We start from the raw sequence: 124,690 nt of genomic DNA, 5'->3' as shown, positions 1-124,690 counted from the left end.
GTTAGGATGTAGGGACTGTTAACTATTAGACAACAGAACCATAATGGAATCGTATGTGCTAACCCCTACGTCACCAACCCGAGACTTGATGACAGTTTTGGCTCTCCGAGAAATGGAATCTTCAACCAGTCAAGCAGCCTGATGTACCCTGCCATCCCTTAAAGCAGAGTGAGAATTTCCAACTTTCTTCAGACTTTTAACAAAGTCTCTAAGTGGCTGACAATGGTGATCTAATACTCCGTCCTTGTTCTCAAAAAGAAGCAATATTAATGCAGGCTTCTTGGAACTCGGCAGCTTCTTCGGGTACAGATCATTCCTCCTCCTACAGTTCTTAGCTGAACACATAGGGGCAGCAGAGTCCAGCCTGCCCCTGACCCCCCATTGTATCATACCTGATATTGAGGGGCACTGCTCAGTGCTATAAGAAAAAAAGGTGGGAAGAACACCTTACCATATTGAAAACCAGAAGGAGATGTAAGTGATGCATTTAGTAGCAGCAATGGTAATGACCATCGGGCACCCTGAGCTGGTGGCTCTGTAATTAAATCCAACCAGGTTCATTACATGAAGGAAACGTTGAAGCTTGAGATTAGTCCTGCCAGTGGGTGGTAGGTTTGTCTTTTCTACATATCTATATAAATATTGACATATCCTGGCTGGCATGGCTCAGTCATTGAGCGTCTACCTAAGAACCAGGAGTTCTCAGTTCGATTCCCAATTAGGGCACATGCCCGGGTTGTGGGCTTGATCCCCAGTGTGAGGCATGCAAGAGGCAGCTAATCAATGATTCTCTCTCATCATTGATGTTTTTATATATATCTCTCCCGTCCTTTCTGAAATTAATAAAAAATATTTTAAAATAAATATAGACATATACATACAGATATAAAATACGTAATTTGAAAATATAAGTATAAATGTACATTATATTAATGTACTAGAGGCCCAGCGCACAATTAAATTGTGCATGTGTAGGGCCCCATAGGCCTAGCCTGCCATCAGGGCCATGTCCGCAGCCCTGAGACACCTCGCACACTCCACGGACGCTGCCGGTGCCCTGCTCCACCCGCCGTGAGAGTCGTTGCTCGTTTGGTCATGACGCCGTAATGATATAGATATGTGGAAGAGTGCTTCTATACATCTCTCTATTCTATGCAATGTGACTTTAATAGGCAAGAATTTGTTAAATGAGAAAAAATATAGACTCAAATTTAAAAATAGAATGATAATTAAAATTATATGAAAATCCAGTATCTATATTGAGAAGGCTTTTTTTCTTACAGACAAAAAAGAAGTTATTTCAGGGAATTCTGGTGAAGATGGCTGAGTTGATGGATACTGTATTCACCTCCTGCCATGATCACATAAAAATTACAATTAAATTATAGAGCAACCAACCTAGAGAACTATCTGCAGACTAGCCGCACAGAAGTCCTATAACTAAGATTATAAAGAAGTCACATCAAGCCCTAACCAGTTTGGCTCAGTGGATAGAGCATCGGCCTGTGGACTCAAGGGTCCCGGGTTCGATTCCGGTCAAGGTCATGTACCTTGGTTGTGGGCACATCTCCAGTGGGGAGTGTGCAGGAGGCAGCTGATCGATGTTTCTCTGTCATCGATGTTTCTAACTCTCTATCCCTCTCCCTTCCTCTCTGTAAAAAATAAAAAATAAAATAAAAGTCACATCAAGAATGTTAAAAGGGGCGGAGATTCAGAATGGGCTGGCCCCACTCCCACACGTGGCATTTGAGAAAACAGAGGGCTGTCTCAGTTGCAAAGGTCCCTTGTAAGAGCAAGGGGGTCTCAGCTCCACTGCCTAGCCTGGAACACCAGTGCCAGGAAGAGAGTCCCCAAAACATCTGGCTGTGAAAACCAGTGGGGATTCCATCTGTCCAGTTGGGATGGAGGGTGCTAGAAACCCCTGGCATCCTATGAAAGGATGCTTGAACAGACTCTAACTTATAGTCATTCACCCTGCATTTGGGCACAGGGCCAGCAACTCAGGGGCCACCAGAGACATATATAGAGAAACTGAGTTGTGTGGCTTCAGGGTAAGGGCTGGAGGGATATCTGCCATTGCCCGTGTTAAGCCCTCCCTCCACACAGCCAGATCTGAATCTACATTAGCCTGGTAAACTTCACTCGCTCCATCTTGATGACTCCCTGAGGCTCTGCCACACTGCAGAAATCCCACTGCAGAAATCCACAGGCCTGAGGCAGTTGGCAGCTGGCCTCAGTGTACCCTGAGACTTATGCTGAGGGACCTCAGTCTCAGTACTAGTGCCAAATCTAAGCATTAAGCTGATGAACAACATTCACCCCACCCTGGTGACTCCCTGGGACCCTGCCTACCCAACTTGCCAAGGATCCTTCAGTGGCTGAGCCTTAAAGGGAATCGACAGGCAATGGCAGGCGTGGAGTGCCTGTGACTTTTGCTCACCTACCCCAGGCTCAGTATTGGTGGTAGTGGCCGTAGTTAGAGCATGACCTCTCTCACATGCATCCAGGCCCAGAACAAGCAGTTACCAACCATGGATCACTTTGTAGCTCCTACCAGGTGGCCCCAAGTCAGTCACAGGAAGCTGCTGACCCAGGCCTGCACCAGTCTCCCAAGGAGCCCAAAACCAACACACCTTGCAGTTGGCTTTAGACCAAAACAGAGCACCACCCAATTAGCTCCATAAGCGACATACCACAAGCGACTGGGGCGAATCCTGATCCATGGGTCAGCACCTGCACAGAAGCTCATATATTGTTGGTTGTAGGCATTTCTCAAAATGAGTCTGCCTGAGGGTCAAACCCATCTGCTGATAATCCAACAACAAGACTCAACTAAAAAAAGGGGGCAGCCCTGGCTGGTTTGGCTAAGTGGGTAGAGTGTTGGCCTATGGACTGAAGGGTCCTGGGTTTGATTCCAATCAAGGGCACATTGAGCCCAGGTTGCAGGCTCAATCCCCAGTGGCGGGGGAGGAGGTGGGGAGGAGAGAATGTGTGTGCAGGAAGCAGGTGATCAATGATTTTCTTCCATCATTGATGTTTCTATTTCTCTCTCCCTCTCTGAAATAAAAAAAAAACCCACACAAGGGATATCCCTGGGGCACCTGGCTCAGGTGACCAGGAGAACATGCCACTGGGTCCCACAGGACACCTACTACATAAGGCCTCCCTGCCAGGACTGGGAGACATAGCAGATTTATCTAATGCATAGAAACAACACACAGAGGTAGTCAAAATGGGGAGACAAGGAAATATCCCAAATAAAAGAAGAAATCTCCCAACAGAACTAAATAAAATGGAGACAAGCAATCTACCAGATACGAAGTTCAAAACACTGGTTACGCCCTAGCTGGTTTGGCTTAGTGGATAGAGCATCGGCCTGTGAACTGAAGGGCCCTGGGTTCAATTCCAGTCAAGGGCACATGCCTGGGTTGTGGGCTCAATCCCCAGTGGGGGACCTGCAGGAGGCAGCAAATCAGTGATTCTCTCTTATCATTGATGTTTCTATCTCTCTCCTTCTCCCTCTTTGAAATCAATAATATATATACTAGAAGCCTGATGCATGAAATTTGTGCAAGGGGCTCAGCCCTTGCAGCCATGGCAGCTTGCCTCGGCCCTTGCAGACCTGGCTTTGTCTGGAAGGTCCTCTGGAAGGTTGTTTGGCTGTCTGGTCTAATTAGCATATTACGCTTTTATTATTATAGATATAAAGATCACTTAAAAACACTGGTTCCAAGGATGCTCAAGGAGCTTAGCACTTCAACAAAGACATAGCAAGCATTAAAAAAGGGATATGGAAACCATAAATAAAACTAATCAGAAATGGAGAATACAAAACTGAAGTGAAGAATATCCTAGAAGGAATCAACAGCAGATGAAGCAGAGGACAGAATCGGTGATTTGGAAGACAAGGTAGCAGAAAATACCCAATCAGAACAGCAAAAAGAAAAGGAGGATTTAAAACAGGCAATATTTTAGGGGTCCTCTGGGACAACATCAATCATAACAACATAGGCATCATAGGGGTGCTGGAAGGAGAAGAGAAGTGAGAGCAAGGGATTGAGAACCTGTTTGGAGAAATAATGACTGAAAGCTTTCCTAAACTGGTGAAGAAAATAGATATGTAAGTCCACAAAGCACAGAGTCCCAAATAAGATGAACCTACAGAGGCCCACATCAAGACACATCGTAATTAAAATGCAAAAGTTAAAGACAAAGAGAAATTCTTAAAAGCAGCAAGAAAAAAATAGTTAATGGTCTTCAAGGGAGTTCCCATAAGACTGTCAGCTGATTTCTCAACAAAAACATTTCAAGTCCAAAAGGATTGGCATGATATTCAAAGTGATGAAAAGCAAGGACCTCCAACCAAGACTTCTCTACACAGCAAGGTTAATATTTAAAAATGAAGGAGAGCCCTGGCTGGTTGATTGGAGTGTCATCCCATACACCAGAGGTAGTGGGTTTGATTACTGGTCATGGCACATACTTGGATTGCAATTCAATCCTCAGTTGGGGCACATGTGGATGCAGCCGATTGGTGTTACTCACATCGATGTTTCTCCTCCCTCTCTCTTTTTTTCTCTTTTTCTAAATTAATTTTTTTTTAAAAGAAAACCCACTTTTTTTTTCATTAAAAAAAATAAAATAAAAATGGAGAGTCCTGGCCAGGTGGCTCAGTTGGTTGGAGCATCATTTTATACACCACAAGGTTGTGGGTTTGATTCCCAGTCAGGGCACATATCTACATTGTAGGTTTGATCCCTGGTTGGGGTGCATATGGGAGGCAATCAATGGAATTTTCTCTCTCATATTGATGTTTCTCTCCCCTCCTTCCTTTCTAAAATCAATAAAAACATATCCTTGGTGGGGATTAAAAAATAAAATAATAAAAAGTAAAAATGAAGGAGAGATAAAGAGCTTTTCAGATGAGAAAATGCTAAAGAATTTCATTACCATCAAACCAACATGACAAGAACTGTTAAAGGGTCTTCCTTAAGAAGAAGGGAGAAAAAGAATATAAATGTGAATAATAAAATGGCAATAAATGTATACCAATCAATAATCACTTTTAATGTTAATAGATTGCTCCAATTAAAAGACACGGGATAATTGAATGGATAAAAAAACAACAACAACCATTAACTATTTTTTTCTTGCTGCTTTTAAGAATTTCTCTTTGTCTTTAACTTTTGCATTTTAATTACGATGTGTCTTGATGTGGGCCTCTGTAGGTTCATCTTATTTGGGACTCTGTGCTTTGTGGACTTACATATCTATTTTCTTCACCAGTTTAGGAAAGCTTTCAGTCATTATTTCTCCAAACAGGTTCTCAATCCCTTGCTCTCACTTCTCTTCTCCTTCCAGCACCCCTATGATGCCTATGTTGTTATGATTGATGTTGTCCCAGAGGACCCCTAAAATATTGCCTGTTTTAAATCCTCCTTTTCTTTTTGCTGTTCTGATTGGGTATTTTCTGCTACCTTGTCTTCCAAATCTCTTGTATGCTGTCTACAAGAGACCCACTTCAAATTGAAAGATACACAGATACAAAGATACAAAGGATTGGAAAAAATAGTTCATGTAAATAGAAACAAAATATGCTGGGGTAGCAATATTTATATCAGACACAATAGAATTTAAAACAAGGCCTATAAAAGAGACAAGAAACATTACACAGTGATAAAGGGGTCAATTCAACAAGAAGATCTAACCCTTAAAACATTTAGGCAACCAACCTAGAAACTTGAACACTCCATTAACATCAGTCATAGTAGGAACTTGAACACTCCATTGACATCAATGGGTAGATTTTGCAGACAAAATCAATAACAGCCTTAAATGACACGTTAGACCAGATGAATTTAATTAAAAATTTTTTTTAGCATTTCACCCCAAAGAAGCAGAGCATACTTTTTTTCAAGTGTACATGGAACATTTTCTAGGATAGGCCACGTAATGGGCCATAACACAAGTCTCAATAAATTTCAGAAGACTGAATCATATTAAGTATCTTCTTTGACCACAATTGTATGAAACTAGAAATCAATTACAATAAAAAACCTGAAAAAGACACAAACACATCAAGGCTAAATAATATGTTACTAAAAAATAAAGGGGTTAACAATGAAATCAAGGAAGAAATCAAAAGATACCTTGTGAGACAAATGAAAATGAAAACACTATCCAAAATTTATGGGACACAGCAAAAATCCTAAGAGGGAAATTCATAGCAATACAGCCCTACCTCAAGGAACAAGAACAATCACAAATAATATATCCTAAAGGAACTATAAGAAGAACAACAAACAAAGCTCAAAGTGAGTAGAAGGAAAGAAATAATAGAGATTACAGGAGAAATAAAGTAGAGTCTAAAAAAATACAAAAGACCAATGAAACCAAGAGCTGGTTCTCTAAAAAGATAAATAAGATTGATAAATCTGTAACCAGACTCATCAAGAAAAAAAAGTGAGGACACAAAATCAAAAGTTAAAGAGGAGGAGTCACAACCCACACCACAGAAATACAGAGGATTATAAGAAAATATTACAAACAATTATATGCCAACAAATTAGACAATCTAGAAGAAATGGATAAATTACTAGAAACATACAATCTTCCAACAGGGACTCAAGAAGAAATAAAAAATCTGAGCCGTCCAATGACTACCAACAAAACCAAATCAGTAATCAAAAAACTTGCAACAAACAAAAGTCCAGGTCCAAAAGGCTTTACATGTGAATTTTACCAAACATTCAAAGAAGAATTAACACCTATCCTCAAACTATTCCAAAAAATTCAAGAGAAGGGAAAGCTCCCATGCTCACTTTATGAGTCCAGCATTACCTAGATTTCCAAAATGCACAAACACATTGCAAAAAGAAAATTATAGGCTAATATCCCCGATGAACGGATCAAAAATCCTTGACAAAATATTAGCAAACCCAATTCAGCAATACATTAAAAAGATTATACACCATGACCAAGTGGGATTTATTTTGGGGATGCAAGATTGATTCAGTATGCACAAACCAATGAACATGATACACCACATAAGCAAAATCAAGGGTAAAAATCTCATGATTAGATGAACAGATGTAGAAAAAGCATTTGACGAAATGCTGCATTCATTTATGATAAAATCTCAGCCAAGTGGGAATAGAGGGAACTTACCTCACCATAATAAAGGACAGGAGTGGCAGGGGGCAGAACACCAGGTACTCTGGTCCCCAGATTCCTGAACCACTGCTGCTGGCAGCACACCAGGAATTCGGCCTTCCCAGAGCTCCCCTGAGGCGCAGGGCACTGCATTTCATGTGGGAGGGGCATCTTGTTCGGTGTCCTTGAGCACACGGAATGTGACCATCCATGGGCTTCATCTCCAAGGAGAGCATGGAGAGCTATTCAGTTAGGTGACCATGACTGGACACCAGCAGAGGAGCTGTTGCCAGTGGCCCCTGGTCTCATCGGGAAGGGACAAGGCCCTGGCCAGGCTGCACGCAAGGTCTCTTCCAGGAGAGGGGCACTTCTCCTTTCATAGCTGGTGAAGCAGCCAGGCCCAGAGAGGTTGATAGATGGTCCTCCTGCAGTTGGGAAGGTAGAGAACATGTGAACAATACATGCACGTTCCCACATGGGTCCTGAGGTACTCCCCAAACTTGAGTGCTCTTCCCTGTGGCTCCATGTCACAGCTGGGGGTAGGGCAAGACCTGGGAAGGTGGAGTGATCTCATGTTGGGGCTACTTATGGGTGTGGATGTGAATTCAGTTTTTCAAGCTCAAGACACCAGAGGATACTAATATGGAAAGTTAAAGGGAGGTGGATTTTAGTTTAATAAGAAAGCAACCCTTTAGTCCTGTGATGCTTGGTAGGAGGGTGCCCTGTGATGTGTGTACACGTGGATGGCTGGGTCTTCTGAGCTGTGCATTGGCAGGTTCCTGTGGGGGGTGGGAGTCCACAGCTCTGGATCTACAGCCAGCATGGTGGTCAGTGGCCAGGGTCCCTCCTGGTTTCACTGCTGTGTTCTCCCTGAGTTTTCTCTGTGTTGAACCCATCTGCATTCCCCACTCTCCATCCCATTTCTCCTGGGAGGGACTCTCTGTGATCACGACACACTGAGTTATGGCCACGTGCTGGCAGGCACTTAAGAGCTCGTGGGCCAGCCCCTCATGTCACATGGGGAGGGGACATGGGTGGTGTGGGTTGCACAGCTAACTAGCTGTAGAGTTAGGCCTGTGTTGGAACCCAGGACCCCACGCCCTGCACCTGAGGCAGAAGGAATGCATCCTGCCTCCTCTGTGTCTAGGTTCAGTACCAATTGTACAAGACTGTGTCTGTGGAGCACCTGAGTTCACTGTGGATTTGGACTTCATTGTTCATGTGTTAAATTTAAAGCAAGTATCTCATTTCTTGGCTGATATTCAAAGGTTTGAGACCAAAACATGAGAGAAGACAAGTTGCTTTATGTTCACCTTTATTCATTTTTTTGTTAAACCACTTAATTGAGGTACAACATGTAAAAAGATGTATATGTTAAATGTATACAACTCATTGGATTGGGGAGAAACCATCACCACCCCATCAAGGCCATAAACATCTCATTTCTTCCCAGAGTTCCTCCCACCCTCACTGTTATTTGAGTCTGTGACAAGAGCACAACACAAGAGCAGGCTTCAAGTATATACAACGCAGTATTGTTAGCGGTGGCATTAAGCCATATGGCAGGTCTCTAGAATTTTTTCATCCTGTTGATTTGTGTTACTTCTGTGCCTACTTTTTTGAGAGTTTTATTATGAAACAATGTTAAATTTCTTCAAATGCTTTTTCTGCATCTATTGAGATAATATGTGATTTTTATCTTTTATTTTGTTAATGTGTTGTAACCCATTTATTGATTTGCACATGCTTGCATCCAGGGGAAAGTCCCAGTTACTTGTGATGTGTGATATTTTTAACATGTTGTAGAATTGATTTCTAGTATTTTGTTGAGGATTTTTACATCGAAATTCATCAGGGATATTGATGCGTAATTGTCTTTTCTTGTCGAGTCCCTTTCTGGCTGTGGTATCAGGGTGATGCTGACCTGCTATGAGTTTGGGGAAGTTCTGTCCTCTTCAGTTTTTGTTGTTGTTGGTAATCCTCACCTGAGCATATTTTTGACATTGATTTTTAGAGAGTGTATAAGGGAGGGAGGAGAGAGAGAGAAAGAGAGAAACCACTTTTTTTCAGCTATGCCCCAGGGATACACAGAGAGTCCCACTATTTGTCTTAGATAGATACTAAAAGCTGATTTAAATGGTGTTGAATTACCCAGAGATTCTACTCTAATTCTATGTAGATGATTTACTTTTGTGCTCCAGAACATATTAACTCCCAACAGAACACAGTTTACAACAGCTAGCCATAAAGGGACATAGGGTCTCAAAGGACAAGCTTTGATTCTGTTTATCTCAGGTAAAATCCCTTGTTTATCTAAAGATGGGCTGCTAATTAACCTGGAAAGAATCAGAGGAATAATATCCTTTCCTCTTCTAAAAATAATGAACAAACAATAGCAACAATAAAATAGCTTAGAGCAGTGGTTGGCAAACTCATTAGTCAACAGAGCCAAATATCAACAGTACTTCTTCAAAATAGATTCGTCCAGGCCGAAAACCAACTTCTGCGCATGGGCCTTGAAGTTTCAATCGCACTGTACGTGCGTGCCCGCACGTAATATTTTGTGGAAGAGCCACACTCAAGGGGCCAAAGAGCCGCATGTGGCTCGCGAGCCGCAGTTTGCCGACTACGGGCTTAGAGGGTTCCTGGATATGAGTAGAAACTGTCACAATTGTATTCCAAAATTTTTTATTAAAGGCCCAGCCTCTATATGTCTTCTTAAATCAAACTGACCTGATCCAATTCAGTGGAACCGAGAAGGAAAACATGCTGTAAAATCCCTAAAGAATTATCTTAAGCTCCTGCTCTGGGACACCTTAATTATAAACTTTCTAACTTTGTATACATGAATATAAAGGAAATACTTTAGAAGCTTTAACTCAAAAACATAGAGATCATCATAGACCTATAGGATATTATGGTCAGTCAGCAATTAGACTCAGTAGTAGCCAAAGGGCTTCCTCCCTGTAAGTCAGCCATGTTGTGTCAACAAACGAAAAGTTGGTGTGGGCTCTCCTTTATCTTCCTCATTCTATTGAATGTCCACTGAATTCTCATCATACTCAACACTTCTGTGAATTGGCTCTTGCCTTCTGCACCTAATATTACTTTAACGCGATGTAACAGTCTTAACCCAGCAACTTTGCTACCTTCTTTGCAGGATGAAGACATCCATAATTGTGTTTTGCTTACTGACCACCTTCTTGTTCTGATGAATGGCTTACAGGAAACTCCTATTGATAGTATCGATGTAATTTGGTTTACAGATGAATTATTGAAACCTGAACATGGACATCACTGAGCTGGATATGCAATAACTTCTGTCGTGGACATAATTGAAAGTTCTTATCTATGTGAAATATGATCTGCCTAGCAAGCTGAATTAATTGTTCTAACTCGGGGTTGTCAATTGGCCAAAGATCAAATAGCCATTTCTTAAACCTCATTAGGACATCCCAAATAAATTCACGAGTAGAAAACTAAGGCCCTGAGAGAAGACACATGGGTAGTCAGGGGAAGAGAACTCAGAATTCACATTTCTCAATACCCCAAATCACCAGCTTCCTTATTGTAAAATGATGGTGACCTGATATTTCTAAAGCTCCTCAAATCAGTCAATCTATCAATCTATCATCTATCTATCCATCTATGATCTATCTCAACCAGGAGCTACATTGTAGTTTTTAGTTTGGGGCATACATTCATGTAAGGAAGCATATTCCTTTGCTGATCCAGGAAGCAAGCACTTTTTAAATACTTAAAAAACCTATCCGTGGTGTACACTCATTCACACACACCTTCTCTCCCCGCCCGCCCCCCCCCCCCCCCATATTGTCAGGCAGGGAGGGAGAGTTATTTCCCAAATACATCATCCTGTAACACTCTGAACACTATCAAGCACCATGCTTGAATTTTCATGGCGTGGTCATGTTACTCCACTCCTTGCAGAGTTTCACCTCCTGAATTGACTGGTGCAGGGACTCGGTGGGAGCGATGAGGGGAGCGCAGACCTGGACAGGATCCCCAGTAGATGCCTTTCATCTCCAAGGAAGCAGAAACAGATGGTCTTCTCGTCTCCTTGCTCCCTCCCCCTTGCAACCCCACAGGGGCTGCGTAAATGCATTAAAGCCACACTTCTGACCTTACTGGTGTGCCAAGTGGTTAGAGTGCCGACCTGCACAATAAAGGGTCATGGGTTTGATTCCCAGTCAAGGGCAGGTACCTGGGTTGCAGGTTTGATCCCTGGTCACTGTAGGGGCATGGGTGGGAGGCATAACACTCTGGGAAGTATTTTGGCAAACTACTTTTTTTTTAATTTTTAAAAATATATTTTATTGATTTTTTACAGAGAGAAAGGGAGAGGGAGTCAGAAACATCGATCAGCTGCCTCCTGCATATCCCCCACTGGGGATGTGCCTGCAACCGAGGTACATGCCCTTGACCAGAATCGAACCCGGGACCCTTGAGTCCGCAGGCTGATGCTCTATCCACTGAGCCAAACCGGTCAGGGCATGCAAACTACTTTAGTTAAAAACTAAACATGCAACTACAATATGATCCAGAAAATGGAAACTCATTTCCACACAAAACTTTGTGTAAATGTTTATAAAAGCTTTACTTGTAATAATGAAAACTGGAAACAACTAAGAAGTCCTTCAGTGGGCAAATGACTAAACAAATTGTGGTATATCCGTTCCATGGAACTTGGCTCATCAATAAAAAAGAATGAACTGTTGATACACACAGCAAAATGATGGACCTCAGAGCATTATACTGAATGAAATAAAAGGCAATCTCAAAAGACCACATACTGTATGATTCCAGTTATTTAACACTCAAATAACACTGTAGAGATGGAGAACCGATGAATGGTCACCTGTGTTTAGGAATAGTGGAAGAGACAGCTGTGGGTGTGTATAAGTACCTGATAATTAATTTTTTAAATTTTAATGTCTGTGGCTGACATTAAGTTTTTTGTTGCTAAGGCATTCACTTCAAATCTGGAATAAACACATTGCCAGCTACACAACTAGATGAAGAGCTTCCCCAGCCATGAAGTTCCCCTTGTAGAAAGTCCTGGTTGACCTAATTGACCACTTGAGTGGCCCTATTTTTCCCTTTTGTCCCGTTAATTCCTGAAAGAGTGAACCTGAGAAAACCTAGGCACCACACCCTCAACCCCAATGAAGGCAGAACCCCAGGTCTGTTCTCTCTCTCTCCCTTCCTCTTTCCCTCCCTCTCCATGACCTCACCGTTTGGCCCTGGGTGTGCCTTGCAGCCACCAGGGCTAGTCAGTAATAAGCCTTGTCTTTTCAGTTTCCTGATGGTTGTTGCTGAGCTGTGGTGTCTTATAATCACAGTAATAACCACAGGGCCAGTTCAGCCACAACACTGGCTCTAAGAGGAGAAATGTCTGGGGTTCACACCAGTAGTACAGGCTCCAGGGAGTGCCCCAGGCATTTCCAGGTCACAGCATCATTATCCATAGGCTGAGACCAACACAGAGCAGTGTGACTGTAAAGGAGGTCTTTGTGGTGATTGAATACTTCTGCCTTTTGATTGTAGTAGTGGTTACATGAATTTAAACATGTGATGAAGAGTATACACCGACACTACCCATATTAATTCCCTGGTTTTGACATTGTACTGTAGTTGTGTAAGATGTTAAATGTTTGTAACTTCCTATTAAAATGTCAAAAACATACAATTATATTGTATGCAAACTATACTGCAATAAAGTTTATTTTTAAAAGTGATTTGTGCCAAAACCAGTTTGGCTCAGTGGATAGAGCGTCGGCTTGCAGACTGAAAGGTCCTGGGTTCGATTCTGGTCAAGGGCATGTACCTTGGTTGCGGGCACATCCCCAGTAGGAGGTGTGCGGGAGGCAGCTGGTCGATGTTTCTCTCTCATCGATGTTTCTAACTCTCTATCCCTCTCCCTTCCTCTCTGTAAAAAATCAATAAAAATATTAAAAAAAAAAAAAGTGATTTGTTAAATGTTTGGCAAAGTGCTATATAACAGTCTGAGTTCATGCTTTTGAGCCAGAAAAAAAATGCATCCGACCCTTTTATTTTCTTGTTTAATGTCAGAAAAATGTCTTAACCTCTCTGATTATCTGTTTTATCATATGTAAAATAGATATAATACTATCCATATTACAAGGTTGTTGTGAGGGGAAATAATTTATATAGAATACCTGGTTCCAGTAAGCAAAAAAAAGTAAAGTAGATGGAGCAACAGCTAATCTAATAATAGACAAACATGGTAATTGACCATACCTTCACTACGCTTCCCATCGGCTAATCAGGGCAATATGCAAATTAACTGCCAACAAAGATGGCGGTTAACCTCCAACAAAGATGGTGGTTAATTTGCATACGTAGGCACAATGCTGGGAGCCGAAAGGGGAAGGACGGAAGAAGCCGCCTGCCGCTGATGGTGATCGGAATATATGTGAAGCGAAGGTATGGTCAGTTACCATGTTTGTCTATTATTAGATTAGCTGTTTCTCCATCTATTTACTTTTTCCTTTCTCTTACCCCATTATGAGATTTCTCATATAAAAGAATTCACAAATTATTTAACATATTCTTGTCAGACTTCTCTATACTATTGGTTAGAAATATAGCTATAGCAGACATTTCTCCTCTCAGATTCTCCCAGCCCTTACCCATTAAATTCACCTACCCCAGGAATTAATTGTGGTTTGCAAGGGGTAATGCTAAGAGTTACCACCAGGTGGCAGGCCATCCTCAATTGAAGGATTAATTTGGTCACAGAAGTAATGAATGGTAAGCAGCTATATTTACTAGTAGTTTATGAAGTCTTTCTGTTTCCTGCTGTGAGGAATTTCTGCCTTTCCATACAGAAAATGGCACCTCCCACCTTGGGCTTAAGCCTCCAGGTGAAGAGCTGCCTCCCGCTTCCCAACACGAGGCCGGATCGGTCCCCGGGCGGCAACGCAGCCCGGCTTCTGGCTGGTCTTCTGGGGCCAGGCTGCGTCGCCACCCGGGGACCAGATCGGGTCCCCGGGCGGCGATGCAGGCCGGCTTCTGGGTCTTCTCCGATCACCGATCACTGGCTGGTGATTGGTGATCGGAGAAGCCGGGCAGGGCAGGGAAGAGGCGGCTGCTGGCGTCCACCTCTTCCCTACCCTGCCCGGCTTCTCCAATCACTGGCCGGGGGGCGGGCAAAGGCGGCCTGGTTCTCCCATCTCCGCCTTTGCCCTGCCACCCGGTTCTTGGCTGCTGCCTGGGTTTCCGATCACCGTCAGCGGCAGGCGGCTTCTTCCGTCCTTCCCCTTTTGCCTCCCAGCATTGTGCCTACGTATGAAAATTAACCACCATCTTTGTTGGCAGTTAATTTGCATATTGCCCTGATTAGCCAATGGGAAGCGTAGTGAAGGTATGGTCAATTACCATGTTTGTCTATTATTAGATTAGGTGTTTCTCCATCTACTTTACCAGACTATGGACACTAAGGGCAGATATTTCATCTGGGTCACTTCTGTTCCCTAGTGTAATATACAGCACTAGACAAGGTAGATTCAATGAAATTTTCTTATTTACTTATATATTTTTAAATTGATTTGAGAGAGAAAAAGGAAGAAACATTGATGTGAGAGAGAAACATTGATTGGTTGCCTCCTGTATGAGCCCTGACCAGGGATTGAACCTGCAACCTGGGCATGTGCCCTGATGGGGAATCAAACCCTCAACCCTTTGGTGCACAGGACGATGCTCTAACCAACTGAGCCACACCAACCACGGCTCAGTGAATTTTTCAATTAAACATTACTGCTTCCAGAATTTATCAAAGCCCCTTGGACTAAGTAGCTTAAAAAAAAAAAAGGCTAGTTGTATATGAAGTATGTTAGGTAGAGTGGTTAAGTCTTTCAGATAAATTTGCAACTACTAATATTTGTTACTAGGGTCATAGCCAACAGGAATGTTAAGTTCATTTCCCTCTTAGCATATGACATCAGCCTGGGCAAAACTGTGCAGTTTCTCCTTCTGATGTTCAGTGCTCAGGAGTCACAGATTAGGGGTCAGCTAGGTCAATGGCTGAAGGCAAAAGGCTTAGTGGTATCTGGGGCAAATACAAGAGCATAGGCACCATCTCAAGGCTGTGTGCCCAGAGCTTGGAGGGCCCCTAGCATGGTTGGGCTTTGCCTGAACACCAAACGGGACTTGGCCTCAGACTCCGTCATAATGGGCTCCCATGGGTTGCTTCCTAAGAGCCATAATGACTGTGTTTACAAACTGCTCAGTGAGCGTGTGGGTTTTAGATTTACTTGTCCTCCTGGTGTCACTCCAATGTTCCCTCAGCGCAGTTTCCCAAGACAGAAAATTGACATACAAATCAATAGCTTTTTTCCTCTCCATGACCGAGTCATGCTCACTGAAGGTCAAGGGATATCTTAGGCCTTAGGGGACTGTAGTTACTCTTGGAAGAGTAATTAATTTGTGTGCCCTGGAGTGGAAATCTTCCTTAAATACATGAATGTAATTTAACTTGATTTTGAAGAAAGCCTGCTGAAATAAAAACACATACTGAATTTTTCTTTATATAAAGAAACTATGGAACTTATTTAGGTGAACATTTATCATGTATAAACAGCTTTTAATTTGCAATGATGGTTATTAGGCCTTGCCATTGAGACATAGAATTTATCTTTTATTCTTAAGCACAAAGTTTTAATGACTCGGTTCCACCCTGTTTAAAATAATGAAAGCCTACTCTGGCCAGGTGGCTCAACTGGTTGGAGTGTCATCCTGAGACACCAAGGTTGCAGGTTCGATCTCTGGTCGGGGCACATATAAGAAGCAACCAATGCATGAAGTGGAACGATGTTTCTCTTTCTTCCTTCCCCTCTCTGAAATCAATAAATTAAAAAAAAATAATGAAAGCCCTTTAGGTTACGAGAAGGCTCTTGAAAATGTCCACTCTTGACTCCTATACCCTAGCTGCCATTCAGATCGTTAGCATGAAATTTCCCTCTTCAGTGTCACCATCCACTCCCTCTTCCCTCCTGCCTTTCCTTAATATATCCTGCCCACCCTGCCTACTATCCAGGAATTTAAGCAACTTCATAAGCAGACTTTGAACACATCTTTTATAGCTATTTTTGGATTTGTGTCTTGTTCTCCTTAACATCACATTCAAAACTCTACTCTCTGCATTGACACTGCTAATCTTTGATCCTGCCCACAACCTTGACTTCAGTCTCTCCCAAGCTCCGCCACGGTCAAGTCTCAGCTCATACCCACTCCTAAATGCCTGTCTAGGCTCTAGCCCTGGGCTCCAGTATCATACAGTGTTGTCTGTGTCTAATACAGTCTCCTTAACCAACCTAGTACTCCTTCCAGGTTATTCTGTATAGCGGATTGTTATACCTTTTCTAGTAGCCCTGCGCATGAATCCGTGTGCCAGTAGCTCTCTGCCCGCGCCCTCCTGTAGCTCCCCCTGCCCCCCCCTCATAGCTTGCTGCCCTGCCCCCTCCTGTAGCTCTCCGCTGCCTACTTGTAGCCAGTAGCTCTCCGCCCTCCTGTAGCTTTCTCCACCCACTTGTAGCTTGCTGCCCCACCCTCCTGCTGATCCGTGATCCGGTCCTTACACCGTCAGTCGCTACGCTTCACAGCATAATGACCATTTGCATATTACATCTTTATAATATCCTCTGCTTATCTAACTGGTCTTAGATTTTTCTTGCGAATGACTACTTTCTGAAATAGTTTAACTTGATGAGTACTATGTAAAGGCAGTAATGTCACATAAAGAAAAGCTCATTGCTTATTGAAACGAAGGAGAAATTAAATGCCTAAAATGAATTGCTAAAATATTACTTTATTGTTTAAAAAATCCTGAAGGTCATTTGAAATTCCATGCAGACACACATTTTAACCAGGTAAGAAAAATCACAATATGCTTTACTTTAGTGTAAAAATCAATTTATTATACAACAATCATACAGAATGCTTTTTATCTATCTACAAAGAAAAATGGCTTCTCCTGCCTCCCTGGACACCCCAATCATGATACTATGTTCTTACAATATAAGTACCTTTAAAAGAAAACAACAAAGTGATAGTCTTATTCCAAATAAGGAACCCCCCCTGAAACATCATGAGATGACATGGAAATATTAGAAAGAACCAGACGGTCTCTTACAAAGTGCTGCTCTGCCCGTCACAGTGTATGCCATTCTGCCTTAAAATAAAAATAAGCAATACCTTTCCCATGGGAGTGGGGAGGACTTTGTCCCCCAATATGACAAGTAATACAACATATAATTTTGAAGGGAAGAAATGTCGATGTGTAATTCCATTAAATAAATGTTTTATTCTGTTAGTTTAAAAACTGGGTGAATTAACAGATATGCCTATAAGTGTTTTCATTCCTATAAGAGGAAATTTATTTAGGAAAATCAGTTTTCCTTTTTTTTTTTTTTTAAAAACAGATGACACAGATTTTTAAAAATAGTTTTGTTTTTAGGAAAATCACATTAAAAGTAAACGTGTTTTTTTTTTTTTTTAAGTTGTAACACTTAATGACTCAATTTTTGTGGCGAAGATTTCAAAGCTTGGTGTAATTTAACTGGCCCTTGAATGGCTTAAGGCTACAGGTGTTTATCAAGCTTTTCTAGGGCTAAAGACCAATGGGAAATAAGCATCCTGAAACCTCCAACTAAACTGAGCTTGAAAGTGTCAACTACCCAAGCTCTCCCTTTGATCCGAGAGGATCCCGCACCCTGCCCAGGGAGCGCCTTGGCTGTGTCACTGCTGAACAGTGGCTGCCTCCTTGCTCTGCAGATATGAGAGCACCCAGAACTGCAGCTATGGCAGAATAACAAGCTGAGTAAGTGAATGACCAGTGCTGTCTGCCTTCTCTCATCTTTACCTGGAATGTACTTTGAGAACAGCTGTTAGCCCATATCTGAGACCTAAAACTGAACTTGAGCTCAGTTGCTCAAGGGCTTTCTCCTTGGTCCAACTTGTGCTAGTCAGAGAGGAGCAGTAACAGTCGTGCTTGAAGTTAGCCCTTGTTTTAAAATGAGTTTTTAGGAGACAACAATCTTTAACAAACACAGTTATAATGTGATGGAAGTGGGATTAAGCACCCTGGAGCAAGTCGGTATTAGAAAACTATTTAGAAAAAGAAACCTAAAGTAGGTGGGCATCGGCTTGAGATGTCTGTTCAACAGAAATGGGTCAACAAGTAGAGAAGGGAATGTTACAGTCCAACCCTTTCCCAGGGACCTTAGTCTAAGCTCAGTCCCTGTCCACCAAGGGCTGGGATCCCAAGTGGGTAGTTTACATGAAAGAGAAGATAGAAAAGTCAGCACGATGTCAGTGTACAATGTCAGTACAAAAGTTAGTGCTTTTATTTTTTAAACAGGAAAAATACTTTAAAAACTAGAGCTCAGAAAAAAAAAAAAAAAGGCTAAAAAGGGCAGCAAGGCACTCCCAGACAGACTGGAGTGCGCTGGGGCAATGGTGACAATGCCTTCCTGGCACTTAAGCATTTGATGTCAACGTTATGACCTAAAACGTTGGTGTAGGGGATAACAACACGTTCACAGGGTATAAATCATCATCAAGTCTTCAGAAAATATCCTGTTTCCGTTCTTGGTACAATGGACAGTGAGTAACTGCCCACTCTCGGAGCAGGACGGAACTGTCCAGTAACGACTTCTGTGCTTTTGTGCCGGGTTCTTGGTCCAGATTGCATTGCAGAGCCGGGAAAGGAGGACTGAGTTTGCCAAATCGGCACTTTTTGGCCTGGCTCTTCACCAGCCCATGGCTCAGTGTTGAAATCTTTCTATCATCCTCCGATTTTTAGTTACCATTTTCAAAAATTTAGCCTGCATAAGACTGATAGCAGGTATTAAGGAATAATATTCACAAACGGGTTCAATGTCTCTTCCCCCCAAAGCTCTGTGATTCTGATGTATGTATGTCCCAGTGGCGTATCCTTCTAAGAAAAGGGCAGACTGGACGTGAGTCCTTGCTCAGAAAGCAACAGGCAGCCAGGTTTAGCTCCTGCTTTTGAACACTGAGCACTGTGTCTGTCTGTATCCCAACTGAGGCAACTTAACATGAGAGGTAGACACGAATAGTCAAGGAAACCAAATTAAAACCGAGGAACAACTATTCAAAGCCCCTGAGCTATGAGGATTTGGCAGAGGATTTTTTTCTCAAGTTTCATTACCACATCACTATGTTGAAAGTTAGGAGTGGCTGTGGGAATCTGACAGACACAGCCTAAAAGTTTTGTTAGATTTTCCATTTATAATCCTCTTTTAATATCTTCTGGGGTTGACCCCTAAAGGAACAGAGGGACTAATTCCTTTATGCACTGACAATTATTGCTTCATGTAGATTAGAACACACCCTGTATCTGGGAGAGAACTAACATTTTCTTTTAAACATTTTCATGAGAACAAACTGTTAACTTTTTATTTGAAGACCTGCTGTGACAAACAGTGCCCTGCTCTCTGGCTGTGTGTGAGGCAGCGAAGAGCTCCTGTGAGGGGCAGGCCTGGGGGAGGAGAGAAGGGGCGCCAGTGGGAGGGCTGCAGAGCTCACCTCAATGCTGACAGAAGCACTCAATTAACAGATTAACCTCATAGCAAGGTATTAATACATTCTGGGTACAAATGATTTATAAACGCAAAGGAAGTTAGTGTATGCTAAAGCATATATAATGTTCAATTCAGTCCTTGCCTGAGAGCAAGCGGATCTGTTAGGCCATTATATATGCTGTGTCTGCTGCTGATATTACTGTGCCTTCTTGTTCATCACTCCGTTAGCTGCAGTGAAGTAGGCTTTGGAGAATCCATTCTTCACTTCTTTCCCTGCTGGTAACTCTTCCGTCTCTTTCTTCATTGGCTTTTTTCGGTATGTCTGTAGGATGTGTACATTTTGAAGAGAAAAGGAAAAGAAAAAGGATTCTTTAATAAGACGTCTCTAAAGTGGCATATAGTCTAAAACAGTGTATGATTTTCTTGGGTACTGGACTTTGTAATAAGAATTCTTATCTTTAATATGACAATTTTAAAGCTTCTGGATTTTCAGTAGCAGGGACATAAGGTAGTGACAGGTCAGGAGTGCTGAGCTTCCCTGGGGTGTGGGCAGCCCGGACAGCCTGCCTAGGGACTAGGAGCAGCAAGTGATGGCGCTGCAGCCGTAAGAAAGGGCCCAGGAACAAATGTGGGGACTATAGTGAAGCTGTGAGAAACAGAGGGGTTATATTCTGCATGAAATAACTTTATGCATCTGTCAAAATCCATAGAATGTACAACACAAGGAGGGAAATGTAAACCCTGGACTATCCTATCTAATAAAGAGGGAATATGCTAATTGACCCTCACACTGTCACAAAGGTGGCGGCACCCACAGCCAACAAGGAGGGAATATGCTAATTGACTGTCACACCCTCAAAGATGGTGGCACCCACAGCCAATAAGGAGGGAATATGCTAATTGACTGCCACGCCCTCAAAGCTGGCAGCACCCACAGCCAATAAGGAGGGAATATGCTAATTGACTGCCACGCCCTCAAAGATGGCAGCACCCACAGCCACAAGATGGTGTGCCCAGTCCCCTCAGCCCCTCTGGGGTGGCAGGTGCTCAGGAAGGCTGGGCCCGCCCCCAGGAGAGCCTGGCTGCTCTGCGCGCCTGCCTCCAGAGTCCCCCAGTCCCCTCAGCCCCCCAGCCGCCCAGGGCCACCTGAGGCGCAGGTAACCAGGGCCAGCTGAGGCTTGTGCTGCCGGCAGTGGCAGCAGCAGAGGTGTGATGGGGGCGTCGCCTTCCCCTAATCGAAGGGTTGCCTCCCGCTCCTGAGGGCTCCCGGACTGTGAGAGGGGGCAGGCCGGGCTGAGGGACCCCCCCTCCAGTGCATGAATTTTTATGCACTGGGCCTCTAGTAGTTAATAATGTATCAATATTGGCTCATCAATTGTAACAAATGAAACACGATACTAAATGTTAATAGGGGGAACTGAAGAGGTAGAAGGGGTATGTGGGAATTCTGTACTATCTGCTCAGTTCTATAACCCTAAAACTACTAAAAATAAGTCTATCAATTATTTTTTTAAAAAGATTTTGGTTAAAAATAAAAATAGGGTGAAAACAGGACATTTGTATGAATTCTAATGAAAGGTGGTTTTTTTCACTTTATGAGCATAGTATTTATGTATTATGGTATTAGCATTTAATTTATTCTGCATTAGTTGCTTACATAGAAAGCATATATATATTTAATTGAGGTATAATTGATATACATTATCTTAGTTTATAGGTGTACAACATGATTCAATATTTGTATATATTGTGAAACTATCACCACAATAAGTCTAGTTCACATCTATCACCACACAACTTTTTTCTTGTGATGAGAACATATTTTTCCATTGCTTTTTATAGAGTGGAAGGTAGGGATGGAGGGTGAAGGAGAAAGAGAGAGAGAGAGAGAGAGAGAGAGAGGGATAGATGAGAGAGACACATCAATTGGTTGCCTCCTGCAAGCACCCTGATCGAAACTGCAACTGAGGTATGTGCCCTTGACCAGGAATCGAACCCAAGACCTTTCGGTGCTCAGGCCAACACTCTAACCACTGAGCAACACTGGCCAAGGCTTGTGATGAGAGCTTTTAAGATCTACTATCTTAGCAACTTACAAATATGCAACACAGTATTATTAACTATAGTCACCATGCTATATATCACATCCCCATGACTTAAGGACATAATTAAACAAAAATACAATTCAAGTGAAAAGTACTGTTATTTTAAAGTACTAGTACCTAGGACTTTGCTTAATTTGGGTTTTGGCATATCTTTGCTATTCTGACAAAATATCTAATCTCATCTCATTTTTATCTTTTTTATTTTTTAAAACAATGGTATTAAGGATTAAGACTAAAAAAATATATACTCAACTTGAAAAGACTAAGATTCAATTGAATCAAGTAGAGTTAAAGCTCTGAGTGCCATTGGCGACCCCTGCTGGGTTATGTGCTTCTCTTCAAGTTTCAACATTTAGCCCCTTACTCCCCCGCCTCCCCCCCCCACACCACCCCCTATGGCTTTGTTTGGTTCTATCAATGCCTATTTCTTTAGAAATTCTCAAAGGAAACTTTTATCTCTTATAACAGACAAAGCCTAGCCAGTCTACTTTCAGAAACACAAGAGCTGAAAAACCGTCCAAAGTTCAGTTCCCACAGTTGTACTTTGTATAAAACACTACGGGTTGACTTTCAGCAAATGCAAATTAAAAAATCAGAAAACACTTGTATGTCTGAAGAAGAAGAAAATACAGCTGAATACAATTTCAAAAGTACTGTTTTGAATATAAATGTATGTTCTCATTTTTTTCATGAAGTTTTCTATTTCTCCAGCCCACAAAGGAGAGCAAATTAAACCTAAACCAGTCCGGCCAGTGTGTCTGAGTGGTTGAGCGTGGACCTATAAATCAGGAGGTCACAGGTGGATTCCCCATCAGGACACATGCCCGGATAGTGGGCTCAATCCCAGTAGGGGGCGTGCAGGAGGCAGCCAAACAATGATTCTCATCACTGATGTTTCTATCTCTCTCTCCCTATCCCTTCCTCTCTGAAATAAAAACATATTAAAAAAAATAAAAAACAACAAACCTACAACCACCTGAGGCCTGTGCGGTTACCACTTTATCAGTTCTTGTATCACAGAGTTACTTTGAAATTGCATTTTGAAGCTCTCCTCCCTTTAAATTTTAATTAAAAAGAAAATAACACTTGTCCTGCCTGGGTAGCTCAGTTGGATGGAGCGTCATCTGTGGACCAGGTGACGGTTCTCTGTAAGGTCAATGGTTCTATTCCTGGTCAGGGCACATACCTAGGTTGCGGGTCTGTCCCGGTTGGGATGTTTACGGAAGCAAACAATCAATGTTTCTCTTTCATATCAATGCTTCTCTCTCTCTCTCTCTCTCTCTCTCTCTCTCTCTCTCTCTCCTCTCTCTCCCTCTCTCTCCCTCTTCTTCTCTCTCTAAAAAAAAAAATCAGTGAAAAACAAAAACATATCCTCAGGTGAAGATTTAAAAAAAAGAAAAGAAAATGATACTCAAAAAAGTCAATGTGACCTTTGCACACTCGTTGCCTGAAAATAATGCTTTCCAAGGGAACAGTGAGTCTATACGTCACAGTAGCTGATATGGAAACAGTTTTTTAATATTAAACTCATTTAGCCCATGATTTTCTTCATTCACATAAATTTCCTGGACCCGTCTTACTGTATTCCGTGTTTAACTTTTTGACTTCAGGCTTTGGTAGCACTGTGCAACTGTAGGATACAAATGCATAATATTTGATAAATCTTTATATGTATACATTGAAAAATGTCTACAGAATGCCCACTCAACTGACACTGGATAAGTTATCCTCTGAGGAGGACTTCCTTCGTTGGGAGAGCAGTTAGGGATGCAGGTTTCATTTTTACTTTGTGCATCTCTGTTATTTGAATTTATCAACAAACATGTGCTACTATAATATTTAATCAGTAAAATGAAACAAATATATAATGTAGAAGTGCACCGTCTCTTATGTTTTACCACTGAACATTTACATTTAACTTACCTGGAAATAAAAATTTAAGAACAGGATGACTAGTGTAAGCATGTAAGAAGATTGGAAGATCAGACACCCGAAGGGGAAGCCACAGGGTTTCACGACAGCACTCATGGTGTGGGTGATGGTGAGCACGAACTGCACCTGGAAGGGCAGGAAGGGCACCATGTGAGGGAACCAGCCGAGCCACACACGGACCGCTGTGAAGTTCTGTACATCTAGAGATCAATTACTTTGACTCCTTAAATTGTGTAAGAATAAAACAAAACAAAAAAAATGCTAAAGCAGCCTGCTATCCTATCCAGAAAGGTTATTAGTAAGTAACTATAATTGCTCACTTAATTGCTCATTACTTTTCTCATGGAAAAGTAGCAGCTGAAATGATTTAACAACATTAATTTTAAAAGTATTGTCTACATTTCAAAGCAAGAATAAGCTAATTACATACGCAAAGGATGTTTTAGCATGCAAGGTTTCATTCTTAATAGGCCCTCTTTAGAGAAAAATAGGCATCTCTATCACCTGAGGCAAAGCCGCTGACTTCTAGGAAGGCTGGGATTGCTGTGACCTTTCCCCAACCCATGCGAATATGTGGGAACTTCACATGGAGAAGAGCTGAAAGGAGGGAGGGCGGACATACCAGTTGAGCCTGGGTGAGGTATTTCTTCCACCACAGATACTTGTGCATCGACGGAAACACAGACAGCCCGTAGTAGGAATACATGAGAATGTGGATAAAACTGTTCAGAGTGGGTCCAAAGAAACCTATGAGAGTACCACACAGGAATTACTGCTCTTCTAGAAAGTAGGACTGTTCGTTCTTTGTCAAGTGAGATCCTTCCTGCTCGTCATGAGGACGAATAACAATATGACACTAACAGTTCACACTGACAAACTCCCTGGTTACTGTGCCATCACTCCAGGATTCAGCAAGTCACCTAATAGGACTAAACTACATAGTACTTAGAGTGCCAACCAAACCGGTAATTCCTGTTGTGCAAAGGTTTTACTGTCCCTTTAACTCATTGCTGTCAGCTAATCAGGGAGAAAAAAAAATGTTAGCTTAAAGCCAATGACAGAAGTATCTGCTTTAGCTAAATCTTTGATGAGCCATTCTGATTGTAGAAAGAGAGCCTTCAGCCCTGGCCGGTCAAGGGCATATACCTCGGTTGCAGGCTCCATCCCTAGCCCTGGTCTGGGGCACTTGTGGGAGACAAGCGAGGCAACCAATCGATTGTCTCTCTCACATTGATGAATGTTTGTTTCTCTCTCTCTCTCTTCCCCCTTCTCCCTTCTCTCCACTCTCTTAAAAAAAAAAAAATCAATGGGAAAAATATCCTCGGGTAAGGATAAAAAAAGAAAAGAAAGAGAGCCTTCAGGACATGGTTGAAGAGGCTGCTCAAGAATCAAGGAAAATATGTCGCTCTTCATAATTAAGTTAATAAAATCTACCTGAAAGGAACGTAGGAGCCAGGAGACACTGGGGAAGGTGAGCGAATATGGGGGAGAAAGAAGAGCCAGCAGGATGAGGAAAGGCTGGGACTAAGGAGAGATGGGCCAACTCATGGACTAAAGGACAAAGACTGTAAAATCCGATGTTAGGGCATCTGCTGTGCTAGCTGTGCTGAAGCACTCCCCCAGCCCCTGCCACAATCTTCACAACATCCTCCTACACTGCCACCAGCGTGGTGAATGGTGTTTCAGGACACCAAAGGAAAGGAACAGTTCTATTTTGGTCAACTAAGGATCAAAAAGATGTAGCTGTAAGAGGGAAGATGTCAGAAGGGATTATTTGCTGGAACAGGGAACTCACTAATTATTAAGAGGCTTAACTTAATCAATATGTGTACAGTGCTTACTAGTGTTCACTTTGGGCTGGGTACTGTTCTGTGTGTGAGCTTGGGGTCCAGAGGGCTGGTCTGCGAGCCATCAATCCTATTAAAAGATACTGTGGAGCAACACGACCCCCTATTAGCTACACGACCCCCTTGGATATGCTACTTTGACTTGGTAAATTTTTATTTTTCTCACCTGGAAAATGGGTATAATAGTAATTATCTCTTAAGGCTTGTGGTAGGATTGAGATGTTATAATACTATATAAACTAAAAGGCACTGGTTAATTAATTTAAATTCTCTAGCCTGGTTTCCCAGTCCTGGGTTAGAGATCTGGATAGATAAATGCAAAGCAACGAGTAAGGGACAAGAGGAGTAACACCATGCATCTAGTGCGTCAAGAAACACTGGCTGGAATAACTTGGCAGGGCACTTGAATTATACGAAAACACAAATATAGTTTCAGAGTACCAGGTACTCTGAGCTATATTAGTGGTATTTTTTAGCCACCTGAGTTTTCATTTTCATCCATTAAAATTTTGTTGCTGCTTATAATTTTTATAATATTCTAGATTGAATAGAAATTGTCTCACACGTAGTATTTTATTCATAGGAATTCTATGTCTTTATACAGTGATTATTTGAGACTCGCTTTATATGCTTAGTGATTTGTAATGAAACTGCTGACAATCATAAAAATAACTTGACCACTGTCCTTTGGTGTTGATGATAGTCTATATATTGATTACAGTGTAAGTCAATTATGGTCTTAATCACTGAACTCAAGAAACCAGATTCTGTCAGGCCAGGAGAGGTGGGGCAGCATCTCTCTCTGCCCATGGCACCCCAGCAACTCCCTTCTTCAGACTGTGGGGTGAGTTTGCATCTTCACAGTCACTGATGTAGCCCAAATATCCTTGGTGTTTTTAAAATTTCATCTCCACAAGATCCTAAATCCTAACACAAGATAATTTTGACTTAAGTTTTAGCAATTCTGATTTTTCATAGAATATCCTTTAATTCTTGGGTATAAGACAATATCAGATAGAAAGTACTGCTCTCTCTAGCTCAGGGTTTCTCCAACTGCAGGTCATAACCGACCCATTAGTAAGTCAATGCAGTAAGATTGTCACCAACTTTTTGAAAACGTGAAATAGAATTTGAAATAAAAGGACAGAGCCAGGCTAAATATTGTCTCATGAAATTTTTGTTTCATTCAAAATATATAGATATGAATGAGTGGGTGAAACATATTATTGTAGTTCTTAGTAAACAAAACAAGCCAATACTCTGGTGGGTCAGCAACGTGGCTTTCATTTTCTCAGAATGGAAAAACAAGCCCTAAAAGCTGAAATGACTCAATCTATACCACGGCCAAGTGGTGACTGAAAGGTGCCACATTTCCTAGTATTTCTTCAGCCCCAGGTATTGGAGTAAAACCGCTCCAGCCAGGATATGTGCTTCTGGCCATTGGACATTTGGTGCACGAAAAAGAAAACATTTTTAAAATTTAAGGTAACACTCAGACTTTGCCAGTATCAGAGACCAGAAACGAAGGGCCACTGGCTAACATGTGCATCCCTGTGTGACAAAGCGGGCTATGCCATGGCCCCTCGTCCTCTCCTGACCTGCACGCAATGCTCAACACAGGAGACATGCTAGAGGCCTTGCAAGATCCATTACATAGAACTGAAAAAGTTAACAAAATCACTTACTTTGCCCACAAGGTATCCAGTTCAAAACACACCACCAGATATTAAACATAGAGGCATGATGATATACATGAAGAAAAGTAATCTGACTGGTTTTTTTCCGCAAAACAAAGAAAATCGTGTCCAGGAACTCTATTAATTTGGAGAAGTAGTACCACCACAACACCTTGGCTACCTGTAAAAAAATGTAAATGGGAAAAATAAAAGGTGAGCAATGAAAACGCGCCCGCGCTCCCCTCCCAGCATTCTGTGTCCTGCGCCCCACAGCATGCATTTCTGTCAGACTACCGAGAGAGCGTCTGGTGTCTCTGCCTCCATTGTTCCTTATTCCCAGCATTCCAACCTACTCTAGTATCATCTTTCCAAAATATGTGTCTGATCAAGCTACTCCCCTGCACCTACAGAACCAATGCATACTCCTTTTAAAAAATATATATATTTTATTGATTTTTTTACAGAGAGGAAGGGAGAGGGATAGAGAGTTAGATGAGAGAGAAACATCGATCAGCTGCCTCCTGCACACCTCCTACTGGGGATGTGCCCACAACCAAGGGACATGCCCTTGACCGAACTCGAATCTGGGAACCTTCAGTCTGCAGGCCGTCGCTCTATCCACTGAGCCAAACCGGTTAGGGCTGCATACTCCTCTTAAAACCACCCTTCTCTGGAGCTCTACCTCTTTCCTTTCTCAGGCTGAATCAACTGCTTCTTCATGTATATTCCCCAACTATTTTATGCCTCTTTTAATAACCACATAAAGTGTAGTCAATGTTATGAATCTACCTTTCCCAAAAGACTGCCAATCACTTGAAGACAGAGTCTGTCTTGCCTTTGCTCAGGGCCTCACACTCAACAGATCACTACTGTTGGTTACGCTAGATTTCACTTGTTATCTATTCCTCTAATGTACATGTGTGTCTCCTAACATTATACTACCCGGGAGCAGTCCACAACTACTCCTTCCTTGCCTCTTCCTTAAACTAAAAGGTTCAAAATCAAGATGCTTTTCTTCCTCACTGGCAGTAGGTCGTGAGCACCACTTCCCTTCCCTCTGAGCCCCTCAGCGCTCACATGCCAACATGAGAGGAGACGCTATATAATAGGAACTTTGAAATTAGGATACATGCTATCTATTCTCAGGAAGATAAGGTGTGGTGGCTTCTTATGTTTGAGGTAACAATAAATCTTCAAAATATTAATCCAAAAAAATTAAACCATAAATATAAATAATACATACATGCAACAATGACCTTTGGAGGACTGTAAGGTATCCCAATGTGTACTGGTCTATGATGAGATATCAGAAATAAAATGGGTGTAGAGATATCGATATATCTTCCTTTTTTCTTTTTTGCATTTTTGCTTTGAAGGTGCTTTAAAAATGTACATGTTGCCGAAACCGGTTTGGCTCAGTGGACAGAGCGTCAGCCTGCGGACTGAAAGGTCCCAGGTTCGATTCCGGTCAAGGGCATGTACCTGGGTTGCGGGCACATCCCCAGTAGGAGGTGTGCAGGAGGCAGCTGATCGATGTTTCTCTCTCTCATCGATGTTTCTAACTCTCTATATCTCTCCCTTCCTCTCTGTAAAAAATCAATAAAATATATATTAAAAAATAATAATAATAATAAAAAAATAAAAATGTACATGTTAAAGATTTTAATTAAAAGGATTTCCACCATCTCCCTCATTAATAACCCATGTTTTTTATTATGGAAATTTTCAAACATTCACAAGCGCAGGGAGAACAAGTATAATAAAATTTGTGGCATCTATCACTGAATTTCAATATGATTCCAAATTTGTTGAATCAATTCTATTTCCCACCACTTTGTTTGGGGGGGGGGGGGATGAGTGCAGCATATAAGAAAATTCAAAGTATTATTTTATCTATAAAAACTACTAATAGTGAGTTTTTTAGACATAACCACAGTGACATTATCTAATAAAATTAATATTTCCTTACTATCTTCTAATAGCCTTGTCCATGTTCAAACCTATCTCAAAAATGTCTCTTTATAAATGATTTGTTTAAATCAGGGTCCAAACAAGGTCCAGCTGCATTTGTTTGCTATGGTTCTTAAGTCTCTTCTAACCAATCACTCTCCCTTTCCTTGCTCCCCCCTTTTCTTTCATGTCTTTTATTCTTAAAAAAGTTAGATCAGCTGTTGTAGAGAATTCTAATAATATTATTATGGATTTGGATGACTGTTTTTTCCTGGTGTTATTTAACCTGTTTCTCCATCCCCCACATTTTCTGTAACTAGCGCTTAGAGGTTTGATTGGACACAGGTTAAGTTGGGGGCAAGATTCCTTCATAGGTGGTTCTGTAAACTTCCTATCACATCAAGAGGGACACTATTTCTTTTTTCTCTCTCTCTTTTTTAAAGTTTGTTCTTATTTATTATTCTTAGAAAATCCCATTTTTGACTGGACTCTGCCTTAGAGGTAGAAGCTCTCAGAGAAGGTAGCCCATGCCTCTTGGCAATCTGTTCCTGGAGTTTTTCTTTGGCCTCCTTCACTCTCTTGGCCAGAAGTTTAGCAAATTCTGCAGCCTCTTATTTTTCTTAATACATTGTTTCTTCAGAGCCGACGTTTATGTTGAAGGACACGTGGGGTAACAGGACACTGAATCTCGGGTGCTTTGGTCTGAGGTTTCTAACCTTCTTTCTCACAACATATTGGTGGACATCATATTCCTCAGAGAGACTGAAAGTCTGCAGATTCCGCTAGGTCTTTTGGGCCCTAGGCGATGAGGCACAGTAGTATCAGAACAACCAGGAATAAATCTTTCTCTAGGAATATCTCTCTTGGTCATGTTTTATGATGATCAAGTTGAGAACTCAGATTGGCATCCATAAAGCAACCCAGAACAGATCTGCTCTCTCTCCCCAGTTCTTGGTCTATGACAGGTATGCCCCTTACTCAGCAGCCAGCAGACATGGCCAAAAGACACCTGCTTAATGGGGAAACCTTGTTTTTTCATTTCCACCACTAATTCACACCACATAGCCCTTCCATTCTTCATCCAGAGTGTCAACAGCAACTTCTGTGGCCATATGCTTCTGAGTTTGTGTTCATCGTCCACCTCAATGAGTCTCTGGCAGCCAGATGCTGGAAAAGAGGTGTTCAGCTTCATCCTGAAGCAGCGACCGCCTCTGAAGTCCATGAAAAAGAGGGGCATCATTTCTGGTACTCCTGTACAGTGAGTTCAGGTGTTAACAGCCTCATCCAATCCTTACGAAGTTTCCATTCAACTTTCACCCAACAGTTTTATCATTTCCTCATCACTGCTGTCTAGATCCATGACTTCAGGAGGTCTTCCAAATTGATGATTTCAATTCTCTTGTTCCTCATGCCTTTGCTCTTCTTCTAGGAAGAACTCTTCCTCTTTGGAGATGCACACATGAAAGGCAAGAAAACTTTTGATTCTTTCCCTTTAATTTTTTTTCTATAATGAGTTGGTGTTTTGCAACCTTCAAAAAACAATGAGGGATTTTTAGTATCATTTTAAGCTTGTGGTTTTAAAAATAAATTTAATATGTTTCAATCCACTGCAGTCGGTGTTCCTTTGGATACTCACCCTGCCCACATTCAGCAGAGGGAGTCCTGTCCAGGAGGCGCCTGGATCTTTGGTCGACCAGCAGCCTTGGCTATTCCCTGGCTCTCCGCCATGAGAGCTCCTGGATTCTCCCCATACACATTTCCCATCCAACCCAAAAGCTGTCCGATTCGCGAAGAACCCATCCCTTCTGGTGGAAAAGTATAGTATTTACAGAACACAATCTGGGGATTCTCTGCTCATTGTTCCACACAGGCTAACTAGGCCTTTTCTACAGAAAGTTAAAAACATGTTTGTTTTAGAAAGAATCAAGTTAGTTCTGATAGTTCCAATTTGAATCTATGATTATGGTGTTTCATTTAAATTTTTTACTGATCTCTCCTTTCTTTTATGTTTAAATATTAGTTGTAATGATATTAACATTATTGTATAATTACTTTATCCTACTGTGTACCTATAATAGTCTCAAAAAAGCAATACCAATATTTTTATTAATAGCAATAAAAAATTACTGAATACTGATAAGATATATCTCACTAGTGATGCCCAGTCAAAACACTGGATTTTAATGTTACTTGAAATAATTCTTCTTTTGCTGATTATGTCACCAACTTAATATATGGTATATTCATTTATTTTATTTTATTTCCAAGTTTCTTTTGGGAAGCTGCCCTGCTTTTTTATTTTTTTAGATTTAATTTTGTTTCATAATTATGTAAAACAGTTAATGGTTCCAAAGTCAAATGTAATACAATGCACATTAAGAGAAGTCCAGCTTCTATCTTGTCCCCTCTTCATTGTTCCCTGCCCCAAAGGAAACCACTTTGTTCGCTTTTGGTTTATTCTGCCATTGTTTCCTTTTAAAGACATGAGCAATACACACATGTATTCATATCATTGCTCGCACAAAAGGTACTACGCTGTAAACAAGGGCTACGCAGGCTGCTTCTCTTCATGTAGCCATACCCTGGAGGAGGTTCTGTAACCCTGCAGAGACCCCCTCACTCCATGATGAAAGAGGTCCATTACGCGGGCATAGCACAATGTGTTCAGTCTGTCTCCCACGGCTGGCCATTTGAAAAGCATTTTTGCTACCAAACATTTCTATTAGAACAGGCGTTCCTTTCTCATCTACCCCAGGCCCCATCCTCATAGCTATGAGGAGGGAGCCTTCTGTTCTTTTCAGCAAGAAAAGGTTACAGGTGGCGAGTTGCTCCTCATGACTCACCCGGACATCGGCTTCCCCTGCACTGGCGAGATCCTGACACTGCAGGTTGTAGCCTCCTTCCCAACTGGAGAGAATAAGCTGCCAAAGAAACAAGAAAGGCGAGGGATCAACACAGGAATTTGGATAAAAACAATTTCCCATTCATGTTCCTAGTTGGCATCTACTTAAGGTTTGAGTAAAACTTCCCAGAACTTGACTTTGCTTTAGATCCTGTCCTTAAACACTTATTGTCAAAGGGTTTAATTCTTGCTGTGAACCGATACCAATGGTTACAGTCCTTACAGAAGTTAATGTAATTTACTTCTAACATTTTTTCTTTTTAAATTAAATCTAAAAAAGAAACAGAATTTAGCTATCATTTGAGTAAAAAAATATTTTGTGTAAGGAATTACCTGGTCATATATTTCCACAAATGAAATGCAGAATTAAATGTAAATAAATGTGAGGAAACTACACCATAATTTTAATAATACTCTATATTGGTATAGAGAATTTATCTTAATTGATCATCTCAATAATTTTATGAAATACGTATTTAGTATCATTTTACAGATATGAAAACCAGGGCTCAGAAGAGTTCTTATGCCACTTCTTCATTAATCTATGCTACATGATAATCAAGCATTTGTGTGACTATAATTGATTAATGTCCATATTCCCCTAGCTCAAAATAAAAAAGCTCCATGAAATCTATGCTTTTTTTCATTCATCTTTGTATCTATAGTCCCCTGTTCAATGCCTACCACATAAAAAATCCTCAGTAAATACACAAGTAAATTACATAACTAGAAAGTAGAACAATGGTTGGAATTCAGGCCTTTTAATTCCTTATCTAGTGTTCTTTCCACAAAAAAGGTTTTTTATTCTTTGTGGAAAATTCTACAGAACAGGTTTTCTCCCTTCTTTCCACTATTACCGAAGAATGTTGAAATTCTAAAATATTGCCTTAACCGGTTTGGCTCAGTGGATAGAGCACAGCCTGTGGACTGAAGGGTCCCAGGTTCGATTCCGGTCAAGGGCATGTACCTTGGTTGTGGGCACATCCCCAGTAGGAGGTGTGCAGGACACAGCTGATCGATATTTCTCTCATCGATGTTTCTAACTCTCTATCCCTCTCCCTTCCTCTCTGTGAAAAACCAATAAAATATATATTTTTAATGAAAAAATTCTAAAATATAAGGCATTTGACTTTGATTTACACAAGGTATTATATACAAAAGCTTTCTCTCTGCTGCTTATCAGAAATGTGTAAAGGCAGAGAACTGTTAAACTATATACACAGAGCAGGAGGGACAAGATGTTAATGAACTGAATATTAAAAAGAGATGAGCACGAAAAACATATATATATCTACACTAATAAAAGAGAAACATGGTAATTAGCGTACGACCGCTACCCTTCCCATTGGCTAATCAGCATATCCTTATGCAAATTAACTGTCAGCCAAGATGGCGGCCAGCAGCCAGGCAGCTGGAAGCGAACATGAGGCTTGCTTGCTCCAGTGACTGCAGACTCCAGTGTTCCCCGCCTGCCTTGCTGGCCTCTGAGCTGGCAGTTTGAAACATTCTAACAAATATAGAAGCTAAACAAAACCCCAGAAACCATCTTTCAGCCAGCTGGGATCTCAGAGCTTGAGTTATACATTGTTTCGATTATAGAACGCAAACAAACCAGATACCTTCTTTCAGCAGCGGAAGCCTCAGAGCTAGAGCCAGAGTTAAAGCTAGCCCAGAATAAAAAAGAAAAAAAAGAAAAAAAGGAGCGGTTGGGAGCTTCAATCAACAACCGCCAGCCTGAAAGTAGCCCTCAGACCCTCACCCAGACTGGCCAGGCACCTCAGTGGGGACCCTCACCCGGAAGGGGGTGTGACCAGCTGCAAACAGCCATCATCTCCTCATCCAGGCTGGCCAGGTACCCCAGTGGGGACCCCCACCCTGAAGGGGGTGTGACCAGCTGCAAACAGCCATCATCCCCTCATCCAGGCTGGCCAGGCACCCCAGTGGGGACCCCCACCCTGATCCAGGACACCCTTCAGGGCAAACCAGCCGGCCCCCACCCATGCACCAGGCCTCTATCCTATATAGTAAAAGGGTAATATGCCTTCAAGCACCGGGATCAGCGGAGCCACGAGGCCTCCTGGCACCGGATCAGCGTGACGGGGGGCAGCACCCAAACCCCCTGATCGCCCTGCAGCTCTGTGTGTGACAGGGTGCGGCGCCCCAAACACCCCCCCCCCCCACACACACACACAGGCCCTGCTCTGTGTGTGACAGGGTAGAGCCATAACCTCCCCATTGGCCCTGCCCTGAGTGTGACAGTGGCGGCGCCCCAACCCCCTGATCTGCCCTGCTCTGTGTGTGACAGGGGGCAGTGCCCTAACTCCCCTATCGGCCCTACTCTGTGAGTGACAGGGGGGAGCTCCCCAACCCCCTGATGGGCCCTGCTCTGTGTGTGACAGGGGGGAGCTCCTCAACCCCCTGATCGGCCCTGCTCTGTGCGTGACAGGGGCAGCGCCCAACCCCCTGATCGGCCCTGCTCTGTGCATGACAGGGGGCAGCACCCCAACCCCCTGATTGGCCCTGCTCTGTGCATCACAGGGGGTGGCGCCGCAACCTCCCCATCGACCCTGCCTTGAGTGTGATAGGGGGCGGTGCCCCAACCCCCCAATCAGCCCTACCCTGAGTGTGACTGAGGGTGGCATCACAACCTCCCAATCCGCCCTGCTCTGTGCATGACAGGGGTTGGCGCCCCAACTCCCCAATCAGCCCTGCTCTGAGCCCGACCAGGGGCTGCACCTAGGGATTGGGCCTGCCCTCTGCCACCCAGGAGCAGGCCTAAGCCAGCAGGTCGTTATCTCCCGAGGGGTCCCAAACTGCGAGAGGGCACAGGCCGGGCTGAGGGACCCCCCTTTCCCCCCCGAGTGCACAAATTTTTGTGCACCGGGCCTCTAGTACTACTATATAAAAGCCTAAGCGACTGTCCGATTGTTTGACCCTTCGACTGGTAGCTATGACGCACAATGACCACCAGGGGGCAGACGCTCTGACTGGTAACTATGACACGCACTGACCACCAGGGGGCAGATGCTCAATGCAGGAGCTGCCCTATTGCGGTGATGTACCTGGAACCAGAAAGGAGGGCGGCCGATTCTGGGGTGCATCACCTGAGAACCACCCTCTTGCAATCTGGGACCCCTGGAGGATGCCAGAGAGCCAGTTTCGGCCTGATCCCCACAGGCCAGAATGAGGGACCCCACCAGTGCATGAATCTGTGCATCGACCCTAGTTTATAATATTTTAGAATCTTTGTTTTTACTCTACTATCCTGACTTACCTCTTTCCCTCTAATCAAAGCACTTTTCAGTTAACATCATAATTACAGATTACCAGGATAAATAGATCCAGTGAAAGGAAAAAAGACTGAATTTTCCTGATGGGATCTATTTATTACAAATCACCCTCCACAGTCCCTAGAGCAGCTGTGGGCAAACTATGGCCCGCGGGCTGGATCCGGCCGGTTTGAAATGAATAAAACTAAAAAAAAAAAAAAAGACTGTACCCTTTTATGTAATGATGTTTACTTTGAACTTATATTAGTTCACACAAACACTCCATCCATGCTTTTGTTCCGGCCCTCCGGTCCAGTTTAAGAACCCATTGTGGCCCTCGAGTCAAAAAGTTTGCCCACCCTGCCCTAGAGTTTTATGCACTTGGTGCTCAAGTGGAAACCAGTGACAGGCTACAGGGGATCTAGGGATACTTAAAAGTATAGGTGAATTTTTGTGTATTAGTGCATTTTTCAAACAGGAAAGTTGTTTAACACTGTGCAGAAAGGTTAATTAATGTCCTCTATTAATATCCTCTACAGGCTACAGTTCTGTAGAAAGGAGCTCTAGTCTCTTCACTGTACCCTAACAATATTGCAGTGGAGAGGACACACCATATCCTGTACCCTGCGACATTTCCTGCTTCCATTAGATTTATCCAGGCCACCCCCATCCCTGTATCACCTCTGTAGAACTACCTGACCATTTAAGAGCTAACAGCAGAATTAAGCAGCCTAGCTACAGGAGGCTCTATCTGCCTCACCCTGAACTATTCCTAACCCACTAGCTGGGTTGGTGTGCAGGAGCCACCCAACCTATGTGCTGAAGAAAACCAGGCTGTCAAACAGGCTTAGCCTTCAGGAGGCAAGGGCTACTCCAAAGTACGGCTAGAATCCACGGGCTTCTCCCCATCTCCACCACCTTAATCCAAGCCACTAGCATCTGTTGACTGTTGTACTGCAATCGTATCCGAACTGGACTCTGCTTCTATTCTTGCCCCACAACTCACGCTCATGTCCATTTTCCATGTAGCAACCAGAATCATCTATTTTAAAAGGGAGATCATATCATTCCCCTCATTAAAATCCCCCAGTGGCTTTCCATTATACTTAGAATAAAAGTCAAATTCCTTACAAGGCCCTATTTGATATGCCACATCCCACCTCATCTTGAATCATTCTCTCCTGTGTCCTTGCTACATTGTTTATTTTTATGGTCCTTGAACACCAAGCTTGTCACTGCCTCAAGAACTTGACACTTGCTGTCCCTCCTGCATGAACATACTCTCCCCAGATCTTTAGATGCCTGGCTTACTTTCATCAGGCAGTCTCAGCCCAAATATCACCTCCTCCCAGAGGCATTCCTGCCCACCACCGGCTATCACCCTTCAATGCACAAGGGCAGTGACTGTCAACCTTTCTCATCTCATGGCACACCTACATTACTAAAATTCTGCAACACACCAAAAAATAGATATTTTTTGCTGGTTGACAAAAAATAGGTATAATTTTGAATCATTCACACCAGATGGCTATTGTTTTGGCTGTTACATTTTTTTTATTTGACAATCTTTATTTCAAATCTTTTATTTGAAAAGAGGCCAGTGCCCCTGACTAAATAGTTGGGTACTGCATTTTTTAAAAATATATTTTTATTGATATCAGAGAGGAAGGGAGAGGGAGAGAGAGAAACATCAATGATGAAAATCATTGATTGGCTGCCTCCTGCACATCCCCCACTGGGGACCAAGCCCGCACCTAGAATGTGTCCTGATCGGAATCGAACCCAGGACCCTTTGATCCATAGGCCGACACTCTATCCACTGAGCCAAGCCAGCTAGGGTGGTATTGCATGTTTTAAAAATTCTCTCAGCACACCAGTTGAAAATCCCTGCAATAGGCAAAGGCTCTATTCTAGAATCAAGAATAGAATCTGACACAGGGAAGGAACTCAATACATATTTGTTGAAAGAATTAATAATTTTAGCCATAATTTCCCAGACTAAGCAAACATCTGGTGTGGGCATAACAAATCAGCAAGGTTAATGCAACTTGTCATTCGACTGGTATCTATTAAATGTATCCCAAACTTATCAAAGAAGAGACCTTATGCCCATCCTGAAAGAGGTTACAATCGGAGGAATTGAGGAAGTGGCAACTGATAGTAGAGATACAAAAGTGTGAGAAGAGAAAATGGATAAAATTTGTAGCAGAAAACTAGCTCCGTGCAGAAGTTCTCCCTAAGAAACCATTTACTTGGTTCTTGTTTCTGTTGATGCTGGCTGATGTTCACTTTAAAATGTAAAAAGCCTTTTCACACTTACTGACTCTTGCTGTACTCCTCTGTGAGCACTTGTGTGCAGAACCTGCCGCTCCATCTCTATCCCCCCGGCTAGTACACTTTGTACCACGTGCTCACTGAACAGAACTGATAACCCTAACATCTCACTCATGAGCGCCCTTGGACAAGTACCACATCTCCATTTCAGAGAGAAACTGCCTAAAGTCCAGAAGGCCCGAGGGCTTCCTCTCAATGATAGAGGAAGTGACAGATGACATGGATTCGGATCTCCTGACTCCACCACAGGAGCTCCGGCAGATGTTGGAGCTGCCCTTCTAATACAGCTGCGCCCTGTGACAACAATCCAATTGGAGTATCTTCCCCTTGGTATTACAGGGGTAAATTACTACCTCACAAGCTCATCCGTGAACTAAATTCACCTGGCAGAGAACCTAAAACAAAACTTCCCCCTTCAGGGTCAGGTAAATTGGTAAGCACCTATGTATGTAATTTTAGACCTGTCAGCATGGCTTTCCGCACCCCAAACCCCACCCATCTTCTGCTCTCCGACGGATGCCCCAAGCTCCATTATTAGTTTTATTACAGTCATTTTAGGTAATAGTTGTTTACCATTATTAGAATGGTGAATTTCAGACTAATGTACATACTAAATTCCATAGGTGAGACAACCTGTTTTTTAGCAAGGATTTATTATTATTTTTTAGTTCAAGGATACAAGGAAGGCAGCTATACTTGTGCCATAAACAGCCATTTATAATTTATATGAATGATTCTATCCTAACTTTTCCTTAAAAAGATATTTTATGTTTATCTCTGTCCCTCCTCCTGTCTCTCCCCCTCCCCCTCCCTGTTTGTCAGGACTTAGGTTGTATAGGCAGGGCAATTGTTTTGTTTTGTTTTTTGTAAAATACCTGGGTTTGGCACTTTACAAAGGCATGGGGAGCACATGTTGTAATGAGGGCAGCTAGAGCTGAGCCGAGAAGAAGTCAATTCTGAGAAACAGCTATCCCAGGGTCAGCAGACCTAAGATATGGGAAGTATTCTTTAGAGGACGAAGTACTTGTATTTCAGTCAAACTAACTGCATTTGGTATTTAATTTAAAAAATGCTCTGTTACTCAATAGCTGTCTATTCTCAGGCAAATCATGTAACTTTCCTAAGCCACAGTATCATCTATATATACAAAGAGCCAGGGGCTGTCACATCCGAAACAACCGAACTTGGACGATCGAACAAGCTGCGTGGGGCGACCAGGCCGGCAGGGGGCACAGTTGGTGGCAACCAGGCTGGCAGGGAGGGGGGCAGTGAGGGGCAACCAGGCCAGAAGAGGGGGGCAGTGAGGGGTGACCAAGCTGGTGGTGGTGGGGGGCAGTTGGCAGTGACCAGGCCAGCAGGGGGGGCAGTTGGGGGAAACCAGGCCAGCAGAGGGGGCTGAAAGGGGTGACTAGGCAGGCAGGCAGGTGAGTGATTAGGAGCCAGCGGTCCAGGATCGTGAGAGGGATGTCTAACTGCCAGTTTATTTTTATATTTTTTATTTATTTTCTTTATTCTGGTTTTTATTTTATTATTTTATTTTTTTAATTAAATCTTTATTGTTCAGATTATTACAGTTGTTCCTCTTTTTTCCCCCCATAGCTCCCCTCTACCCGGTTCCCACCCCACCCTCTGCCCTTACCCCCCCTCCACTGTCCTCATCTATAGGTGTATGATTTTTGTCCAGTCCCTTCTCCCTCCCTACCTCTTTCCCCCTCAAGAATAGTCAGTCCACTCCCTTTCTTTTTTTAAAATATATTTTATTTTTTAAATATATTTTATTGATTTTTCACAGAGAGGAAGGGAGAGGGATAGAGAGTTAGAAACATCGATGAGAGAGAAACATCAATCAGCTGTCTCCTGCACACTCCCTACTGGGGATGTGCCCACAACCAAAGTACATGCCCTTGACGGGAATCGAACCTGGGACCACCCAGTCCGCAGGCCGATGCTCTATCCACTGAGCCAAACAGACCAGGGCAGTCCACTCCCTTTCTATGCCCCTGATTCTATTATATTCACCAGTTTATTCCGTTCATCAGATTATTTATTCACTTGATTTTCAGATTCTCTTGTTGATAGATGCGTATTTGTTGTTCATAATTTGTATCTTTACCTTTTTCTTCTTCTTCCTCTTCTTTTTTTTTTATTTTTTATTTTTATTTTTTTTTATTTTTCGCTAAAAGTATTACAAAGGGTATTACATAAGTGTCCTTTTTTCCCCCCCGCCCTTGACAAGCCCCTGCCCTCCCTTACCCCCCAGTGTCTTATGTCCATTAGTTATGGTTATATGGGTGCATACAAGTCCTTCGGTTGATCTCTTACTCCCCTCCCTCCTGTCCCCCAACCCTCCCTGGCCTTCCCACTGCAGTCCGACAATCAGTTTGAGGCAGCTCTGCCACTGTATTTATTATTGTTCAAAAGTTTGTAATGGTCTTAATTATCCATGAAAGAGTGAGATCATGTGGTATTTTTCCTTCATTGACTGGCTTGTTTCACTTAGCATAATGCTCTCCAGTTCCATCCATGCTGTTGCAAATGGTAAGAGTTCCTTCTTTTTAACAGCAGCATAGTATTCCATCGTGTAGATGTACCAAAGTTTTCTAATCCATTCATCTACTGATGGGCACTTAGGCTGTTTCCAGATCTTAGCTATGGTGAATTGTGCTGCTATGAACATCTGGGTACATATATCCTTTCTGATTGGTGTTTCTGGTTTCTTGGGATATATTCCTAGAAGTGGGATCACAGGGTCAAATGGGAGTTCCATTTCCAATTTTTTGAGGAACCTCCATACTGGCTTCCATAGTGGCTGCACCAGTCTGCATTCCCACCAGCAGTGCACAAGTGTTCCTTTTTCTCCACATCCTCTCCAGCACTTGTCGTTTGTTGATTTGTTGATGATGGCCATTCTGACAGGTGTGAGATGGTACCTCATTGTTGTTTTGATTTGCATCTCTCAGATGATTAGTGACTTTGAGCATGTTTTCATATGTCTCTTGGCTTTCTGAATGTCCTCTTTTGAAAGGTGTCTATTTAGATCCTTTGCCCATTTTTTGATTGGATTGTTTATCTTCTTTTTGTTAAGTTGTATGAGTTCCCTATAAATTTTGGAGATTAAGCCCTTATCAGATATGACGTTGGCAAATATGTTTTCCCAAGAGGTGGGTTTTCTTGTTGTTTTGTTGATGGTTTCTTTTGCTGTGCAGAAGCTTTTTATTTTGATGTAGTCCCATTTGTTCAGTTTCTCTTTAGTTTCAACTGCCCTAGGAGCTGTATCAGTGAAGAAATTGTTTTGGCATATGTCTGAGATTTTGTTGCCTTTGTATTCTTCTAGAATTTTTATGGTTTCCTGTCGTACATTTAAGTCCTTTATCCATTTTGAGTTTATTCTTGTGTATGGTGTAAGTTGGTGGTCTAGTTTCATTTTCTTGCATATATCTGTCCAATTTTCCCAACACCATTTATTGAAGAGACTATCTCGGCTCCATTGTATGTTCATGCCTCCTTTGTCAAAAATTAATTGAGCATATTGGTTCGGGCTAATTTCTGGACTCTCTATTCTATTCCACTGATCTATATGTCTGTTCTTGTGCCAGTACCAGGCAGTTTTGAGAACTGTGGCTTTGTAATACAGCTTGATATCTGGCATTGAGATCCCACCTACTTTGTTCTTTCTCAGGATTGTTGCAGTTATTCGGGGTCTTTTTTTATTCCAGATGAATTTTTGGAGAGTTTGTTCTAGATCTTTGAAGAAGGCCATTGGTATTTTAATGGGAAGTGCGTTGAATTTATAGATTGCTTTGGGTAGTATGGACATTTTAATGATGTTGATTCTACCAATCCAAGAACATGGTATGTTCTTCCATCTGTTTATGTCTTCCTCTATCTCTTTTTTCAACGTCCTGTAGTTTTCTGAGTAGAGGTCTTTAACCTCTTTAGTTAAGTTTATTCCTAGGTATCTTAATTTTTTTGGTGCGATGGTAAATGGGATTGTTTTTCTAATCTCTCTTTCTGAAAGTTCACTATTGGTGTATAGAAATGCCTCAGATTTCTTGGGGTTAATTTTGTATCCTGCTACATTGCCAAATTCATGTATTAAGTCTAGTAGCTTTTTGATGGAGTCTCTAGGGTTTTGTATGTATAATATCATGTCATCTGCAAATAAGGACAGTTTTACTTCCTCTTTTCCAATTTGGATGCCTTTTATTTCTTCTTCTTGCCTAATTGCAATGGCTAATACTTCCAGTACTATGTTGAACAGGAGTGGTGAGAGTGGGCATCCATGTCTTGTTCCTGTTCTTAGGGGAAATGGTTTTAGTTTTTGCCCATTGAGTATGATGTTGGCTGTGGGCCTGTCATATATGGCTTTTATTATGTTGAGGTATGATCCTTCTATTAGATGTATTTTGTCAGATATAAGTATTGCTACCCAGCTTTCTTTTCCTTTCCAGTTGCGTGAAAGATATTTTTCCATCCCTTCACTTTCAGTCTGTGTGAGTCCCTTCTAATGAGGTGGGTCTCTTGTAGACAGCAGATGTATGGGTCATGTTTTTTTATCCATTCAGCCACTCGATGTCTTTTGGTTGGAGCATTTAGTCCATTTACATTTAAAGTTATTATTGAAAGGTACTTGTTTGTAGCCATTTCTTTTTTTGTGTGTGTGTGGCTGTTTTCTTTCTGAGCTTGATATTTCTTCTTTTTACACCAGTCCCTTTAGCATTTCTTGCATGGCTGGCTTGGTGGTGATAAACTCCCTTAGCCCTTTTTTGTCTGTGAAGCTTCTTATTTCCCCTTCAATTTTGAATGATAGCCTTGCTGGATAGAGTATTCTTGGATTCAGTCCTTTGCTTTGCATCACTTTGTAGATTTCCGTCCATTCTTTTCTGGCCTGATGTGTTTCTGTTGAGAAATCATTTGATAATCTAATGGGAGATCCCTTGTATGTTACTTTCCGTCTCTCTCTTGCAGCCTGTAAGATTCTCTCTTTATCCTGAACATTTGCCATGGTAATTATGATGTGTCTTGGTGTGGGTCTTTTCGGGTTCACCTTGTTTGGGACTCTCTGGGCTTGTGTGACTTTTTTCTTCCCCACCTCAGGGAAGTTTTCTGATATTATTTCTTCGAATAGGTTTTCTAACCCATGTTCATCTTTCTGTTGTTCTGGCACCCCTATTATTCGTATGTTGTTTCGTTTCATGTTGTCCCAAAGTTCCCTTAGGCTCTCCTCCTGTCTTTTAATTTTTTTCTCCATTTGCAGTACAGTTTGAGTGTGTTTTGCTTCCTTGTCTTCTAATTCACTAATTCGGTCCTCCGCTTCTCCCAGTCTACTGTTGATACTTTCAATGGTGTTTTTTATTGCAGCTATGTCGCTCTTCATTTCTTCTTGGGACTTACTTAAGTTGTTGATTTTTTCATCTGTTTCTTCTAGCTTCTTGCATAAGTAGTTGAGTTTTTCATCTGTTTCTTCTTGCTTCTTGAACATCCGGTGCATGTACTCTAGGAACCTTATTCTGAATTCTTTTTCCGTCATGTTGCATATCTCTGTCTCACTTAGCTGCTTTTCTGGCGAGTCCTCCTTTTCTTTCCTTTGGGGGTTTCTTTGTCTACCCATGTTTGATCTCACTGACATGACTAGTTGTTGAGTCGTTCAGTGGCTGGACCCTGGGTGGCAGTGGCTGCTCCCTGGGTGGCAGTGGCTCCTCGGGCTGTGGTTGCTCCTTGGGCGGTTGTGGTAGCAGCGGCTCCTCTGTTGATAGCAGAGCCTCTGGTGGGTGCTGTTCACAGTTGTGGTGGCTCTTCTGGCTGGTGGAGGGAGGCTTCACACACAGCAACTGTTCCCCAGGCAGAGCGTGTGGTGATCAGGAGGCCGCTGTTGCTTGAATCTGCTTTCCGTGGAGGGGTGCAGGTCTCCTCTGGGCTCTTGCAGTCGCACTGCTTGCGAGTCGTTGCCTCCGGGTTAGTAGCCGCCGGGTTAGTAGCCGCCGGGTTAGTAGCCGATCTCTGGATGCCGGTAACAGCTACCCAAGATGGCGCGGTCTCGCCGCTGCGCTGGCGCCCAGGGGGAGGTTTCAGCCTCAATCTCTAACCATCCACATTTTTTAGGAGTTCTCTGTCTTTCCTGGCTGCAGACTGTCTCTCAGCTGAACCTCCCCAGCTTGATCGGGCTGATTGTTACCCGTTTCAGCTGCTCGCCCCTATCTGCTCCGGGACAAATCACCAACACGTCCGTCTAAGCCTCCGCCATTTTTTCTCCCTCTCTTCTTCCTCTTCTTAAAGGATACCTTTCAGCATTTCCTGTAATACTGGTTTGGTGGTGATGAACTCCTTTAGCTTTTTCTTATCTGTGAAGCTCTTTATCTGGCCTTCACTTCTGAATGATAGCTTTGCTGGGTAAAGTAATGTTGGTTGTAGGTTCTTGGCATTCATCACTTTGAATATTTCTTGCCACTCCCTTCTGGCCTGCAAAGTTACTGTTGATAAATCAGCTGACATTCGTATGGGTACTACCTTGTAGGTAACTGACTGTTTTTCTCTTGCTGCTTTTAAGATTCTCTCTTTGTCTTTTGCTCTTGGCACTTTAATTATGATGTGTCTTGGTGTGGTCCTCTTTGGATTCCTTTTGTTTGGGGTTCTCTGCGCTTCCTGGACTTGCAAGTCTATTTCTTTCACTAGGTAGGGGAAGTTTTCTGTTATTATTTCTTCAAGTAGGTTTTCAATATCTTGCTGTCTCTCTTCTTCTGGCACCCCCATAATTCGGATGTTGATATGCTTGAAGTTGTCCCAGAGGCTCCTTACACTATCTTCATATTTTTGGATTCTTTTTTCTTTTTGTTTTTCCGGTTGGGTGTTTTTTGCTTCTTCGTATTTCAAATCTTTGACTTGATTCTTGCGATCCTCCAGTCTGCTGTTGGAACTCCGTATAATATTCTTTATTTCAGTCAGTGTATGCTTAATTTCTAGTTGGTCCTTTTTCATAACCTCGAGGGTCTCACTAGATTTCTTGAGGGTCTCACTAAATTTATTGGCGGTTTCTAGAAAATTCTTGAAAAACCTAAAAAGTGTGGTTTTGAACTCTATATCCAGTAGTTTGCTTTCCTCCATTTCTGTCATTTCTGACCTGTTTATTTGTCTCCACATTTTTTATGCTTCCCTGTGTTGACAGAGTGGCTTTCTGTGCTAGGTATCCTCTAGGGCCCAGTGGCTCAGCCTCCCCAATTACCTGAGGTGGACACTCTTGGTGCACCCCTTTATGGGCTTTGTGCACAGTCTTGTTGTAGTTAAGTCTTGATTGTTGTAGGTATCACTGGGAGGAATTGACCTCCAGGCCAATTGGCTGTGAGAATCAGCTGTGTCTGCAATGGGAGAACTTCTGTGCTGGAGACACCCTTCTGGGGCAAGACTTGCTTCAGTGGGGCTTTGGTGCTCACTGAGTCTGCCCCCTTAGTGTGTCCCTTTTGGATCTGAGGAGTTGTAATCTGGATGGTCCCACTCTGACCACTAGGTACACTGGCTCTTGGATCTCTAAGGAGGTGCTAATTTATCCTCTTCCTGAGGCTACCCAGCAGAAGCTATGGAGAGATCTGCAGATTCCTCTTCTTTGTTTGGGTTTTGGAGGTGCCCAGATGAGCCCCAGCTGTGAAGCAATGCAAGCTGCTGTGGAGCCTTGGACCTTCTCTTGGAAGTTCTGGGTCTGTCTGGCCCAGCTGCAGTTTGTTAGGTAATTTTCAGATTGCAAAGGGCCAGGCCATTCATATGCAATATCCTCAGTGCACAGCTTGGGTGGGACGGGGTCTCAGGGAATCAACAGGACGGAGCAAACAGCTATGGCTGACCCTCAGTCCTACCCTAAGAGGCCCTGCTTCTCAGTGTCCCGGTAATTGCTGCAAACACCTCTGAGAGAAAGCCGCACTCGAGTTCTGACCAATGCCAGACAGTCCAGTTTCTTCCCGTATGAGTCTGGGTCCCCAGAGACTCACCTGGAACTGGAGTTCAGAGCAGTCAAGAGCTTGTGTCTCCCTCCCGACTGAAAAAGACAACCGCGTCCTCAGTTGCCAGCCCTTTCCACATGCGCCTCCGTACTTCTGCACTTTACTTCCGCACCTCCTCTGAGTCTCAGTGTGCTTTTCTCTTTCCTTCTAGTTGTAGAATTTCCACTCAGCCAGCCTTCCTGTGGTTCTGGATGATGTCTGTTTTATCTTTTAGTTGTATTTTTGAAGTAGTTGTGCGAGGCAGCAATTTATGGTGTTTACCTATGCCGCCATCTTGGTTTCTCTCCCAACTGCCAGTTTAAACTGGCAGTCAGACATCCCCTGCAGGGTCCCGGATTGAGAGAGTGCAGGCTGGGTGAGGGGACACTCCCACTCCGTGCATGAATTTTGTGCACTGGGCCTCTAATAATCCATAAAAGGAGAAAATTATTACATATGATCTTTAAACACCCATTCAGATCTAAATTGTGATTTTAAATTACAATGGAAGACTAAGGACTAAAGAAATAGGCCTAAATTTGGATAAGAAAAGTTCAAGTCAGAAACAAGACTTAGGGGCTTTTGGTAGGAATGCTATCTCAGGTGCAGGAACAGGTACCTGGGACCTGAAAGCAGCCTGAGCACCTGGGAAGCTCTGGGAGGCTGGGTGGGCTTGCCCTTAAATGCCTCCCAGAGACGGGAAAAGTGATGGCACAGAGCCAGGTTAGCTGCTCCCTCACTTACCTCTGCCAGCATGTACATGGAGAGAAGTGTGATGCCGAGGTTGTACAAGGTGAGGATGTTCCTCAGGGAGAGAGCAGGTCTGTTCTTCATGTATTTGTTACCCAGCCATATTGAAAGCAGATACATGACAGTAAGAGAGAATGTAGGGAGGTAAGAGTCCAACATGAACCATCCTCTGACTCGAGAATCTGAAAAGAAACAGACAGTGAGAATCCTGCAGAGTAACACTGCTCAGTTATAAGGTACTAGTGTCCTGGTGCATGGATTTATGCACATTGAAAGGAAATTAATTAGAAGAAGTATTTTAATATCCTATTCACAGAGTTGCTAATGAAAAGAAAATAGGATTCTACCGAGTCTCCTATCTACCTACTCCAGGACTTCTGTGAGGATCAAATGAGGGGCATGGGAAAATGCTTCACAGACATTTGGTTAAACTGTAAAATGTTTGTACCTGGCTATAAAGCAAGATGGGTTCATGGACTGAAGAAATTTCAAGGATGTTAGTCGCTAGGAAGAGGAAGCTGAGCGTTGCTATGTGACATCATTACCTGGTGCCCACAGTGACTGTTTCTGGGCTGGGCTGTGGGCTGCATTTTGTGCCATGGGGTCTTGGCAGTATTGGCTGCGATTTGGTGGGGTGTCGCTCCAAGGTGGTGGTGGGGCCTGTGTCCCATTTGAGGAAAGCCTAGTATTGGTTTGTTGGTGCTAGGTCGGTGGTGCTTATTTTTAAACTAGAGGCCCGGTGCATGAATTTGTGCACAGGTGGGGGCTGGCCAGCCTGCTCCAATCGGGGCCAACAGGCCAGGCCCGCTGGGGGAGGGGCTGTGGGCAGTTGGCCGGCTAGCTCCGCCCCCTGGTTGAACTCCCAGTCGAGGGGGCAATTTGCATATTAGCCTTTTATTATATAGGATGGCCAGTGCACATCATGGCAGCTCCTGCGTTGAGCGTCTGTCCCCTGGTGGTCAGTGTGCATCATGGCCACTGGTCAGATGGATAGACACTTAGCCTTTTATATATATACTAGAAGCCCGGTGCACAAAATTTGTGCACTGGGGGATGGGGTTCCCTCAGCCAAGCCTGCCCCTCAGTCCGGGAGCCCTCAGTGGATGTCCTGGCAGCAGAGGCTCGGTGCAGGCGTCCGTGTGTGTGTGTGTGTGTGTGTGTGTGTGTGTGTGTCTGCTGGGGCCAGCCCCCAGCCCCGCCACATAGGCTCCGAGCAGTTGCCGTGTGTGTGTGTGTGTGTGTGTGTGTGTGTCCACTGGTGGTCTGCTCCCAGCCACAAAGGAGGCCCAGAGTAGGCGCTGGGTGTGTGTGTGTGTGTGTGTGTGTGTCTGCTGGGGGCCTGCCCCCAGCCACACCCTGGAGGCTTGGAGCAGGCACCCCTCTCTGTTGATCTCTCAGGCTCCTGGCCTCCACTGCATGTTGTACTCTCCCTTGAGCTGTGGCCAGGATGGGGCGCCCTTTCCTGCTGTGGGATCGCCAGAGCGACCCAGGGACAGGCGCACAGGGGGGCTGGCTGCAGGCCACCCTATCCTGCTGTGGGATCGCATGAGGCAGGCAGGTGCACACAGGGGCTGGCTGCAGGTCGCCCTTTCCTGCTCTGGGATTGCAGCGGCGACCCACTGGCAGGCGCATAGCGGGGCTGGCTGCAGGTTGCCCTTTCCTGCTCTGGGATCACAGCGGTGACCCACCGGCAGGCGCACACGGGGGCTGGCTGAAGGCTCCCCTTTCCTGCTGTGGGATCGCATCAGTGATCCCATGGGCAGGCAGGCGCACACGGGAGCTGGCTGCAGGTCGCCCTTTCCTGCTCTGGGATCACAGCGGTGACCCACTGGCAGGCGCACACGGGGGCTGGCTGAAGGCTCCCCTTTCCTGCTGTGGGATCACATCGGTGATCCCATGGGCAGGCAGGCGCACACGGGGGCTGGCTGCAGGCCCCCCTTTCCTGCTGTGGGATCCCAGTGGCGACCCACCGGCAGGCGCACAGGGGAGCTGGCTAGAGGCCGCCCTTTCCTGCTCCATGATCTCTGGGGCGATCCCATGGGCAGGCGCACACAGGCTGCCCTTTTCTGCTCTGTGATCACTGTGGTGACCCAGGGGCAGGCACGCATGGGGGCTGGCTAGAGGCCGCCCTTTCCTGCTCCGTGATCACCGCGGTGATTCCACGGGCAGGCGCACACAGGGGCTGGCTGCAGGCTCCCCTTTCCTGCTGTGGGATCTCCAGTTGCTTATCCCTGGCAGGAGGGCCGGTTGGGGGCGTGGCTGCTGGCTGATGGGCAGCAGTTGCCCCGCCAGTGCCGATCTCCCGAGGGAGAGCAGGTTGGGGGCCTGGCCAGTGGCGGATCGCTGGGGTCATGCCCGCCAGCCCTGGGTCGGGTTGCACAGGAGTCGCCCACTATCAGGGTCACAGATAGCAGGCCTGGATGGCAGCGGGGCAGGCAGAATGGCGCTGTCCCATCCTGACTGCAGTATGCAAATTAGCCGCCATCTTTGTTGGCGGTTAACTACCATCTTGGCTGGCAGTTAATTTGCATATCGCCCTGATTAGCCCATGGGAAGGGTAGCGGAGGTACGGCTAATTACTATGTTTCTCTTTTATTAGATAGGACTAGAGGCCTGGTGCATGAAATTTGTGCACTTGGGGGGATGTCCCTCAGCCCAGCCTGTACCCTCTCCAATCTGGGACCCCTTGGGGAATGTCCAACTGCCAGTTTAGGCCCAATCCCACAGGCAGTTGGACATCCCTCTCACAATCCAGGACTGCTGGCCCCTAACCACTCGCCTGCCTGCCTGTCTGATTGCCCCTAACCGCTTCTGTGCCAACCTGATCACCTCATATCCGCTCCCCAGCCAGCTTCATTGACACTGAACTGCTCCCCTGCCAGCCCAATAGCCCCCAACTGCCCTCCCCTGCAGGCCTGGTCGCTCCCAACTGCCCTTCCCTGCCGGCCATCTTGTGACAACGTGGGGGCAGCTATCTTGTGATGATATGGGGGTGGCCATCTTGTGATGTGAGGGTGTGAGGGTCAATTTGCATATTACCGCTTTATTATATAGGATATATTGGCACATACATTTTGGTAGTACATACCAAATACAACAGGGGACACTGTGACGCAGCATTAAGGAACTGAACGACAGGAAAATTAACAAATGTGAGAAGTAACAGTCCTTGAATGTCTACTTTGAAATAATTACTATGTTTATTTAACTCAGTAAATATGAAGTATGTTTTGCCACTTTATGGGTAAAAACACAGCTCAGAAAGCTTTAGTAACCTGCCAAAGGCCATACAATAGTCAGCAGCAGAGTCAGAATTTGAATTCACGCCTGATGCCCAGCCTGCCATACCTTGCTGCTGCCTCCTAGGGAGAAGTCTGGAGGAGACGGAAGAGAAAGTTTATTGACACTGTGTCCTATTTCCTAAAACCCACGCTGGCCAGAACTTGCCCTGGATCACTGTGCAGCAACCAAGAGTGGGTTTAAGTTCATCTGATCCAAAGAGATCAATGAGATTTCAGAATGACAAGCATGAGAGCTGAGCTAATGAAGGCAAAGCCTTGGAGCTGATGATTCAGAACTGAGAACAGAAAATAAAGCAAGCACCCAAAACTTGACCAGGGACTAGGAGTACAAACAGCTAGGAGGCAAGAACCTAGGTATATCAAGTCTCCCTTACTCTGGAGAGTTACAATTTAAAAACCAAAATAAAACATACATAATAGCCCTGGCCAGTGCGGCCGAGTTGCTTGGAGCATCTTCCCGTACACCAAAATGTTTCAGGTTTGATTCCAGGTCAGGGCTTGTAGGGGAGGCAACTGATTGATGTTTCAGTCTCACATCAAGGTTTTTCTCTCTCTCTCTCTCCCTCTCCCTTCTTCTTTCTCTACAATACATAAAAACATATCCTCTGGTGAGGATTAAAAAAAAAATAAAGCACATATAATAGAGCTATACTATAATGAGTAACACCTGAAAATAATTATGGACATAAAATGATTTTTGTTCTTTATATTGTTCTTTTTTTGTTGTTTAAATAAAGAAAATTATTTAGCCCAGGATTATAAAAATGGCCTGCTGTAAAGAGTTGTAAGGAGCTGGTTTCTCCAGAGATAATGCTCTTTTCTTGATCTCTGTGGTTCCCTCAGCCTCAGTCTCTCTTTCTGTTCTACCCACCCTGTCCACCAGCCCCTCTTTAAACCACCACCCTCCAGAGTGTCACTTCTAAGGAAAGTGTCTTTTCAAGCTCTGTTCCATTACTTATCCTGCAAACGTTCCCCTTTTGTGATAAGGATAAAAAGGTAAGAAAGGAGCATGCAGGTGACTAACAGGCATTACCTTTCACAGACTAGCTCGTAATTATTGGTCATAAAAGGCTGTGCTATGTGCCACTTTCTAATTTGTATCTCCACATCTAAGGCCCTGACTTCTGAAGGAAGCCACTTCCTACTGCTCTTTCATAACACAGCTCCTCATCAGCATTAAATAATCACCACTTCATAATTCATGTTAGCATGGCTATCAAACTATTATAACTAACATGTACTGAGCACTAATTCTGTAGCAGACACTGTTCTAAAAGCCTTTTACATGCATTAACTTAACTCTCAATCCATCTTATTATATAGGTGATAATATCTGTAATAGCTTTACTGAGATATAATTCTGACACAGAATCCTATAAATATTTAATATGTACAATGTGCTGAGTTTGGACACTGGTGATGCCATCATCATAATCAGGAAAACAGACACAAGGTGATATTGTTACCTCCTGTTTATACCTGAGAAAAATTGAGCTACAGAGGGTAAAAAATTAAATAACTTGCACTAAACTGCTACCCTTCCTCCTACTATGGTTGAATTGTAGTCCCTAAAAAGATATACTCAAGTCCTAACTCCTCATATCTGTCATTGTGAGCTTATTTGGAAATTAGGTCTTTACAGATGTAATCAAGTTAAGATGAGGCCACAGTGGACTAGGGTGGGCCCTGACCAGGTGACTGGTGTCTTTAAAAGAGGAGGTTTGGATTCAGGGGCACTCTGAAGATGAAATAGAAATTGGAGCGATGCAGCTATAAGCCATGGAAGGCCAAGTATTGCTGGCAACCCCCAGAAGTTAGGAGAGAGGTGGAACAGATTCTTCCCTAGAACCTCGGAGGGAACACAGCCATGCCAGCATCTTGATTTGAAACCTGTAGCATCCAGAACTGTGAGAGAATAAACTGCTGTGTGGTAACCATGCAGTCTGTGGTACTTTGTTACTGCAGCCATAGAAAACTAATACCCATGGTTTACTTGATGGCTCTCCAATGGTTTCAGATGTGCTTTTACCTTCTCAACTACAGTATATGCTCCACAAGACAAAGGCTAGATCTTATATTTCAATAGTCTCATTTATAACTTACATCCATGTAGTGCTGAGTTGAGAGGAAATATCCTATATAATAAAAGGCTAATATGCAAATTGACCATCAGACCCTCACACAAAGATGGCTGCCCCATGTGGTCAAAGATGGCCGCCCCATGTGGTCACAAGATGGCCGGCAGGGGAAGGCAGTTGTGGGCGATCGGGCCTGCAGGGGAGGGCAGTTGGGGGGAACCAGGCCTGCAGGGAGGGCAGTTGGGGGGACCAGACCTGTAGAGGAGGGCAGTTGGGAGCGATTGGGCCAGCAGGGGAGCAGTTAGGCATTAATCAGGCTGGCAGGGGAGTGGTTAGGGGGTGATCAGGCTGGCAGGGGAGTGATTAGGGAGTGATCAGGCTGGCAGGGGAGTGGTTAGGGAGTGATCAGGCTGGCAGGCAGAAGTGGTTAGGGACAATCAGGCAGGCAGGTAGGCGAGCGGTTGGTAGCCAGTAGTCCCGGATTGTGAAAGGGATCCCAGATTGGAGAGGATGCAAGCTGGGCTGAGAGACACCAGCCCCCCCTACCCCCCCAGTGCACGAATTTCATGCGCTGGGCCTCTAGTACTAATATATAATTAAATGTATACTAATTGGCATACTGAGTCAAGCACATATTGCAAACCTAATACAACACCTGAAGTTTTTGTTTCCTTATGTCATAGTCCTAGAAATATTTGTCAAAATTGTGACAGAAGATCATAACTGATCTAACTAAAATATGGGAGCAAATACCTGTTGGAATATTAGTATCTTCAGGACTTGAGAAGTGTCAGCTCTTCATCTGTGTCAGGTATTTGCCCAACATCCTCTGATGGTACTGATATGGTGTAGGTAAACTGAGAGAAGACCTGGGGATACTTCGAAGCTTACCAGGTGGCTGCCAGCCAACTTAAATTTGTGCCACCTTTAGGAAGGGGACAGGGATTCATGATGGTCTAGATGTCATTGCGGGGGTCAACTGATCCAGTTGTCAAATGCCAATCTTACAGTCTCTTTGCTACAAAGGAAACTTCCATAAAAATGACCACAGCTGAGTAAATAACTGTAATACTATCCTTAACTGATCCCACAGTCATATAATTCCAGATCACCATGATCTTACCAATGGCAAAGTTCAGTGTGAAGTTGGCTCAGAGAGACTGTTATTTAACTCTCCAGTGGGAGTGTCAACTACTAGTAGAAAGCCACTGTCACCAAGAAGCCTGCATGTGTAAGTTAGGCATCATGCCCTCTACACTATGCACTACAGCTGTAAGCAGAGACATATTAACTGAGTAGGTTGCAGGCACGGTGTCCCTCCCTGCCTGTCCCACGGGGTCATCACAAGGATGAAAAGGAAAAAGCAAAACAGAACCAAAGACTATGGGAAAGTATTTTTTAATGTTCTATACAATCACAGGGTATCATTTCATTAAAACTATATAGTCATTCACTTAGAATAGAAACTGGAGAGTGGTCTAAATAATCTCTAAGTGATTCTGTTTAAAGATTTTGAGAAACAGAAAATCTCTTTATCCCCTCTCCCCTCACCAATAGTGCTGAGGAAATAATTTGCAGATTTTTTTCACAGCTTTGTGATACAGCAAGGCTCAAGTGAAACAAAACATGTTGTTTAAAATTTGTTCATTTATTTGCAAAATAGATAGTGCCTACTGTGTTCTTGGAGCTGTAATAAGCACTGGAGAGAACAGTCATAGTTCCTGTCCTCATGGGAGAAAGAGCTATTAATAACAATGAGGTTGTTTATGAAGGAAATAAACAGAGACTGAAATAGAGTATAATAAGAGGCCTACTTTAGAGGGGCAAATTCCCTGACATCTTTGTTAGAGGAAAAGGTACCATTTAAGCTGGTAACCCAAAGTATGAGAAGGAGCTCACTATATTAGAGGATGAATGAGGAGGAATTCTAGGCTCAAGGAACAGCATATGAAAGAATTTTATATATTTGAGAAAGTAAAAGACTTCAGAGGTCAAAGTGAGTGGGGAAGTAGCACTGAGTGTTGGAGAGAGCTGGGGATAGATATACAAGGGTGTGCAGTCCATATAAGAAAGCTGGCTTTTACCTGAAAGGGCCCTGAGTGTTAAGCTAGAGCACCACATACTAGGACTTAGGCTTTTAAAGTATTATTCCAGCTGATACTTAATAAGTGATTGGAAGGGGGAGACTAGTTAGGATAACTTACAACCACTCAGTGCTGAGCTGAGAGGAAAGAGTCACTAAGTATACATCGACTGGCACGTTGCAGTAGTCATAGAGACTGGTGACAGAGGAATGACTGAGCGTTTAGAAGCTCAACCTAAGGAGCCTGGGCAGAGAACACTCAGAGAGCAAGGGCAGAAAGACTATATATGACTGCATGTGAGGAAGATAGAAGGTGAATGGACAGTACAGCCAGGAAAGAAGCAGCATACATTGAGAAGGAAAGCTACTACCTACTTTGGTAGCCAGAGAGACACCAAAGGAAAACATTGCACGCACTCTAGTTCTGCTTCCTGCTCCCAAAACTTTAATCCCAGGAGAAATGGGGCCTTTGGATGTTCTGGGAGAAGGATGTCAAAGGTGAGAGAGGTTAAGTCTCTAAATGCTGGAGTCCAACCCCAGCAGGTCCAGGGGTCCCCAAAGGTGTGGACGGAGTCGGCGAAGAAGGAATGACACGGAGACAGTGTTCAGTTGATCAGCAGCCTAGCCAGGATCTCTAGCCAGGATCTCCAGCCAAGTTCTGGTCAGGATCTCCAGCCAAGTTCTGGCTAGAATCTCCAGCCAGGTTCTGGTTCTCCAGCCAGGTTCAGTCACCAGGTTCTATCCAGGTTCTCCCACCATGTTCTGTGTCCATGTTCTCTGGCTAGGTTCTCCAGCCAGGTTCTATGTCCATGTTCTGTGTCTAGGTTCTTCAGCCAAGTTCTGTAGTCAGGTTCTGTCCAGGATCTTTTGCCATGTTCTCTCACTAGGTTCTGTCTCTAGGTTCTTCAGCCAGGTTCTCTCGCTAGGTTCTGTTTCTAGGTTCTGTGTAGGATCTCCGGCCAAGTCCTGTGTCTAGGTTCTGTCCAGGATCTTTTGCCATGTTCTCTGGCTAGGTTCTGGTTAGGATCTGATGATTATTGTCTTGTTACATCCGTATTTATACCAGCCGATTTTAATCCTGTCAATTTCTATTACAAAGGTTAGGGCGTTTCTTATCTCCATTCCAGGGAGTAAAGATTATGTAGCTTAACTACCCGCCTGGCACTTAATTAAGGGGTTGTATCCCCTCCCTAACCTCAGGGAAAAATTCCTACCTGGGGAAACAACCTTTCTCGGAGAGGTGACTTTGGTTAAAACACATAGCGCCAAGAAGGGGAGCAAACATATTAAGAACAGTATGCCATATACGCCAGGTCCCTTGAAACAGCAAGGATGGACCGGCTCCCGGCAAATTCCCCCTTTTTTATTTTTTAAATGATAGCGCATGTAAATCAGCGGCACCTCTCGGATTGGATTGTTTAAGACTCAGAAGACTGACAAGCAATAATAGCGAGCATAGCTATAAACATTGTGGATGGAGTGCACAAGGAGTCTTGTTTCTGTAGAAGGTTGCTAGTTTCTTCTGTCAAGGGATTTCAGCTGTCCTCAAGTCGGTGGTTTGGTTGTCTTTGTTGATCTGGCTAGCGGGCAGCATCATTGGCGATGGGCTTCCCGAAGCGTCAGCAAGTTGAAGGGCTGCGTCAAAGGGTCCATCAGGGCCGTGCTTGATGGTGGTGTCGGACGATATGGATGATACCGGGGAGGAGGATGAGGCGGAGATGGAGGGTGGTGTGACATAAGGTCAGATTAGACAGTCTGGAATCCACACAGATGAGTCTGCATCCTATGGAAATATACAAGCATCTCCTCTCCCCCAGGTTAAAAGTACATCAGGTCCCTTCCAGGCTCCTGTAAGTAAGTCTTTCCATTTGATGAAATAAGTGAGTTTCTGCTAAATGAAAGTTTCTTTTGCTGATTTACTCAGAGTCCTCGGACTTGGCTGAGAGAGTAGCTTCCACTTCTTGCTTTTCTACCATCTGTTGGGCCTCAGTTGTTAACTTCTTCAGTTGACCCCATGTTGGCAACTCAGTCCCTTGCATAGCCTTTCTTTTCTTCTTTTTTCCGTTTTTCTGTCATTGGGGCAACTCTAAGTCTTTGGAACGATGAGACAAGGAGCTTCTCTGGGTCCATTGTGGTGACGCACGTAATGCATTTACTCAATCCAAGGCAGGCATTAAAAAGAAAAAACCCCAAGTGCTCTCTTGTATCCATTTTAAGAGTAGGATTGGTGCTTTCTGCTATTACTGGAGTCCTGATCTATCAGCCCAGGGAGAGCTTTCCAATCCTGCACTTTTCTGGGGTGGAAAGGCTGCAGTGGGGTTAAGGATAAGGCTCCTTGGGCCTACCTTTTCCCATGCCTCTACATTTACCTTTCTGGCACCTTTCCTTCCTCAGAAAAGCATGGACACACTTCTTGTATAAAACATTCCATCTGACTGGGAGTAACCTTAACTCCTCTGCTAGCAAGCATATGTGTTAAAAGATCAATACAGAGTCTTTTTTTCTTTAGACTCAGTATGGCACATCTTCTTAATCTAAAGATCAATACAGAGTCTTCTTTCTTTGGACTCAGTATGGCACATCTTCTCAATCTAAGTTCTGTACTATCCACCTTCTTACCCTACTTATCCTCTATAGGGGGGTCTGTAGCACCCTGGTGGAGTCCTATCCGTCTCGAGTGTGGGGGTTCTCAATGGGGGGGGCTTACCTAGGGGAATCCTGTTCCAGGGGTTCCCAAAGGTGTGGACGGAGTCGGCGAAGACTATCCACCCTCTTTCTACGGTGGAGTCCTTATCCGTCCCGAGTGCAGGGGGGCTTACCTAGGGGTCCCTGTTCGGGCGCCATATGTTGGGGTCCAACCCCAGCGGGTCCAGGGGTCCCCAAAGGTGTGGACGGAGTTGGCGAAGAAGGAATGACACGGAGGCAGCATTCAGTTGATCAGCAGCCTAGCCAGGTTCTCTAGCCAGGATCTCCAGCCAAGTTCTCCAGGTTCTCCAGCCAGGTTCTATCCAGGTTCTTCTGCCATGTTCTGTCTAGGTTCTGCAGTGAAGTTCTGTAGCCAGGTTCTGTCCAGGATCTTTTGCCATGTTCTCTGGCTAGGTTCTGGTTAGGATCTGATGAGGATCTGATGAGGTTCTGATGAGGTTCTGATGAGGATCTGATGAGGATCTGATGTTTATTGTCTTGTTACATCCATATTTATACCAGCCGATTTTAATCCTGTCAATTTCTATTACAAAGGTTAGGGCATTTCTTATCTCCATTCCAGGGAGTAAAGATTATGTAGCTTAACTACCCGCCTGGCACTTAATTAAGGGGTTGTATCCCCTCCCTAACCTCAGGGAAAAGATCCCCACCTGGGGAAACAACCTTTCTCAGAGAGGTGACCTTGGTTAAAACACATGGCGCTAAAGGGAGCAAACATATTAAGAACAGTATGCTATATATGCCAGGTCCCTTGAAACATATGCTGTGCAGATGTTTCTTTCCTGCAGCGACTGTGTCAAGCAGCAAGGATGGACCGGCTCCCAGCATCTAAACAATAGGTACCATACTATTTTCAAGACACTGGAACTGACATAATCCTCTTCTATAACAAAATACTGTGTTCCTTCCACATTAAGTTCTCGAGTAACTCACTCACCTCGAGGTCCAAACATATTGACCAAAAAAGCATTGATTTCATCATCAAAGGACTTTAGAAGCTCCTGAAAAGATAAAGAAAACAATGATTAAAGTGAGGTTTGTTTGTTTTTTTTGAACCTCAAAACAAACCACCATTAACAATGTGCAGTTAGGAGAATCTCCAAGGGTCCTGGGTTCAAGGACATTTGACTGCAAAGATTTCGGGAAACTGAACCAGCAAATGTAGCCTTATTTTCACATGCTTTGAAAGATGTAGAAGCAAGCAATTCCTCTTTCATTTCCTTAGGCAAGAATAATTCAGAAAAACAGGCATGGTACATTTAAACATTGTAGGGTTGTTGGCCTTAATTCCACTTCCCTCTACAATGCTTAGAGGTATAAGCGGTTCCATAAGTAACTTCTATTGCTGCAGTTAATGGAAGTTGTGTGCAAGCAACAGGGAAGTCTACACCTACACGATACAGTGTAATTTCTAAATGAAAATTCAGTTGCATTGTATTTCACATAGCTGATTCTAAAGCTTTAAAGGGCACTTCCTTTTCAAATAAGGAAATTAAGCATTACAGTGATTTTTTCTATTATCTTCACATTTTGTTTTCAAAACTTTTTCATACATTAACATCTATTTAATATTACAATAAACAGTGTCACTAGGGTACAAAGATTAATTATTGCCACTTTAACTGGATTCAGATTGGGACTGGAGAATTTCTGCTAAGAATCTTAAGGTTGATAAACCAGTTTCTGGCACTAGATTCAGCTCCTATTCATGCTGGTCTGCTATAATACTGCTCAAAATATCTGCTGAGGTGTCCTTTACTCCTCTCAAGCAAAGCGAACTAGAGAGAGAGTACTCCCCAACGTTCCTAGGAAAGGGATCTTTGATGAGGACTCTGGGCCCATGGGTTGGCCCCTGACTATATGTGAGTTGAGTGTGAAGGCCTTCAGTTCATAGAGAACATTCTCTATTATCAACAGCTGGACTGCAGTCAAGAGCATGTCATTCTCAAAGAAAATGTAAGTGCCAGAGAGAAAATTAATTTACTGGTATCTGAAGAGAAGGTCTACATGTTTAGTGACTGGCACATACATTTGGGTCTATTCCTTATCAGATCCTGAGAGAAATCTCAAGGAAACTTAGGTTGTTGGAAATTTAGGAAGGAGGATGAGGATTAGAGACTAACATTCATTAGTACCTACGACTGCTGGCCAGTGTATTAGGAACTTCATTATTCCCTGATATCGATATAAAGAGTATGTGGGATAAACAAAGCTTGAAGTTTTTTTTGTGTTTTTTTTTTCTTTTGTGTGTGTGTGTGTGTGTTGTTGTTGTTGTTAATCGTTATCCGAGGACACTTTTCCATTGATTTTTAGGGAGAATGGAAGGAAAGGTTGGAGGTGGAGAGAAAAACATCAATGTGAGAGAAACATATCAATTGGTTGCCTCCTGCATGAACCCTGGGGAGGAGCCTGCAGCTAAGGTACGTGCCCTTGACCAGAATTGAACCCAGGACCCCTTTGGTCCACAAGCCGACACTATCCACTGAGCCAAACTGGCTAGGACAAAGCTTGAAGTTTTTAAAGTGTTTTTATCTTTGGCTTCTATGAAGGGCATCTCAGGAGACCTCTAGGCTTGAAGATCAGTTACCTAACATCTAGTGTGACAGAGTGACTTTTGTTGCCCTTAGAATAGGGCAGCTCTGTCTAGAGGACTAATTCTTGAGCAAAACCTTACTGACGTACCCACCTTCATAACAAATACCAATGAAATCTCTCTTTCATTGCCACACCTACCCACAAATATTTAACATTTTCAGTTTGTTTGCTAAGGTTCAAAATCCATTTTCCAACAATCTGTAAATCTAAGAACACTCTAATTAAAGGTCACAAAGATTTTATTCTTTCTATAACCTTGCAAAAACGTAGTCACAGCAGAAGAGCGGAAACAAAAGTAAATAACGGAAGCCACGAAGAGAGAGCAGAGTGAAGAAAACTAATGAGAAGGGGCATTCCATTCTTTCAGTCGTTAATTCACTGACTCACTGACCAGTTATTCAAACATCACTGTGCTGCCAGCACCATGTTAGATGCTGAAATACAAAGTCAGATGAGATGGGTCCTTATCTTCACACAGGATAATAGAGAAGTAAATCTACAATTACCTTGTGTCTTAAGTATGAGAAAGGTTTAAAGGGATGTGCTGTAAGAACCCAGAGGAAGGAAATACCATTCAGCCATAGAAAAGAAGGAAATCTTGTCATTTTGACAACATGAATAGACCTTGAGGGCATTATGCTAAGTGAAAAAATAAGTCAGAGAAAGACAAATACTGTATGGTCTTACTTACATATGAAAAAAAAAAAACCTCAGAGAACAGGCTGGTGGTTGCCAGAGGTGGGGCTATGGTGGGGGTCATAATGGGTGGAGGTGGCCTTACGGTACACATGTCCAGTTATAAAATAAATAAATCATGAAGATGTACAGTAGAGTGACTAAGGTAATACCCTGTGGTATATCTGCAAGTTGCTAAGAGTAGATCTTCAAAGTTCTCATCACAAGAAACAATATTTGTAACTATGTATATAACTAGACTTATTGTGGTGGTCATTTCGCAATATATAAAAATATGAAATCATTATGTTGTACACATAACACAAAAAAGAGAACATAGCGGCAGGACATTTAATTCAGATCTCTTAAAGGGAGAAGCCTTCCAGGAAAATCGCTGCTGCCACCGCTGCGTAAAGAGCCCAGCATCATCCAGATGGAGAGGAAACAGAGCAGCTGAGGGCGAAGGGTCAGCACATGCGAACACATGGAGACACGACTGGGGAAACGTCTATGGCCAGGTCTCTAGGGACCCGTATGACAGAAACAAAGCCAATGCTGAAAACATTACTTCTTCAGCCAATGCTGAAACCTGAAAACATTACTTCTTTATTTCTGGGTTACTTAATACAGTTAGTAAGAATGTAATATAAAAAGATAATGGTGAGATGAGATCAGATCAAAATTTACCCTGGCTTGGTAAAACGTAAGCATGAGTATGGAGTTTGGGTAGTGTTAGTAGCTACGGATGAATGCTTAGCAAAGATGATGAGAAGAGCTTGGGTGGTGCATTAGTAGCTATACACTGGATTCTACATTTGTAAATGCGAAAGCATGCAGGGCAAGCTCTCAAGATTAACACCATAACCTAGGAGCTAAGCAAAACCAACGAACCACCTGCAGCACTTCCTTCAACCAGCATCTTTAACAGTTGTTGTGTACATAGTACTTTGCTAGACATATGACGAAGAAAAAAAAAACAGAGTGGTTGATTCAAAAGCTTATAGACAAATTGGGGAAGTGATAAATACAAACAAAGGTAAATAGAAAACAGTCGAGAAGAAAGAGACACACAGAACTGCCACAATGATGGAAGATGCAGTAGGAGGGATGACTTACAATGGGTTTTGAAGATGGTCAGAATTTGGATAGATTAGAAGAGAGAGGAATAGTACTGCCCTTGGACTTTGGCAAGGGGTGGTCTCCTGAGCTCCATACTTTAGATGGCCTCACTCTGGTCATCCTTTGGCCATCCCCCTCCACAAAGCGAAACATCCTTTGAACCCAGGGAAATGCCTGCCTATGGCCACAGCTTCCCACCTCCAGACTATGTTCCAAGTACCCGGGTCACAGAATTCTCTGCCAAACAACAACTCTCTGAGCCCACTTCCAGAACAACTTTAGTGATTTCTCCTTGCCCACTTAGTGAAGTCCATGTCCTATGACTGTGGATTCAATGTGTGACTATGTGCAGCAATAGGTGAAGGAGAGAAAGATTGGAAGCCAGTTGGGCCTTAGTTGTGTATCCCTGATTGTCTACCACATTGGGTGATAATGTAAAATGGTACGACTACTTGGAAAATAGTTGAGCAGTTTTGTGAAAATAAACATTCCACTTCTGGGTGTTTACCCAAGAGAAAATAAAGCATCTACCCATGCAAAGACCTGTCCACAAATATTCATGGCAGTTTTCTTTGTAATATCTAAAAATGGAGACCTCCCAATTACCCATCAACAGGTGAATGGATAAAGATTGTGGTATAGTCATACAATGAAATACTACTCAGCAACAGACAGGAATGAACTATTGATGCACATGAATAGATCTCAAAATTTGATGCTGCATTAAAGAAGCTAGACAGAAAAAAAAGAATACATATGATGTTTCCATTTACATGAAATTCTAGAAAATACAAAGTTATCTATGTGACAGAAAGCAAATCCTGGTGGCTGGGGATCTCCAGGGGAGGGGAACAGAATATCCTTCAAAAGTGTTGGTGAGATAAGGATATTTTCACATATGCACAAGCCAGCAGAACTGCACCACAAAGTATGCTATAGATGTTCTTCATGCCCAAGGGAAATGATTCTACAGAAAAGAATCAAGAGCATCAGAAATGGCTCTATATCATTGAAGAGTCATAATTCAGAACAAGCTGGCCTCCAGCCACCTTATCACATCAGCCGTAACTGTGATCATCTCTTCCTCCATGCTCATCCTATTCAGTAGCGGTGATCCACAACATTTGGGTGATGTCCTATACCTGCTCCTTCTACCTGGCCATGTGACATGCAACTCCCAACACCGATAGATTGGATCTAAAGGTAATTCCTGCCTCAGAGAATACTCGGGAAACAGGACAGCCATGAAGGTTCTGGTTGGGACTTCCACCCAGCTCTAAATGGAGCGCAACATAAAGCAGAGGCATCTAATCCGAGGCCATTTCCTGGTCTGTTCTTGAAGGTACAAACTCTGTAATCACTGTGGGGACGGTCTCATCCTGAACATCTTGGTAACCCACGATTTTCTTTAGCAAAGGCAGTCTCTCAATCAGAATCCTTAGCATTGTGATTAAATAAATCCCACCATGCTTTCTCTGATCTTTAAATGACAGGACTCCAGATTCAGTTTTTTCCCCTTTCCTCCTTCCCTTCCTCTCTTCTGTTACTTTCCTTGTTTCCTTTCTTACCTCCTTCCACTCCTTTCTTTCCTCCCTTTTCTTCCTTCATTCCACCTTTCCCTTCCTCTTTTTACTTCCTTTACTTCCTTCCTTTCCTCCCTCCTTCACTCACTCCTCCTTCTTGGCATTCCTTCTTTTATTTATGTTTTAAGTATTTTGTGGTTTTTAGTATTTATCTACCATGGGCATTTAAAAATCCAGTGATTGGATATCTTGTCCTATTTTGTTGATGTCGTTTTATAGACTATTTAAAAAATATTTTTCAATCAGAATAGTTACTTCCCACCACCAAACTCCCCTTTTCACTACTTTTTAAAATGAGCAAAAGCCATTAAGATGACAAAACTGAGTTAAGTTTGGAAGAAGTCATAGTATCAAAATCCTTAACATTCTTTTTTAGAAATATATTTCAGAGAAAACGAAATCTGAAGTGCTCAATGACAGCAGGTCAGGAAGTGGGATCTGACCAGCTCTGGAATATATCATATTTCAGACTCACAAGACACAGCTCTGAAAGTCTCCCAGGAACTTCAGGGTGAAGACTGAGAGACAAGAACATGGAATCTCCCCTTGGGGCAAGGGACACAGACTAGAGTGCCATCCCACAGTGAGTCTCCATGCTATTCCCAGGGCTCAGGATGGATGTCCACTATTGAAAGCTCTTTGGTAGACTCCTGAGGGACTGTTCCCAGCCAGTCTCTCATGAATTTGAAATGTGTTCACAACTGTGAATGCAACTAGGTTTACAGAATGACTAAATGTGAACATAAAAAATTCTTTGCTTTCTTGCAGCTGACTTTACACAATGTATTCATTCATATTTAACAGATACCCCTAAACTGCCTTTGTGAGGTCTACCCACTCAACATCTCGACCTCTCACTACTGTACTCTAGAGGGAGCAAGAGACTAAGTTAGACAGAGGGTAGGCAATAGGGAATTATTATTCATTTATGGAAACTAAATCTTATAGAGTAATTTTCATAAGATTGAAAGTAAGGTATTGATGAATCTGTGGGAACATTTACACTTGGTTACCACATCTTCAGACAGATATAAACTGAAGAAGAACAATATGCTACCCCTGAAATGCCACTTTTTGAATTAAAGTTACTTAAGAAACAGCTGGTGCAGGAAGAACACACTGACCCTCCTTCTCCCCTGAAGTCAGGAAACAAATCTCTTCCTGTACTAGGAGGGTAGCTGGCATCCTTATCGCCAGAGACAGGGAATTCAGGGCAAGAAGGCAGTATAAACAAACCTTGTTACTTCTTCACCAATTTACTACCGCAAGCCCAAACTCTTTGTCTTGTCAATTCTTTACAAATTTATTGTTTCCTTGTCTAAAGGGTATAAAAGCTGCCTGCTTTGGACACTTTTTTGAGTCTCATAATTTTTATAATTTTTATGGTGCTTCCATACAATTAAATTTTTTTCTTCCTGTTCATCTCTGTTATGTCAATTTAATTATTAGGACAGCTAAAGAACCTAGAAGGAAAAAAGGAAAAGTCTTCTGCCCCTACAAAATGAACTAACCACAACAGTGGGTAATAATAGCTCCTATTTATCTAGGTAATATGTGCCAGGCATTTGATATATATTTGCTATGATTTTTACAACAGCTTTGCAAATTGGGTATTGTTCCCAGTTTACAGAGGTGAAAATTGAGACTGCAAGCTCCAGTGGCACTGCTGTGTGAAATGTGAACTAAAATAAAGTTCAGTAACAATTAATCAGTGTTTTTATGACTGCATATTGAAAGGTTTCAGGGCTGGACAGCAGAGGAAGGGCGCATGTTTATATTTCTTGTGCTGTAGTCCATCTCCGGATCCTCAGCTGATGAAGAATATGGAGCTGCTTATATTTGCACTCTGGGTCATGCTGACACTGTAGGACAGCATAGTGATTATAATTAATAGTATATTGTATATTTCAAAGTTGCTGAAATCTTAAAAGTTCTCATAACAAGAAAACATCCATAACCACACATAGTTAGTTAACCAGACTTACTGGGGTTATTGTTTCCCAGTACATAAGAATATTGAATCATTATGGTGTACATCTGAAACCAATATAATGTTATATCTCAATTTTAAAAAAACCTCAGAGCAAATTCTGACTAGAAGGACATGTCTTTAACTTGGTAAAGATACCAAAAATTGACAGCAAACATTTTATTTAATGTCAAAACTTCAGCTGCATTCTCTAAAAAAACTGAAAATAAGGCAAGGATGTGGACTTTCACTGCTATGTCTAATGTGTACTGAAGATATTGGCTAATACTATGAAGAATGAAAAACAAAAGATACAGGTATTGGAAGGGGAGAAATAATATATTTTTTTTTGCTAACAATAGAATCATTAACTTAAAACAACCAAGAGAATCAACAAATAAACTGTCAGACCTAATAAGAATTCAGAGACACAAGACCAAAAAACCCATTATCATCTTTCTACTTTAGCAATAACCAATTAAAAACCAATAGTAACAAAACTGTAAAAATCTAGAAGTTAACCAATAATACATAAATTCTTCATAGAGAAAACTTTAAAATTCTATAAAAGGCATAGACAATGGTATAAATAAATGCAGAGACATTCTGTATTTTTTCTGAATAAAGATGTCAATTCTCGTCAAGTTAATCTATATATTTAATACAATTCCTATCAAAATTTCAGTGAGCCTCTTAAATAACTTTATCTACTTACTCTAAAATTTTTTTTTTAATTTAAATTCTTTATTGTTGAAAGTATTACATATGTCTCCTTTTTCCCCCATTGACTTCTCCCTGGCCGCTTCCACCCCCCAGCACTCTAAAATTTTTTGAAATGATCCAGCAATTCCACTTCTGGGTATATGTTCAAAGAAAATGAAATCCGGAAGAGATATCCACACCCCATGTTCACTGCAGCATTGTTTACAACAGCCAAGACATGGATAGGACCTAAGTGTCCAATGACAGATGAATGGGTAAAGAAACTATAGTATGTCTCTATCAGTGGTCGGCAAACTCATTAGTCAACAGAGCCAAATACCAACAGTACAACGATTGAAATTTCTTTTGAGAGCCACATTTTTTAAACTTAAACTATATAGGTAGGTACCTTGTTATTAACTTAATTAGGGTACTCCTAAGGCTTAGGAAGAGCCATACTCAAGGGGCCAAAAAGCTGCATGTGGCTCGAGAGCCGCAGTTTGCCGACCATGGGATACAATGGAAGATCATTCAGCAATCAAAAAAGAAGGAAATCCTTCAATTTCCAACAAATCAGATGAACCTTGAGGAAATTATGCTAAGTGAAATAAGTAAGAGAAAGACAAATATGTGAGCTGGAAAAAAGTCAAAGTCAGAGAAAGAGAGAGTAGAGTGATGATGGGCTGGGGAATGAGGAAATGGGGAGACATTGGTCAAAGGGTACAAAGTTCCAGTTATAAGATTAACGAGTTATGGGGTCGTTAATACACAGTATTGTGATATAATTAACAATACTGAAGTATATACTTAAAAGTTGTTAAAGAGTAGATCTTAAATTTTCTCACCACAAAAAAAAGGTAATTATGTGAGGGGATGGATGGTGGTAATCATTTTGTAATACATAGGGTATCCCAAAAATGCACAGACTTTGAATAAAGGTAAAGGCAGTGTTTATTAAAATACATTTTATTTTCAAAATTGAGCTATCAACTCTGAAAGTGTATATACATTATTTGGAACACCCATATGAGCATATCAAATCATTACTTTGTACACCTTAAACTTACACAATGTCATATGTCAATTATTTATATATATAAAAAGCGAGCGACCAGAACACCATACCAACCATAACAACTGGTCGCTATGATGCCCACCGAGGCCAGCGAACTGGCCTGATTGTGGGGTGGGGTGGGCCGACCAACCCTCTGCCCCTGTGGCCCTTCCTCCCACCCGGCCCTGCCCCCCCCACCCCCCGCCCGTCCCACCCTAATTGACCCGAAGCCCCTCCTCCCAGCCGGCCCCGCCTCCGATCACCCCCCCCTCCCCACCCAATAGGAAGCGGGGCTGGCCGGCCCATCACCCACAGCCCCTCCCCATGGCCAGCCCCACCCCCAATCGGCCCCTCCACCCCAATCATGGGCTGGTCCGCCAGCCAACTGCCCGTGGCCCCTCCCCCGAGCTGGCCCACCCCTGATCAGCCAGAGGGCCAGCCGACCAACCTCCCGCCGTCTCCTCCTCCCCACAGGCCTGGCCCTGATTGGGGCTGGGTCGGCTGGACCCCATCCACCACCCATGCACAAATTCGTGCACTGGGCCTCTAGTATCTCAATAAAGCTGAAAAAATAGTAATCGGCCCACCTTTCAACAGCAATTAGCAGAAAGTGGTTAAGTCTTGAATTTCATATTATATAATCTAAGTGACCAAAATCCAACTATCTTTAAAAGATTAGGAATGCCAGTAGCTGTGTACTCTAATATTTCTCTATAGATAATCACAGGGTACAAGATGGGTCAATCCACTCTGATTTACCTACTAATACACCCATGGGAATAAGGGATCTGGGTAAAGAATGACCTATTCCCACATGGAGAAGAATTTTTCTTCAATCAAAACAAATAAACCCATGCAGGACTTCCCTCAGTGGGTTTGCGGCAGTCTTTCCTCAAATTATTGGTCAAATTACCATTTTGTTAAAAGTTAAAATGATATTGCTCCCTTAGTAGGTTAAAATTATACAAAAATCAAAGCCTCTAGGCAGGCCTAGTCCAGTGATAACCTCATTATTTTTATCATTACAAGTGTTGTTAGTTATTGTTATTTTAACATAATGCAAGTAATACATTGCAGAGCTCAGAGGAAGGAAAGTCTACCTTGTCAGTGGACTGCACTAAGATAGTCCAGACATATACACTATGCATTTAACCTTAATTCATTGGCATCCAACTAGATGTTGCAGGAAGAATTTGCATTCTGTTTGGCATAAAATCTGAAGTATTTTTAAAAAATCAAATAATTGTTATTAAGTTCTTTGGCTGACTGTGCCAAAATTCAATGACCTCTACCCACTTTTCTAAATCTCCTCTCCCAGATGCCTTATGTGCCCTTTGGGCTCTAGGCATATCTAGTTACCTGAAGCTCCCTATGCGTCACTCTCTCTGAGTGCCCTGCAGATGTTCTTCCTTTTGCCTGGATGGCTCCTAATCATCTTATGGTTTTCCCTGACAACTCTCCTTTTCCCAAACTTGTCAAGATCCTCTGTACCTGGCACACACTAGACTGTAACTAAAGCATTTGGAGAATGCATTTAGTAATGAATAAATTTGCCAAAATCATACCAGGAATGGGGCTAGCAAACTTCAGGTGTCCACTTTTGACCTCTTTTTCCTTTGATACTTTGATAGTACTTGTCTTTATATATATACACTAGTGGCCCTGTGCATGAATTCATGCACACTGAAAGGAAATTAATTAGAAGAAATATTTTAATACTAGAGGCCCAGTGCATGAAATCCGTGCACGGAGGGGGGGTGGTTCCCTCAACCCAGCCTGCACCCTCTCCAAACCAGGACCCCTCGGGGGATATCGGACATCCCTCTCACAATCCGGGACCACTAGCTCCTAACTACTCAACTGCCTGATCGCCCCTAACTGCCCCCTCTGCTGGCCTGGTTGCCCCATGCAGCTTGCTGTTCGGTCATTTGGTTGCCCCTCACTGTCCCCTCTTCCGGCCTGGTCGCCCTACGCAGCCTGTTCAGTAGTCTGGTTGCCTCTCACTGCCCCCTCCCCCCTGCCAGCCTGGTCGCCCCACGCAGCCTGATGCTCAGTCGTTTGGTCAGCCCTCACTAACCCCCATGCTGGCCTGGTCGCCCCACGCAGCCTGTTCAGTCATCCATTCGGTTGTTTCAGTTGCAATGGTCACTTAGGCTTTTACATATATAGACTGCTATTTGTCCTTTCTCTATAATAGAAGTACCAACCAAATTCATGATTGACAATGACAGACATGACAGGTGGAAACACATGCATGTGATTGGCGCCAGCGAGAGTTTTATATGTATCACGCATACGTGAATCAACTTAGCCTTTAAAAGATATAGAATAAACTTGCTTTATTAGACCCGCTTTCTGATTAAGCTAAACTTTTTACAGCCCAGTGAAGCACCCCAACTTCTCTTTCAGGTAATTGTCAGCAACACAGCAGTAAATATTAACACAAAGCAGATTATTATTGTAGATCACACAGGGAGAACAAAGGGTAAAATATTTAACTGCAGCAGTGTTTGACTATATTCTGTGCAGTGAGAAAACCTGAAGTCATTTTTTTTAATATATTTTTTTTATTAAATCTTTATTGTTCAGATTATTACATTTGTTCCTCTTTTTTTCCCCCCATAACTCCCCTCCTTCCAGCTCCTACCCCACCTTCCGCCCTCACTCCCCACCCACTGTCCTCATCCATAGGTGCATGATTTTTGTCCAGTCTCTTCCCGAATCTCCCACACCCCTTTTCCCCCCAAGAATAGTCAGTCCATTCCCTTTCTATGTCCCTGATTCTATTATAATCACCAATTCATTCTGTACATCAGATTATTTATTCATTTGATTCTTAGATTCACTTGTTGATAGATGTATATTTGTTGTTCATAATTTGTATCTTTACCTTTTTCTTCTTCTTCCTCTTCTTAAAGGATACCTTTCAGCATTTCATATAATACTGGTTTGGTGGTGATGAACTCCTTTAGCTTTTTCTTATCTGTGAAGCTCTTTATCTGACCTTCAATTCTGAATGATAGCTTTGCTGGATAAAGTAATATTGGTTGTAGGTTCTTGCTATTCATCACTTTGAATATTTCTTGCCACTCCCTTCTGGCCTGCAAAGTTACTGTTGAGAAATCAGCTGACAGTCGTATGGGTATTCCCTTGTAGGTAACTGACTGTTTTTCTCTTGCTGCTTTTAAGATTCTCTCTTTGTCTTTTGCTCTTGGCATTTTAATGATGATGTGTCTTGGTGTGGTCCTCTTTGGATTCCTTTTGTTTGGGGTTCTCTGCGCTTCCTGGACCTGTAAGTCTATTTCTTTCACCAGGTGGGGGAAGTTTTCTGTCATTATTTCTTCAAATAGGTTTTCAATATCTTGCTGTCTCTCATCTTCTGGTACCCCTATAATTCTGATGTTGGTGCATTTGAAGCTGTCCCAGAGGCTTCTTACACTATCTTCGTATTTTCGGGTTCTTTTTTCATTTTGCTCTTCCGGTTGGGTGTTTCTCGGTTCTTCGCATTTCAAATCTTTGACTTGATTCTTGTGCTCCTCTGGTCTGCTGTTGGGAGTCTGTATAATATTCTTTATTTCAGTCAGTGTATGCTTACTTTCTAGTTGGTCCTTTATCACACCATCGAGGGTCTCATTAGATTTCCTGTACATCTCATCAAGTTTATCGACAGACTCTAGAAGCCTCTTGAGAGACCTCAAAAGCGTGGTTCTGAACTCAATATCCCCCCTTGATAGTTTTGTCCTGTTTCTTTGTCTCCACATTTTTTACACTTTCTTGGTGCACCCCCTAGTGGTCTTTGTGCGCAGTCTTGTTGTAGTTAAGCCTTGATTGTTAATACTAGAGGAATTTTACCTCCAGGCCGACTGGCTGTGAGAATCAGCTGTGTTTGCAGTGGGAGAACTTCTGTCCTCTAGGGAGGTGCTAATCTAGCCTTTGCCTGAGGCTATCCAGCAAATGCCTCTGTGCAGGGCTTGGGCGGGGCGGGTCCCATGGGATCAACAGGGCGGAGGAGGGAGCAGTTATGGCTGCTCTCAGTCCGTCCCCAGGGGCTCTGCCTCTGTCCCAGCAACCGCTGCAAACCTCGGAGGGACCGAAGCCAGACAGTCCTGCTTCTCCCGTTTGAGTCTGTGTCCCTGGAGTCTCGCCCGGATCTGGAGCTCAGAGTCTGAGGCTCCCTCCGGATTGATACAGACAACCACGCCCTCAGCCACCAGCCCGCGCCGCGTGCGCTCCGCACCTTAGTATTTTACTTCAGCACTGCGCCTCCTCTGATTCTCGGTTCCTCCTAGTTGTAGAACTTCCACTCAGCCAGCCTTCCTGTGGTTCTGGATGATGTCCGTTCTGTCTTTTAGTTGTATTTTTGAAGTGGTTGTTCGAGGCAGCAAACTCCCGCGTCAACCTATGCCGCCATCTTGGTTTCTCCCCCTGAAGTCATTTTTAAGGTCTACCATTTCTTACTTCTTGTCAGTCAGGTCAAGTTTCTAAGCTTTCTAAATCTCCATTTTCTGGCTAATGAAAAGAAAATAGGATTCTACTGAGTCTCCTATCTACCTACTGCAGGATTTCTGAGAGGATCAAACGAGATGAGGCATGTGAAAACGCTTCAGACATTTGGTTACAGTGTGAAATGTTTCCACTTGGCTATAAAGTAAGTCGTGTTCCTGGGCTGAAGAAACTGCAAGGAGGCTTGTCGCTAGGGAGAGGAAGCTGGGCGTTGCTACGTGATGTCATTACCTGGATGGTCGGACACGTAGCATGTTATCCTTATACACACACACACACACACACACACAATCTTTTTATTGATTTCAGAAAGAAAGAGAGAGGGAGAGAGAGATAGAAACATCAATGGGAGAGAATCATTGATCAGTTGACTTCTACAAGGGGACCGAGACCAGGTTGTGGGAATCTAACCACGACCTCCTGGTTCATAGGTTGACACTCAACTACTGAGCCACACCAGCTGAGCTGATACTCAACTTTGACAGGTTTAGAGTGCTTCCAGGATTATGTATATATGAATATATACATGGCAAATAAAGAGCATTGGGGAGTAGGAAGAGAGGACAGAGACACTGAAAGAGCTTTGTTAAAGTATAACTGTACTTTAAAGAAGAGGGATAATGAGACAGCAGTAATTCCAAAAATGTAGAGCCTTGACTCAGCAGAAACCAACTAGTAGAACACTTAAATATCCTTTTTTTTTAGATTTTAAGAGAAAAATACCAATGTTTAAAATTACCAATTCAAATCATGTATTTTTTTTTCAATCATCTATTTTAAATAATTTTCTAATATGCCAGAGGGAGTGCACACATTCAGCCACCTGCTATAACTATACAGCGTGAGATGGCTTCAGAATTCTCTGCAAAATGGTGGGGCAGTCTACTAGTACTTCATGCTAGAGCCTGAGCAACATCTTGGGAGGGAGCCCACCTAAGGAGATGCACTGATGGAGTGGTCAGATACTGACAAGGATGTCTCAGTAACAAAGCTTTGGACGTGAGAGGAATACCGTTCAGAGGGTAAAAAGCTTACTGCTTGACATTCTTCATGGCTAGCAATACCTGTGGGTAGTGATGAAAAAGAATGGGATGCACTTAAATTAATATGATACTAGAGGCCCGGTGCACAAAAATTTGTGCACTGGGGGGGGTCCCTCAGCCTGGCCTGTTCCCTCTCGCAGTCTGGGACCCTTTGGGGGATGACCACCTGCTAGTTTAGCCCCGCTCCCTGGGGAATTGGGCCTAAGTTGGCAGTCAGACATCACTCTGGCAGCCCAGGAGCCCTTGGGGGATGTCCACTTGCCAGCGGGGAGCAGGCCTAAGCTGCAGTCGGACATCCTTAGCGCTGCTGAGGAGGCAGGAGAGGCTCCCACCACCACTGCTGTACTGGCAGCCGTCAGCCTGGCTTGTGGGAACACACTGACCACCAGGGGGCAGCTCCTGCATTGAGCGTCTCCCCCCTGGTGGTCAGTGTGTGTCATAGTGACCAGTCATTCCCAGTCTTTCTCCTGTTAGGGTCAGTTTGCATATTACCCTTTTACTATATAGGATAGAGGCCTGGTGTACGGGTGGGGGCCAGCTGGTTTGCCCTGAAGCGTGTCCTGGATCAGGGTGGGGGTCCCGCGGGGGTGCCTGGCCAGCCTGGGTGAGGGGCTGATGGCTGTTTGCAGCTTGTCACACCCCCTTCAGGGTGGGGGCCCCCACTGGGGTGCCTGGCCAGCCTGGGTGAGGGGCTGATGGCTGTTTGCAGGCTGGTCAAGTCCCCCCCGCCCCCAGTGGGGACCCTCACTCCATGGAAGTTTGGCCAGCCTGGGTGAGGGGCTGATGGCTTTCAGGCTGGCCACACCCCCTTTAGGGTGGGGGGTCCCCACTGGGGTGCCTGGACAATCTGGGTGAGGGGCTGAGGGCCGTTTTCAGGCTGGCCAAGCCTCCCGGTGACAGAAGCTCCCAGCCTCTCCTTTTTTTCTTTTTATTCTGGGATTTATTTACCTTCTATAATTGAAACTTTGTTGCCTTCAGTGGAGCTCAGAGCCGGCTCCTGCTTGCTCCAGCTCTGTGGCCATGGCCGGCTGAAAGCAGGTATCTGGGGTTTATTTACCTTCTATAATTGAAACTTTGTTGCCTTCAGTGGAGCTCAGAGCCGGCCAGGAAGCTTGGCTTCCTCCACCACTGCAGCAACCAAGCCTCCTGCTCGCTTCAGCTCCGTGGCTGCCGGCCGCCATCTTGGTTGGGTTAATTTGCATATAGTTGCTCTGATTGGCTTGTGGGCATGGCTTAAGGCATAGCAAAGGTATGGTCAATTTGCATGTTTGTCTTTTATTAGTGTAGATTGGGGTTGCAAGAGAGGCTTTATGTGATCTCAACAGAAAAGAAGAGACAGGTATTCTCCTCAACTTTTGCACAGAATCCTATGTGGAATCTGGTTCCTGCATGCTCCTCTGCATCTGCAGTGGTGCCCAGTGCAGTCCGGGATACCTGATAAAAGCAACTGTGACACTCCGCCAAGCAGCAGTGCTCACCAGGCTATCAGCACTCCACACGTATAGTGCAACAACAGCCTCACCCAGTGAGAGGGTATCTGAACAAGAGAAGAGAACTATCTGCACAAATGTATGAACTAACTGACCAGTTATTCATGAACAACCCATAAGAAGTCCTGAAAAGACTGTCTGGGTATGAGTATATGTTATGGGTAGAGCATAGTGCAGGGAATCTGTGAGGAGGTAGGGAAAGAACCAGTGACACACAAACGTATACTAGTATATACAAAGTACAGTGAGCTACTGCTCAGATCTGTCCCCGGTTAACAAAGATATGAGACAAGTATATCTGACTTAAGTCTCAAAAATAGATTTTAAACACTTTAAAATGTATCCACATAGCTTAAATGATTTGTAAATCTATTAGTTACGTAGAAATTTATTAAGTTTAAGGAAACTGAAATCTAACTAAATAAATACATATTCTTAATAATGAGTATTAGTTTCTTCCCAATCATTTTGCAAGTTATGGCCTTCTCTCCAAGAGTATGAAAATAAAATCCAAAAACATTTCTTTTATAACATTCTGGTCTCATTAAAAGATATTAAATAACTTGCCTTAATTCCACGTGAGTAAAAATGAAATCCGCTGTACAGAAAAACAAAACGTGTCAATTTCAAAATTAGAAAATAAAGTCGTTCAGTGACTCAATACTAAATATTTGAGGAACAAAAAAGGCTAACAAGGCTGCTAAGGGCGCAATTCAAGATATTTGTAATGATGATTACAACTTCTACTTCCACAGGAAGTAGGGAGTGAATACAAAACTCCTTGGAGATTTAATCCAAAGCCAGATAGCTCTATTCAGGACACACTGGAACTGTACCAGTTTTTGAATTTGGGGACATGGCGGAGAATAAAGCTCTTTCACAATTAACCACAGTGATGAAAGGAGATTCTGTTTGTATGTGCTTTGGTTATCAAGTACTGACCAGAGGGGAAGCAGGTTGGCTATTCTGCATGTACAAGTGGTATCCTTTTCAATGGAAAAACAAAGGAAAGCTTTTAATGATTTCTTGGAAAAAAATGTGTGCCAGGTCTTATTTCTAACCTTTTAAGCAATAATCATACCTATCTAGTCTATTTCTATATATTCTAGTTTATCTATTCTAAAATATCTACAGTATTTTAGTATATTCATGGTAAAGTAAAAAATATTCTTTTACTGCTAATACAATGCAAGAGACAATCTGTGAGTAACATGTATAGGCTATTTTACATTTTCCTTCTTTCAAGTTAATAAACCATCCAACATAGGGATTTACTGAGCAGTCCAGATTATTTCCCTGGTGAATGAAATTATCACATACTTTTTTCTTCGACAGTGCATTATCATAAAGTGACAGTTGATCTATACTTCACTGCTTAGTCTTAAGAGGTAAAAGAAAATCATACCTTTCCCTTAGCATTTTAATCCAGATAATGTCAAATCAAATCGAACATCCTTAGCAGGCTCTAAGAGGAAAAGAAATCATCAAATGGCAAAATGTAGCCTGAGCTGTGTAAAGTGGCCTTTTTTGATGGCCACTTGAATTTTATGAGTTTTGATATTTGAATATCATGTTATTTTTAAATATCTTCTTGGATATCAGCATAATTCATGTTAATTAACTCATCAACACTAAATCATCAGCCCAAGTGGTCTCCCAATATACTTGACTGATAGAAAAAAACAAATTTATGGGAGGGGAGGAGCGGAAAGAAAGAGCTGACAAGTATTATCTATTTTACAGATAGGAAGAGGCAGAAGACAAAAATGATTTATTGCCGTTATACACCACTTGTGACTAAGCCCATTGCCTTTGCCAAAATGTTGCATCAAAAGACAATTATGAAAATGTAAGTCTCTGACCCCCATTTAAAAAAAAAATTATCATTGCATGTCACAGTCTGCTCTGGATTCCTCTTGAGCTACTGTTTTGAATTCTGCTAAATGAGCACTTTTATGAAGTATTACTATCCTTTTTTCTTATTGATAAATCATTTCTACACGATGAAAAATAGGAAGCATTTTGTTGTATTCTCTCAATTTTCTTTCAAGTGCTAAATAGTAGAGGTTTCAAGCCCTTCCCCCTTCATTCCTTCCAACCAGACAGCTATTTCATTCTTTGCCTACATAAAACTTTTGAAGCTACTACTGGAAATAAATATCCTATCTAATAAAAGAGAAACATGGTAATTAACCGTAACTTCACTACCCTTCCCATTGGCTAATCAGGGCGATATGCAAATTAACTGCCAACCAAGATGACGGCCAGCAGCCAGGCAGCTGAAGTGAACAGGGATGCTTGCTTGCTCCAGTGACGGAGGAAGCCAAGGTTCCCTGCCTGCCTTGCCGGTCTCTGAGCTTGCTCTCTAAGAAACATTGTTGCAAATATAGAAGCTAAACAAAACTCCAGAAACCTGCTTCCAGCCGTCAGAGCTGGAGTGAGCAGGACCGAAACAGTGTTACAATTATAGAACCCAAACAAACCCAGATCCCTGCTTTCAGCAGCCAAGGCCTCAAGCTGAAGCTGGCCTCAGAGCTAAAGCCGGCTCTCAGCTCCAGTGACAGCCATAGAAGGTAAATAAATCCCAGAATAAAAAAAGAAAAAGAAAAAAGGAGAGGTTGGGAGCTTCAGTCGCCCGCCAGCCTGAAAACGGTCCTCAGCCCCTCACCCAGACTGGCCAGGCATCCCAGTGGGGACCCTCACCCTGAAGGGGGTGTGACCAGCGGCAAACAGCCATCATCCCCTCATCCAGGCTGGCCAGGCACCCAAGCGGGACCCCCACCCTGATCCGGGACACCCTTCAGGGCAAACCAGCCGGCCCCCACCCGTGCACCAGGCCTCTATCCTATATAGTAAAAGGGTAATATGCCTCCCAGCACTGGGATCAGCAGAGCCACAAGGCCTCCCAAACCCAGGATCAGCAGAGCTGTGAGGCCTCCTGGCACCGGGATCAGCGGAGCCGTGAGGCCTCACTGTCCCGGTGTCAAGCGGAGCCGTGAGACCTCCCAGCCTGGGATCAGAGGAGCCGTGAGGCCTCCTGGCCCCTGGAGCAACGTGACAGGGGGCAGCGCCCAAACCCCCTGATCGCCCTGCGGCTCTATGTGTGAAAGGGGGCGGGGCCACAACCTCCCTATCCACCCTGCTGTTCGTGACAGGGGAAGGCGCCCCAACCCCCTGACCGGCCCTGCTCTGTGCCTGACAGGGGGGAGCTCCCCAATTCCCTGATCAGCCCTACTCTGTGCCTAATAGGGGGGAGCTCCCCAACACCCTGATTGGCCCTGCTCTGTGTGTGACAGGGGAGGCGCCCCAACCCCCCCATGGGCCCTGCTCTGTGATGGGGTAGAGCCGCAACCTCCCCATCGGCCCTGCCCTGAGGGTGACAGCAGCGGTGCCCCAAACCCCTGATCAGCCCTGCTCTGTGGGTGACAGGGGGCGGCGCCCCAAGCCCCTGATCCATCCTGCTCTTTGTGTGACAAGGGTCAGTGCCCCAACTCCCCATCGGCCCTACTCTGTGCATGACAGGGGGGAGCTCCCCAACCCCCTGATCGGCCCTGCTCTGTGCGTGACAGGGGGTGGCACTGCAACCTCCCCATCAACCCTGCCTTGAGTGTGACAGGGGGCGGTGCCCCAACCCCCCAATCTGCCCTACCCTGAGCGTGACTGGGGGTGGCATCTCAACCTCCAGATCCGCCCTGCTCTGTGCATGACAGGGGGCAGCGCCCCAACTCCCCAATCAGCCCTGCTCTGAGCCTGACCAGGGGCTGCACCTAGGGATTGGGCCTGCCCTCTGCCACCCGGGAGCAGGCCTAAGCCAGCAGGTCATTATCTCCCGAGGGGTCCCAGACTGTGAGAGGGCACAGGCTGGGCTGGGGGACCCCCCCCCCCAAGTGCACAAATTTTTGTGCACCAGGCCTCTAGTAAAACAATAATAAAGTAAGTGATAACTAAATTAATATATTTTTAGCTTAACACATGGTGCCAATATCTGAAGTATGTAGAACTGATGCATAATTTGGAAATGAACTGGGCAGATAGAACTGAAATTAGAGAAATTGAAATCTGCAGTCTTTTAAATTAGCACAGTAATTTCTGTTTGGTAAGTTAGGTTACTTCAGTGATTTCATTTGTTCAATAATTTTTTAGTTCAACTGCATGTAAGCAAGTTATTCTTTTGAATGCTTATCTTCAGTGTAATTCTTAACAGGGTATAAGAAACATTTTAAAGTGAATAAATGTCTATTTAAAACAATATAAATAAAAATTAAAATGGACTTAGATCACAACCATTTTGTCATATAAATAATTTAAGAGAATATTAGCAAATTTTCTTTTAAAAGCAAGTATGGGAGGTAGCCAACCAATGTTGCTCACATGGATGTTTCTCTCTCCTCTCTTTCTCCACTCCACCTCCCCTCCCTCTAAAAAAGTCAATGGAAAAAATATTCTCGGGTGAGGATTAACAACAACAACAAAAAGTGTGTACATCAATCTATCCTTCTGTTAGAAACTAGTTGACTTCTAGAAAATAAAAAACCATACACAAAGTGTACTCATTGTTCTTTCCATGATCTAATAATTGTAAAATATTTTCTTGGCAGAAGTCTTTACCTAGTTTTAGCCTTTCAGCACTCAAAGATTATTTTTTTCTTTTAAATATAGATTTTAGAATTGTATCATTATAGAGAATGTTAACTACTATAGCTAATGCATCTATAAACCATTTATAGTGTTCTCTCCTAACCTTTAAAAAAGAAAGTATAATTCAGTAACACTATTGGGCAGTGACTCTGGGCAGGGGAAGGAGTGGGTGAGAAACACTTCTGAGTTTTCTTTAAGATACAGATGTTTTCAGGAAGATATAGTGGAAAGAGAAATTGCAATAGTTATGAGAGCATGGCTTCCACTTTGTTAGTGATCTCACTTGATTAGTGGAATTTATCGTTTCTCAAATAATGGCCGAAATTAGTTTCAGAAAATAAAGACTTAAATTTTACTGGTCTGATTATGTGAAAATACATGTGTGTTGAATTTAAAATATATTACAAAAGTTAAAGAAGGAGATGTTAGACTATGAGTTTTTTGTTTGTTTTTCAAAGGAGAAAGTCTCATTTGCGTAACTTTAAATAGCCCTTCGGATGAAAATGTAAATGACTCCTGAGGCCCGTAGCAAGCTGGGCAAAAAGGTCAGATAATGCTGAGCAGGGCTCCCAAGATCCAACTGGGCAGCATGTGGCAGGAAATCCTTTGTGATCCTTCTTGGCTGTAACAGGAGGGACAAGGCAACTCATACATTAATCCTGAACTTGGGAAAGAAGTGTTATATTACAGATCTCTGGGACAACCACCAAGAAACTGATTCTTAAATAGAGAGCCTCCTTTGTTTCACTAGACAAACTAGGAATTGTGGGGAAATGGAAGCTCTTTATTAGTATTTCTTTATGTCCATTGTCTCATTAGTATACAACTCTTAAGTCCACCAAGAGACTTATTAGGTAGCAGCTGGTAAAAATCAGAGGGGAAAACCTTACAATGATAAATTATATTCTTTTCATTCACTACTTTCCCTAACTCTTCCCTTTGAAGGACTGGAGTGAGGATCAGTCTGATTTTCACCTTCTTGTTCATTCCAGCTTGCTATTCCTTTAGCCTCTGAAATACTCTAATTCAGGAGTCACTTAAACATATTCACAGAGAAAGCTATATAACTCGATGACAACGATGGTTATTTTAGCTTTTAGAATAAAACATATTCATGTCACACCCATATGGGTAGCTTGCGTGCCCTTAGCAGGATGACTGAAAAGAAACTCAGTATTATATGGGGGGCAGAAGTAGCTTTACATCTATGAGTATGCAAGACAGAGTTTATTCTTGTGTTATTATTTATAAACTAGAGGCCCGATGCACAAAATCCGTGCAAAAGTAGGTCTTCCATCCCCCGGCACCTGGGACCTGGGCTTCCCTCACAGCCCAGTCTTCATCTGGAAAGTAGTCCGGTCTAATTAGCATATTATGCTTTTATTATAGACTAGAGGCCTGGTGCACAAAAATTTGTGCACTCGGGGGAGAGGGGGGGTCCCCCAGCCCGGCCTGTACCTCTCGCGTTCTGGGACCCCTTGGGAGATAACGACCTGCTGGCTTAGGCCTGCTCCCAGGTGGCAGAGGGCACGCCCAATCCCTAGGTGCAGCCCCTGGTCAGGCTCAGAGCAGGGCTGATTGGGGAGTTGGGGCGCCGCCCCCTGTCATGCACAGAGCAGGGCGGATCGGGAGGTTGCGATGCCACCCTCAGTTACACTCAGGGTATGGCCGATTGAGGGGTTGGGGCACCGCCCCCTGTCACACTCAAGGCAGGGTTGATGGGGAGGTTGCAGTGCCACCCCCTGTCACGCACAGAGCAGGGCCGATCAGGGGGTTGGGGAGCTCCCCCCTGTCATGCACAGAGTAGGGCCGATGGGGAGTTGGGGCACTGACCCTTGTCACACAAAGAGCAGGATGGATCAGGGGCTTGGGGCGCCGCCCCCTGTCACCCACAGAGCAGGGCTGATCAGGGGTTTGGGGCACCGCTGCTGTCACCCTCAGGGCAGGGCCGATGGGGAGGTTATGGCTCTACCCTGTCACACAAAGAGCAGGGCCCGTGTGTGTGTGTGTCGGGGGTGGGGGGTGGGGGTTGGGGCGCTGCACTCTGTCACATACAGAGCAGGGCCAATCAGGGGATTGGGGAGCTCCCCCCTATCAGGCACAGAGCAGGGCTGATCAGGGGGTTGGGGCACCTTTCCCTGTCATGAACAGATCAGGGCGGATAGGGAGGTTGTGGCCCCGCCCCCTGTCACACACAGAGCCGCAGGGCGATCAAGGGGTTTGGGCGCTGCCCCCTGTCATGCTGATCCCGGTGCAGGGAGGCCTCGCTGCTCCGCTGACCTCGGTGCCAGGAGGCATATTACCCTTTTACTATATAGAATAGAGGCCTGGTGCATGGGTGGGGGCTGGCTGGTTTGCCCTGAAGGGTGTCCTGGATCAGGGTGGAGGTCCCCACTGAGGTGCCTGGCCAGGCTGGCTGAGGGGCTGAGGGCCGTTTTCCGGCTGGTGGGTGACTGAAGCTCCCAACTGCTCCTTTTTTTCTTTTTTTTTTTTTTATTCTGTTTTTTTTCCAGCTTTAGCTCTGAGGCCTCGCTGCTGAAAGCAGGTTTCTGGCCTTTTGTTTACCTTCTGTATTTGATACAATGTTGCAGTCCAGCTGGCTGAATCCAGGCTGACTGAAAGCCGGTTTCCAGGGTTTTGTTTAGCTTCTATATTTGCAACATAGTTGCTTAGAGTTGCAGCTGAGAGGCCGGCAAGTCAGGCGGAGAACGTTGGAGTCCGCAGTCAATGGAGCAAGCAAGCCTCCCTGTTCGCTTCAGTGCATGGCTGCCAGCCGCCATCTTGGCTGACAGTTAATTTGCATAAAGATATGCTGATTAGCCAATGGGAAGGGTAGCGGTTGTACGCTAATTACCATGTTTCTCTTTTATTAGTGTAGATTACTGTATTCTTTTCCATACAAACTGTAAACCTACTTTTGCCCCGCTCTGTATATTAATTAAAAACCCTATTTAACCAAAATGGACTTTCCCAATTTCCTGGAATCTCTTGAAGGGAATGCCAGTACATTTAGCCACTGTAAAGATTACTGCTTCACTACCAAGTCACTAATCATCATAGTAGGGCTGAAAGCACCAGAATGTAAATTAAGAAACTCAGGTGCATCTTGACTCTGAAACAAGTTTTGTGGCTTAGAACCTCATTTACGGGGGGTGGCGGGGGGGGGGGGGGAGGGGGATGGGGACGACAAGCTCTCTTCTTATAATGACTGATTTAACTGCTGTTGACTTGTCATTTACCTAGAAACAAAGATTTTTATAAGACAAGTATTATAAATATGACATTAATATGCTCAGGATGCTCAACTATGTTTTAGAATCAGTAAAATAAATATACAAACTAGGTAAAATATACTGTTATTTATGTGATCCCAGCATGATCACTGGATTAATATGAAATTTTGTCATTAGCCGTACTCTTCACTCATACAAAAGCCTCTATATGTACTCAGCTTATGAAAAATTGAAGAAGTAATAGGATTTATTGACAGTTTACATGCTGTAGTCTAGTGGACAAAAAAGGGGACCACATACTACATCTGACAAGCTCAGGAGGGGCCCACATGGCAGGCTTACAAACCCAGAGTCCAAAGTAACCACACAGAGTGGTCTGAATGTAAAAATTCTTCACTAAGCGATGGTCACGGTGGATAGTTATGTCCTAGGCCTATAGCTTCCTTGATAAAGGTCAATCTTTAATTTTGGAATTGTCTATTGTCTTTGTGCATCTAAGATAACATACCTTTGCAATGTCAGAGTAATCTTTTCCAGATCTCTTGAAGGCACATTGCAGGCACCAGAGCATGAGACCACATTGTTGTTGCTCATATACCATCTTATATGCTGCAAATGTTAATTATTAACAATCCTGTACCCACCAATGTAAAAGAAGAATTGATGGGGAATTCAAGAAGTTAAAATTTTTTAGCTTTATTTATAATTAACTAGAGGCCTGGTGCATGAGATTTGTGCATGGGGTAGGGGGAGTGTCCCTCAGCCCTGCCTGTGCCCTCTTGCAGTCTGGGACCCCTCGGAGGATGTCCGCCTGCCAGCTTAGATTATTTATTCTAAGCTGGCAGTTAGACATCACTCTCGCAATCCGGGCCTCTCACAGTTCAGGACCCCTCGCTCCTTACCGCCCATCTGCAGCAGAGGCAGGAGAGGCGCCCGCCAACACTGCTGTGCTCACCAGCTGTGAGCCCAGCTTCTGGTTCAGTGGTGCTCGCTTAGCCAGAAGCCGGGCTCACTGCTCCTTAGAGCGCACTGACCACCAGGGAGCAGCTCCTGTGTTGAGCGCCTGCCCCCTGGTGGTCAGTGCACTTCATAGAGACCAGTCATCCTGCCATTCGGTTGATTTGCATATTAGCCTTTTATTATATAGGATAGGCTTGGTAATTAATGCATTTAGAAAGTTATTATTCCAGGAACCTTTGTGTCTGTCCCAGGAAGACTGGAAATGATCAAAATGGTATCTGAGCCCTTGGTTGGTGTGGCTCAGTTGGTTGAACACTGTCCCATGCACCAAAAGGTCACTGGTTTGATTCCTGATCCGGCACATGCACCTGGTTGTGGACGTGATCCCCAGTAGGGGGCATGAAGGAGGAAGCTGATGTGCTTCTCTCTCCCTTCCTCCCTCTCCCTCTCCCTTTCTCTAAAATCAATAAAAAAAAAAATTTTTTTTTAAATGGTATCTGAGCCATTGTGCTCCAGGGAGAGAACGTCCGCTAACCAGGATGCAGATAAAGGGATGCTAGGAAAATTGCCGGACTGCAGCTTTTATCTGATTATCCTATTTCCCTGAATTCCAAATTCTTTACCTACTCTTCTTCTCCTTATAAAAATGGTTGGCTTGAGATAAGATGTAAGACTGTCCTTAGAGCACATAACCCACCATCTTCTTAGATCTCCGCCATCTGAATAAAGTGCCCATAAAGATTCAGTTCTTGTCTCTACTTATTGGTTCTGGTAGTGACAGGTACCCTGAATGCCAACTTTTCTCGTTTCATATTCTGGCAACTCTGGTGGGATAGCTTCAGGACTCTCCAGTAAGTTTGGCAGAGAGTCCCATTGGTTGCCTGGACTGGGGGGCCCTGGAGTGTGGATTTGGAGACTCCCCAGCATCTGCCAAGTGATTTCATTTGGGAACTCTCCCCAACCCTTCACTTTCAAAAAACGATGTTTTTATTGATTTCAGAGAGGAAAGGAAAGGGAGAGAAAGACAGAAAGATTGATCAGGAGAAACACCAATCGACTGCCTCCCACAAGAGGGGGGTTGAGCTGGCAACCAGGGCATGTGTCCTGGCCAGGAATCAAATGGGTGACCTCCTGGTGCATGGGACACTGCTCAACCATGTGAGCCACACTGGCCGGGCTGCCGTCACTTTCAATTGAATTGCTGTGCTTTCTGGTTCAGGATTACAGTCCCGGGTTATGACTTAGGTCAGTCAGCAGGAATTAAGGTCCCTTCTGGTTTGGTTTGTGTGATCTCACAGAGCTCCATCAGGTAGGATGGGGGGGAGAGCTTCCATTCCGGGAAATAGCCCTTTCGGGCAAGTTTTGGCTTATAAAACTATGACTAAAAAGAAAATGATTTTTACCATATGTGGTGTGTTTTCTGCCTCCAGATGGTATGAGTAGGGTGTAATATTTTATTGGCCTAAAGAAATTAAATACTTACATAGATTAATAAGCAGGATCCTGTGGTCTGCACAAAATATTAATATTAAAACCAGTTTAAGTTTTATTGACATCTTTTAAAGTCATTGCCATAAAATATGTGTTTGTTTTACCCAGCTTTATAATAAGTTTATGTTATGATCTTTTGGTTAAGTTTGGCAACCTTCCCAAAGTTTAAATTTTAAGAGACTTTTTAAAACCAAGAAATAACTTTGAAGTATTCCAATGGGGGCCTGGAATACCTTAAAGATTTGTTCTTTCTCCTTAAAAAAGAGAAGTGGTTTTTTTAAAAAAAAACTAATTAGGCTTATTTAATATGCTTGAAATCACATGGGAAGTTTTGCCCAATAAAATAATGATAACTATGTTCTATTTGGATACATATATTTTTCATTAAAATGGATATTCTAGAAATTCCAGTCTGCTCTAGGAAAGAACTTGCAAAGATTCAGAAACAAGTTCAAACACCAGGCAAGCCAAGAGTGATGGTTACTGTCATACTGCTTGGTTTATGTATAATCTGGACTCAGGAAAGCGCTAGCCGCTGAATGGCTCTTTAAATTACTATACTATACTCTACTCTACTCTACTCTACTCAATCAGAGTTGTTTGGTCAAACATTAGGGAAATAGGATGAAATACCTTATGTGAAAGCTTTAATGACTTTACATAATCAAGATGCAGGATTAAAAGGAAATAGATTAATGGTCTAGAGAAAAGGGAATGTACCTGTGGTAGAGAGCAGAAGCCCAGAAGACAGGGACCAGGAAGATCTGGATGTTATGACTACTGTGAGCATGGTCAGGGTTCCCACAGCCCCTCCAGCCCTGGTGGGGGGGAGGTCTTCTTCCTTACTCAGCTACGAGAGCCAGAGGAGGTGAGCCTGAACTGATCTCTCTGTCCTAAACCCACCAGGGAACCAAATTCGGCGGAGGACAAGCCCCTACTGGACAGGGCAAAACCCTCTGCGAAGACTTCCAATGGAGGAGGCTAGAGGGCCGGCCTGCAGGATATTACTTTCTATATGAGATCTGTTAAACTGGAAATCACAAGTCTTATAGGGATGATTCTACTAAAATGACTGACTTGGTTGCATCAATTTTTGCCGCCCGCCATCCTAAATGGGACGATACACAAACCTTCCTGAATATTTTGCTTATGGGGGAATGAGTGGAAGTTGGTATTGGATAAGGCAAATGAAAAGGCTCGGAGACTGCACCAAGAAAATCCAGATGGGGCTCCTGACCCTATTAAGGCAATATCATTAGCTGAGCCCAACTGGGACCCTAATGAGAATGGCCTTCCTCTCTTAGAACATTATAAGAGGTTCATCCTTGAGGGACGGAAGAAAGAAGTCCCTAAGCAGAACAATAAAGCCATGGAGGGCTAAACAAACCTCCCCTGTTAAAGTCAGAGGCAGGGACTCCCAATAAGAGGCAGTATCCCTTGTGGAAAGAGACCCTAGAAGGAATACGCCAGATGATTCATGAAAGGCAGGATGTTGCCCTCGGAGTCCTCACCACAGGCTTAGTGACATTCCACAACCCATCCCATACTTGTCAAAGAAACCGGATCCCCCTGTCCAGGGGTGGCCAGCCTGCTTGAGAGCTGTGGCAGCCGCCTGCGAGCTTTTACAGGAAGCTGGAGAGTTTTCCTTGGGGCAGCCAATCGCCATGTATGCACCCCACCAAGGGTTGACCCTGCTAGAGCAAAAAGGCAATTTGTGGCTCACTGCTGGAAGAATGGCGGTACCAAGCAGTTCTCAGCAATCACAATGTCTCCCTCAAAACTGTAAGTGAAATCCTGCTTCCATTCTCCTGACTCGGCCGCGTTAATGCACGACTGTGCTGAAATAATTGTAGAAGAAATGATTTACAGGACCAGCCTCTAGAAGAGGCAGACTATATGCAGATGGAAGCAGTTATATGGACAAAATAAACATAAGGCTGGATATGAGGTTGTGACTCTTGAAGGAATAGCAGAGGCCAAGGCCTTACCAACAGTAACTTCTGCTGAGAAAGCTGAACTGACTGCACTGGTGAGGGCACTAGAACTGTTGCACCAAGAGAGGGAATATATATACCGACTCGAGGTATGCTTTCCTAATTTTGCATGGACATGGTTCCCTTTGGAAGGAAAGAGGACTATTAACCTCCAATGAGAAGGAAATTAAGCATGCAGCAGGTATTTTAAACTTATTAGAAGCTGTCCAGGTACCTTTACAGGTGGCAGCTACGTACTTCCCCGGCATCAGAAAGAGGACACTAAAGTGGCTAAAGGAAACAATCTGGCTGATTGAGCAGTGAAAGAGGGGGCTAAAGGAACATTTATAATGCCTTTGGTACCTCTTCTAGACTTGTCACAATTTGACCCTGAATATTCGACTGCAGACTTAGAGAAAGCTAAGAGCGGGGGTTTTTGGTGAAGAAAATCCCAATGGTGAATAGAGAAAGAATAAGAAAGGAGTTATAGTACTTCCTGAATATTTAGTAGAGCCAATCTGGAAGCATTTCCATGAGGCCACTCATTATCAAAGGAAATTATTAACCACCATATTACAGGTGGTTATTTCCTATAATTTCTAAAGCCATACAAAAAGTAATAGGGAGATGTGTTATGTGCCAACAACCCCAACACAGTACCCCATCAAAAGAAAGAAGTGATGAAACCAAGAGCTGGTTCTTTGAAAGGATAAACAAGATTGATGAACCTCTAGCCAGGCTCACCAAGAAGCAAAGAGAGAAGACCCAAATAAACAAAATCAGAAATGAAAGAGGTGAAATAACAACAGACCCCACAGAAATACAAATGATTATTAAAAAATACTATGAGCAACTCTACTCCAACAAACTAGACAACCTGGAGGAAATGGACATATTCCTAGAAAAATAAAACCTTCCAAAACTCAATCAGGAAGAATCTACAATCTCAATAGGCCAATAACTATGGAAGAAATTGAAGCAGTCATCGAAAAGCTTCCAGCAAACAAAAGCACAGGGCCAGACGGCTTCACAGGGGAGTTTTACCAAACATTCAAGGAAGAACTAAAACCTATCCTCCTGCCCTAACTGGTTTGGCTCAGTGGATAGAGCATCGGCCTACAGACTCAAGGGTCCCAGATTCGATTCCTGTCAAGGGCATGAACCTTGGTTGCAGGCACATCCCCAGTGGGGGGTATGCAGGAGGCAGCTGATCGATGTTTCTCTCTCATCGATGTTTCTCTCTCATCGATGTTTCTAATTCTCTATCCCTCTCCCTTCCTCTCTGTAAAAATTCAATAAAGTATATATTTTTAAAAAAACCCTATCCTCCTCAGACTATTCCAAAAAATTCAAGAGGAAGGAACACTTCCAAGCTCATTCTATGAAGCCAGCATCACCCTCATATCAAAACCAGATAAAAACAACACAATGAAAGAGAATTACAGGCCAATATCCCTCATGAACATAGATGCCAAAATCCTCAACAAAATCTTAGCAAATCGGATCCAACAGTACATCAGAAAGATCATACACCATGACCAAGTAGGATTTATCCCAGGGATGCAAGGATGGTACAATATCCACAAATCAATAAACATGATATATCACATAAACAAATTGAGAGAAAAACACCACATAGTCATATCAATAGATGCAGAAAAAGCATTTGACAAAATCCAACACCCATTTTTTGATAAAAACTCTCAGCAAGGTGGGAATAGAGGGATCATACCTCAACATAATAAAAGCCATATATGACAAACCCACAGCCAACATCATACTCAATGGGCAAAAACTAAAACCATTTTCCTTAAGAACAGGAACAAGACAGGGATGCCCACTCTCACCACTCCTGTTCAACATAGTCCTGGAAGTATTAGCCATTGCAGTTAGACAAGAAGAAGAAATAAAAGGCATCCAAATTGGAAAAGAAGAAGTAAAACTGTCCTTATTTGCAAATGACATGATATTGTACATAAAAAACCCTAAAGACTCCATCAAAAAACTATTAGACTTAATAAAAGAATTCAGCAATGTAGCAGGATACAAAATCAATGCCAAGAAATCTATGGCATTTTTATACACCAATAGTGAACTTACAGAAACAGAGACTAAAAAAGCAATCCCATTTACCATCACACCAAAAAAATTAAGATACCTAGGAATAAACCTAACTAAAGAGGTAAAAGACCTCTACTCAGAAAACTACAGGACGTTGAAAAAAGAGATAGAGGAAGACATAAACAGATGGAAGACATACCATGTTCATGGATTGGTAGAATCAACATCATTAAAATGTCCATACTACCCAAAGCAATCTATAAATTCAACGCACTTCCCATTAAAATACCAACAGCATATTTCACAGACCTAGAATGAACTCTCCAAAAATTCATCTGGAATAAAAAAAAGACCCCGAATAGCTGCAGCGATCTTGAGAAAGAACAAAGTAGGTGGGATCTCAATACCTGATATCAAGCTGTATTACAAAGCCACGGTTCTCAAAACTGCCTGGTACTGGCACAAAAACAGACATATAGATCAATGGAATAGAATAGAGAATCCAGAAATCGACCCGAACCAATATGCTCAATTAATATTTGACAAAGGAGGCAAGAACATACAATGGAGTCAAGACAGCCTCTTCAATAAATGGTGTTGAGAAAATTGGACAGATACATGCAAAAAAAATGAAACTAGACCACCAACTTACACCATACACAAAAATAAACTCAAAATGGATAAAGGACTTAAATGTAAGATGGGAAACCATAAACATACAAGAGGAATCCAAAGGCAACAAAATCTCAGACATATGCCGAAGCAATTTCTTCACTGATACAGCTCCTAGGGCATTAGAAACTAAAGCGAAAATAAACAAATGGGACTACATCAAAATAAAAAGCTTCTGCACAGCTAAAGAAACCATCAACAAAACAACAAGAAAGCCCACTGCATGGGAGAACATATTCGCCAATGTTATCACCGATAAGGGTTTAATCTCCAACATTTATAGGGAACTCATACAACTTAACAAAACAATCCAATCAAAAAATGGGCAAAGGACCTAAAAAGACACTTTTCAAAAGAGGACATTCAGAAAGCCAAGAGACTTATAAAAACATGCTCCAAGTCGCTAATCATCCGAGAGATGCAAATCAAAACAACAATGAGGTACCATCTCACACCTGTCAGAATGGCTATCATCAACAAATCAACAAACGACAAGTGCTGGAGAGGATGTGGAGAAAGGGGAACACTCGTGCACTGCTGGTGGGAATACAGACTGGTGCAGCCACTATGGAAGACAGTATGGAGTTTCCTCAAAAAGTTAAAAATGGAACTCCCATTTGACCCTGTGATCCCACTTCTAGGAATATATCCCAAGAAACCAGAAACACTAATCAGAAAGGATATATGCATCCCTATGTTTATAGCAGCACAATTTACCATAGCGAAGATCTGGAAACAGTCTAAGTGCCCATCAGCAGATGAATGGATTAGAAAACTGTGGTACATTTACACAATGGAATACTACACTGCGGTAAAAAAGAAGGAATTCTTACCATTTGCAACAGCATGGGTGGAACTGAAGAGCATTATGCTAAGTGAAATAAGCCAGTCAATGAAAGAAAAACACCACATGATCTCACTCATTTATGGATAATAAAGACCATTATAAACTGATGAACAAAAATAGATACAGAGGCAGAGCAGCATTGAACAGACTGTCAAACTACAGCAGGAAGGCTGGGGAGGGTTGGGGAGCAGGAGGGGACGGGGTAAGAGATCAACCGAAGGACTTGTATGCATGCATATAAGCATAACCAATGAACATAAGACACTGGGGGGTATGGGGAGGCCTGAGGAATGTCAAGGGGGGGGGGGGGAAGGAGACATATGTAATACTCTTTGTAATACTTTAAGCAATAAAACAAAACTTTAAAAAAAAGAAAGAAGTGGAACAATACCAAGGACAATGCCTGTTTGAGGACTGGCAAACAGACTTTACCCCAATGAAGGGTCCGAAGGTGGAAATATTTGCTAGTCTTTGTTGATGCCTGTTCAGGATGGGGACAAGCCTATCCTACTAGAACTGAGAAATCCTCGAGGTAGTGAAAGCATTTCTGAAGGAAATGATTCCATCTTTGGCCTACCTGGCAGCATCCAGAGCTATAACAGACCTACTTTTGTTTCAGAAATTATACACAAGGTTAGGAAATTTTTAGGAATCAAGTGGAGACTCCATATGGCATGGAGACCTCCGGCTTCTGGGAAGGTAGAGAAGATGAATCACACCTTGAAGAAAAATATAACCAAACTATGTCAAGAAACTCATCTCCATTGGGATCAAGTTTTACCTGTTGCCCTGCTCAGGATAAGGGCTCCTCAAAGTGGGATTCAATTGGGTCCTTATGAAATTGCGTATGGGCAACCATTTTAGGCTATGGTTGGGGTGGAAAATATATGTATGTAGATAAAGAAGTGAAGGTAAAGAACTATTTAAAAAACAACAATGCTATACCATCTCACATTTGTCAGAATGGCTATCATCAACAAATCAACAAACGACAAGTGCTGGAGAGGATGTGGAGAAAAAGGAACCCTCATGCACTCCTGGTGGGAATGCAGACTGGTGCAAGCACTGTGGAAAACAATATAAAGTTTCCTCAAAAAGTTAAAAATGGAACTCCCATTTGACCCAGTGATCCCACTTCTAGGAATATATCCCAAGATACCAGAAATACTAATCAGAAAGGATATATGCACCCCTATGTTCATAGCAGCACAATTTACAATAGCTAAGATCTAGAAACTGCCTAAGTGCTGATCGCAGATAAGTGGATTAAAAACTGTGGTACATCTACACAATGGAATACTATGCTGCTGTAAAAAAGAAGGAATTCTTACCATTTGCAATAGCATGGATGGAACTGGAGAGCATTATGCTAAGTGAAATAAGCCAGTCGGAGAAAGATAGATATCACATCACCTCATTCATAGCCTATCTAATAATAGACAAACATGGTAATTGACCAAACCTTTGCTACACCTCCCATTGGCTAATCAGCATGATATGCAAATTAACCGCCAACAAAAATGGCGGCTAATTTGCATACTGCAGGCAGGGCAGGTCAGTGCCATCCCGCCTGCCCTGCCGCCATCCAGGCCTGCTATCTGCAACCCGGCCCACCTGGGCGTCCATGTGCGACCCGACCTTGGGCGGCCGGGTGGGGCAGCAGCAATCCGCCGGCCTGACTGGGCGTCCCGTGTGTGACCCGACCCGGGGCGGCCGGGTGGGGCAGCAGCGATCTGCCGGCCCGCCCTGGGAATCCTCAAAAAATCCTGGAATGAGGCCTAGAAATCAGGATTTTTTAAAGATTCCCAGGTGATTCTAATGGGCAGCCAAGGTTGAGAACCACTGGCTTAGAGGAAGGCTGTATCATCCTGCCACTCGGACAGTGATTATTTTTAGCCAATCCTGTGTCTTGTGTGGGGGGAGGTGGTCACTTAAGGCTATTGCTAAAACAGGTAGCATGGCATTCGGTGTGGTTTGTTGCAAATAACGGTAGTTTCACAAGGATTCTGGTCTTTGCCCTGACACTAAGTAGCTGCAAATAATGGAAGTTTCACAAGGGTGCTAGTCTTGGCTCTGACACTAAATAGCGGCATAACATCGCCATCTATAAAAATAAAAGCATAATATGCAAATCAACCAAATGACCGAACAGCAGAATGACCCCCCAGACGACCTTCTGGATGACCATGCTATGACATGCACTGGCACCAGGCCACCCAAGGCAGATACGATGCAATTGGTCGGGGGGCCCTGTCATCACACTAGATCGCCCCACAGAGGGAGGCCCAGGCCACCGGCCAGTGACGCTGTGGTGGGTGTGTGGGGCTGGCCAGCAATCGCCCCGCAGTGGGAGGCCCAGGCCAGCCAAGCGATCGCACCCCACGCATGTTGCCCAGAGAGGGAGGCAACCAGTGGCTGGAGAGAGGAGGGCAGTGTTGTACAGATGGCAAACAGTGGCAGGGGCAGGGCAAGCTGCCAGTAGCCAGGGGAAGGAAAGTCCCGATAGGCCGTGATCACCAGCCAGGCCTAGGGACTCTACCTGAGGGGTCCCGAATTGTGAGAAGGCACAGGCCAGGCTGAGGAACACCCCCTCCCCCGTGCACAAATTTTGTGCACCAGGCCTCTAGTTTTCTATAAAAGGAGAAAAATCATCCTGACTTCACAATATTGTGAAGATTAAATGATGTCATGTTTGGAAAAGCATCTAAGACAGGCCTGTACACTAAGTAGAAACTTACTAGACATTCATTCAGTGTCCTGCATTTTTAAATTCCAATTCAGTGGCATATCACCGTATCCTTATAGCTCCCACTGCCATCATACTTGGAAAATTTCAAGAGAGGCGACAGTATACATTATCTTTTCTTTAATCAGTGCTTGTCTCAACAGTGATTTTTTTTTTAATCAGCAGTGGTGTAAAAAGGAGAGTAGCAAATTTCCAGTTTGAGGTGTAACACTGGAAATGGATCCAAAAGATATTCGACATAAATATTTTCAAAGACAACACTGGGTAAACGAGGGACTAGAGAAAGAAAAGTGAGAGTATAGGACATGCAGTGGGTTCAGAAGCTTTTCATAACTGAAGTTTGATTAGGAAACACAAATATTTATGGTATATAATTTGAGTAAAAATACTTTCCTTTTATACTTCTTTTCCCAACTTGCCTCAGTTTCCCTTTCTGCAAAAAGGAAATGACAGTACCAACTCCAAAGGTTGCAGGGAGGATCCGTGAATACAGGAAAGGTTCTTACAACAGTACCTGGGACGTACTAAGAATTCAGTAAGTGTTATTAAACGTTGCTAACTGCTATTATTGTTAGTATTTGCTATGCTGCTTTCACACATGGGAAAATATCCTTATTCCTTTAACTGATGTTGAGAATGGCAAACACGTCCTTCTACATTGTCCTTTAGTTCTCTAAAACTGCAGGATGCTCAGCCTGACCTCATAAGGCCTTTCAAATGTTAACCAAGAAGAAGGGATTAGGGGTGAAGAAAACAGTAGAAGGCCCTCCTGCCCTATGGCTCGTCTGTCCTTCATGGGCTACACCTACCAGATCTCTGACCTGAGACTCTAATGCAGATCCCAAATCTAAACCTATCTTAACTTGGGAAAAAACGTAAAGGCATAAAAATATAGAGAATAAATATATCACACATGTTAAAATTGGGTCATATTTGTTTCAAATATTTTAATATTAATTCCATAAATATCTTTGAATATACCTACTAGGTGCTGGTAACTGAGAAATAAAATCTAACTGATAAACTTGTCATTCCCTTTTTCTATCTCCCTAATCCTGTGTCCCATGTTCCCTCATCAGATATAACTATTATAATAAATTTGATGTCAAGCCCTCCTGTCCAGATTTTTATACATCTACATTCACAACAAAAACAGCACTGTTTTGTACATGTGTACACATATACCGGTATATAAATTACATCATACTTATCTTTCTGCAGCTTGACCTATCATGTTGTTACTAGTTCATTTACTGTAACTGCTGTATCATACCCCATCATGTTATGGAGTATATTGTTATATATCTATTTCCTTACGGATATTTTAGGTTGCTCCAGTTTTTTGCTATTACGAAAAATGTTGCTTTTATACTAATCTCCTTGAGTTTATAAGTGAGAATTTCTCTGGGAATAAAGCTCGTTGTGAAATTGCTATGTTGTTTGAGAAATATACTTTTAATTTTAGTAAAAACTACCATATTGCTCTAAAATTTTCATGGGATTCTCTGTCAGAATTTTAAATTTTGCCAAGTTCATGGGTGTGGGATGGTTTTGATTTGCAGTTCCTTATTACTACTGCAGTGGTCCATGTCTGTAGAATGTTTATTGGCTGTGCAGATTTCCTCTTCAGTGAGCTGCCATTTAATAACTCTTATCCACGTTTCTAATGGATTGCCTGTCTTCTGTTTATTGATTTTAAAAGTTATTTGTATATATAACAACCTATATTGCTATATAGATTGCAAATACCTTCTTTTAGTCTGCTGCCTTTTTTTTTTAAATTTCCACCTATGGTGTCTTCCGTCATCTCAAAATTTTAAATTTTGATATGGTCACTTTTTATGGTTTGTTTTTTTCAGTCTTGCTGCAAATGCCTAGGGCAGTGGTTGGCAAACTGCGGCTCGCGAGCCACATGCGGCTCTTTGACCCATTGAGTGTGGATCTTCCACAAAATACCAACTTCTGCGCATGGGCCACAAAGTTTCAATCACACTGTACGTGCACGCCTGCACCTGGTATTTTGTGGTATTTTGTGGAAGAGCCACACTCAAGGGGCCAAAGAGCCGCATGTGGCTCGCAAGCCGCAGTTTGCCGACCACGGGCCTAGGGTATCAGGAAAGACAATTGGTATAATGAAGCAAGCAATGGGATAGAAGACAAGAGACATAGGTATAAAGTGGGTCTGAATCCCCAATCCACCATTCACTTAGTTGTATGACTACTAGTAGATAATATAATCTCTGAGTCTCAGTTTCCTCAAACATGAGAAAGCTAATTTACACATCTGTCCATTTACCCAACAAGTATTCTTTAAGTATCCATGACGTGCCGGTCCATCCTAGTGTTGAAATTACAGTGGAAAATATGATATTCAAAATTCTTGCCCTTATAGAGCTTATGTTGCAGTGGGAGAGATAGATAATAACCAAGTAAACAAAGATTTAAAAAAAGCAACAGGCTAAATAACATACAACTGAGATAATACTGTGAAAATGTTCTCTAAATTTAGAAGTATTATACATTGTGTGAGTTAAAGTTGCTCACAAATTGAAGATGTAATTCTATTTTCTTTTTTTGTTTGTTAATCCTTAGCCGAGGATACTTTTTCCATTAATTTTTTAGAACGAGTGAAAGGGAGAAGGGGGAGGGGAGAGAGGGAAGAAGGGAAGAAGGGAGGGAGGGAGGGAGGAAGGGAGGGAGGGAGGGAGGAAGGGAGGGAGGGAGGGAGGGAGGGAGAAAGAAACATCGATGTGAGAAAGACACATCGATTGACTGCCTCATGCACATGCCCCAACAGGGGCTGGGGATTGAACTTGCAACCCAGGTATGTGCCCTTGACTGGCACTTGAACTGCAACCCTTCAGTGCACAGACCAACACTTTAACCATTGTGCACACCGAACAGGTCGAAGGTGTAATTATTCTACTTTATGTGAACTTGAACTGATAGGGAGGCAAGCCATACATATGTCCACTAGAAGGACAAATTTTTACACTGGAAGGCATCATGGCCTTTCACCAGAAACTCAGAAACTTCACTCCCTTTGGTTCGTCCAGTCTTGTTGGACAGTCCTCCATGCAGCACCTTCATACCAGCTGGCTGGTCTATTCACTGCCCTCAACATGTTCAACATGCCTTCTACTTTTTCACTTGATCTCAGCTTCTTTTAACAGTGTCCTTTCCTATATCATGTAAAGTTTCATATTGACCACTTATTTCAGTTTTACCCACACACTTACATTTCTAATCAATTTTCACTACTTTCAAACTGACAGGGGAAAAGTGGGAAAAGAAGTTATCTATATATATAAAACCTAAGTGACAGTTAGGACCAGATGACTGGATGACTGGCTGATAGCTATGACACACACTGACCACCAGAGGGCAGATGCTTAATGCAGGAGCTGTCCCCTGGTGGTCAGTGCATTCCTACAGCCAACCTCCCGCAGCTGGCCAACCTCCCACGGTCCCTCCCCCCCAGCCAGCCGGCCCCAATCAGGACTGGACAAGATGGCCCCGATCAGCTGGGAGAGACCCCACCCATGCACAAATTTGTGCACTGGGCCTCTAGTGTACATATATGTATTCACTTTCCTCATTATTTTCAATACAATATACAAATCCAATCATCTACTCTACTTAGGGTTTCAGCAACTGAAATAATGCTGATCTAGTGGGAAAGGCAGAGAGTGAGAAAACTGTTTTCTTGCAGGGTAAATTTTTAGAGGGTAAGGCATCAGATTAAGTGCTATAAATAAGCTCAAGACATAGGCAATTCTATGTAGACAGTTGGGCAAACAGCTAAGGCTTGATCTGATTATGTGAAGCTCTAGGGATGTTCTAAAGTTGTGATTCAAATCTGTGAAACAATTTTCAAAATACATTGTTTTACAATTAGTACATCTATAGGTGAGAACTACTTAGTAAGAAAAACTTTTTACCTTGTTTTGTAATCCTTACCCAAGGATATGTTTTACTTATTATTATTATATATATATATATATATATATATATATATATATATATATATATAATTAGAAGCCTGATGCATGAAATTCATGCAGGAGTAGGCCTTCCTTTCCCTGGCTGCTGGCACTTGCTTCCCTCTGGCACCCGGGAACCCGGGTTTCCCTCCGGCCACCAGTAGGCATCTGGGACCTGGACTTCCCTCGCAGCGACGACTTCATCTGGAAGGTCATCCAGAAGGATGTCCAGTCTAATTAGCATATTACACTTTTATTATAGATTTTTATTAATTTTAGAGAGGAATGGAGAAGGAAAAAGAAACATCAACGATGAGAGAGAATCATTGACAGGCTGCCTCCTGCACGCCCTCTACTGTGGATCAAGCCCACAACCTGAGCATGTGCCCTGATCAGGAATTGAACCCACAACCTTTTGGTGTACAGGACAACGTTCCAATTAACTGAGCCACCCAGCCAGGGCAAGAGAAACTTTTTAAACAAGCACAGGGTTTTTTGTGTTTGGGTTTTTTTTTGTATTTTTATTTTTGTATTTAAATTTTTTTTTTCATTAACAGAACTCATACAACTTAAAGAAAAAGAAAATCAGAGAATAAAATCTTTATCACTTTTCATTCTCTCTAGAAAAAAATCCTGAATGCTAAACCTAATATCCATGTCAGTGGATTATGAGAATTTTTAAAATGTGAATACATGTAGATTAGTCAAGTTAGTTAAGTATCTCTTCCAGGCATACAAAAAAAAATTTGAGTTGTAAAGATGGATATAATTAAGTTTCTGTGGGTAATAGCCACCAGTTTTAACTCTAATATCAGCTAGCTTATTGAGGGACTTTATATATATTCTCTTATTTGACCCACTCTCTATTACACTTTATACATATCCTATATAATAAAAGGGTAATATGCAAATTGACCCCAACAGCAGAATGACCGGAAATGATTTGTCGCTATGATGCACACTGACCACCAGGTGGCAGACATTCAACGCAGGAGCTTCCCCCTGGTGGTCAGTGCACTCCCCACAGGGGGAGCTACACTCAGCCACAAGCCGGGCTGACGGCTGCGAATGCAGCGGTGGTGGCAGAAGCCTCTCTCGCCTCCTCAGCAGCGCTAAGGATGTCCGACTGCAGCTTAGGCCCTCTCCCCTTAGGGAGCGGGTCTAAGCTGTCAGTCAGACATACCCCAAGGGCTCCCAGGCTGCCCAAGGGATGTCTGACTGTCAGATTATCCCAATCCCCCAGGGAACGAGCCAAAGCCAGCAGGTGGACATCCCCCGAGGGGTCCCAGACTGTGAGGGGGCACAGGCCGGGCTGAGGGACACCCCCCCTCCCGAGTGCATGAATTTTTGTGCATCAGGCCTCTAGTTCTATAGATAAATGGAGTAGAGAATTAAATCCAGGAGTGTGTGGTTAAAGGGATACATTTTTAAAAGTTGATAACATGAAAACAAGTGAGAAGAACTGACATATTAGTTCATTTCTCTATAATCTCCATATCCAGGATCTCCCAGCCCCAAATATTATGCAATCAGGTTAATCTTCCTAAATGATACTTTCATCATCTGAATCTCCATTTTAAAAATCTGGTTTACAAAATCTAGAAGAAACTTCTTAGCTTCAGATGCAATACTCTTCAAAATTTAACTGATCCATACAATTATCAGTTGGTCCAGAGCCTTCAGAAATGTATTATTGAACACCTAATCTATACCAGGCTCTGTGAAAACATGACCTTGTCTATATATTGCTCATAGTATATTGTTCCTCAAATACATCTGCTATTGCTTTCTGGGTCCTTACCCACTTATTTCCTTAAATGGAATGTTCTGCTCAATTCTACATCCCTCCCTTTTCCTTCATATCAAAATCCAACCTATTCAGATTCAGCGTTGATCCCAACTGCTTCATGAAGCATACAATAACATTTTTGCCAGGAAGTAGTCCCTCACTCCTTTGAGCCCCTTGAGCACTATTCCAACTTCGTGTGAACTTGATTCCTGGCGTGCAGACTTCTAGGCCCCTCACTCAGAGGTCCTGAGTCAGTAGGTCTGGCTTCCCTGTCTGGGAATGTGCGCTGAAACATGTCTGTCTAATTCCTGAGTTCATGCTCCTTCTGCCCAGGCTGCCTCTCAGACAGCTGTTTGGATCTTTTCTCCTCTCACTGAACTGACAGCTTTTGAATACTCCAGTGTCACAACAGACAGAGCCTTGATCTCAGCTTTATCAATCCCAATGATTTTGGCTCTTTAATTACCAACCACCGTCTGGCCCTAACCAATTCTTGGAATGATAAAGAAGTAAAAGAGTTTAGTGTCAGCTTTTTTTTTTGTAATAGCATCATTAGTCACTTTATTAGACTAAGTTTTTATGTTGGATAAAATGGCACACACACAATAGCACGTTTACTGCCCTGAGTGACTTGAAGGCTCAGCTACTGCTGACTGACAGTGCCTATTCACTCAATAACTTGTTATTGAGCATGTGTTGAATGAATAAATCAATGAGTATATTTAATCAAAAGTTTACTGAGGCAATATACAGGGTGTCCTAAAAGAATGTATACACACTTTAACAGCTGACAGCTCAATTTTGAAAATGAAATATATTTTAATCACTGCTTTTATAATTATTCAAAGTGTGTGTATACATTTGCGGGGGGCGGGGGAACACCCTGTATGTATGTTCGTGTCTCCTTGGTATCACTTATAAAATCTGGTATTCTATGTAGAGAGTGTAATTCTTTCCTTCAAAAGAAATACTGCAAACAATTAATTCCAAAGTTTGTACTAAGGACTTATGACTATTACATACCTTATCCAAAGTGAGCACCAATAAGATTAGTATTTTCAGAAATAGATTACAACTGGGACATTTCCATTTCCATTTTAAATTTTAAAAAGAAGCCCTGGCAGGATGGTTCAGTTGGTTGAGTGTCGTCCTGTACACCAAAAAGGTGGCAGTTTTGATTCTCGGTCAGGGCACATACCTAGGTTGCGAGTTTGATCCCGAGTCAGCATATGTACAAAAGGCATCTGATGGATGTTTCTCTCTCATATCAATGTTTACTTCTCTCTCTCTCTCTCTCTCTCTCTCAAAAAAAAAAACAAAAACAAAAACAATAAACATATCCTCAGGTGAGGATTTTAAAAACTGTAAAAAGAAAAGGATGATATAGTAAACCTCATCTACGAAAGGGACATGGCAGCACTTTAGTAGCAGCAGCAGGACCTTGAAGGGGTTGATGTAATAACCAGACTATTGTTTAGTGAAGAGCAGGGCTTACACAACAGTGAGACTGCTCTGTGCTGGTGAGTTTGAAGCAGACTTCAGGCAATAAACCTAAAAAACAAACAAACCTGTGATACATGCCATTTCCTTTTAGGAATCTGAATAGAGAAAGGGCCAAAGGAAAGCAGATAATGCCTTTCTTAAAAATATAAAAGAATAGCAATGACAATTTCCCAGCCTATGGAGAGAGGGAGGTGAAAAAGCCTCTAAGTGCTATTTTGCCTAGGGCAGTGGTCAGCAAACTGCGGCTCGCAAGCCACATGTGGCTCTTTGGCCCCTTGAGCGTGGCTCTTCCACAAAATACCACGTGCGGGCGTGCATCTACAGTGCGATTGAAACTTCGTGGCCCATGCGCAGAAGTCAGTATTTTGTGACTAGGGGAAAGTTCAGCCTAGAGATGTGTCACTGAACAATGCAAACAAAAATCTGTCTTCTCAGAGTTGTCATTCAGGTAGGAAGGGACAAACAAGATCACATAATAAGTAAATTATTAGAAGATTCCAAGTGTTATGTAAATGAGTACATATTCAGGTTATAAGTGTTACAGAGGGGAAAAAAGAGAGCTGTGTAAGAGCTGACATGTGTGAATGTGGGAGAGCAGGTTATAGTTTTAAATAGAGTGGTTAAGGTAGGTCTGATTAAGAATGAATTAAGAAGACAGTGGTACAGCTCTCTAAGGGAAGATCCAGCCAGTGTGATGGTCAGCCCCATTTGATTGACAAAATGATCTTAACAAAAAACACCCCATTTTGCAGGTGAATAAAGTGTCTCAAAGTGACTGAAGGGAGTAGAGCTAGTCTATCTAAATAAAACCCTAATAAGCAAATAGACCGAATGGTGGAACACCCGAACAACCGGTCGCTATGACATGTACTGACCACCAGGGGGCACGTGCGGAACATGGTGGGCATAAGCCGCAGTGGGATGGTGGAGCAGGTGAGTGGGGGTGCTCGTACCCGCTGACAGCACCGGCCCCAATTGCTCCACACTGTCAGCAGGTGTGAGTGGAGCCCGTGCTATCAGCGTGTGGGAGCAGTGGTGTCGGTGGGGGCTGCTGGAGGGCTTCAAGGGAAGGGCCAGGCCGGGTGTGGAGGATAGGCTGAGATCCGCCCCTGTGCCCACCACAGCCTCGCAGCCGCAGACAGTTCCTTTCAAGGTGCACTGGGCCCCTAGTTAATAATAAAGCCAGGACTAGAAACCAGGTTTCCTGACTTTTGGTCCATTCTTTTGTTTTGTGCCTCTGTTTACAAGGTATAGAGAAAGTGCTGTTTCCTATAAAGCACTGAGGAAATGTCAAGTGTCATCACTGTTGTGGTTGTTGCTATTATTATTATTAATCAGGTACTCTATTTCTTCAAAGTAGATAAAGTTCAAATAGTTTCATTTCCCCTTTCCACGGTTTATTTTTTTCCTTCCTTTGTGCTTCTTTATTTGGGTGGATCATTTTAACATCAGATTATCAGTTAAAGTAATTATATTTCTTAGCTATCTGATAAAGGAAAGGTGTTTAGCATAGACATAAACTATAAAATAGAAAGCATTTGTGACAACATGAAAAGGGGCTGATGAAAGAGTGGAGAGAAGGTGGAGCCCAGTGATTCAGAGGGACAGAACTACATTTGTCAAGAAGGGAAGGGGGGAATCTTTGAACATAATAGGAGACTAGAGCCCCCCAGCATTAAGTTACTACATGAAAATGATGAACCTAGCCTTGGAAAAATAACCAAGTAAACAAGTTAAAAACAAAGAGACCACGAAAGAGGAAACCTGTAGAAAAGGTAGGAATAGTAGAGAGGGGGCTGGAGAGGAAAGGAGAAGAGATTTAAAGATATTTTCAGGTAAAAATATGAGAATATTATACAATAAACAACATAAAAGAAAAAAAAAGAGTAAGAATCAGATTTCAGACACAGTAGACTTGAGAGCTGGTGGAATTACTAACAGCAAAAGGGAACAGAGAGGCGAGTCTGAAAGATGAGCTTTCTTTTCGTAATGCGAGGTTTAGGGTGGCAGTGAGTTCTCCCGAGTGGAAAGGGTCTAACAGATAAGAGGTAAATTTGAAAGCTGTGAAGAAAGAGGTAAATTAGAGCTGTTTTGTCCAATACAGTAGCTCCTCACCACATGTGGCTATGGAGCACTTGAAATTGTGGCTAGCATGAACTGAATGTGCTGTAAGTATAAATATACACCAGATTTTGAAGATTTCAGATAAAAAATACCTCGCTAACATTTTTCACACTGATTACATGTTGAAATAATATTTGCATGAATTGAGTTAAACGAAAAGTATTAAAAATCAATTTCATATCCTTTTACTTTTTAATGCAGCGGTTCTCAACCTGTGGGTCACGACCCCTTTGGTGGTCGAACGACCCTTTCACAGGGGTAACCTAAGACCATCCTGCATATCAGATATTTACATTACGATTCATAACAGTAGCAAGATTACAGTTACGAAGTAGCAACGAAAATAATTTTATGGTTGGGTCACAACATGAGGAACTGTATTTAAAGGGCCAGAAGGTTGAGAACCACTGTTTTAATGTGACTACTAAAAATTTAAAAATTACTATGTGGCTTGCATTCTATTTCTACTGGACACTGCTGATATAGATGTGTATCAGCATCACATAAGGGAAGAGAAATTATGGGTGAATCACAGACATCATTCTGAGGTCTCCCAACTGAAAACAGATGTGGGAGAAAAAGAACACATTATAATAGTTAATATTTACTGCGCACTCGAAGCGTTTTTTTAAAACATTGAATTGCTTTTCCTTTTTAAAAAAATGTATTTTTATTGATTTCAGAGAGGAATGGAGAGGGGGAGAGAGAGAGAGAGAGAAACATCAATGATGAGAGAAATCACAGATTGGCTGCCTCCTGCATGCCCTCCACTGGTTATCAAGCCCGCAACCCAGACCTGTGCCCCTGACTGGAATCAAATCCCGGACCCTTCAGTCCACAGGCCAACGCTCTATCCACTGAGCCAAACCAGCCAGGGCAGCATTATGTTTTTTAAAAATGCATTATCTTATTTGTTTCTCTCAATAACCTTAGAAATATTGCAGTCTTCTTTTATAAAAGAAAAAACTGAGGCCTAAAGAAGTTAATCTGCCCAAAGTCACAGTTAAATGTTGGCCTTGGGATTCAAACTCATGACTGACCCCAAATCTGAAGCTCTAAATTGCCACATCATCAATTCCAGAACAATTTATACTCTGCAATGATTAAATTGTTAGATTTTTAAATGGTTGTATTTAAACTAACAATTTATTAGAATGGTTCATTGTCATCTGCAATGATTAAATTGTTAGATTTTTAAATGGTTGTATTTAAACTAACAATTTATTAGAATGGTTCATTGTCAGAGTCAGTGATATACCAGCGATGTCCTAAATTTCGATTTAAGAAAAAATACAAATGTGTAAATGTGCAACTTTAGAATTATGATAAGCTACTGTTGTTGGCATATTTTCACCATGCTGGGCCTAAATAAGAGTTTCCAGAGCAACTTCTTGCCCTTTATCAATATCTGCTCTTAAAAACTCAGACCCATCAAGTTAGATGGTACAATGGAGATGACTGTGGACACAATCCTGGACGACAGGGCCCTGTTTTCTGTATATAACTAGATAGATGACATGGACCCACTTAAATTTTAAACAATGTCTTTCAAACTATAAAAGTATCTGAAGCTCCCAAACTGTGATTTAAATGTTTTGGAGAAAACCGGATTAAATTGCAACATTTTGTTGAAGAAGCAAAAATTAAGCTTAACCAACTGGAAAATTTTAAAATGGATTTTGTATTCCTTGAAAATGCAACACTTTCAAGAAATAGAAAAAATGGCTTGATACTTTGACTGGAATCATAACATAGCAAAATCTCCTAGAAATATAAATTGGACTAAAAAAAATAAGGTGTTTTTAATTTATGTTTGTTTGGTTGATTTTAATTTCAAATACAAACTTCTCTTCCTTTGCTTTTTACCTGTAATTTCTACCACCTATCTGACTAAACAGCAATCATAGAACTGCTGCACTTGTACAGTGATGGCAATAATTATACCATTTTCAGAAACCTGCCCATATAAATTTTATCAAGCAGTTTGGCTCAAATTATATATATATAAAAACACCCACGTCCATAGGCTTAACACAAAGATTGCCATCAATTTACATTATGGAAATGGAAAACCAAAAGGGAATTTCAAGGGAAGAATCTGTTTTGGAGTAAAACTATTTAGTACAGACATTGTGAGATTGTTCATGTCGAACATGAATCCAAAGGGATCTCTCTCAACTGACCCACTGATTTATGACTTTCACCCTAGACCCTGTGTTTTTAAAAAATAGTGAGATGACTTGGATTTAAAAATAGCTCCTCTGAAGACTCAAAGTTACTGAGAAATGCTTATCTCCAGAGAAGTATCACGACTGTATAGAGTAGAGCTTATAAGAGCTTGCCCTTAGTTTTGGCTCTTTCAGATTAATTCCCACAACTCTTCCATCCAATTAGGGAGTTGTCCTTGGACTTGTTCCCTTACTCATTACAATTCATAAGTTGAAACAAAGGTTCAGACCTGGAAGGAGAGAACAGTTAGCCCGAAAAATGATTTGTCCACTGAGGGGTCAAGGTGTCAAGAGCATGAAGTTGACAGACCCAGGCATAAATGATGGCCCTCCCAATACTATCACTGAGGGTCACCAAATCCACGCTCTTCTTTCCGAATGTCCCTCCTCTCAAACTTCACTTGAGATTCTCATCAAGTGTCAGTTGGGTAGAGATAATCCTTATAGTTGCATTGCTGCTTCCCATTTGCATATTTGCATAAAGTATCCTGCTTTATTGGGTTAATTTAAAAATATATATATATTGAGCACTTACTATGTGCCAGGCACTGTTGCAGCTACTAGAAATATAGCAGTGGAGAACCTGACAACAATCTCAGCCAAACTGAAACTTACATTCTGGTGGGGAACATATTCAATCAACAAGATAAACAAAATCCATAGTGAGTTAAATATTAGATGAAGAAAAAAATGAAGCAGTTCAGGGGAATATGAACTGTGGTGAATGGGGTGGGAAAGCCTGGCATTTTAGATAAAGTGGCTGAAAAAAGGCTTCAGATAGAATCAGATACATAGTGTGCACCTGCAAGGGTAGAGAGGGCAACAATCTAGGACTGACTAGTGTCAGCTGGAGTGGGGAACGAACAGCGGATGAGCATATTTTACCAGCCCCGAAGTGGCGAGGAAACCATATGGGAGGGAGGAGAGAAGCCAAGATAAAATACGGACCACCGGAGACAAACGTGGTCTCCCCATTTTGCCTGGGGCTGGTGTTGGAGCGCAGCACCACACACTTCATCTTTTCTAGCCACAGAACCAGGCTGTGGCGCCAAAACCTCCAGGCAGGTCATGGGACACGGGCAGGCACGATCCCCCCACCCCGCGCCCCACCACCACCTCCTCTCTCCCCAGGCGCGGAGCTCCTGTCCAGCAGAGCCCCGCGCTGGCCGGGGACCGGGGCGGAGAGTTGTTGAAAGAACACACCGGCACACGAATGGAAACCTGCCCGGCCCCGCCGTGCAAAGCCAGGGAGGCGCGGGCCAGCGCGCTGACACACCCCCGGGACGGCGGGCACGGCGCGGGGAGACCCGAGTCCAACCGTTTAGAGCCCAAACCCCAGAATTTCCCGACGCGGGGTCGGCACCGCGCGAGGGAAACGCCGTTCGCCACGCCGGGAGCGGAGGGCGGAGGGTGCGAGCGTGTGCGGGAGAAAGCCGGGGCGAGGGAGGCTGGGGGCGGCCGCGGGCATGGCTGCGGGAGCGTGTGCGGAGGGAGGAGAGGGCGGTTTCGTCGGGCATTCCGGGCGCCGGCCGGCCGCGTGCACCCCACGGGGGGCTGACGCGAGCGGGCGCCTCGAGGGGCCGGGACGGGGCCGCGGACCCGGACCAAGTGCCCGCGACCCGCCGGCCCCCCGACAGCGACGGATTCCAGCGGTCGAACCCGCAGCTCCCGCACGGCCACCCGCTCGGCCCCTTCCCGCCCAGCGCGTCCGTCCGGGAGCGAAAGAAAGAAAGAGCGGCGGCGGCGGCGGCGCGCGGCCCCACTCACCATGATCCGCGGCGGCGGCGCAGCGACCCCGGCGGCCGATGCGCTGTCCAGGGTAGCCAGCGTCCTCTGCCCGCGCTCCCGGGCGCCGCGCTCCCTACCCACCCACACCCACGTCCAGCGCACGCACGCCGCCCCCGCGCCTCCCCGCCCCCTCGGGCTCGCGCCACTCCAGCGCGGCGCTCCGAGCCGCAGGGCCGTTTCGGGCGCCCGCCGCTCTCCGCCCCCTCCCCTGGCCGGGGCCTCGCCCGCCGCCTCGCGAGGGGGCTGGGGAGGGGCGGGGCTGGCCTCGCGCGCCCCTTCGCGGGTGCCCGGCTTCTCCCGCTCGACCGCGGCGCCCCCTGCCGGGCGGGCGGTGCTTTGCAGGCTCAGCGGGCGCCCGCGGGGCTCAGGCTCGAGGGCTCCACGTTCAGAGTCTGGGCGAGGAGCCGCCGCCGCCTGCCCCTGTCTCCGCTCCCTGGGAGGCTGCGATGACTGCGGGGAGCAGTGGGAGGACGGGTATGTAGACCGTCAGGGCACTGGTCCTGCTGTTAGCTGGGCTCCGTGGCTTTCAAGCTCACGTTCAAGGGAGAATGGTCTTGCTCATGCAGATTTGCGGGTGTAGGTGGTTTAGAAAGACGAATTAGTCGGGTTCCTTTAGGGATGAGGGCAGCAGTGGGTCAGTCTGAGCAGGAGATTCCGTTTCTGGCACTACGCTTACCTCCAGATTCCAGGGGCTAATGCCGCCAATGGTTATTTTACCACATATTTGTGAACAGAGAGTATGGGATTTTAGATCCTGGGCTTTAAATTCCTTCCTTCCTTCCGTCCTTCCTTCCTTCCTTTCTCCCTCCCTCCTTCCCTCCCTTCCTTCCTCTCCTTCTCTCTCTCTCTCTCTCTCTCTCTCTCTCTCTCTCTCTCTCTTGCTTATTTATTTACTAAAGGCCTGGTACATGAATTTGTGCACAGGTAGGGGCCTGCCGGCCCTACCCAATCGGGGCTGATAGGGCCTGGCTGGCCGGAGGGGGGGCACAGGCAGTTGGCCAGCTGGCCCCACCCCCTGGTCAAACTCCTGGTCGAACTCCTGGTCAAGGGGACAATTTGCATATTAGCTTTTATGATATAGGATTTATTTACTAGAGGCCTGGTTTACGAATTCGTGCATGGGTGGGTCCTGAGGGGGGGCGGCGGGATGCTATAGGCCCTCTGAGTGGGCAGTGGGATGCTTTGCCACCCGGGATCCGGATCTGTCCCACCGATGTTTGTGCAGTTGTCGGGGAGCAACCTTGTGACTGCTTTTATATCCTTTCTTCCTTGTGGAGCATCTAGGGAGGGGAAGCAGCTGCAGTGCCTGAGGTCGACTTACAAGGAGGCCGGCAGCACTGGTTCATCAGTGCCTGGCCCGTTCTCCAGAGATTGGACTTGTAGGACTACTGAGGGAGTGAGTGGCTGCCACCAGGTTGGTGGGCTGCCGGGATGGGTTGGTCAGCTGAGCGCGCTCCCGCTGTGGGAGCACACTGACCACCAGGGCGCATCTCCTGCGTTGAGCATCTGCCCCTTGGTGGTCAGTGGGTGTCATAGCAACTGGTCATTCAGCCATCAGTTGCTTAGGCTTTTATATATATAGATTTTTGTCACCTAAGGAGAAGATGTTGGGAAAAGTAAGAGTGTTACATGACCTTTCCTTAAGAATGTGTATTTGTTTTATGTGGCCAGTGTGGTAAACTGAAATGCAAGCAAAGTAGACATGTTTATTGGTGGCTGGAACATCACATCTGGATGTGCACAGAGGAACTTGCAACATAAATGGAGTATTCCACACTTGAAGTGATGCAGAGTTATTTGTAGTTTTGTAAAGTAACAGAGTGAATAAAAAAGGTGCCATGTCTGTCTTTTTTTAAAAATACACTTTTATTTATTTTATTTTTTAAAAATAGTTCTCTCTTGCTGAAAATATTACATATGTCCCCTTTTTGCCCCATTGACCCCCTCCAGCCCACCTTCACCCCAGGCCTTCAGCACTCTATTGTCTGTGTCCATGGGTTATGCATGTCTAAGTCTTAATTGTCATATAATCACCTAATATTTAGAGTTTTCTATAGTTAGAGTGCTAAACATGTGCATATGGTTAACCTTAGACCACAAATAGGTAGATATTTGTTATAGAATCTCACTACCTGTGAGCTCAGGAGCCAGTCCTTCCACATACTGGCATTGTGATATTGGATTAGTTATTTAACCTCTCTGTGCTCCAGTTTCCTGATCTATAAAATGGGGGCAAAAATGGCACACAACATATTGTTGTTAGGATTACATTAACATGAGTAAAACACTAGAAGAACTTCTGGTGCAAGAGTACTAGTTATTGATATTGTTATTGATCTGATGCCTGTAGGAATCAGAAAGTGATATTCTATTTAATGCTGGCATCCTGTACAATAAAAGGCTAATATGCAAATAGACTGAAAGGCAGAACAACTGGAACAACCAAACAACCTGTTGCTATGACATGCGTTGACCACCAGGGGCCATGTATGGAACATGGCGGGTGTCAGCTGCGGTGGGATGGTGGAGCAAGTGAGCAAGGGCACCAGACCAAGTTGGGTGCTGGTTGCTGTCATGGGCATGAGCCTCTGGTGGTTACTGAAAATTCTTTGCTCCCGCCTGGTGCTCGAACCTGCTGCCAGTGCCCAGCACCGGTCCTGATCGCTCAGCACCATCAGCAGGTGCAAGTGGCGGTTCCCTGCGCTGACTGGCCCTGAGGACTTCTCCACCTCCCCCTGCTCCTTAGGGGCGATCGGGGCAGCAGCTACCGCTCACACCTGCTGATGGTGCTGGCCTCACTTGCACCCGCTGCTGGCACTGTCCCCAGTTACTCTCTGCCATCAGCAGGTGTAAGCAGGGCTGGCATCGTCAGCGTGTGGGAGCTGCGGTGGGAGCTGCCCGCAGATGGGGGCCATGACGGGAGGGGCCAGGCGGGGGCACGGAGGATGGGCTGAGACCCGTCCCTCTGCCGACCGTAGCCTCATGGCCCACAGTTCCTTTCAAGGTGCACGAATTCATGCACTGGGCCCCTAGTCTTTTTATAAAAAGTGTCCATATGACCCAAACTAAATATACAGTTTGATACTAGTTTCATTCATTCATTAACTTTGCTCATTCAATAATATTTGAGTGCGTCCTATGCCAGACATTGTAGTAAGACCTGGGGATACAGTGACAAATATACAAACATGGCCCCTGCCTTCATAATCTGTGATGATCCATATTATGACATCCAGCGACTGGAAGGAAATTCACCCAAATATTCACCAAATATTAACTGTTTATTTCCCCAAATAAGAGTGTTATGGAATTAGTTTTCTCCTTTTAATTTTCCAGATTTTTTAAAACATATTTTATACTTTTAAAGCCATAAAAATAGTTTCCACATGCTTTGGATATTAAACTAGCAAATACAGGATCTGAATTTCACTGTGTCATTAATCTGATGTAGTAGCATGTGAATTCTTATCTAGATAGTGATCCTCAGACATTTTTATGTGTAAATTGTGCCTGAGGATTTAAATGCTGGCAACCAAGATCAACAGTAATTAATATAAATGTGAGGAGTCTGGCAGAAGGCTGACCAGGACTCCTTTTGATATTCACAGGGTGAATATTTACATTTTATTACCTGCTGCTGACTCAATGGCCTAAAGCAAACTCCCCTCAAACCTGACAATCTTACTGTTTAGTAAACATTACCATTGATATGTCTGTTTGCATTCCTAAAGGCAATTGTGTATTCTAGTAAATAAAAGCAGCTGGGAACGGAGACTCAGGGCTAACTTGACTGCTATGGTTGAGTTTTTCTCTGGTTTCCCCCGGTATCAAAATTAATATTTTGTTGCCATGGCCGATTTGGCTCAGTGGATAGAGCGTTGGCCTGCGGACTCAAGGGTCCCAGGTTCGATTCCGGTCAAGGGCATGTACCTTGGTTGCGGGCACATCCCCAGTGGGGGGTGTGCAGGAGGCGGCTGATCGATGTTTCTGTCTCTCATTTATGTTTCTGACTCTCTATCTCTCTCCCTTCCTCTCTGTGAAAAATCAATAAAATATATATATATTTAAAAAATTAATATTTCGTCTTGTGTGTCATTCGTGCGTCAGCTCTTCCTCCAAGCCTTTGAACCCCGAAAGCCACGCTGGCCGTGGACTTTCACATTTAAACAATGCAGACACCTTGGACTCATCCAGTTGATCGCTGGTGCAGGCTAGGAATACAAATTTTAACAAGTATCACAAATAATGCTGATGCAGGCAGGTGGCCCATGGACTACATTTTAGAACACAAGACTATCATCTACTTAGGGAAAGTGTTAGTCTATCTTTTTAACAAAATTAAAGGGGCAGGAAGTATGACAACCAGCCTCTAAGCACCCTGCTGTTTGCTTGCAGGAATTGTACCATTGATGTTATCTATACCTTGCAAAGCATACCAGGTTAACATGTGGAAGAAATTCTTAAGATTTGAACTATCCCTATACTCCCCCCTACCATTTAGCCTCATAATCATTATTTTACATTTATCTAAGAATGTATAGCAACCCACAGGGCCAGAAGCAGGTCTAAAATGTCACCTATATCTTACCTATTTCTTAAAATATTATTTTATGGCTTTCCTTGTCACTACAATAAAGGAAAAAGATGGTCAGAGGGTATTTTTCCCACCAATATTTCATTAAATAGAAAAAGGAAGTTGTTCTTCCTCTATAAATACAGAACTAGGATAGTATCTTAATGTTCTAAACAGATGTAACATGAATTCCCTCTTATTTATCAATAAAATATTTTACTATGATTTTATAATGTTTTCTTTATTATTTGTTCTCTTGTACAGATTACACAAAAGCTGGAATCTACTTGTGTTTCTTAGCTGTAGGGCAAAACTGTATTGAGGACATGTGTCAGTTATAGTGCCACAATAACAGAATTATAGCCTAATCATGTATTAGAAATAGAGATCTCTTTTCTATGTTTATATTTTATAGGTGAAGGAAGGTTATCTCAGAGAAGTTAGAGATGACCAGCCACTAATAGATCATAGCCCTAATGCATGATCTACTGACCCCTGGTCCAGTGTTCTCATTGTCACTCCTGCCTCTAGAAACGGACTCTGGAAGTCACATCCTTCCCTTGGGCATATACTTTGCCTCTGTGTAAAGAAAGCTCTGTACCTATAAGCTTAAAAAGGAATAAAGCCAGCCCTAATTGGTTTGGCTCAGTGTATAGAGCGTCAGCCTGCAGACTGAAGGGTCCCAGGTTCGATTCTGGTCAAGGGCATGTGCCTTGGTTGCGGGCACATCCCCAGTAGGGGATGTGAAGGAGGCAGCTGATCGATGTTTCTCTCTCATCGATGTTTCTAACTCTCTATCCCTCTCCCTTCCTCTCTGTAAAAAATCAATAAAATATATATTTTTTTAAAAAGGAATAAAGTCATACGACTTAGGTTACTATCAACAAATTTGGTGCACCTTTTTATTCAATACTAACAGGGATAAGGATTTATACTGTATAAGTTTATGTCATTTAAGCCATATATGTATCTGCTTTTTATTTGGTTGGGATGGAATAACAAGTGGATAATCATTACCTTGAATTAATCAAGATAAAAATCATTTACTTTAAAATATTTACTGAGTACTATGTTCCAGTACAATGTTCTAGAGCAGGGGTTGGCAGACTACAGCAATGGGCCAAATCTGGCCGGCTACCTGTTTATTTCGTGTGTGTTTTTTTAATATATTGTTATTGATTTCAGAGAGGAAGGGAAAGGAAGAGAGAGATAGAAACATCAATGATGAGAAATAATCATTGATTGGTTGCCTCCTGCATGCCCCCTACTGGGGATCGAGCACACAACCCCAGGCATGTGCTCTGACCAGGAATGAAACTGACCTCCTAGTTCATAGGTAGATGCTCAACCACTGAGTCACACCAGCCAGGCCAGCTGCCATTTATTTTTTTGTAAATAAAATTTCATGAAAACACAGCCCATATCCATATATTTCCATATTTTCTTTGGCAGCTTTCACATTGCAATGGCACAGCTGAGTAGTTCTGACAGAAACTGCATGGCCTGCAAATCCTCAAATATCTACTGTTTGACCCTTTATTAGGAAGATGTGTGATCTCTGTAGAATCTAGATGTTATGAATAGGCTTTGAGCAATATAGATAAATCCTGTTCTTTTATGAAGCTTACTAGAGGCCTGGTGCATGAAATTTATGCACTTGGGAGGGGGCGTCCCTCAGCCCAGCCTGTGTCCTCTCGCAGTCTGGGAGCCCTTGAGGGATGTCCAACTGATGGCTTAGGCCTGCTCACCATGAGGAGCAGGCCTAAGCCATCAGTTGGACATCTTTAGTGCTGCCACGGAGACGGGAGAGGCTCCCGCCACCACCAGGGTGCTCGCCAGCCATGAGCCCGGCTTCTGGCTGAGTGGTGCTTCCCCTGTGGGAGCGCACTGACCAGCAGAGGGCAACTCCTGCATTGAGTGTCTGTCCCCTAGTGGTCAGTGAGCATCAAAGCGACCAGTCGTTCCATCATCGGGCTAAAACTGGCTCTCTGACATCCCCTAAGGGGTCCCAGATTGCGAGAGGGTGCAGGCAAGGCCGAGGGACCCCACTGGTGCACGATCGGGGCTGAAGAGGGACCACAGGAGGGCTCCAGGGCGTTCCCGGCCTGTCTTGCTCAGTCATGATCGGCTGGACCCCAGCAGCAAGCTAATCTACTGGTTGGAGCATCTGCCCCCTGGTGGTCAGTGCACATCATAGCAAGCGGTTGAGCGGCCTTAGCATATCATTAGCCTATTACGCTTTGATTGGTTGAATAGCTGGCTGGACACTTAGCATATTAGGCATTTATTATATAGGATACTTTAATGGGAAGGAAGAGGACAATAAACACAGTAATTTTAGATAGAGAAGTATCATGAAAAATCCTCTTTAATAAAAGACTAATATGCAAATCAACCAGAATGACTGCTCGCTATGACGCACACTGACCACCAGGAGGCAGACTCTCAATGCAGGAGCTGCCCCCTGGTGGTCAGTGTGCTCTGTGGGAGTGCCGCTCAGCCAGAAGCCAGGCTCATGGCTGGCAAGTGCAGTGGCAGTGGCGGGAGCCTCTCCCACCTCTGTAGCAGTTGGACATCCCGCAAGGGCTCCTGGAGCACTAGAGTGTGCAGGCTGGGCTAAGGGACTCCCCTCCCCCCCCACAACCCGAGGTCACGAATTTCGTACACCGGGCCTCTAGTAGGATTATGGTAGAGGGTGATGTGGTGGGAAGATGCGATTTAGACAGGACACTCAGGAAAGGCCTCTCTAAGCAGATGATAGGTGACCTGAGATCTCCATGGTAAAACAAGCCAGCTGTAAAGCCGTGAGAAAATCTAAGGGAAATCTTTCTAGGTGGAAAAACAGCAAGTGAAAATGCACTGAGAGAGAAAAACTGGGCTTGTTGGAGGAAAGGAAGGTGGCTGTTATGGCTGGACATGTGAGTCAGGGGTTGTAGTTGGATGCAAGACCATATTTCCCTCATCCACTCTTGTGAATAGAGATCCATGGCCATCAGCCTCTACCTTGATGCCCTACCTTTGAGATGTTAACAATGTGAATGTATTTGATGATTAAATTTGCATGAACACAAAAAATGTAATAGATTGCTCCCTGACTTTTTCCTTACTTTGGACTGATTTCTCCTGCATATTTGAGGACCTCAGCCCGAGGGAACCTGGTACTACATGCTCATGTGATGTCCGCTGGTCAGCTGCAGCCTACCTAGCTCAAGAAACTCTAGCAGGCCATCACTTCATACTCTTATAACCATATGACTTTCCCTCTTTTTGTTGTGCTCATTTTATAGAACTTATTTATGCGAAGCATTCATTCACTTTACAACTTTGTCTTTCTTGTGTGCTATTTTAGTTAAATTACATTTATTTTTTAATACTTTTTAAAAAAGATTTTTTTATTGATTTCTAGAATAAGAGAGAAAAAGAGAGGGAGAGAAGAAGGGAGGGAGGGGGAGAGAGAGAGAGAGAGAGAGAGAGAGAGAGAGAGAAGCATCAATGTGAGAGTGAAACATTGGTCGGCTGCCTCTTGTATACCCCCTACCGAGAATAGAGTCTGAAACTCAGGCATGTGCCCTGACCAGGAATAAAACCAGCAACATTTTTGGTGCATGGGATGACACCCAACCAACTGAGACACACCCGCCAGGGCTTCCTTTTAATATTCTTTTAAAAATCATTTTGTAAATGTCAAGTAGCACAAGCACACAATGGTACATCCGTTCACATGGAAGGTGAGATGTCACAATTCCTCCAGACAGCCTGAGAGCATCTTGGCACCCCATGCCATAGAGTGCTGTTCCTTCCTCAAGTGTACCCTTGGAGATTAACCCGAGGCAGTAGTCCTCCAGCCTGTTTTTGTTATAAACATACCACCCTGAACTTGAGTCCCAGAAGTAAACTGAGAAAAGTGAGAAATTGCTGATTAAAATCCAACCATTTAGGTCTCATGGAGGGACACGTTGCATGGACTCTCCTTTCCCATTCTCCCTGTAAGTGTAAGCGTGTGTGTCGAGGAAAGAGGGATGTGTAGTCACACATCTTTCTCTGCCAGATATATTCATGTCCGGAATGGGAGTGGTAGGAGTAGAGACTATGTCCTCGTAATTAATCATTTTGAAGTTTCTGATCTTGTGACCAGTGGTAAAATTTGGTCAGAAATAGTTGATCTATAACAAATCATGTGTAAAACATTATTGTAAATTATTGAGATGTTAACAATGTGAATGTATTTGATGATTAAATTTGCATGAACACATAAAATATAATAGATTGCTCCCTGACTTTTTCCTTATTTTAGACTGACTTCTCCTGAATATTCTTTCCATCCTCATCCCGAAAAAAATACAGTCAACAATAAAATCATATATGTCAACAAAAAACTACTCAAAATTTTTGTTGATTCCACCAAAATGAAAGTAAGGAATTTGAATGTTTCAAGATGACAGGCTAATAAAAAAAAAAAAAAACAACAGAAGAGTATAGTTTTATTAAAGATTAACATATTATATTTGTTTTCTTTGTAATTCGGTGAATAACAATTCCTGAATAGTTAACATTTTATTTTGCCAGAATATCTGTGAATGAGCCTCTGAAGCAGATATAGATGAGGAACCTAAATGACTTTTAGAAGTTTGAAAAGCCTTTTACTTGACACAAGTTTCAACCATGTGCATTGTTGCAACCCAAGCAACTTCTTCAACATCTGGGAAAAGACCAAAGAAATCCTAAGATTAATCCAGAAGTCATAGCAGGTAGCCTCAGTTTATAACTTCATCATTCTTTTAGCTCATCATTTTTTATATGTGGTATTTGTAGTTAACTATTGCAAGATAACTATTAACTGTTTTGTTAATCTCTATATATAAAAGCTTAAGCAACCGTTATGACTGAACGACTGGAATGACCGGAATTACTGGTCCACCAGTCGCTATGATGAGCACTGACCACCAGGGGGCAGATGCTCAACGCAGGAGCTGCCCCCTGGTGGTCAGTGTGCTCCCACAGCCAACCTCCCCGAGCAGGCAAACCTCCTGCGGCCCCTCCCCCCATCTGGCAGGCCCTGTCCTGCAGGCCCCAGCTGGCCTGGCCCTGATTGGGACTGGGTGAGACATCCCAATAGGCCCTGATCACTGGCCAGGCCTAGGGACCCCGCCCATGCATGAATTTCATGTACTGGGCCTCTAGTCTGATATAAACATGTTAAATGGCTTGGAATAGTAGCTCATGTAATCCTCACAATAGTTCTGCGACCAGCCCCACTGTACAGACGAGGAAACTGAGGTTCAAAGAGATTAGGTAATACACTGTATAAATTTCCAAAAATGTTTTAACATTACAATTGATGCATCTTTTAAGTCTCTTTTAATCTCTACTTCCCCCTCCATCTCTTTTATTTTCTTTTTGTTTTCTTGCAATTTATCTGCTTGTACTATAGAATTTCCCACAGTCTGGAATTTGTTAATGGCATCCCCAGGGTAAAGGTTAACATGTGCTTCTGACCTCTGTGCTTTGTAAATTTGTAACTAGTTCTAAAGGCTTGGAATTCAGACTGGAAATCTTTTGGCAAGAAAACTTTCATAGGTGGTATTGTGTGTTTCCATCAGGGGGCACATAATATCTTATTGTTATTCTTTGTGGTGTTCAGGCATCAGTTGGTGCTCAGTGCCTACATCCAGTGATTCATTAGGGCTTGCAAAATTGTGCTATTCAATCTCTATCATTCCTTCTTCATTTATTAGCTTATTTATTTCCAGAAATTTTCCTTTATATACTCTTTGGTTAGCCACTGCACAGTTTGGATAAGAAAGTCAGAATAAATAACAGTTTTAAAATGAAACATTGGTTCAGTAGCAATGCAGAAATTCAGGGAGAAAGGTGAATATTTTGATATGGAGATAAGAACATGTAGGATTTGGAAATACTGAGGCTAGCTGCCAATATCAACAATGCCACATTAATTGTGGTTGCTCAATTTGTTTTTTTACATCTACCATGTTCTATCTGAAAATAGAGTGACTTTCAAAGACTTTTTAAAATTTACATAAGCTCTGAAAAGAAAAAATTAACTGGAGGCTTTATGTAATGTTATTGGTCCTTTTCAATGAGACAGGTCAGAATTCAAGAGGAGAATGAATGTGAAGAATTTTTGAGTAAAATATTACATGGTTCTCTCATTAAACTAGTTGAATAGAAAAGTATATATGACAATAATTTTGATATAGCCTGGCACCATTCTATAACTAGCTCTTAAAGGTAATTTATAATTAATTTGGTTATACAAATACTTCAGTTTACATGAGAATTTTACTTAAGATGTTGATTCCAACTGTCTTTATAGTTTTTGTCACATAGTAGACATTCAATTTACATTTAAGACAGACCTACCTTTATTTTTTTAATCCCATGCCACCTAAGGTTTTCAGACATTTTAGTGATAATCTCATTAGATTCAAAAGTCTTTGAAAAGTATATTAATACTATTAACAGGGAAATGTAATCCCTGAACAAATGCTAACTTAATGATATCCTATATAATAAAAGCCTAATATGCAAATTGCCCCCTTGACCGGGAGTTCGACCAGGGTGGGGGCTGGCTGGCCAACCGCCTGTGGCACCTCCCCCTGGCCGGTCCTGCCTCGGCCGGCGGCAGCAGCAGGCAGCTGGGGGAAGGGAGGCTCTGGCAGCCGCTAGGGACCCTACCCGTGCACGAATTTCATGCACTGGGCCTCTAGTAATTTATATAAGCACTAGAGGCCCAGTGCACGAATTCAGGCACCAGTGGGGTCCCTCAGCTTGGCCTGAGGGATTGGGCTGAAACCAGCTCTCTGACATCCCCCGAGGAATCCCAGATTGCGAGAGGTTGCAGGCCAGGCTGAGGGACCCCATCAGTGCACGATTGGGGCCGAAGAGGGACACAGGAGATTGGCCAGGCGGGGAGGGACCGCAGGAGGGCTCCTGGGCATGTCCAGCACATCTTGGTCCCAATCAGCCAGACCCCAGCAGCAAGCTAACCTACCAGTTGTAGAGTCTGCCCCCTGGTGGTCAGTGCATGTCATAGTGAGCGGTTGAGTGGCCTTAGCATATCATTAGCATATTATGCTTTGATTGGTTGAATGGATGACCGGATGACTGGACACTTAGCATATTAGGCTTTTAGTGTTTAGGATTATCATGAAAAATATGGTCATTACTCTTGCAAGGCCTGCACTTGGGAGACATAGTTCCAGCCATTTTCTATTAAGCATGATGGCTGTGTTAGGAGTTTGTATTTCATAACATTATGTCCATGTTTCTGATAGGGGAGCTGGACATGGCACGAGCAGTGAAGAAACCTCACCAAGGGGCCTGTAGAATTCTAATATTAGTTGCAATTCAGGAAAGTAGGAATTCTCTTCTAGGAAACTTGTAAGTTAGAGCATGAGATAAAGTTACCTAGCAAGTGTGCAGCCAAGTAACATTTCTGTTTTGTTTTGTTGATCCTCATCTGAGGATATTTTTTCCATTGATTTTTAGAGAGAGCAGAAGGGAGGGGTAGAGACAGAAAGAAACATAGATGTGAGAGAGACACATTGATTGGTTGTCCCCTCCCTCCCAGGGCCTAGGGATTGAGCCTGCAACTGAAGTACATGCTCTTGACCAGAATCAAACCCAAGACCCTTCAGTCCAGTGCTCTAACCACTGAGCAAACTGGCTAGGGCCAAGTAACATTTCCTATTACCAATGAAAGAAGTAAAATTTAACTCCTTTGCACTTTTCTGTGTTTCTTTATTTTTAAAAAGACATCAATTTACATGTGCTTATGCTGATCATCTATCCTCCCTGCATTGAAACAGAATGAAGTGTGGTGATGCTTTTATTTATTTATTTTTTTAAAATATATTTTATTGATTTTTTACAGAGAGGAAGGGAGAGAGATAGAGAGTCAGAAACATCGATGAGAGAGAAACATCGATCAGCTGCCTCCTGCACATCTCCTACTGGGGATGTGCCCGCAACCCAGGTACATGCCCTTGACCGGAATCGAACCTGGGACCTTTCAGTCCGCAGGCCGACGCTCTATCCACTGAGCCAAACCGGTTTCGGCAGTGTGGTGATGCTTTTAGTTGAATTTGTACTCACCTGCTCTTTTACATTAAGGTCTGCAACAGCATTAAAAGGCACGACACCACCCTGGCCAGGTAGGTACTCAATTGGTTAGAGCGTTGTCCTGGTAACCAAGGTTGTGGGTTCCATCTCTGGTCTGGCACATACAAGAAGCAACCAATGAATGCATAAATAAGTGGAATAACAAATTTCTCTCTCTCTCTTTCTAAAAAATCAATTTTTAAAAAAGGCAATACACCAATAACTCGAATTCTTTGTGCAACAATTTCTATCATTTCTAGTAAACTGAAGTCACTAGATTCTTGAACTTTGGCACACAGTAGTCACTAAGGACCCCACTTTGGAGGATGACCTCTTTTACCATGCTCCCCTCCCCCATACTCACTTGACCTCCAAACTCTCTAGCAAGTACTGTATAGCTTTGGATCGTGCTAAATGAACTTCCGCTGCTGACTATACTGTTTATCCTCCAAACTAAGCTGTATTCAGTAGCCAGACTATCTCTTGACACTTCAGCATGCTCTCTCAGTAGTACTCAGAGCATAGGAATAAATGCAAAGGACTCACCACCTTTGGAATTCTTTAAACAAACAGTTTAAAACAAACTGATGTCCTTTGGAACTGGCTGAGGGGCAGGTCAATAACCTTTACTCCACTTCAGGAAAAAAGAAAAAACAGGGGGAAAAACACCCAAACTATGTTTTAATGAGACTAGTTAAGATCCTTTATTCTCCCAGAAGATAGGTTGCAAACCAAATTTAAAATATGAAATAATGGAGACCGAGAGAGAAGTACATAATTTCAGAGGTTTCTAAAGGTCCTCTGACAAAGTCTTCATGAAAAAGGTAGTAACAGCTTTTTATTCTTAGCTGCTTTCTGCAAATGAGGATTGCTAAGGAAATAAGCTGTTAGCATTGAAAAAAGCAGAAACTCCCATGACAGCCACGTTGTGGTGGGGCGGTCTTCTCACACACAGAGCCTGTTAGGGTCGTTAATGGATGTTCATCCGCACTGTTTGTCTAGTAGTACTATCTGGAACTCACTGATAGTGAGTATCAAAAGCCAAATTGAGAGAGGAATTTTTATGCAAATTTGTCATTTTGTAATCTTATCTGTTTAAATTCACCCCTGCATTAAGCCAGATCTTTGGAAAGCTGAGGACCTGGACCAAATAAAATTGACCCCCACTAAATGGATTGACTCCAAAGAACTTTGCACAATACCATCATTTGATGTTAAGATATACCATAACAGCCCTGGCTGGTGTGGCTCAGTTGGTTGGGTGTCATCCTGTGCAGGGAGAGGTCACAAGTTGATTCCAGGTTAGGGCACATGCCCAGCTTCTGGGCTTGATCCCCAGTGCAGGTGAGCAGGAAGCAGCCGATCGATGTTTTTTAATCTCTCTTCCTTTCCTTCCTGTCTAAAATCAACAAAAGCATATTTTAAAATAATAATAATAAATAAACAAAAGCTAGAAAGATTTTAAAAAAGAAATATAATAACAGGCAGCATTGTGAGATACTTTTTATCTGAATGTAGCTTAAGTTTTTAAAAAAAGTACTTGCCCTACTAGGAGGGACCTGAGATAGGCATACTCACAAAGTATTTTTAAATGGCTTTAGTATGTGTTTTTGTATATATTTCTTTCATATATACCATAATGCTATAATTTAATAGAATAATTTTCACTTGCTCTAGTTACTAGAATAATCATCAAAATGAGTTCTAAAGAGTTAATCAAGTAGGAAAAATCTTCAGGAAGACCAAACCCCATTCATTCATTCATCCATCTATTCAACAAGTTTTTCTGAGAACTTTTCATGTGTGTATTTGCCACCAGCACGTTTCTTCAGTAGAGTATCTTCAAATCTTTTGCCCATTTTTAATTGGGTTATTTTTTATTATTATTGAGTTTTGAGAATCCTTCATATGTTCTGGATATAAGTTCTTTATCAGTTATGCATAGTGCAAGTATTTTCTTCTAGCCTACAGCTTATTTTTTCTTAAAAGAGCCTTTCAGAGTTTTTCATTTTAATGAAGTTCAACTTTTAATTAAAAAATATGAATTGTGCTTTTGGTGTTTGTTGTATATAAGAAATATTTGCCTTGGGAGGAGGGAATAGGGGGAGATGTGGGAGGTATAAGGAGGATAAATGGTGATGAGAAAAAATAAAATCTACACTAATAAAAGAGAAACATGGTAATTGGCGTACGACCGCTACCCTTCCCATTGGCTAATCAGCATATCCTTATGCAAATTAACTGTCAGCCAAGATGGCGGCCGGCAGCCAGGCACTGAAGCGAGCAGGGAGGCTTGCTTCCTCCAGGAACTGCAGACTCCAACCTTCCCCGCCTCACTTTCCGGCCTCTCAACTGCAACTCTAAGCAACTATTACTATGTTGCAAATAAGAAGCTAAACAAAACCGGCTGTCAGTCAGCCCCGGACCGCAACATTGTATCCATGTTTTCAGCAGCGAGGCCTCAGAGCTAAAGCTGGCCCAGAATAAAAAAAAGAAAAAGAAAACAAGGAGCGGTTGGGAGCTTTTAGTCAACTGCCAGCGGGAAAACAGCCCTCAGCCCCTCAGCCAACCTGGCCAGGCACCCCAGTGGGGACCCCCACCCTGATCCAGGACACCCTTCAGGGCAAACCAGCCGGCCCCCACCCATGCACCAGGCCTCTATTCTATATAGTAAAAGGGTAATATGCCTCCCAGCACCGGAATCAGTGGAGCAGCGAGGCTCCCGGCACCGGGATCAGCGGAGCAGCGAGGCTCCCGGCACCGGGATCAGCGGAGCAGCGAGGCTCCCAGCACCGGGATCAGCGTGCCAGGGGACAGCGCCCAAACCCCCTAATCAGCCCTGCTCTGTGCCTGATAGGGGGGAGCTCCCCAATCCCCTGATTGCCCTGTGGCTCTGTGTGTGACAGGGTGCAGTGCACCAACCCCCTGATCGGCCCTGCTCTGTGTGTGACAGGGTAGAACCATAACCTCTCCATCGGCCCTGCTCTGTGTGTGACAGGGTGCGGCGCCCCAACCCCCCGCCCCCACGGGCCCTGCTCTGTGTGTGACAGGGTAGAGCCATAACCACTCCATCGGCCCTGTGCCGAGTGTGACAGTGGTGGCGCCCCAACCCCCTGATCGGCCCTATTCTGTGGGTAATAGAGGGTGGCGCCCCAATCCCCCTCCACGGGCCTTGCTCTGTGTGTGACAGGGTAGAGCCATAACCTCCCCATTGGCCCTGCCCTGAGTGTGACAGGGTGCAGCGCCCCAACCCCCTGATCCGCTCTGCTCTGTGTGTAACAGGGGGCGGTGCCCCAACTCCCCTATCAGCCCTACTCTGTGAGTGACAGCGGGGAGCTCCTCAACCCCCTGATGGGCCCTGCTCTGTGAGTGACAGGGGGCAGTGCCCCAACCCCCTGATTGGCCCTGCTCTGTGAGTGACAGGGGGTGGCGCCGCAACCTCCCCATTGACCCTGCCTTGAGTGTAACAGGGGGCGGTGCCCCAACCCCCCAATCAGTCTACCCTGAGCATGACTGAGGGTGGCATCGCAACCTCCTGATCCGCCCTGCTCTGTGCATGACGGGGCAGCGCCCCAACTCCCCAATCGGCCCTGCTCTGAGCCTGACCAGGGGCTGCACCTAGGGATTGGGTCTGCCCTCTGCTACCCGGGAGCAGGCCTAAGCCAGCAGGTCATTATCTCCCGAGGGGTCCCAGACTGCGAGAGGGCACAGGCTGGGCTGGGAGACCCCCCCCCCCCCCCCGAGTGCACAAATTTTTGTGCACCGGGCCTCTAGTAAATACATATTTGCCTTCCTGAAATCACAAAAATTTCTCCCTATTTTTTCTTCTAGAGATTTTGTAGTTTTATGTTTATGTTATGCCTATTGTGGTTCATTTTCAGTTAGTTCTTGTGTTTGGTTCAAGGGAAGAATAAAAGCTTGTGTGATTTGTTTGTTTGTTTTTGCACATGCAATCATTCCAGCACCATTTGTTGAAAAGACTTTCTTATCTTTGAGCTGACTTTGTACCTTTGTCAAAAATCAATTGACTGTCTATGTGTGGGTCTGTTTCTGGACTTTCTATTCCGCTCCATTGATCTATGTATTTATCCTTTCACCAGTACCAGGTTGTCTTGATTACTGTTTTCTTTAGGATAAATTTTGAAATCAAGTTTTATCAGGTTTCCACTTTCTCTTTCAAAATTGTTTTGGCTATTCCAGCTAAATTTTAGAATCAGCTTATCAACATTCCTCCAAAGTTTTTGCAGAAAGTTTGATTGGGATTGTGTTGAATCTGAAGATCAATTTTGAGAGAATTGACATCTTAATAATATTGTTTTTCAACCCATGAACTAGTATTTCTGTTGTGCTGTTGTTGGTATACATTTTTCTTTTATATATACACACCACTAGAGCCCCGGTGCACAAATTCGTGCACAGGTAGGGTCCCTTGGCCTGGCTGGCGATCGGGGCCAGCCGGCCGGGGGGAGGGACCGTGGGAGGTTGGCTGTGGGAGTGCACTGACCACCAGGGGCAGCTCCTCCATTGAGCATCTGCCCCCTGGTGGTCAGTGCACATCATAGCGACCGGTCGACCGGTTGTTCTGTCAACCGGTTGTAATGGTCACTTAGGCTTTACATATATAGATAATGCTATAATTTAACAATTTATTGCTATGATTTTTTGCTTTATATAATCAATTATCTTTTAGAGCAATTAAAAACAAAATATCTTTTATGTTTTACTTTTGGTTGAACCATTTCTGGAGATAATTTCTCTGTGTAGATCCAATTTTCTGTCAAGGGTCATATTCCTATGCCTGTAGAATTTACTTGACCTTTTTCTTGTGTGTGTGGATAGGTCTTCTGGTAATGAATTCACTTAGTTTTTCTCATATTTATGTGAAATTTTAAATATTGTACCTGAGGTAGATGTTGTCGCTCATCCTTTTTTTCCCATAAGTACATCAAGAGCTGTAATCAATTTCCCTTCCCTTAAACCTGGGCTGATTTTGTGACTTGATGTGACCAATAAATATAGTTGTAGTAATCACATTCCAGTTCTGAGTCTAGCCTTTATTGACTGGCAGGTTCTGCATTTCCTTGAGGAAACCAGACACCTGGATGTAAAGAAGCTAAAGCATGCTGCTGAAATATGAGATAGCATGTTAAGAGGAAAAAAAACACATGGAGGAACACCAAGCCCCGGGCATGTAAATGAAGCCCTCTGGGACCTTCCATCCCAGCCCAGCTATCTGCTAAATTCAGGTGAGAGAGTGAATGTCAACTGATTCCACACAGAGCACAAGAGTCCAGATAGAATTGCTCCCCCTCCACTGATGTGCCACTGAGTAAGAGTGAAACACTTAAAATTCCATAGGGCTAGGCCTACTTTGTAGTTTAGGATTATTAGTTCTTTACTAGCTGATTGTGTGGACTAGTAATAATAATTTTTCTCTGTACAGTCAACTAATAGAAGTTTGAAAATATAGTTCAAACCTCTCTTCAGTTACATTCACCAAGGCTTCAGATATTCAGGATCTACTAACATTTTTATTCAATTAAAAAAAAAAAACTTGCAGCCCTGGCCGGGTAGCTCAGTTGGTTAGAAAATTGTCCCAATATGCCAAAGTTTTGAGTTTGATTCTCTGTCTTCCTCAAACTAGTAACTGGTAGATAGAATAATGAGGAGAAAGTTGACTTGCTAAAATACAAAAATAAAATACCCACTATCAGAAAGTCTTTATTAAGGATATGAAAAAATCCAGTCTTTGTACTTCAGATGGAATAAATAAGGTTTTGTTGTTGTTGTTTTCTTTGTTTTTTTTTTTTTTTTGTGTGTGTGTGTGTGTGTGTGAGGGTTTTTGCTATTGACCAACATTTACTATTATTCATGTCCACTTATTCCCCCAGTTCCTGCAAGTGTTGGCTTCAGCCAGCCAATTGTGTTTCTGGACCTACTCCAGGCTACAGAGCCTTGCCGCCTTGCTCAAAGCGACACTTCCTCTTTTGCCCAGGTTGTACCCATATCCAATGACTGGCCAAGTGAGGATAGAAAGGCCCAGTTCCCTTGACCTAATTCAGGACCACTCTGAAGGGCGATCCTGCCCCTGAGTGCCCAACAGGATTGAATGAGTCCTTCTCCCCCGGCCTAGTCCTGCTTCCTTCTTTCCCTCACAGATGCTGATTCCCAGTGCACCCCCAGGAAATTTTCTTCATCTCAGAGACTGCTTCCCACGGGGGAACTGACCCATGAATATATTCAGAGAGCTAAATTTTAGGAGCATTGTTAGAGCATTGTCCCAATATGCCAAGGTTGATGAATGAAACTGCCATGCACCCGTTATCCAGCTTCAGTAATTATCATCTGACAGCCAGGTTTTGTTTGATCCAAACCTTCATTTGCTTTTCGCAGTCCCACACTTGCTTATTTTGAAGCAAACACCAGATATTATAAATCTTAATTGGTGAATGTATTGAGTTGTATCTCTAAAAAATAAGAACTCTTCTTTTTTAAATATATTTTTATTGATTTTAGAGAGGAAGGCACAGAGATAGAAACATCAACGATGTGAGGGAATCATTGATCGGCTGCCTCATGTATGCCCCCTA

At 43.4% G+C, this 124,690-nt stretch overlaps 1 protein-coding gene across 1 annotated transcript; it reads right to left on the bottom strand.

Annotated features, from left to right (window-relative positions):
- Positions 1-17,081: 17,081 nt before the first annotated feature.
- On the bottom strand, positions 17,082-105,444 carry ELOVL2 (ELOVL fatty acid elongase 2). Its single transcript, XM_070405734.1, has 8 exons — positions 105,386-105,444; positions 57,575-57,638; positions 46,463-46,650; positions 32,090-32,167; positions 27,306-27,477; positions 24,396-24,520; positions 23,765-23,899; positions 17,082-20,058 (listed from the first exon to the last, which is right to left on the bottom strand). Exons 1-8 carry the CDS (start codon positions 105,386-105,388, stop codon positions 19,933-19,935), a joined length of 891 nt encoding a protein of 296 aa, XP_070261835.1. The 5' UTR covers positions 105,389-105,444; the 3' UTR covers positions 17,082-19,932.
- Positions 105,445-124,690: the final 19,246 nt, after the last annotated feature.

Source organism: Myotis yumanensis, unplaced genomic scaffold (assembly GCF_028538775.1).
Source record: "Myotis yumanensis isolate MYYU_CA2020_CCGP unplaced genomic scaffold, mMyoYum1.0.hap1 SCAF_2, whole genome shotgun sequence".
Classification (NCBI taxonomy): domain Eukaryota; kingdom Metazoa; phylum Chordata; class Mammalia; order Chiroptera; family Vespertilionidae; genus Myotis; species Myotis yumanensis.
The sequence above is the reverse complement of the archived record's forward strand: the minus strand, read 5'-3'. Positions and strand labels throughout refer to the sequence as shown.

Excerpts from the sequence above, each read along its gene's own strand:
- ELOVL2 (XM_070405734.1), bottom strand. Across the intron at positions 32,168-46,462 it reads CCATGTACATGCTGGCAGAG|CTTATTCTCTCCAGTTGGGA; the intron begins GTAAGTGAGGGA and ends TTTCTTTGGCAG. Across the intron at positions 20,059-23,764 it reads TCTTAAATTTTTATTTCCAG|ACATACCGAAAAAAGCCAAT; the intron begins GTAAGTTAAATG and ends CACATCCTACAG.